This window comes from Panthera tigris, chromosome X (genome assembly GCF_018350195.1).
Source record: "Panthera tigris isolate Pti1 chromosome X, P.tigris_Pti1_mat1.1, whole genome shotgun sequence".
NCBI lineage: Eukaryota > Metazoa > Chordata > Mammalia > Carnivora > Felidae > Panthera > Panthera tigris.
In genome coordinates, this window is record NC_056677.1 from 114,404,494 (window position 1) to 114,534,388 (window position 129,895).

Consider the following 129,895-nt stretch of genomic DNA (forward strand, 5'->3'; position numbering starts at 1 on the left):
TCTGAAAAGAGCCCAAATGTCCATCGATGGATGAACAGATAAAGAAGATGTGGTGTATATATATATATATATACAATGGAGTATTACTTGGCAATCAAAAAGAATGAAATCTTGCCATTCCCAACTACGTGGATGGAACTGGAGGGTATCATGCTAAGTGAAATTAGTCAGAGAAAGACAAAAATCCTGTGACTTCACTCATATGAGGACTTCAAGAGACAAAACAGATGAACATAAGGGAAGGGAAACAAAAAATAATATAAAAACAGGGAGGGGGACACAAGAGAAGAGACTCATAAATATGGAGAACAAACTGAGGGTTACTGGAGGGCTTGTGGGAGGGGATAAGGGCTAAATGGGTCAGGGGCACTAAGGAATCTACTCCTGAAATCATTGTTGCACTAGATGCTAACTTGGATGTAAATTTTAAAAAATAAATAAATAAAATAAAAAAAAATTAAAAAGAAAAAATTTTTAAAAAAGAGGGGTGTTAAGATCTAATGCAGAGATGGAATGGTTGGCTTTCAAAGCAATGGGAACTCATCTTTAGCAACTAGATAGAAGGCAAAAAATATGAGTACACATGAACGTATGTGGGTAGATGTTTTGGTAGAAGTCTGCAGAAGTTTTCTTCTGATCGCTTCAATTTTCTCAATGGAGTGGGAAACACGAACACTGAGAGAGAGCCCGAGGGAGGAGGTGTTGGGTGTTTGAGGAGAGAGGAGAATGTGTGAAACAGTCATCTGGGAGAGTGGGTGCACAAATGGACTAGAGAAAAGTAGTGAGATTGTTAGGTGGCACTAAGGGCCCACTTGAGGTACATGAAACCAGTCAGCGAGGCTGTGTGTTCACTCAGCCACGTTCGGCTACACAGGTGAATGTGCAGAGAGGGCACGGTTGCATTTAGCCAGTACTATGGTTTTACCACATGAGAGATGCAGGAAAGCGATTAGGTATCTACAAGGACCAAGGGAACAATCAGCACGTAATTTAAGCTGGGAAAGGACGGAGGTTATGACACACGTAAGGGATAGTGAATCTGAGCAGAGCAGACCCTCCCTGGGTTCCTAACCCCAATCCCACATCTCAGAAAAAGAACTGGAAAAAGAGAAGACGAGTCCAATAAACCAAAAGAGTTTTACTGGTGACCTTCAACTTAGAGACAGATGGAATGAAGGAGCACACCAGTCCCCGTGGGACCTCAGCAATGGCAGCAACACCATCAGGAAATAGGTCAAAGCCCACACTAGTGAAATACACCCGAGTGGGTAGAGGGGCCCCGACATGTTTAACGAGATCTTAGAAGAGAAGGTTCTCCACGCAGGTTTTTCTGCAAATCCCCGTGTAATGCCACTTCACCTACAAGAACTTTCCTCCGGCTGTGAGACTACAGGAACCGATATTCGGAGATCACACTGTACCTTAGCATGGGCCTGGGGTTTAAAAGATGGATCTAAGTAAAACAGGAAGGGTATCAAAGACCATGATCACTTACTACTGCAGAGTAAATGAAAGGTTTGGACAAAGCTGCCAGTATTAAGTAAGAGTGAGATGTAAAATTGCAAAGCAACTATGCAAGAAAACTACCGCAGAAAAGGAGAAAGGGAAGGGTATGAAGGGGACTGGAATGGAAGAAAAAACTCAGCAAATCTGGAGGAAAACAAAACTTAAGAAACCAAAGCAGTTTGTTTACATTTTTTCTGGGAGTACCTCAAGCTAGGGGGGAAAAAAAAAGGAAATAAAACAAGAATGAAATATAAGATAAAATCAGAGGAGATATACAGAGGAACTAAGAAAATAAAATGAAAACTAAAATCGTCTTAATATACATTATAATAAATAAATAGGAAATGACAAGTAAACAGAATCTACTGCCTGGAGGAAAGACCCGGAGATTAACGAAAATGGCTAAGTGTCCGGATCCGAATCCCGATTCTTGGGCAGGAGGGGTTCCAAGACCAGCACCAAGCAATTCTCCTGACACCAACTCAGTGTCCTGCAATTCAACTCCAATCTGACACCATCTCCCCAAAGAGAGCATCACATTCCACGGGTGAAAGGCTTCCTCCAAGACTGCCCTTGCCTCCCCTCCTTCAGAGGACAGTCGCCGGTCCAGGTCGTTACCTGTTCTTCTGACCAACTAGCTGTAGATCAGAGGTTTCCACAACGCCCTCCTTTGGACAGAATAATTTGCTAGAGCATCTCACAGAACTCAGAAACATTTTACTTCCTAGATCGCTGGTTATCACAAAGGGATATACAGCGCAGGAGCAGCCAGACGGAAGAGGCACGTAGGGGAAACTATGTGGGAAAGAACATGGAGCTTCCGATCCCTCTGGGAACATAATTCTCCCCAAATCCCCACATGTTCACCAATGCAGAAGCTTGCTGACCCTGTTTCTTTTGGGTTTTTATGGCGGCTTCATTACATAAGCATGACTGATTAAATTATTAATTGGCAACTGATTCAACCCCCAGCTCCACTCTACTTCGTAAGGTTGGTGGGAGTGGGACTAAAAGTTCCAACCCTTAAATCACCAGGTTGGTTCCTCTGGTGGTCAGCCCTCATTCTTAGGTAATCTAGGGACATTCCAAAAGTCATACCAACATAACAAAACACACCTTTATAACGTCCTTCACTTACAAAATTCCAAGGGTTTTGACCCCAGGGTCGTGGGATGGGGCCCCTTGTTGGGCTCTCCACTGAGTGCAGGGTGTGGAGCCTGCTTCAGATTCTCCCTCTCCCTCTCTCCCTCCCCCACTCTCACATGCACATTCTCTCTCTCTCTCTCTCTCTCTCTCTCTCTCTCTCAAAAATAAATAAATAAATAAATAAAATTTGAAAACATACTATTTGATAATGAAATGCAGCCAACCAACAGGGGGAACCAAATAAAGATTTCACGACCATATAAGGTAATGGGACAATAAGCACTGAATTCAATTACACATACAATTTAATCATGGGGCACCGGGGTGGCTCAGTCATTTAAAGGACTGACGCTTGGGGGCGCCTGGGGGGCTCAGTCGGTTGGGCGTCCGACTTCGGCTCAGGTCATGATCTCACAGTTCGTGGGTTTGAGCCCCGCGTCAGGCTCTGTGCTGACAGCTTGGAGCCTGCTTCAGATTCTGTGTCTCCCTCTCTCTCTGCCCCTCCTCTGCTTGCACTCTCTCTCTCTCAAAATAAATAAACATTAAAAAAAAATTTTTAATAAAGGACTGACTCTCGATCGAAGCTCAGGTCTTGATCTCAGGGCTGGGTAGCTGTGAGCCTACTTAAAAACAAAAACTGAGGGAACTGTGATTTCAAAGGAACACATAAACATTTATAAGCCCTGATGACATAAAACCAAAACAAGCACCAAAAACTGAGAGGTGAAACAAAGGAAGTGAGACAAATGGTAAGAGAACTCAATATTAATATGGATTCATAAAGTTAAAGTTGAAATATGGAATCCTATAACAAATACTTACTTCAGTCTCTTAACGATCTTAAGAATCTGTTTTCTCAACCTTAAAGGGATCTTTTGAGAAGTACAACTGCATGGCAAAGAAAGTTTTCTCTCATATTCAGTGATTTCCTCAGCCCTATCTTACTTTGTGTTAAATGCAGGAAAACTGGGGCGCCAGGGTGGCTCAGTTGGTTAAGCGTCCAACTTTGGCTGAGGCCATGATCTTGCGGTTCGTGGGTTCGAGCCCCACATCGGGCTCTGTGCCGACAGCTCAGAGCCTAGAGCCTGCTTCAGATTCTGTGTCTGCCTCTCTCTCTGCTGCTCCCCCGCTCATGCTCTCTCAAAAAAAACATTAAAAAAAGAAAAATAAATCTAGGAAAAATAAAATCTAATACTTTTCTTAAAATACTAACATGCTTCTCTACAATCTAATTGTTTTAAATTTGTGTCTATCTGCACACCTACACATCCATTCGTACTTCTGTCTTTATAGAGAGCATGAACTATAACAATGGCTACAAAGTGTGATAATATCACTCATTTCTGAGCACTGAGACTTCAGATTTTGTTTTAAATATATTCTTTGTACTTTCTTGCGTCGCTTGAATTTTTATAGCTAGCCTATGTCATTTTCATATAATGTTCACTTCTATTAAAACAAATTAGATGGTCAATCTATGATAAAGAGGAACGGGGGAAAGACAGCCCAATATTTATTTTTGACCCTACAATGAGGCTTTAACTGCAAGTCTCCCATGTCAGAACTGCTTTACAGGGTCATCACTTAGGGCAATTTCAAGTTGATTTCAGTTGTTGAACATGTGCTGCCTGTACTATTCCAGCATGTAAGTCTTTCTCCTCCTGCTTGTGCGGAGACAGACCCTGGCCAGGAGAACGCTTGACGGGAGACATCCACCCTGTGAGTTAGAGGGACAACCGAGGCTTTTACTGTCTGCAGGGGTGCTTCGGGAGCTATTCGGAGATAGGAAGCAAAAGGATCCTGGTGGCAATAGCTCTGTGACACCCCTTGCAGGCTGAGGGAGACCATGGTAACTGGCCTGGCCTTCTGCCATTCAACATACAAGAGCTCACCACGTGTCATTACACAAAGCCCGAAGCAGAGCCTGAGAGAGACAACACCCATCTAGAAGCATGCAAAAACAGTATAATTCTGAGGTTCCAGGCCTAGTGATACCAGATCATTTTTATTTATAGACTTATAAATCTGTAGATTGGTAACCCACCAAAGACATAATAAATGTGTGCGTCCTATGGAAATAGTCATTAGGCTGGGAATCAAGTTCCTCCCCTTGAAAACCAGGCAAGTCTTGCCCTCAGGGATGGGACCAGAGATCTTCAGAGAGGAATTTTCCCAGCAGAAAAACTGCAAAAACAATAGGGTTCACATCTACCCCTTATCTAGCTTCTCCTAATGTTAACATCTTACATAACCATAGTACAATCATCAAAACCAGGAAATTAACATTAACGAAATACTATGAACTACATGCCTTATTCAAATTTCACCACATTTTCCACAAATGCCCTCTTTCTGTTCCAGGATCCCACCTTGCATTCAGTTGTTATTTCTCTTCATTCCTCCCCAGTTGGCAACAATCCCTCAGTCTTCATTGGTCGTTCATGACCCGCACACTTTTAGACACTACTGAGCAATTTTTAAAAAATGTTTATTCATTTTTGAGAGAGCGTGAGCAGGGGAGGGACAAAGAGAAATGGGGACAGAGGATCGGACAGAGGATCTGAAGCAGGCTCCGTGCTGACAGCAGCGACCCCAATGCAGGGCTCGAACTCAAGAACCATGAGATCATGACCTGAGCCAAAGTCGGACACTTAACCGACTGAGGCACCCAGGCGCCCCAGGGGGATAAATCTTGAAGCAGAAGAATGTTCACGGAAATTGTGTAAGTCTCAAAACCAGAAAAATAATCCAGAGGTCCAATAAGACACGGCCTCATAAATTATGATTCGTCAATAGAATACTATCATAGCACTAAAAATAATTATGCAAACTACACAAATAGGAAAGGTTTTAATATATAAAGTGAAAAAGCAAGATACACGATGATTATAATTGCAACGATGCCAAATTTAAAACAATAGCTGTGTGTAAACATCACCCATCATCAGGGAAATACAAATCAAAACCACAAGGAGATACCACCTTACACCCATCAGAATAGCTAAAGTAAACAACTCAGGAAACAACAGGTGTTGGGGAGGATGTGGAGAAATGGGAACCCTCTTGCACTGTTGGTGGGAATGCAAACTGGTGTAGCCACTCTGGAAAACAGTGTGGAGGTTCCTCAGAAAGTTAAAAATAGAACTACCATGGGGCACCTGGGTGGCTCAGTCGGTTAAGCGTCCAACTTCAGCTCAGGTCATGATCTCACAATTTGTGAGTTCGAGCCCCACGTCGGGCTCTGTGCTGACAGCTCGGAGCCTGGAGCCTGCTTTGGATTCTGTGTCTCCCTCTCTCTCTCTGCCCTTCCCCCACTCGCACTCTGTATCTCTCAAAAATAAATAAACGTTCAAAAAAATTTTTTTAAATAGAACTACCCTGTGACCCAGCAATTGCACTACTAGGTATTTATCCAAGGGATACAGGTGTGCTGTTTCGAAGGGACACATGCACCCCCACGTTTATAGCAGCACTATCGACAATACCCAAATTAGGAAAGATCCCAAATGTCCATTGACTGATGAATGGATAAAGAGGTGATATATATATGCAATGGAATATTACTTGGCAATCAAAAAGAATGAAGCCTTTCCATTTGCAACAATGTGGATGGAACTAGAGTGTATTACGCTAAGTGAAGTAAGTCAGAGAAAGAAAACTATCATATGATTTCATTCATATGTGGAATTTAAGAAACACAACAGATGAACATGGGGAAAGGGAAGAAAAAATAAGATAAAACAGTGAGGGAAGCAGACCACAGAGACTCTTTAAGAGACCAAGGCGCCTGGGTGGCTCAGTCAGCTGAGCGTCCAACTTTGACTCAGGTCCTGATCTCACAGTTCATGAGTTCAAGCCCCGCGTCGGGCTTGCTGCTGTTAGTGCAAGGATCCCACTTCGGGTCCTCTGTCCCCCTCTGTCTCTGCCCTTCCCCCACTCGTGCTCTCTCTCAAAATAAATACACATTTAAAAAGTATACAGAATGAGAACAAACTGAGGGATGCTGGAGGAGAGGTGGGGGGGGCGGGTAAATGGGTGATGGGAATTAAGGAGGGCACTTGCTGGGATGTGCACTGGGTGTTATACATAAGTGATGAATCACTTGGTTCTACCACTGAAACCAGTATTAAACTATGTTAACTAACTTGAATGTAAACTAAAAAAAAAAAAAAAAAAAAAAAAGGAAAGGAAAGGAAAGGAAAGGAAAGGAAAGGAAAGGAAACGAAACAGTAGCTGCGTGTAGCTGCACCAAAGTGAGTTGATGCTGGGAAGTGCCTGCCCTGTCTGTATATGTCCCAGTTCCTCCTGCATCCAGGTAGAGCCATGTGGCCGAGTTCTGGCCGACTGACCTGGGTAGAAGAAATGTGAACGACCTCCCTGCCTGGCCCACGCACATCTCCCGTGCGGCTTCCTTCCTTGTCTGCCAGCTGGATGTCAATAACAAGAAACCATGTGTTGACGATGGCAGACTGTCCGTCTGGGTCCTTGAGTATGAGACAGAGCCTTACCCCTACCATTGCCAACCGGGCTCGTAACAGCCAAGGAATAAACCACGGAGGTATCAGAGTGTATCTGATTTGAAATTTTCTTCAATGCTACTATTTTGCCATCTGTTAGAATAAAAAACAATAGGACACTCCAATCCGTAGGGGGGAAAAATGTCAAAAAAAAACAAAATAAGCAAGTGAGTTATCAGCATTCCTTCCTGTAGTGCTTCACCAGGAAGGTGGCCAATGGAAGCCAACGTCAGAACACTCCCGGATAAGGGCTAGAAGGTGTATTTATGTTCCTCTGACTCTCAAAAGGCTGCACTCATATGGCTGCCACAGCCAGCGGGAATACAATCATCTAGGAAGCCAAGAATGTCAGAGATTTGGGGCTATAAAAAATGACCGGCGATATATCAAAACATCACCTTAATCCAATTGTTCAAGCAAAGATGTATTAGACACAACAGCTGCCTCGGGCCTGTCGGAGATCAGCTGACCCAAACCTCCAGACCCTGACAAAAGGCGGCCACGGGGCTGTAGATCATCAGCCTTAATATTTGCAACCACATGTAAGAACAGCTTTGCTTCTCCCGTTAGAACTCCGGCTACCAGCTTGCCTCCTGTGCCTTTGTGCTGCCGGCTCCCTACAGACTCCAAAGCCAAACGAACAGCCCAAGAAATACGCTTCCAAATATTTTGAATTTCCTATATATTATGATGTTTTGACATCCTTAAAAAAAAAAATATCTTTCTTGCCGGAAAGAGTCTGGTCCTCCAAGGGCCAAGCCAGGAGCATGCCAGTGACATACAAACCAACTAATCCGAAGCCATACCTCCTCCCTCTGGTCCCTACACCCGAGGAAACAATATTCCTGTGCCTTAATCCTGGTGGGGCACTGATGCCTGACAACTAGAGATCATCCGGATTGCTCGAAGCCCATGGGAATTATTCCAACGAGCCGATCCTAAACTGTTCACCCTCCCTTGCCTTTCCCTCAGAAACCCCAACAAAGGCCTCGCCTAAAACTTCCCTCAGTCCTCTCTTCTGACCACCTCTGCCTTCTGACCACCTGGTGTCCTCCTCCTGTGGCCCTATATGGCAGGCTGGGATTCCGGTCTCTTACCCTAGGAGCGTCATAAACTTCATTTCCCCGAGCCTCTCCTCTGCCTCCCCTTGTGACTGCACCTGACTGACCATCTTATAAAAGAATACAACAAGGAGCCCATGTCCCTTAAAAGCCCAGACGAAGGGCGTCTGGGTGGCTCAGTCGGTTAAGTGCCTGACTTCGGCCCAGGTCATGATATCACAGTCAGGAGTTCAAGCCCCGCGGTGGGCTCTCTGCTGACAGCACAGAGCCTGCTTCAGATCCTCTGTCTCCCTCTCTCTGCCCCTTCCCTGCTGGTTCTTTCTCTCTCAAAAATAAATAAATAAATAAATAAATAAATAAATAAATAAATAAATAAATAAATAAAACTTTAAAAATAAAATTTTTAAGAAAAGCCCAACTGAAAGCCCACTCCCTCCAGAATGCCATCCCCTACCTCTAACCTACAAGTGTAGCAAGGGGGAAAAAAAAAAACCCTGACAACTATGAGCTCTTAGAATGTATTCAAGTGTAGAGGGTGCCTGGGCAGCTCAGTCAGTTGAGTACCTGACTCCTTTCTATTTATTTCTTTATTGAGAGAGACAGGGAGAGATTGTGAGCAGGGAGAGGGGCAGAGAGAGAGGGAGAGAGAGAAATCCCCAGCAGCCTCTGTGCTGTCAGTGCAGAAACTGACGTGGGGCTCAACCCCACAAACTGTGAGATCATGACCTGAGTTGAAATCAAGAGTCAGACACTCAACCAACTGGGCCACCCAAGCGCCCCCTGACGCTTGATTTCAGCTCAGGTTGTGGCCCCAGGATCATGGGATTGACCCCCACATAGGGTTCTTGCACTGAGTATGGAGCCTGCTTAAGATTGTATCCCTCCCTAAAGAAGAGGTGATACACACACACACACACACACTGCAGTATTATTCAGCAATCAGAAAGAATGAAATCTTGCCATTTGCAACTATGTGGATGAAACTAGAGGGTATTATGCTAAGCAAAATTACTCAGAGAAAAACAAATATATGACTTCACTCATATGAGGTACTTTAAGACACAGAACAGATGAATACAAGGGAAAGGAGGCAAAAATAATATCAAAAATCACAGAGGGGGACAAAACATAAGAGACTCTTAAATACGGAGAACAAACAGAGGGTTACTGGAGGGGGTGTGGGAGTGGGGGATGGGCTAAATGGCTAAGGGGCATTAAGGAATCTACTCCTGAAATCATTGTTGCACTAGATGCTAACTAACTTGGATGTAAATTTTTTAAAAAATTTTAAAAAGATTGTATCCCTCCCTCTGCCCCTCTCCCTCGCTCACACTCTCTCAAAAAATTTCAAAAAAAAATTATTCAGCGTGTATTATGCTTGTTGTAGTGATTTAAGTTGCCCATCTTGTAGCCTCTCTTGTGTGTTCCTTCTGAGCAGGGGCCATGTATTTTTATTTACCACTCACCCTCCCACCTTCTCATTTCACAGCCTAGAAAAGGGCCATACGAGGCCTGTGTACTTATTCATTGCATTTGAATGAATGCAATTTGAAATGTATCAACTATTTGGGTGTTTGCAACTGGATTTATCCAGTTTGGGATTTATCAACCCAAATAGTTGATACATTTCAACTGGAGAATGCTTTCAGTTTAGTAAGCCACTAATCTAAAGATGCTGCTGAGTTGGTAAACCCAATAAATTATTCATTTGTTTTAACTCAGGGAAATTTTCCACACAAACGTCTCTCCTGATTATACTGATTAAATTAGTCGATTCGGCCTTTCTAATAAATTAAATACTTCTGTTGTATTTAATACCGAATAGCTGATTTGCTTGCCCCCCCCCCTCCCCGCATTGAGGTAACCAATTGTGCACATACACAGTTGTTCGGCCTTTACTGTATCTATTATGGGGTTGGTAACCTGTAAAATGTTGCTAAACTTTCAACTCATATAGTTGTAGGGGAGCAAATTTTGCGGCCCTAAAGATACGCCTCTTTGACATATTGATTATTTGAGGCTGGTTATTTTTAAGAACTAGCAGACACAGGAGAAACTCTGAAAACTGACTAGAAGTTACCCTTTTATAGGAAATATTTACATGTATAAAGAAAATCTCCATTTGTAAGGCTGTACCAGGAAGCGGGGAATGACTTAATTTCTAGCATCAGTCATCAAGGAAGAAGGCAGTGACTTAAATCTGCATAACAACTTTATCCTTACTTACTGTGCTTTTTCTGGTCACCTCCCATAACTGACTCCCCACCCCAACAACTTCCTTGGCCTTTAGCTGGAGATGGTATTTAAGGTGATGGCTTCAGTCATTTCAGGGAGTTTTCTTGGGTCCCTCCCATGTATATGGGGCATATACATGTTATTAAGCTTTGTTCCCTTTTCTCCTATTAATTTGTCTCATGTCAATTTCATTCTTCGGCTAGCCAGAAGAATCTTGAAGGGCAAATTTTTTCTCTTCAAGACAGTCTAGAACTCGGACAATGATAGTATGTCCTTTTTACAGCTACAAAAACTCAGGCTCAAAGAAGTTCATTGATTTTTCCTATCCCATGGGGTAAGTAAATGGCAGTACCAGGATCTGAACTCAATTCTACCCAATTCCAAAATCCAGTAGGCCAAGGCTTATACAGGTAGAAAACAAAGCAAACCTGTTACGAGTGGTTTCTTTGTGTGGAGCAGATCCTCTCCATAAACAGCAGCTGGAGTAGCAGGGAACACGGTCCAGCAGGCTAGAATTGACATGGGGCATTAAATCTGATGGGATTAACTGAGTAGATGGGGGAGAGACCTGGGCAGTCTCTAGGAAAGGCTAAAACGGTGTTTGTTGGGGGGCTTCCAGTTGTGGTGACCTAAACCACACACGGTTCCTTCCTAAACACCATAAAATGAGAATGAAGGACTAAAAATTGGACGCGTGTATAAGAACACAATGCTAAAAAGACAAGGAACATTCAGAAAACGAAATACAGTCTTGTGGATGAAATATTAATAGCAGAATTTGTTTTAAAGACCACAGAAAGGTTGGAAGCTAAAGTTGCAACAATCTGATCTCCTTAATTATAGATTGGCCGACTAGGTAGGCTGAGGAGGCGGCTTGACGTTGTTCAACTTTAAAAACAGCAGAAGCATTCAAGGAGTTGTCAGAACAAATGACTACTGTCATGGGCCTCTCCTGGCTGTGAGCACAAGAGTCTCAAGAAGCAATACTATCTTATCTCTATGTCCACAGTGTCTAACATTGCTCTGTCAACTCCCCAGGCACAAACACCGATACTCAAAAGGATGATCTGTCTTCTCCTGGATCCAATACCTCGCTTCGCCCTGGCCAGCTCAGGCTAACCACTGTCCAAATGACTTGATCTTCATGAAGAACTTCTCAAGGCACAGACCAGCAACCTCAGGCATGACGAATTGTGTGGCGCAGGTAAAATACAACTCCATGCTCCTACAAGAAACCTAACCCTATACAAGTGACACCTAAAATCCTAATATAATGCTGGTCTTAAAGGAGAATATTGGTATCAGTTTCAATACGCAGTTGTTGTATTTGGAGCACATGCTTTGGCCAGGAATGAAACTGAACCTGTGTTACAGAAAGGTTGGGTGTCATAGAGTTTGTCTTAGTCTGCACAAGATGCAGTAACAGAATACTATAGGCTGAATAGTGCAAACAACAAACATTATTTCTCACAGTTCTGGGGGCCAGGAAGTCCAAGATCCAGGGGCTGGCAAATGTGGTTCTTGCTCAGGGCTCCCTTTGTACCTTACGGACAGCCGCCTTCTTTTCTCACTGTGTCTTCACACGGCCAAGAGAGGAGGCTCTGGTATTTTTTCCTTTACTTACAAGAGCACTCATCCTATCATTGGGGCTCTACCCTCTTGACCTCAGCTAATCTTAATTACAGCCCAAAGGCCCACCTTCTAATACCATCACATTGGGAGTTAGGGCTTACATATATGAATTTTGAGGAGACACAAACATTAAGCCCATAGGAGAGTTCTACTTCATTTAACTCTATGCAGAGGCAAGGAAAGTTCATCCTTAACTCTCCTTCTAGGCTTGAAAATGGAGGACAATTTTTTTTTGAAGTTTACTTTTTTTTTTTTTTTTTTTTTTTTTTTTTACTAATCTCTACATCCAATGTGGGGCTCGAACTCACGACCCCAAGATCAAGAGTCGTATGCTCTTCTGACTGAGCCAGACAGGTGCCCCAAGAACAAAAGACAAATGTATAGTCCAGACATTTTAATTCTAAGAGCTTGGGTTAGACTAAAATTATTTTTGGAGACTATTCCACACTATATCTCATAAAGATCATCTAATTCAAGGAAGATTTATCTCTCTCCCTTTTTGATACAATTATAACCAAGCTCTCAAATTAAACTGCATAAGAATATTGATGATAGTTCAAGAACTGAATGCTTGAGTGAGATTGTCTTCATTGATCTTGATTTGCAATGTAATAATGGGGCCGGACAATGTACATAAATGACCACACAGAAAGTTCATGTTGAGTCATGGTTTATATCAGTCTCTGGCTTCTCTCCTAAAATCCCAACAAGAGAAGAGTTAAGAACTAATAGTGAATAGTTTTGGGGTTTTTTTTTTGTTTTTTGTTTCGTTTGCTTGTGGTGAGACACATTTTCTATCTCTTAGAAAATGAAATCAGAAAGGAAAACCTCCAATTGGTGTCACTGATGTCCCTCCTTCTCGGTAAAGATGCTTCTCAAGGACCACAGCAGCTGCATTCACCGATACTGTCCTGAACACAGAGCCATTCGGGGGAGGAACTCACAGAGTGAGGAGAAGAAGAAGAATAAAGATTTGATCCAGCAACTTACATTTCCCGGAAATCTACTTTTCGAGGCTTCGGTCTTTGAACACAGTTGGCCATGATGGTATTGTCTTCCTCTTTAACACAGGAAATAAATGACTCCCCTTAGTTTTTATTTGACTAGAATCAGATACAGTATTCAAACTATTTATCTTCGATGAACAATCAGAAAGATGGAGGCCTGAGGGCTGGACCTAGGGGGTCCGGATGTCCCTTGCTTGGCTAGAATTTAACTCCTTAATCGCCAGATGGAAGAGACGGGGCGATGGGTGGGAAGGCCTGTCCTGTTCTTGGAAAGCAGCTGAATATAACCCTGACTGCTACTGCAAGTTAGACTACTCAAAACCGACCTGGCCGACTTCAGCACAGCTAGACAGTACAGTTAGCATTCCTACCGGCCATGGTTATAACAGTGCTAGGAGTAACGACTGTAGTAGTAACGAAAGCAGCAGCAACAGCAATTAAGCTGCTGAAGCAATTAGGCAATTAAGCAAGTGAGCTAGGCTTACGTTTCTTATCTGTAACCATCAAAATAAACATGCCAGACAGGTATTATGTATAGTCTGTAAATAAGGACACAAGCTTCAGACGCTTTAAGTAACTAGCTCCAACTCACACAGCTAGTAGTAAGTACGTAACAGAGCCAAGACTGGGGCCCAGGACTCTCAAGCCTGTGGTAGGTCGCTTATGCCATACTGGCTTCTCCTATGAAGTAAGACATTAAAGACTGATGCTCTCCACCTGGAGGCCGACATTTCCTAACAATTCCGGTATGTACTTCCACATCTTGTTTTAAAGGAATTTTTAAGTTTAACTATTTTCAAAGAGAAAGAGAGCTTGTGCGAGAGCACGCAGAGGCATTGCGCCCAAGTACGGGAGGTGGAGGGGGGCAGAGAGAGAGAATCCCACGCAGGCTCCACACGGCTAGCACAGAGCCTGATGGGGGGCTCGAACCCACTAACCGTGAGATCACGACCTGAGCAAAATCAAGAGTCAGACGCTTAACGGACTGAGCCACCCAGGCACCCCTACAACTTATAATTCTATAACAAGCTTCTGCAATGAAAAAGCAAAACTGCAGTTCACATGGAAAGATTTATCTACAAGGGCTAGTTAAGTTTCACCAGTAAAATTTGGGAGTGGGGGAAAAAGTGATAAAGCCATTATTTTGGATGGTAGGTCATTCTACCTTTTATTCCGTTTAAAAACACAGGATCTGGGGCACCTGGGTGGCTCCGTCAGTTGAGCATCCGACTCTTGATTTCAGCTCAGGTCATGATCTCGTGATTCGTGACCTGGAGCCCCAAGCCACATCAGGCTCTGCGCTGACGGCGAGGAGCCTGCTTGGGATTCTCTCTCTTGCTCTCTCTCTTCCCTTCCCCACCCGCACTCTCCCTCCTTCTCAAAATAAATGAACTTTAAAAAAAAAAGATACAGGGTTCAACCACTTTAAGACAAAGTTCCCTTTTCTACTAGCTTCTAGTAATTTCCACAAGAACAGTTAGATGGTAGACTTGACCGACAGGTATTGTGATTAATATTTTCCTCATATGCAACTCATGCTCATTTTTAAACTCTGGAAAACACAGAAAAATATAAAGACTGAGAGTCACCCATAATCCCACTGCGCAAAGATAACCACAGTTAAAATTTTGATATATTTCCTTCCAATTTTTTTTGCTATGCATATGCATATACACAAATCGAGATCACTTCTATATATGTACACACATATGTACATATGTATATACATATACACACATACACACACACACACACACATATATATATATATATGAAATGAGCATTTTCTAATGGTCATTAAAAATTCTGAGAAACAAAATTTAAAGCTTTCTTAATACTCCAACATAGAGATGAAGCATAATTTATTTAACCATTCCCCTATCTTTGGAGAACAGCAGGCCTTGGTCAGGAAATAAATGGTTATGTAAATAACAGGACCTGAATTAAGTGCAGAAGATTAAGAACCCTAGGTTATTCCTTGGTCTCTGCAAGTTAATAGACTCCGGGGAGTCAGGACAATCAAACGCAGTATTTTCAGCCTTCAGAAGGATCCATCCATATATGCATACATTTAGCCTTTTTTGCTGATGTGTTATGCTGAAAGGTGACCCCATAGCAAAATGTTTAAGACAGAGGCGCCTTACCAAAATGTGAGAGTCACTCTTGTACATGTAAGTGTCAGAAACCACTACCAGAGAATACAACTCGTGGGACTCAACTGGGCCCATCAACACCTAGCTTCTAAGAAAAGCAGATCGAGGTTTTTATTCCCCAAACTCATGATAGTTAATAAATATGAACATCTGAGCTGAAATTATTGTCAGTTATTGCATTGGGGCATTTTTATCCTCTAAGTGGTGGGTCCAATTTTACAAGGGGGTTTTCTGGCTCCAGAATGCATCAACGGTATGATGTTGCAGCTATGCCCATAAAGAGGCACCTAATTCTCCAGACACATTATTTAAATTCACAGAAAGGACTGCATTTCTTACCGGTGGCTTTGACTTGTGGAGGACCTTGTGACTACACATAGATCAGATGGAAGAGAAACAGAGCAGCTCCCTTAGGGATCAGAAGAGCTGAGGCACTCTCGTGGAACAGTGTTTTCAAAGGATGGTGAAACAACCACCAGCAATGTACTGTTGTCATTGGAAAGGAAGTGCCCAGCCAGAGGGGTCATTGCCCACTCCCTCTTGCATCTATGTGGGGCCATGTGACTAGTTCTGGCCAATGGAATGAAAGCAGAGGTGGAGTAGGTACCATTTCTGGTATTCCCTCCTTGCACTTTTTTCCCCTGATCCAGTAACCATGGAGACTCATACCGAAGATGACAACATCACAAGGTGGAAGGAGACTGCATCCTGGAGCCACCATCAAGAAGAGAGCTGCCCATGACAATGGACTTGCCAGGAACCTCAACGTTAGATTCTGTATGACCAAGAAGCGAATATTTATGGTGTTAAGCCGCTGACATTTGAGAACTGTTTGTTAAATTAGACTCTCCCAACGGGGACTCACTAAAAGAGCCTCTGGTAGATGACCACCTGATTCGGCAGAAAGAAGAGTATGGGGAAAAAATAAGCGTGGAGCACTTCTTCAAGATGGAAAATATTATTTCTCGGTGAAACTTAGGGGGGAAAAGACGGAGGACATCACAAATGGGGTACGAGGCAAGGAGTCAACAAAGCACCAAGGTTCAGAGAGAGTAAGTTGAACTTCCAGAAAATCAAGGTGGCGGAGAGAAGCCTAAAATAAAATTTCTTTTTTTAATGTTTTTTTTAAGTTCATTTATTTATTTTAAGAGAAAGAGACCGTGAGCAGGGGAGGGGCAGAGAGAGAAGGAGAGAGAAAGCAGGAGAGCCCGACAGAGGGCTCGAGCCCACAAACCGTGAGGTCATGACCTGAGCTGAAACCAAGAGTCAGATGTTGAACTGACTGAGCCACCCAGGAGCACCTCAAATTTCTTTTTGATACGACGTAGGCTCTTGATTTGTTCTGTGGCCTACAGGACCAATGAAACAATAGTTACAAACGTGTATTTCTGTCAACAAGCGCTTCTTCTTTGGTATTCAAATCATTTCTGTTCCCCAAATAATCTCCGTGTTTGATTGATGACTCTTTGCTCTTGATTTGAGGCCACATTCTAATTCACTGGGTTCTCTGGGGATTTGGGTTACTGAAGCAATAAAGGCATAGAAAATAGTTTGAGATTTCATTACACAGATTAAAGACGCTAATGAAAGCTTTTTGATCCTAAGCAAGATTACTCAGGGATTTTTAGTCAGCTATAGATTTTTCATAGCTCGGAAAACATGCACAGTGACAAGAAGCTGCACCAATCTGTTTACTGGGATCTTGAGTGTTAAATGCTCCTCGCGTGACTCTCCAAGGATAAAAGGGTGTTTAATTGCTATAAACTATAAGCCCTTGTCTTCTGCAACCCCGCTCCGTTGGAACCACTGGGTTTCATTTCCGTCAATGTATGTCTCCATCTGTGTATCTGTCCATCTATCCATCCACCCATCCATCCACTTATAAATTTTAAGCTACCTATCTATACATTTTTATCTCTCTACCTATAAGTTCTAAGCACTAATAATGCGCTAGGCAGGGAATATATGCTAAATGTTAAAACCAATCCCGACTAGAGTTCAGAGTCTTATGGGAGCCCCAGCTACACCAAGAGATGGGATCAAGACTGTGTCTTCCTGCCCTCGTATGATCCTCGGTCAGCCTGGTACATACTCTATCCGCTGGCCTTTCAGTTCCTTACGGTCTATGGGCATTGTATCCTCAATGTCTGGCTCAGAATCTGGCACATAGTAAATGCTTGGCAAATGTACATTGAGTAGAACTAAGTTCTGGAATGCTCTGTCACGATTTCCTTAGAATGCTTCCGAAACTGGTCATGTTTTTGCATGGGCTTCTGCCCCAGTTTCCTGCTAGGGCTTAATATCACCTTTGCAAACCAGCCACACCCCATCCCAGAACTGTTCAGGCTTCTCCTATAGGATTTTAAACCCTGCTCTCAGCGGATCTATCGATTGCTTGAGGACCTTCTCCAAAAGAACCAAAAGATATTCTCTACTTGATTTAAGAACGTCATCCAAACCTGCCACATGCCCCCCTCCAACCCACATACACGCAGACAAGCTGGAATTTTGAAGATTTCCATATAACCTTTGGTCAAAGAAGAGTTCACTGCACTCTGCTAGATACTACACTTTCCACTGTGGGGCAGCCATGCCTTAGGAACATGGCCTATAATTCTGCCTTGTCTCTTAACTTCTCCTATTTCCAATGCTTCTCCCTCGATGCCTGCTCCCTACAGAGGCTCTAGTAAGCCCTTCAACGTAGTCCTTTCACTCCCCTAACCTCAAGGTATTACCTAAGGCTAGTTAAAGAAATCTTTCAAAGGATTTCTGCTACTCATCAGAACTGATGTTTGCTACATACAAGTAACAGCTACACACATAATTAGAAACTATCAGAGACATTGACAAAGCAGTCCCGTTTATGTTTACATCAAAAAGAATAAAATACCCAGGAATAAACTTAACGAAGGAGGTGAAAGACCCATACGCTGAAGACTGTAAGACACTGATGAAATAAAGTAAAAACAGAAACACAGCGGAAAGATGTTTTGTGCTTGTGGACTGGAAAATACTATTAAAATGTTCACACTACCCAAAGCAATCTACAGATTCGGTGCAATCCCTATCAAAATTCCAATGGCATACTTCACAGAACTGGAACAAATAATGCTAAAATTTATATGGAACCTACACAAAAGGTCCTGGATAGCCAAAGTAATCTCAAGAAGAACAAAGCTGGACGTAGTCCGCTCCCGGATTTCAAACTATGCTACAAAGCTGCAATAATGAAAACACTATGGGGGCACCTGGGTGGCTCAGCCAGGTTCGAGTCCAGTTCTTGATTTTGGCTCAGGTCATGATCTCACGGTTGGTGGGATGGAGTCCCACATCGGGCTCCACGCTGAGAGTGCAGCGCACGCTTGGGATTCTCTCTCTCTCCCTCTCTCTCTGCCCCTCTCCCACTTGAGCACATGTGCGCACGCGTGCTCGCTCTCGCTCTCTGTCAAAATAAATGAATAAACATTAAAAAACCACTATGGTACTGGCACAGAAACAGATACATAGATCAATGGAACAGGATTGAACGCCCAGGGATGAATCATGGGAATCTACTCCCAAAGCCACGAGCACACTATATACTCTGTATGTTAGCTAACTTAACAATAAATTATATTTTTAAAAACAGAACTGAAAGCCCAGAAATAAACCTAGACATATATAGACAATTTATAACAAAGGAGCCCAGAACAAGCGATGGAAAAGGGAGAGGCTCGTCAATAAATGGCGAAATTGGTCAACTACATGCAAAAGAGAAATTAGACGACCATCTTATACTATACACAAAAAGGAATACAAAACAGATTGAATACTTGAATGTAAGACTTGAAACCATAAAATTCCTAGAAGAAAACATAGGCAATAAGCTCCTTGACATTGGTCTTAGCAATGTTATTGTGGCTCAGACTCCAAAGGCAAGGGAAACCAAAGCAAAAATAAACTATTGGGACTACATCAAACTAAAAAGCTTCTGCACAGTGAAGGAAACCACGATCAAAACAAAAAGGCAACCTACTGAATGGCAGAAGATACGTGCAAATCATACATCTGATAAGGGGTTGTGTCCAAAACATATAAAGAACTCCTACAGCTGGGGGCGCCTGGGTGGCGCAGTCGGTTAAGCATCCGACTTCAGCCAGGTCACGATCTCACGGTCCGTGAGTTCGAGCCCCACGTCAGGCTCTGGGCTGATGGCTCAGAGCCTGGAGCCTGTTTCCGATTCTGTGTCTCCCTCTCTCTCTGTCCCTCCCCCGTTCATGCTCTGTCTCTCTCTGTCCCAAAAATCAATAAACGTTGAAAAAAAAAAAATTAAAAAAAAAAAAAGAACTCCTACAGCTCAACAACAAAGAAACAACTCAAAAAATAGGCAGAAGACCTGAACAGACATCGTTCCAAAGAAGACATATGGATGGCCAACAGACACACAGAAGGATGTTCAACATCACGAATTATTAGGAAAAGGCAAATCAAAACCACAATGAGATGTCACCTCATGTCTTAGATGCCTATTATCAAAAAGACAAGAAAGAGCAAATGCTGGAGAGGATGTGGAGAAAAGGGAACCTTTGTATACTATTCATGGGGTTGTAAATTGCTGCAGCCACTATGGAAACCAGTATGGAGATTCCTCAAAAAATTAAGAATGGAGGGGTGCCTGGGTAGCTTAGTTAGTTAAGCGTCCGACTTTGGCTCAGGTCATGATCTTGTGGTTGGTGAGTTAGGGCCCCGCATCAGGTTCTGTGCTGACAGCTCAGACCCTGGAGCCTGCTTCGGATTCTGTGTCTCCCTCCCTCTCTGTTTCTCCCCGGCTCATGCTCTGCCTCTCTGTCTCTCTCAAGAATAAATAAACATTAAAAATTTTTTTAAAAAATTAAGAATGGAACTCCCGTATTATCCAGCTATTCTGCTATTGGGTAATTTTCTGAAGAATATGAAAACACCAATTTGAAAAGACAAATGCATCCCTATGTTCACTGTGGCATTATTTACAATATCTAAGATACAGAAGCAACCTAAATGTCCATCAGTAGAAGAATGGATAAAGACAATGGGGTGTATGAGTGTGTGTGTGTGTATACATACACACACACACACACACACACACACACACACACACACACACTGGAATACTACTCAGCCATAAAAAAAAATCTTGCCAGGTGCAACAACATGCATGGAACTTGAAGGCTTTATGCTACATGAATTAAGTCAAAGGGAAAAAGATGAGTACTGTACGATATCACTTAGATGTGGGATCTAAAAATACAAACATACAAACAGAAGAAAAACAAACTCCCAGATACAGAGAACAGATTAGTTTACCAGAGGGGAAAGGGGCTGGGAGGGTGGGCAAAAGGAGTGAAGGAGGTCAATTTGTAGGGTGATGGGTGGTAATGAAACTTTAGGGGATGATCACTTTGCAGCATACACAAGTGTCAAATTATAATGTCCACCTGAAACATATAATTTTTTTAAAGTATACATGCAGAAAGGCAAACTTTAGCTGAAAATGACTGAATCGATTTGCTGATGAAGAAAATTTCACTAAGACACAAGATAGGCAATTCCAAGTAAGGAAAATGAAGAGCATATCGAAATAAACTTATCAGAACTTTCTAGAACTCACCAGGACATGAACCACAGAACTTCTAACAATCATACAACCAAAACCCCGCCTAGAGCAAAACATTTCATTATTTTGGTTTCCATTCTGTGCATGCCACAGTGATACCTACAGGTGTAAAAGAATAGTCTTTCCTTTCTACCACATTCCATTTAGAAATCTAGCATATGAAAGAGCACAACGAATCTCATTCTCTGTGGTAAGTCATAGGAGATAGTCCACGATTAAAAATTGAGATGTCTGATGACCAGAAAAGATTAGGCTGCACCCCAAAAGTCAACTAAATAAATCCATAACATTAATCTTGAACTCTTCTTGACAACTGTAACATACACTAAATTATTAATGATATGATTGCTGATGTTCTGCAGTCCACTGGGTAGTTATGCTAAGTTACACTCCTCACACGTACATTCACTAGAACATAATCATAATTACTTTTAGTACAGCCCTGAGCTATCATTAGTGATAATCATGATGATGGTGTTCAATGTTATTGACTGCATGAATGATAATACTATTATCAAATTAGATTGAAGGTCTAAGGGGGAGAAGTAAAATCCTCTCCACGAGAGGCCAAGAACTACCTACAGGTTGCCAGCACGGTCTCCTATAAATTCTAATGATGTAAGGTGGACAATCTAAGAGGTGCTAAGTTTCCAATTCAACAGATACTCAGGCCCCTCTCCTGAGTGAGAATAAGAGTATCCTAGTACTTCCCATGTGCATTTTTTTTTAATGTTTATTTTATTTTTGAGAAAGAGAAAGAACACAAGCAGGGGAGGGGCAGAGAGAGAGAGAGGGAGACACAGAATCTGAAGCAGGCTCCAGGCTCTGAGCCGTCCATGAAAAGCCAGACGTGGGTCTCGAACTCACAAACTGTATGATCATGACCTGAGATGACATAGGATGCTTAACTAACTGACTAAGCCACCTAGGCGTTCCCCCCCGCCATATGCATTAATTAGCCAAGGCTTCCAGCTTCCGGTGAAAGACCCAGAGAGCTGGCACTGGAGGGACCCAATAAACTGGGATAGATCCAAGCCTTCAAGTCAATGTCACTAGAATAGAGATCTTGCCAGAAATGCCAAGTCACGGGGTAAGTCAGAAGAGGAAGAGCTTGTGCTCATGCACCCGAAATCAGCCATCAAAACTAGGGAAGGGCCAGACTGAAAAGCCATACTCAGGTTCACAGGACACAGCCAAGGGCGGGCACGTGCCCATTTTCCTTTTTCCATCTTCACACCCAAAGCCTTCACTTACAGGGGGGCTCCTGAGTGGCTCAGTTGGTTAAGCAAAGCCTTCGCTTATTTTTGTTTACCTTGCGCTTTGTGTTTCATTACATGTCACCTCAAATCCTTTTTTGGATAAAGTACAAATGAAAGGATAAAAATAATGGTCAATAATACACTGGCCTGGCTTGCTGGCATTTCTTGCTGCTGTCGACGGCTTCCACCAGCCTTCCTTCATGGTGACGCTTTGCTACCTAAAAACAGCTTAAGTGAGTCACCATTAATCAATCATTGATTTGCACGGGAACATTTCCGGAGAACTGTCCTGAGCTGAACACAAGCCATCGGTTCCCAGCTAGCAGTGGTCCCTGAAGAGAGAGATGGCCTGCTTAGAGAACTACCCCTGTGCTCCTGGTGCCCAAAGACAATCTCAGATTATTAAGAGCTGACCTGGACCAAGCCGCACCCCTACCATTAAATGCCTATTGGGTACTTTTGTCTTTTTAAGTAACTTGAACTAGAATCACTGAATAATGCAATTCTACCTATTTCCAAAAGGGTTAAGCGGATTCCACACCTGTGACTGGCTGGAGATAAATGTGGATATGGGGGGAAAAATGGTTAGTGAGTTTTGGAATTTTCTCTGAAAGCCCCGTCGACACATGCAGAAAGGTAAAGAAACTTCCGCTGAAAATGACTCAATTAATTGAACGAGAAGGAAAAAGATTGTTCCACGCTTTTAACCACACCATGCATGTCTCTAGGCAGCCTGAATCCAACTTCTTTTGCAGCTGCACCCCTATACCAACACAGAATATCCACCGGTCCACAGATATACTCGTTCTCTAACCCCATGCTTCTACGTATGACTCGTGTTACTCCTTCAGATTCACGGGTTTTGAGCATCAGATGGTAACACCTTGTACCATCTCATCTGATCTTTGTAACAAATCTGTCGAGGGATTGATATCATCATCCCCATTTTATACGTAAGGAAACTGAGCTTCTGAGAAGTTTAGTGACTCACCCAAGGACACATTCTAGTGAGTGGCAGAGCTTGAATTTGAACTCAGATCTTCTGGTTCCAAGTCCTGTATTCTTCCCACTACACCATATAGCCTTCCTTGGATACAAAGTGTCTTCGACTGCACCCCACTCCAAATGCTCACCTCAAAATTGAAAACCTCTCTTGTAAGTGTCTGTTTCGAATACTATCTCCTCCATAACGTCCTCAATGATCACCCAATCCAAAAATGAGCTCCCCTTGTTCTACCAGACATTTAAAGCAGAGATAATACCTATCCTTCTCAAGCTATTCCAAGAAATAGAAAGGGAAGGAAAACTTCCAGACTCATTCTATGAAGCCAGTATTACTTTGATTCCTAAACCAGACAGAGACCCAGTAAAAAAAGAGAACTACAGGCCAATATCCCTGATGAATATGGATGCAAAAATTCTTAATAAGATACTAGCAAATCGAATTCAACAGCATATAAAAAGAATTATTCACCATGATCAAGTGGGATTCATTCCTGGGATGCAGGGCTGGTTCAACATTCGCAAATCGATCAACGTGATACATCACATTAACAAAAAAAAAGAGAAGAACCATATGATCCTGTCAATCGATGCAGAAAAGGCCTTTGACAAAATCCAGCACCCTTTCTTAATAAAAACCCTTGAGAAAGTCGGGATAGAAGGAACATACTTAAAGATCATAAAGGCCATTTATGAAAAGCCCACAGCTAACATCATCCTCAACGGGGAAAAACTGAGAGCTTTTTCCCTGAGATCAGGAACACGACAGGGATGCCCACTGTCACCGCTGCTGTTTAATATAGTGCTGGAAGTTCTAGCATCAGCAATCAGACAACAAAAGGAAATCAAAGGCATCAAAATTGGCAAAGATGAAGTCAAGCTTTCGCTTTTTGCAGATGACATGATATTATACATGGAAAATCCGATAGACTCCACCAAAAGTCTGCTAGAACTGATACATGAATTCAGCAAAGTTGCAGGATACAAAATCAATGTGCAGAAATCAGTTGCATTCTTATACACTAACAATGAAGCAACAGAAAGACAAATGAAGAAACTGATCCCATTCACAATTGCACCAAGAAGCATAAAATACCTAGGAATAAATCTAACCAAAGATGTAAAAGATCTGTATGCTGAAAACTATAGAAAGCTTATGCAGGTAATTGAAGAAGATATAAAGAAATGGAAAGACATTCCCTGCTCATGGATTGGAAGAATAAATATTGTCAAAATGTCAATACTACCCAAAGCTATCTACACATTCAATGCAATCCCAATCAAAATTGCACCAGCATCCTTCTCGAAACTAGAACAAGCAATCCTAAAATTCATATGGAACCACAAAAGGCCCCGAATAGCCAAAGTAATTTTGAAGAAGAAGACCAAAGCAGGAGGCATCACAATTCCAGACTTTAGCCTCTACTACAAAGCTGTCATCATCAAGACAGCATGGTATTGGCATAAAAACAGACACATAGACCAATGGAATAGAATAGAAACCCCAGAACTAGACCCACAAACGTATGGCCAACTCATCTTTGACAAAGCAGGAAAGAACATCCAATGGAAAAAAGACAGTCTCTTTAACAAATGGTGCTGGGAGAACTGGACAGCAACATGCAGAAGGTTGAAACTAGACCACTTTCTCACACCATTCACAAAAATAAACTCAAAATGGATAAAGGACCTGAATGTGAGACAGGAAACCATCAAAACCTTAGAGGAGAAAGCAGGAAAAGACCTCTCTGACCTCAGCCATAGCAATCTCTTACTCGGCACATCCCCAAAGGCAAGGGAATTAAAAGCAAAAGTGAATTACTGGGACCTTATGAAGATAAAAAGCTTCTGCACAGCAAAGGAAACAACCAACAAAACTAAAAGGCAACCAACGGAATGGGAAAAGATATTTGCAAATGACACATCGGACAAAGGGCTAGTATCCAAAAACTATAAAGAGCTCATCAAACTCCACACCCGAAAAACAAATAACCCAGTGAAGAAATGGGCAGAAAACATGAATAGACACTTCTCTAAAGAAGACATCCGGATGGCCAACAGGCACATGAAAAGATGTTCAACGTCGCTCCTTATCAGGGAAATACAAATCAAAACCACACTCAGATACCACCTCACGCCAGTCAGAGTGGCCAAAATGAAGAAATCAGGAGACTATAGATGCTGGAGAGGATGTGGAGAAACAGGAACCCTCTTGCACTGTTGGTGGGAATGCAAATTGGTGCAGCCGCTCTGGAAAACAGTATGGAGGTTCCTCAGAAAATTAAAAATAGACCTACCCTATGACCCAGCAATAGCACTGCTAGGAATTTATCCAAGGGATACAGGAGTACTGATGCATAGGGGCACCTGTACCCCAATGTTTATAGCGGCACTCTCAACAATAGCCAAATTATGGAAAGAGCCTAAATGTCCATCAACTGATGAATGGATAAAGAAATTGTGGTTTATATACACAATGGAATACTACGTGGCAATGAGAAAAAATGAAATATGGCCTTTTGTAGCAACATGGATGGAACTGGAGAGTGTGATGCTAAGTGAAATAAGCCATACAGAGAAAGACAGATACCATATGGTTTCACTCTTATGTGGATCCTGAGAAACATAACAGAAACCCATGGGGGAGGGGAAGGAAAAAAAAAAAAAAAAAAAAAGAGGTTAGAGTGGGAGAGAGCCAAAGCATTAGAGACTGTTAAAAACTGAGAACAAACTGAGGGTTGATGGGGGGTGGGAGGGAGGGCAGGGTGGGTGATGGGTATTGAGGAGGGCACCTTTTGGGATGAGCACTGGGTGTTGTATGGAAACCAATTTGACAGTAAATTTCATATATTAAAAAATAAAAAAAAAAATAAATAAATAAAAAAAAATAAATAAAAAAAAAAAAAAGAAATTTAAAACATAAAGTTCAAAGAAGTAAAACAATAATCACCCATATTCCCGCCAATTATTACCAATAATAGTCCACTTTTGGCAACTTGCGTCCTGTCTTTTTCCTACATTTATGTTTTGTAAAATTATGCAAATAAAAAAAATAAAATTATACAAATAAAAAAAAAAAAAAAAAATGAGCTCCCCTTGCCCTGATCTCTTTAGTATGGTTTCTGTCAATTCAGTCATTCAGTAAACAACCGAGTACCCACTGTGTGCTAGCTTGCGTGGTAGTTACTAAAGAAATAGCACTGAATGACACAGAAAGAAAGCTGATCTCATGGGTCAGACATTTTTATGGTATTTATCATAAAATCACTGAATGATAGTTTGACAGATTTGTTTTTTATATAATGTTTATTTTTGAGAGAGAGAGCAAGCAGGGGAGGGAGGGGGGGAGGGACAGAGAATCTGAAGCAGGCTCTGCTCTGACAGCAACAAGCCCAACGTGGGGCTCAAACTCACGAAATGTGAGATCATGACCTGAGCTGAAGTTGGACACACAACCGACTGAGTCACCCAGGCGCCCCAGTGAATGATACTTTTAAATTTCATGTCATCTAAAAGCTCTCATTTTTTTTTTTAATGTTTATTTATTTTTGAGACAGAGAGAGACAGAGCATGAACAGGGGAGGGGCAGAGAGAGAGGGAGACACAGAATCGGAAACAGGCTCCAGGCTCTGAGCCGTCAGCCCAGAGCCTGATGCGGGGCTCGAACCCACAGACCGCGAGATCGTGACCTGAGCCAAAGTCGGACCCTTAACCGACTGAGCCACCCAGGCGCCCCTAAAAGCTCTTATTTTTTACGTGCCTGCCTGGCCGGCTCAGTTGGTCAAGCATGTGACGCTTGATCTTGGGGTTGTGAGTTCAAACCCCATGTGCAGCACAGAGTTTAGTTAAAATTTTTAAAAAATTTAATTAAAAAAAGCCCTTGTTTTACAGATGAGTAAACTCATACCCAGGAAGTTCAGTGTCATGCCTACTAGAAGCAGAGCCCAGACTACAGGTCTCTATCCATGCTCCTCATCAATACTGTGTTTATAGCTTCTTTCCCCTAATAGGCTGTCAGCAAATTGAGGGCACTCTGTCTTGCTCATGTCCATACACCCTTCAGCATTAGCACCCGCAATCCGGAAAGCGGGGCAATGTGTGATAACGGTAGCAAACCAGAAAAACAGATCATCTACACCGTTAGATCTCAAATGGACAAAAGGGCTAGATATTTAACATTTATAAAGCATGTTACAATTCAGCGTCTTCGCCCACGTCATTCTTCACACAAGCTTTCATAAATTACAGACGTACGCTGCTGAGCGAAGCCTGTGTAAAGGATCACGCATTTTTAGAAAATGTTGTCTTCTGTTACAATAACCTGTAATTTTCACTGTTTCCCTTCTTAATTTAATCCTCAGAATTACAAATAGTATACTGATAGCTAACTTACCCGAAGACTACATACCAATCAACTTCAACCGTGAAGTCATTGAAAATAAAAAAGGAAGCAGAAAATTCCTCTGAGCAGCCAACATAAATTTTACCAAGCATAGACACTACAGAAATACAATGCATTAGTTCTTTTTTTTAAATTTTTTTAAATTATTTTTATTTCTGAAGGAGAGAGAGGGAGACAGAGCATGAGCAGGGGAGGAGCAGAGAGAGAGGGAGACACAGAATTTGAAGCAGGCTCCAGGCTCTAAGCTGTAGGCACAGAGCCCGATGCAGGGCTCGAACCCACAAACTGTGAGATCGTGACCTGAGCCGAAGCCAGACACTCAGCCGACTGAGCCACCCAGGCTCCCCAATGCATTGGTGCTTTAATGTTCGTTCATTCCATAGTTACCCAGGGCTCACTCCGGGACCCTTACTCTGAGTTTGGGCACATTTCTAACGGGCACAAACATCTCATTTTCATATCCCATAGCCAATGCAAAGCAGCAAACAGAAGGTGGAAAATGTTGGCCAGAAGTAGGTGTAGGGGCCGCTTTTAGGCAACAGGCCTGAGCAACGGAAACCTGAACAGGGCAAAAGGGCCCAGAGTGACCACTGGGCTCAATGCAAACAGGCTCATTAAATGACCGGCCGTGAAACAGCCATGGGCCCTACCTGACCAATTACAACCAGGCACAGTTCCTAAGATTAACAAAACAGGGAAAATTCCGTAAGTCCCCATACTCCCTCTCTCCACCCTGTAACTGTGGCCCCTGCCACTGCCTCGTCACAGCCTCTCCTTTGCTGTCCTGCCCGCTACTCCCTTGGGGCGTATTCGATAAACTTCTATCTCTTTTGTTCTGCCCTGGGTAAGTTCTTTCACCGCCTGTGCCGCCAGGCCTACCCACCCAATTAGGTCACCCCAGAGTGGCTATCCATCCCATCTCACGGTCCCCTGGAATTCCAACAGCCCCAAGCAGAAGTCATAAACGCCAAAGAATGGATGCAGTGTCAGCCTATGGGTTACCGCACTTCATGACATTTGTGAACATGAAATGTATAAATACAGCGTGCGAGAGAACTCGGGTTCCTTCCTGGCAACAGCCAGGTAATGATCAGGTAATGGACGGTGGGAGAAGTATTCATTTATCTTTCAGTATTTAAAAAAGCAAAACCGTTACCTTTGTGTAAGTGAAGGCAAGGCATCTTGTCACCATCAGACTCAAATTACCTGCCCTTAAATTTTCAGCTTCTGAACAGAGTGTATGTGGATTATTTTTCACCAGCAGGGGGAGGTTAAGACAAGGAAGCCCTAAAAATGTCCCAGTCTTCACCAGAGGGGCTGAGTCTCTTCACAGTGTGACTGAGTGGCTCCCTTTGGCAGCCTGGTCGAATTCAGAAAGGTCAGGAAGTAGTGTTTTACACTCCCTGACGCAACAAACTTGGGAGAAACGACAGCGACAGAAAGGAAACGCTCAGCTGGACCAGCCCTTGCACAATGCCTTCAAGGAAAAGAGCTGAGGGACAAACAGCAATTTCTGCACCACTGCACCCCAACAGGAAATACTTTGGGGGGACGGCCTGGCTGGCGCAGGTGGTGGAGTGTGAGACTCTTGATCTCGGAGTCCTGAGCTCAAGCCCCAAGCTGGCTGCAGGGCTCACTTTAAAAACTATATTTGTGTGTGCGTGTGTCATGAAATCACACTTGGCATACTTATGCAGTGAGAAGACATCTACGCTTCAACTCAGAGAGAGCTGAGGGCTTACTCTTCGTTGCAATGAAAGTGGTGATGTAAAGGCATTGGTTATTGTTGTCTTTATATGGAAATCATCATGGATAAATCCAACTCGTCGGCAGGACCAGGGGGAAAAGCAGAGGGCAGCCAACTCCCCAAGAGCAGCTGGCACTGGGGTCCAGCAAAGATGGGCCCGGGGGCCCAGGAAGGTACATACCACTTCGGCTTCGTCCAGGGAGGCTGAGTAATTACCACACTGTAGAGCTTACCTTTCCTTAGCACCACCCAGAAGAATCACCGGACCAAATCACAACCAAGGGGAGAGAGGGTACTTCTTCGAAAAAGCAAATTCTGCCAGATCATTTGCATCTCCTGAAAGACAAGAAGAGGCACAGCAAATCCAGGGAAATCCAAGCTCTAACATGAACTTGTGTGACCATGAATAAGTTATATCCCCGCCCCCCGCCGACTTCGATTCAGTTCCTCTATCTGCAAATTGAGGAAAAAATCCATAGACTAGAGAATCTCTAAAATTATCTCACTCAGTCCTAACATCCTGAGCTCAATGATTCAATTGCCAGATTGAAAATACATGAGTGGCATTATTTTCCCCAACTACGGTTATTACATTTATTTGTTTATTCATCATAAGAGAGATGGGCCAGCTGTTATAACAAAAGGGGTCAACCCCCCTCCCCCCTCATGAACTCTGCTCGATTTCTGGCTACATAACTCTAGTGAAGAAGAGGGACACTTGTGACTTTGAGCTGGCTGCAATATGACTCTCTAGGAGAGAACTGTTTTTTATTTAAGACAAAAACCATGTTTGGTTACAACGGCTGACGTAGAGAACGAAGGCAAAGGAAAAAATTAAATCTGCTTCCAACTTACAGCCCATTGACAAGTCCATGTGACAGGCAGTGTGGCCTTCCTCCAGGGTCCCAACTGCCTCCATATTAATACTTTAGCTTACCATTAGCCTGACCTCCAGGATCCTGTAAGTCTTCTTTAACACACAAAAATTCCTCTGGAAACTTCCTTTACCTCTATCCCCCAAGATAGAAATCTTGTTAGAAATCATCCTCTGAGCATATGGCCCGCTGATACACATCTGAAGGGTCTCATGGCTAAGGTTTTACTAGACAGTAGTAAATGACCTTGTCCTAACAACAGCTAGCCCCTCAAGGTCCCGGAAACCTTGCTTCCAAATTCCTTAGACACTTACGCTGTCCCTAACCCCCTCCCAACTTGGAAGTGTATAATCAGCCACTCCTCACAACCCCAGTACAGCTCTTTCTGCCCGTGGGTCCTGTCCCCGTGCCTTAATAAAACCACCCTTTATGCACTGAGGACGCCTCAAGAATTCTTTCCTGACCGTTCGCTCCAAACCCCAACATTTCACATCCGCCACTTGGCACAGCCCGAACTGTCTGCGCTGAGACCAGCCTAACGGCTAAACTGCTCACCACAAGAAACAAAAAACCGTGAGGTGGTTAGAAGGGTGGTTAGGAGAGGGAGAAAGGAGAGGGAGAAAGGAGAGGGAGAAAGGAGAGGGAGAAAGGAGAGGGAGAAAGGAGAGGGAGAAAGGAGAGGGAGAAAGGAGAGGGAGAAAGGAGAGGGAGAAAGGAGAGGGAGAAGGCAGGAACAAGAGGCTGTGCAGCACAACGGACAGCTGAAGCACCGACATAAGGGAGGTCTGGGAATATCTCCCACAGGCTAGGGCTGCAGATCAAATTTAACTGAACCTTGTGTTTGAATTTCAAGTGAACGAGGAATGATTTTTAGTATAAGTATGTCCCAAATATTCCTTGGGATATACTCACACGGAAAAAAAAAAACATTCGTTGTTTACTTGAAATTCAAATTTAACTGGGTATTTAGCTAAGGATTACCAAGAATGTAATCCTTCTCAGGGCTACCGCTAATCCGTACCCAACGTCTGGGTTAACTAGAAAAAGGTTCCGCTTCCTCCCAGGACACAGCTTAGGGCACAAGGCTTGGTGAGTGGCTCGTGGGCTGAATTTCAGCCCCCACTCGCCCTTCAATCCTGCCTCCTTCCCATGTCTTCAAACCTTTACCAAAGCCCACTGCACACAGCCCTAAATCAAAGGTATGGGGGAGGCAGTGAAGCCCTCCCCCAGCCCAGTGCAGAACTGGCATGGAGAAATATCAGAAAAGAGAAGCAGGTTGAGTCCAGGAGATAAGCCTCAGAGCAAAGATCAAGGATTCAGTGGCCACCAGAGGACAAGATTCAGAGGCAACTTAGTAAAACGGTCTTCAGCCCTTGCCAAGAATCCCCAGAGAGAGCAGAGGTATTCCAGGCGGCCCACTCTGCCCTGGGCGTGATGAAGTTTTGGGGTGATGGGGTTCGGAGCTGACGGTCAGGAAAGAATTCTTGAAGACATCTTTGGTGCAAAACGGTGATTTTATGAAAGCACGGGGACAGGACCCGTGGGCCGGAAGAGCTGCCTGCACTGGGGTCCGGAGGATGACTGGTTATGGACTTGTGGGAGGTAAAGTCCAAACTGAAGTTTCCAAGGAGACTTTCCGATGCTAAAGACTCACGGATCACTGGAAGCCTAGCTATTGCCAAGCTAAGGTGGTTTTTCCCTCTAGCAAAGCATTAAGACAGCAGGGAGTTCCCTGGAGGAACGTCTTCCTCTGCCAGCCTCAAGTAGTTGTCAATGCGCTGCAGGTGACAAGGAAATTCAATTTTACTGGCCATCTCCTTTGTTCCCCACAACGCTATGGAAGGGAGGGTGATTGTGCTCGCTTGGGCAGCACATATACTAAAATTGGAAGGGAGGGTGATATCAGGGGCTCCAGGAAACGGAGTCTATAGGTTTCTAGAGATTAGGCTACTAGTAAGATTGCCTTTTGCTTGTCATTTACGAAGGTATTTGTAAACTGACGGAGAGTCTACCAGTTTAACCATTTGTTTTCTGTCCTTTCCTTTGTCCTTGGGCAGCCAGGAGTGCCACACACGTCCCACCTGTGGGGGGTGGGGTAACGCTAGCTTGTGCCGGGCCCCCAGCTTGCCTTATGGTCCCCTCATCAGGTGGGTTTCGAGTCCACCATAAAGGACAGGGTAAAACCTGAAGGTGGGAAGATTTGGGCATATGAAAGTGGTTACATAAATAAAAAGGGAAGTAGAAGAGTTCACGAAGATTTAAAGATCACAGACAAAAGCGAAACCCCAACTCAGACTTCAAGACTGAGGTCAACTGTTGGCAGCTCTGTGAAGCTTCTCCTGATGGCTCCAGGCAGAATTCATTCCTTCTCGGGGCTCCATTGTTCCCGCACCTACCTCCGTTAAGCCACAGGGAAAGAAACCATCAGAATTTAATGTGAGGCTCTCTCCAACTAGGAGTTCGAAGGGGAGATGTGTCACCCCAAAAGATGTCTCTTTGGCATTAATGGATTATCTTGAGCTGGTTATTTCTAAGAAGCACCGGGCACTTGGAGAAGCTCTGAAAGCCTGAACAAGTTACCCTTCTGTGAGACAAATTTAAATGTATAAGGGAAATCTCCATCTGTAAGGGTGTCTCCGTCTCAGCTCCCAGAAGAGGAGGATGACTTAATCTCTAGAAACTCTTACCCAGGCGAAGGCAACGCCTTTAAATCTACATCACAACAGTAAACTGTGCACTGCCTGAAACTTTCCCAGATCGGGCTCCCCTCTCCACCCCCAACACCTTTGGTCTTTAGTTGGAGATGGTACTTAAGGAGATAGATAGCGCCAGTGCTATTTGGGGGAGTTATTCCGTTTTCCTGGAAACCTCCCATATATACGAGAGGTATACAGGTCATTAAACTTTGTTTTCCTCCGGGGGTGGGGGATCAGGGTTTCGGCCAAGAACCCACAGAGGCATGGGAAAGTATTTTTCCTCCCCTACAAGTCCTTCGAAGGCACACTGACTTATTACCTTATTAATTTTATAGCCCCAATAACTACCACCTATTAGCCACTTGATACACTTGTGGTAAAGAGAAAAGATATTCTGATGTTTGAAATTAAGACAATGAGACGAAATAATAATGCTCTGCATGTACAGAAGGGCTTGTACAGTTGTTCTCCAGGTCCATAGAGGGCAAATCAAGAGAACAGACGTTTCAAGTGCAAGGTGAGCGAACTAGGCTAGCTTTTTAAAAAGGGGGAAAGGAGCCAATGGCTCGTCAGCCGCTGATGCGGGCTTTTAAAAATAGAAAAGCAATCGTTTTTTCACTTCTTTAGTCAGTTGAGTAAGGTCCTACCTCACGGTGCCTTGCCGATCCAGAATCCTGTTGCTGGTAACTTTGAACTGTAAGTACGGTGGAAGCAATGGCATTACCATTTCCCTAACCCAGGAGGGTAATTCACTCTTCAAACTGTAATCCTATGCTAATGACCAGGAGAGCTGACACTCTGGGAACCCGCAGAAGAAAACATAACCCCAAAAAGGAAAACATCGAATTGCCAATCCCTAGGTGACCCTGAAATATCTGCTTTGACTCAACTACGAGCTTCACCTTTAAGGAGTGTTGGAGCCGTCTGACCGCTCGTACGAAAGAACTGTGAACAGAAATCTGGAAAGGAGAAAGGAAGGACAGGTCGAGTCTGAGAATAATATTGCTAATAGTGATGATGAGAATCTGTGAGCCCTACAAAATCTCACAGGCTTCATGCTCCCTCTTTTGTTCACGTTATGACTCTCAAGAAAGAGCCCCCCTCTCGAAGGTTAAGCACATCCTAATTGGTGCTTTTGTGCCCGTCCCTCTTCTAGGACTTTACCCTATTAATTCTTGCTTTTTCTCACCCTCCTCCTTTCCCCTTTCAAATTCCTCCTCCTTTGGCACCCTTCTCTTGGCCCTCGCACATGCTCAGTTCTCTCCCTGGTTAAATCCCTCTTCTGCTTCTCTGCACCTTCCAGGCAAATCTGACTCATCCTCACCAATACCCACTTCTCCTCTTCTCCCGGGTGAATGAAGCCCGCACTTCCCCCTGCCTTACAGTTAGGTAAGCTCCTGGGGCTAGTCTGTGGCCAATGAATTGTGAGTGGAAGTAACATGTCATTTGGGGACGTAAACTTAGGAGGGCAGTGTGAAATGTCCATGCACTTTTTCTTTGAAGAGGAACGAAAGAGATGCCGTGTTCCATAAGACAGAGCAAGATGACTGAAGCCTCTGTCAGCCTGTGTCAAATAGAGACCTCTCCACTGGCTTTTGATGGTCATACAGTAGGGGTGAGAAATCAGCATTTCTCACTGCGAAATGGGTTCAAAAACACCGAAATTTAAGGGTGGCTTAGGGCAATATTATCCAGCTAATCCTGATGAATACATATACAAGTCTGTCTCTTTGACCCAGTTTTCCCTTTTTATAAGGACACCAGTCATACTGGATTAGGATCCACCCTAATGACCTCATTTTAACTTGATTACCTCTGTAAAGACCCTACCTGCAAATAAGGTCACATTCTGAGGCATTAGAAGTTAGGGCTTCAACATATGAATTTTGGGAAGACAATTCCACCAGTAATACTTCCACGGTGAATTTACAAAACAGATGAACATAGAGAAAGGGAAGGAAAAAAAAGATAAAGACAGAGAGGGAGGCACACATTAAGAGACTCTTAAATACAGAGAGCTGAGAGTTGCTGGAGGGGAGGTGGGTGGGGGATGGGCTAAATGGGTGACGGGCATTAAAAAGGGCACTTGTGGGGATGAGCACTGGGAAATCACCCAGTGATATGTAAGTGATGACATGATATGTAAGTGATGAATCACTAAATTCTACTTCTGAAACCATTATTACACTGCGTGTTAACTGATAAGGTCTTGGGGGTGACGGTGGGGTTCCAAGCTGACGGCCCAGAAAGAAATCTTAAAGACATCTTTGGTGCAAAAAGGTGGATTTAGTAAGGCATGGAGACAGAACCCCATGGGCAGAAAGAGTTGCACTGGGGTTGCGAACAGTGACTGGTTATACGGTGTACAGTTGGGGGAGATAAAGTCAAGTGGAAGTTTCTTAAAGGGATTCACGTATGCTAAAGAAGACTCACAGATTACTGGAGGCCTAGCTCTTGTCAAGCTAAGGTGGTTTTTCCCTCCAGCAAAGCATTAGCATTAAGACAGTAGGAAGTTCCTGGAGATTAGGCTATTGATAAGATTGCCCTTTCCTTGTAATTTACAAAGATATTTGTAAACTGATGCAGACTATCAGTTTAACCATTTGTTTTCTGTCCTTTCCTTTGCTCTAGGGCAGCCTGGAGTGCCTGAGGAATGTCACACATATCCCCCTTGGGGGGGGGGGTGCGGGGTGTCAGCTTGCCTTATGCTCCTTGTGAGAAGGGAGATGATTCATTTTCAGAAATACCAAATAAAAGCTGTGCTGTCTAGTCAACAATAGGTTTACAGTCTATTGGAAATATGTATGAACTACCCGCCCGGCCGCCCCCACCCCTACCCCTACCCCCCCCCCCCCCCCGCCCCAATGGAATCCCAAACCCTTAGACATCTCACATCCTGGTTCTTCCCCTCTCTGTTTTGTGGTCTTATTTTGCAGGCTTCGCAAGGAGCATGCGCCAAAGAACTGAAGTCTCTCCGTCACCTCAAGGAATGTACATTTGTTCCAATCAGACTACTTTTTCCCTTACGTGGCCATAGGCAACTTCTGGGTAAGGCTGTAACCTCTGTAGTCCTCAGCCAATGAGGAACCAGGGGAGGGACTTACACGCTAGGAGATAAATGGTCTGCTGTAACTGCCCCAGTGTGCCTGTCCATCAGGCACACGCTCTTGCGAGAACACTGATTAAAGCCTCGCTTCACTGTGCTCCGAGTCTCTGCGTCTCTCCTCTGATTGGGTCGGCGGGCTTACTGCTCAGACTCCTTATCATTAACTAACTTGGATTTAAATTAAATGTTTAAAAAATAAAAAATTACTGGGGCGCCTGGGTGGCTCAGTCGGTTGGGCGTCCGACTTCGGCTCAGGTCATGATCTCGCAGTCTGTGAGTTCGAGCCCTGCATCGGGCTCTGTGCTGACAGCTCGGAGCCTGGAGCCTGTTTCAGATTCTGTGTCTCCCTCCCTCTCTCTCTGACCCTCCCCCGTCCATGCTCTGTCTCTCTCTGTCTCAAAAATAAATAAACATAAAAATAAATAAATAAAAAATAAAAATAAAAAATTACTTCCACAGTGATTTTGCCTACTCAGTGGTTTGAATGATCACTTCTGTGCCTGTGACCCATCAATCTTGGCCTCGACCTCTCTCCCAATCACCAGTGTACTGATTTCAAACAAAACACAGTACTGTGAACCTATGATTTCTCAGTTACACACTGAACAAGCAAAGTCTTTCTCTACACGAAGCTAATAGAAACTCATTACACAAAGAGCTGCAAGGAAAGGTGGTGAGGGTAGAGGTAGGCAGAATAATGGAGAGATCTCTAGGACCCTCCGGCAGGGGGATCTAGCCTAGTCTTGTGGCACATTTCTGACAGCTTTGGGGGCATCGCTGTTTAGACACTCAACCGGCACCGCAAACCCAACATGTTCAAAACCAGGCAGATCTCCTTTTTCGCATCAATGACTGCAGCCGACTTCTCTATTTCTAGGAGTGCCCCTATTCATCTAGTCGCCCAGGCCTGCAAACTTGCTGTCATCTTCGTTGCTTCTCTGCCTTATTTCCAACAGTCAGCCCATCACAAGTCAAAGCCAATTTAGCTCTCCAATACGTCCGTCAGTCCTGCCTCCCCTGTTCTATTCCTACTGTCACCAGGTTAGGTCAGCCTCACTTCATCTCTACTTAGACTACTGTCTAAGCGGCCGCCTGCCTTCCACGCTTCCAAGATATTCTATACAGTACTGTCCAATTAGCATTCTAAGGAGCTAATCTGGCTAGCAATGGAGTTTACCCCGACCTATCTTTCCAGCCTCATTCCCTGTCACACCCCTACTTTACATGGAATACGAGCAACGTTTTCTAATCTCTTTCCCTGCTTTTAGTATTTGAGACATAAATTTACTGAGAACAGGCAATGTAATACCCATTTCTATTGCTATGTATGCCTTCCTTACTCTAGAGTGTCTTCCCCTCAATAAATACAGCTCAGTGACTATGTTTTGAAGTGTGTGATGTTCTATGTTTCACGAAGAATATATCATTAATCCTCAAATTAACCCTTCAACATGAGTGCCGCCTTTGGCAGTGGTCTCCCAATTCCACTCGACGTCAAAACATACAATTTTTCATGGTTGTTGGGCCAGGAAAAAAGGAAAGAACGATTCTAGAGCTTTAGAAGCATGCCCCTTGCCGGGGAAACATACCAGGCCATGTAGAGGAAGGCTGTGTTCGTGAAATGACTTTGGGCACCTGTTTCAGCCCCCCACATTTTGCTCTCCTCCCTGCTTGCTCCCTTATGCTTATCTGGCTTCTAGCTAACACCGCCCTTCCAGTGTGGTGCCCTGTGTGGTCAATCTTGTGGCTCCTGATTCTCCTGCTCTTGATTCCTTCCCAGCTATAAACTGCCTTCGTCCTCCAGACGCAGAACTTCCTGAGACTCAGTTCCAAGACACCATTTGGCTTGGCCCCCAGACCTCTTAACCAGGAGTCGTAGTTCTATCCCAGCCCAGGGGAGGTCATATAACTGTGGAGCCGCTTACAAATTTTGTGCTTGGGTCTGACAGCAATAACTGAAAAACGCCTCCCATTTTAGCACGAGTAGGACAGCTTGCAAAGGCCTGGGTGCGTCACCTTCCATCTATCATTCCCGAAATCCTGGGTCCTATTGTGGAGGGACCTCAGGACCGGAGTTGGTTAGTCTCTCAGCAAAATCTCCATGTTTACTGACCAGAGAGGAACTCTGCCTTGATTCCCCGCTGTCTGCAGTGTCCTGATCAAGTTCCTGGGGCATAAAGCTCCTCATTGGTACTTTTTCTAGACTGAAAAGAGAGAACGTAATCGGCTGTTACCCATTCTCACCTGCTAAAAGTCCCGTCAGGCTTTCGTGCTCCTCAGACGGGTGATAGGCAGGTCTTGTCTGAAGGGCTTCAGGATACTAATCCGGACAAATGGCAGATTTGGTATCAAACTGTTTGCTCTGTTTCTCTCTTCACAGTTCCAGAACGGAAAGCACAGGGCCACGAGGAAGATATTTTCTCTTTTATTCCACAAATATCTTTTCTTTACGTTTCTTCATTCGGGAGAGAGAGGGAAAGAGTGCACGAGCGGGGGGAAGGATAGAGAGACAAGGAGAAAGAGAATCCCAACCAGGCTCCGGACTGTCAGCACAGAGCCCCACATGGGCCTCGATCTCAGGAACCAGGAGATCATGACCCGAGCCATAATCAAGAGTCGGATGCTCAACTGACCAAGCCACCCAGGTGTCTCCTAGTCCACAAATATTTAAGTACAAAGGTCGCCTCCCTCGAGTAGCTCACAGTACAGTAGAGAAGAGCCAGACAGAGCCTTTTTATTATGAGCATTCAAAGCAAGCATTTTCTCACATTTGGGAAGCCCCGGCTCCACTTTTTTCCATCAGCTTCCACCTTCTTTTTTTTCTTGCGAGAGAAAATGAAAGTTTTGCTTAGGGAATCTTGCATATAGACCCAGTGGGCAGAAGAGAAGAGATTTTTATGGCAGTGGCTTATTATAGCCTTTTCTTTACAGAGTTCTTTCAGCCACAGACGATATTCCATCCGAAGGAAAGTTTGCTTAATTCTCCCTCTCCTTTGTCTTGGGGAAACCATAGCATCAGGCACCGTGAACTTGAAAATGTCCCACCTCCACAAAGAGATCACTTCCACACACTGTGCTTTAGAGCAGCGGGAGGTGAGGTGACGCCACAGAAGCAGCACAAAGGGCCAGGCCTGGCATCCGGCCCAGATGGAGAAGCCGAGGTCACGAACGACGTCTTAGAGGTGATACTTGAGCCCCATCTGAACCATTAGGGTAAAGAGAGGGGAGTGAGTTGGGCTAAGAAGATCATGGTGGAGGAGGGCCTCGCTTCAGGCAGAGCACAGTGGGAGCAATGGCATGGGGGTGAGGGACTCAGCACCTAGAGACTGCGGACTATCAGCAGGAGACGGGAGACAACGCTGGCAGGGTAGACTGCGGCGAGTCACTGATGAGCTATCTTTACTTCCTTGGCAAATAGGAACAACAAAATATCTGCACATTACCCACCTCTGCTGTTTGGGCAACTTCTTCAGGGACACTGGGAAAGATTTTTACCCTGTGTTGCTATAAAGAATTTCCCTTTCTCCGCCAACAGAATAGCATATGTCAAATACCCTGGGGGCCAATATCATTTGAGAGTCTCTCTAAGCAGATTTATTTATATACACACACACACACACACACACACACACACACACACACACACATATATATATATTTTACATTTATTTTTGAGAGACAGAGTACAAGTGGGGGAGGGGCAGAGAGAGAAGGAGACACAGAATCCAAAGCAGGCTCCAGGCTCGGAGCTGTCAGCACAGAGCCCGACGTGGGGCTCGAACCCATGAACTGTGAGATCATGGCCTGAGCCAAAGTTGGACGCTTAACCGACTGAGCCACCCAGGCTGCCATCCCCTCTAAGCAGATACTTTTTAATAAAGTATTTTTATTTTTATATATATATTTTTTTATTTTAGAGAGCACAAGCACGACAGGGGTGGAAGAGAGGATCTCAAGCAGGCTCCACACCCAGCACGCAGCCCAACACAGGGCTCGATCTCATGACTGTGAGATCATCACCTGAGCCAAAATCAAGAGTCAGACGCTTAACCGACTGAGCCACCCAGGCGCCCCTCTTTAAGCAGCTATCTTAAAGGGGGGTGAAAGTCGATGGGTCTCCTTTGAGAATACAGAGGCCCCGGGCAGCCATTAAAATCCTTTTGAGAATATGTAGTAACAGATGTCTGCCTGCCAAAGAAAACAGAAGGGCAGGCTCTCAGCCTGGACCAAACAGCAGGTGCCGTCCGAGTGATCGGAAGGAAGGCCTCACAAGTAAGAGTAAAGAGCAGAGGGACAGGGAGGAGGCCAGAATTTCAAAGTCAAGGTGCCAATCGGCAGGGCTATGCTCCCTCCAGAGGCTCCAGGGGTGAACACTTCCTTGCCAGCTCTGGCTCCGGTATTCCTTTACTTTATAGCCACATCATAAACTCTGCCTTAGCTTTCTCTGCTGTGTTTATGCCTTCTCCTCTTCCGTCTCTTATAAACACAGTTGTCATTGGATTTAAGGCCCACCCAGATCATCCAGAACGATCTCAAGATCCTTAACTTAATTATATCTGTAAAGACTTCTGTCCAAATAAGATCACATTCACAGGTTTTAGGAGTTAGGGCACGGACATGTACTCTGGGGGTCCTCCATTCAACCCACAGTGTTTACAAGACAAAGTGGTAACCTCTTTCTCTTCTGACTTGTATATACCTGTTCATTACCAAGAGTATAGAAAATACAAAAAAGGCACAAAAATAAAATCAACCTTTAATGCAATAACCCAGAGATAACCACTGTTAACAATTGAGAAATTATATTCTAGACTTCTATGAATGTATACGCATATTTTACCAGGCTCCTACTGTACTTACAATTGTGTCATTTGCTTTTTTCCTAATCACTGATATATTGCAAAATCATCCCATGCCATTAAACATCTTTTTTTTTTTAACATTTATTTACCTTAGAGAGAGAGAGAGAGACAGAGACAGAAACAGAGCGTGAGAGGGGTAGGGGCAGAGAGAGAGGGAGACACAGAATCCGAAGCAGGCTCCAGGCTCCGAGCTGCCAGCACAGAGCCCGACACGGGGCTCGAACTCACAAGCTGTGAGAGCATGACCTGAGCTAAGTCGGATGCTCAACCGACTGAGCCACCCAGGCGCCCCCATTAAACGTCCTTTTACAACAAAAATTTTTATCACCTGCATAACATGCCATCACACAGCTATATCCTAGTTTAACCAGTTCAGTACTATTTGCCATTTGGGCTGTTCCTAATTTTTCAGTGTGAGACGTAACACTGAGATGAGAAGATGCATGCCAGGGTGTTTATAAGAAGACCTGGGTTGTGGGGCGCCTGGGTGGCTCAGTTGGTCAAGCATCCGACTTCGGCTCAGGTCACGATCTCACTGTTCGCGAGTTCAAGCCCTGTGTCGAGCTCTGTGCTGACAAGCTCGGAGCCTGGAGCTTGCTTTGAATTCTGTGTCTCCCCCTCTCTCTCTGCCCCTCCCCCGCTTGCATTCTCTTCTCTCTCTCTCTCTCAAAAATAAACAAACAATAAAAAGAAATTAAAAAAAAAAGACAACCTGGGTTGTAGGATACAAAAGGATACTGATTATGTTTACCCTACACTGAGTTTTAGGGTGAAATGTACATGGGGCTGCGCTGAATGGGGTCAGAGTCAGGCCACGGATTTGGCCTGGAGCTGGGAAGCACTCTACTCCTCTTTCTCAAAAAATGCTTCATTGTTCAGTTTTATCTCCTGCCACTCCCTACTTTATGCTTTTTATTTTCGAGGATGGTGGGGGTGGGTAACACAACTGTTGCCTGCATTTAAACCGTAATAATATTTTATTAATGCTTACCATCTTATCTAGCCAAGGAAACCTTCTTACTCAGGGAGGCAGAAATAGAGCTTTTTAAGCTCCATAATAAAGCCTGAAATGAATAGCACTAGAAAAGTCCACCATGATTTTTTTTCTTTCTAGGCTTGAGCCGAGAAATAGCTGTACCTAGACTAGAAAAATTGGAGGGTAGGAGAGGGGCCATGCGTAAAATGAGTAAATAGTTATTTGCAAAGCCATTCAGGCTCCTGAATGACTAGAAAAGATAACCCTCAGATTGATGTAAAAGGCACCCTTATGTTTGAATTACAACAAAATCAATGTAAACCCATCTCAGCGTCTCATATAATCAGGAATACAAAGAGCCTCCAGACTGTTCATTAAAGAAAATTAGTATTTGCTGAAGAAGTCCATTCTTGCATGCAGTCAGCTGGCTTCTTTCGAGTGATACAGGAACTAGGAAGTTCCGATCTACTCATATTTATAGAATTTTGGCCCATACCTCGAGTGCTCTTTCTGGTTTTGGCATTCTGTATTTTTAAAGGGAGAAACTGCTTAGAAAAAAACAAAAGTAAAAGGTCTATCTTTTTAATTTTTTTTTTAACATTTATTTATTTTTGAGAGACAGAGAGAGCATGAGCAGGGAAGAGGCAGAGAGAGAGGGAGACACAGAATCCAAAGCAGGCTCCAAGCTGTCAGCACAGAGCCCGACGCGGGGCTCGAACTCACAAACCGCAAGTTCATGACCTGAGCCGAAGTCGGACGCTTAACCGACTGAGCCACCGAGGCGCCCCAAAACTAATTTTTTTTTTTTGAAATCCAGTCCTAGCTAAGGGGGTTGCTGAGAACTTCAGAAAAACACATTTTAATGCAAACGATCGACTCATTCACAGTAGCTTCCTTCTATTATCTCGCAGCCTCCTACTGCTCTCTGCTTTCCACAGTGAGTCTGCATGCAACAGCATGAGCACTTAGCCCTTGGATTGGCCGAATATGCTGTTAGGCTTGTCCCATTCAGTTCCTTCCCCGTTCATCAAGCATCTACTACGCGCACTCCCACGGACCTCAAAATCTAACAGGAGAGGAAATGCACAAATCAAAGTATCCAGCGTGCTAAGCACAGTGAGAATGGCAGGAGCACAGAGGAAAACCCGACACCAGGACGACTTACCATCTCAGCGAACTGCCCAGTGTCCGGGTCCCTCCCAGCTTGGCTACAAGAGCGAACGTTCGGTTTTTATCTACATTATGCTCGTTGGATAACATCTATTTTTCATACGTTATCTCATGTAATCCTCACGACGACCATACGAGGTAGATACAAATGCCATTTAATGGGCACAGAGAAGATGAATTAAATCGCCCAAGAATTTGAGCCGAGCCTGGCCTAATTCCAGAGCTCCGGTTTATGCCATCTCGCCACGCTGACTCTCAAATTTCAAAAGTGAAGGCGGCTACTAGGGTTAAAAGGTACAGAATGGTGGACCACAGTAAGAAAAGGCCTCTAGATTTAATGATTAAGAAATCCTCCTTGTGCCCACCATGGTCGTGTGTTAGGGCCGCCACAACAAGCCACCACAACTGGGTCGCTTAAACAACGGAAACTCGTTTTCTCACCGGTCTGGAGGCTCCAAGTCCACGATCAAGGTGTTGGCAGGGATGGTTCCTTTTGAGGACTGTGAGGGAGGCTCTGTTCCTTGCCCCTCTCCAAGCTTCTAGTAGCCTCCGGTGTTTCTTGGCCTGTAGATGGTCTCCCCTCTCTGTACATGTCTGTTGTGTCCAAATCTCCCCTGTTTATGTGGACACCAATCATACTGGATTAGGGCCCACCTTAAAGATGTCCTCTCACGTTGATTACCTCCAAAAAGGCTATTTCTAAATAAGGTCGCTTCTGAAACAAAGGAGAAGGGGAGAGAAGATTCCAACAACTGATAGTTCTGTGCATTTCTGAAGACATCTTCATCACCTACGCCCACCTCTTATTCCCAGACTCTCCAGAAGCCTGCCTCCTATTTCTTCAGCAATTTGCAGTTATGGCTTTATACCATCACTGACAGTGTTCTTTGCCGCTAATTCTCAGGTGCTATTTACCACCCGATGCAAAGTATCACAGGATGATTCCCATAGTTATTTCTAGAAAAACGCCTGAATGAGTGAATAAGTCAAGCGGTGAATATAAAGAGAAGGAGACAAAATAATCCGGTCTTGCTTCTACTTAACTCTGAACTTCAGGGGCGCCCGGGTGGCTCAGGCAGTGAAGCGTCGGACCCTTGATTCCGGCTCAGGTCACGGTCCTCGCAGTTGGTGAGCTGGAGCCCCACGTGGGGCTGTGGGCCGACAGCGCAGAGCCTACTTGGGATTCGGTCTCTTCCCCTCTCTCTGCCCCTCCCCTGCGCACTCCCTCCTTCTCAAAATAAATAAACACTTTAAAAAACCCCTGAAATTCATACGCTGCCCTGCATGGCTGAGGTTAAAACGAGGCAAAGGCCTGCGTGGACAGATAGGGAGAAAGCACTGAACAAGGATGTCAACGAGGCGAACACCTCTGTGTCAAGACACATGGCAAAGAGGGGTCCTACATCTGCGGAGAAAACGAGCACACGGCCCCCTCACCCTCATTTCCAGCTAGGGTGAGCAGCAGTTAAGCGTGGGACCGGAACCCCTTATCACATCATGAAGAAGAACGTCACTATTTCAACCTAGTTGTCGAAATCCGCAGCTACTGGATAAGGTGCAAGTCCCGCAGACCGGCACGCGATGGGCCTCTGTGAAAATGGATGTTCTGGACGTGGTGGTGACGGAGCGGCCCCCACGGCTCCAGAGATCCGGGCAGCGCCGTGTGGAGCGGGCCCCGGCGCTGCTAACCTGGAACTCGGTCAAGCAGGACTCCTGCCACACCGCGCCGTATTCATTTTGGCGAATTGAGAAAGCCCGTTAGAAAAACACGAAATGCGTTCCCAGGATCTCTTTAGCAAGTCGGTGCAAGGCTACAGACTGGGACCCAAAACCCCCCTAGGTGCCCCGCTTCTCTTTCAACCGTGAACAACAGTGGCCTGGAGAATACAACACAAAAGGGGCGCCTGGGTGGCTCAGTCGGTTGGGCGTCTGACTTCGGCTCAGGTCATGATCTCACAGCTTGTGAGTTCGAGCCCCGCGTTGGGCTGTGTGCTGACAGCTCGCAGCCTGGAGCCTGCTTCAATTCTGTGTCTCCCTCTCTCTCTCTGCCTCTATCCTGCTTGTGCTGTCTCTTATAAATGAATAAATGTTGTTTTTTTTTTTAAAAAGAATACAACACAATGCAGAAGCCACTTTTCTCTCCCGTCAAAAGTTCTCTTGGATTCATACGTGAAGGCTCTATTTATGGCAAGAGTTTATTTTTAGCTTACCTGCCTAAGGGCATGAGTCATTCCACATAAAATGTGACATCTTATAATTGAGCACATACGCTATAGTCTTTATTCTCTTACTAACTCGATGGTTCTCTTTTGAAATGAAAAGCTCTCATAAACCAGCACCCTTTGTTTGTAGGTATGTGCGTGCAGGTGTAATAACCAAGAGAATGTTCCGGTATTTGAATCAAAAAGAGCCTCAACTCCATAAGCCTACCCAAAAAGAAAATGAAGGTTTCAGAAAACCTGACAGGCTCAAATACTAAGCCCGGTCACTTCAAGCTATGATTCACAGAAGTCGATTTTTGAAGTTTTGTATCAAATTATAAAAATCATTACACAGTCCACCTGCTACACTACCTGTTTATAATTCAGAGGTTTTATTTTCAAAGGAGGCTGCACGTGAAGAAACAAAGCCAAGCAACAATGCCCATGGACTAATTCAGTCAAACCATTCACTACTTTGCTTTCCCCCCCAACCCCCTTTCCTCCTCTCTTCTGGGAGCTAAGAGGCAATTAGCGCTGTCTCTATGCGCTCTGGTTAACCACAAAAGAACTCAATTCAGAAAGTCCAACTGGTGCTTGCTCACGCCAATTAAAGGGCTCTGTGCTTAAATCTGCTCCAGGCCATCTTTTAGAAATGAGTCTTTCTGACCAAAATTCTCAGATGGGGAAAGGCACTGAAAATTAATTAGTACTATTCCTAGGTACATCAAGGATGCTGCACCACCGCTGTGCTTTGCGAAGGCTCACCTGGGACTTGAAGGTATTCTCAGAATTTGCACCTGCTCACTGATTTTCTAAATTGATTACAAATGACAGATACTGGCAGGCAACTTCAGGGAAGGTAAAATTCAAAGAGCAAAGAACCAAAAGTTGGGCTGAGGGTTCAATTCACAATACATACGGCCTTGACCTTCTGCTTCAGAAGACATGTGTATATCAAGGATAGCTCTTCAAACAAACAGAGATATGGAATCAGCTTCCAAGCTGTCACTGGTGACATGACATTTGATGGTGGCAGACGGGAAAAACAGCTCTTGGGTCCTCTTTTGTGTCACCTGTTGTTGAATGTCAGAACCAACGATGTCAAACGTTCAAATAGTCTCTCTTGCTTCATGCTGACCTTTACATCCCTATCCTGCCCGTCCTGTCCCCAAATTGAAAGAAGAAGAAGAAGAAGAAGAAGAAGAAGAAGAAGAAGAAGAAGAAAAGAGAAAGACTGGCAAAGTACTAAAGTAACCCGTCATGAGGATGGAATGCAACAATGTCTTCATTAATGAAAACACACTGCATTTGCTAGAACAAAAAGTGGCTCCATTACACTAGTTGCTTTGACACATCTGTCACTGCCCAGTATCTTCGCCATCTTGTAACAAAGTCATCAGGGGGTGGTCTCCCCCACCCCAAAACTTTACGTGAGGAGACCCCTCACACACAGTCCACTCTGAAGTCCCTCCACCAAAGGCCGAATAGAGCGAAGGACTCCCGGAAACAAATTTTGTTCTGCATTTACTCTGTCAGGCACACACTTGGGGTCGCTCAGATCATCTCGCTGCCATCTCTGTTTTGGTCACCTTTGCCAGCTCCTCCCCGTCTCCCTGACCTTTAAATGTTAGAGGGCTCCGGGGTCCAGTCTTTGGCCGTCGCCCCTTCTCTACACTTACTCTCTTGGTGGTCTCATCCGTCCCGTGTCTTTCAACTCCACCTCTATGCAGAAAACTCACAAATGTAAGCCTGTTTTTTTTCTGAAGCCCAGATGTGTGTATCCAGCTGCCTCCTCAAGAGTTCCACCTGAGTGTCGAACAGGCACCTCAAATTTAACATGTCTGAAACCAAAACCCAGACTTTCCCTACAACCTGCCCCTCCTCAGTCTTCCCCATCCAAGTTAACAATCACATCCTTCCTACTGTTCAGGCCAAATCCTTAGTCATTCTGACTCCTCTCATTCTCTCACACCCATACTCCATCTGTGAGAAGATCCTACTGGCAATACCTTCAGAATACATCTAGAACCCCAGCATTTCTCACTCCCTCCATGGTTACCGCCCTGGTCCGGCTGCCATCATTTCTGCCCCAGATTGCTGCAGTAGCTTCCTGAGTGAGCTGTTTCGGCCCATGCTTCTTTACATCTGTTTTCAACACAGCGGGTGGAGTGATCCGGGTAACACGTGTCAGATCATACCCCTTCTCTGTGCAGACGCTGGCACTGGCTCCCAACTTCTTCCAGAATCTGGGTTCAAATCCTGGCACTAGACTACAAGACCCTCCGTGATCTGGACCTCCATGTGATTTGTGATTTTGTCTGCCATCATGGTCCACCTCCTTTACTCAGCTCTAGTCATCTGACATTTCACATAACTGGCTATACAGACGCTACTCTCCCTCTGCCTGGAATGTTCTTTCTCCCTGGTGTCTGCATGTATCACTCCCTCAAGTACTCTATGTCTTCACTCAAATGGCACCTTATCAGCGAGGTCTTCCCTTGCCACCCAATCCCAAATGGTACCATCTCCCATATACCACAAGTACACTCCCTGTCTATGTTCCTTTATTTTACGCCATGGCACTTATCGCCAACATACCGTACTTGTTATTTACTGTTTGATTCTGTCTCCCCTGTCACTTGAATGTATATTTTATAAGGTCAGGGATATATTCCTGCCTTACTTTTTGCTTTATCTCTAGGGCCTAGAACAGTACCTAACACATAGTGAGTGCTCAACAAATACTATATGAATATATGAACTTCATCTCAAGGCAACAGTAAACTCAGAGTAAAAATAAGGCTATTAAAGTAGGTATACACTGAAGAAAAGGTGCACTCAGGGGCGCCCAGGTGGCTCAGCTGGTTGAGTGTCCGACTTCGGCTCAGGTCACAATCTCGAGGTCCGTGAGTTCGAGCCCCGCGTCAGGCTCTGTGCTGACAGCTCAGAGCCTGGAACCTCCTTCGGATTCTGTGTCTCCCTCTCTCTCTGCCCCTCCCCCACGCATGCTCTGTCTCTGTCAAAAATAAACATTAAAAAAAATTTTTAAAGGTGCACTCAGCCAGTTATTTACACACACACACACACACACACACACACAGAGCGCCTACACCAGTCAGCAATGAAGGAATACAGACAAGAAGGGGTATGACGTGGCTGAACAGAGGCATTTCCAGTCCCTTGGGTCACCACTAGGGTGAAGGCCAATTTTGTAGGCCTAATGCTCTACAAAAATCTTGCAAAGCTTATGATGAAGCACTACTGACAATTCAATTAACCATACAAAAAAGCAGATTCATCCAACCCCTGGCTGAAAGCTCTTCATTTTGCTATATCAAATGGATATAATCAGTTATAAACAGTTACCAAGTCTGATTATTTTTTCATCTGATAGCTCATCATCAAACAGAGAAACAGACTAGGCCCAATAGAAGGAAAATGATCAATGCTACAGGAGGGAAGTGAGGTTTACTAATGAATTAATAATCATGTTTGTCCTTTCTACTATAGTCCTGCCTTTCTCACCACTCGTTTCTGTCATTGGAGTGGGAAAGCTATTGTTGCAAGAATTTTTCTTTAACTCAAACACTTCATCTCAACCTGAATTTTTTTTTCTTTTACCTTTCGATATTTTTCCTCCCGGATGTATTTTACCATGACAGGACCTCTCAGATGAAAGCAGAGTTTGTGGTAGGGTACCACATACAAATCTAATTAAATATTGGAGGGAAAAAGGTCTTTTGATCCAGCAAGAATTTAAAAATTCATTTATTCATTTCCTATCTAATATATTAAAAAGTGAAACGTGGGGGGGTTTTAAATGGCTGAACAAATAATAACAAAGCCAGTCCACATACACCCAGCTTCTTGGATGGCAGAGTGGGATAAAGGCAAGAACACTGGCCAGGACTCAGAGTCTTGGTTTCCATACCCGTAAGACAGATAGTTACTCTTTTCCCTGCCCACCTCAAAGGATTACCATGAGACCCAAATTAAAATGAATGGGAGTGAGCTCTGCCAATTAAAAAATGCCAGCCATGTATAAGCCAAACTACTGGGACAACTAGGAGGAAGTTACTTTAACTTATTCTCAACATGGAAGACCACACAGAATTGTTAAAATGTAGAACCCTTTGGCTCCTCCCAAAAATAAAGTACTTTAGCAAGCAAAAGAGGGACACCTAGGTGGCTCAGTGGGTTAAGCGGTTAAGCGTCTGACTTCAGCCTAGGGCATGATCTTGCTGTTCCCGAGTTCGAGCCCTGCATCAGGCTCTGTGCTGACAGCTCAGAGCCTGGAGCCTGTTTCAGATGCTGTGTCTCCCCCTCTCTCCACCCCTTCCCAACTCACGCTCTTTCTGTCTCTCTCAAAAAGTAAACATAAAAAAAAAAAAAAAGCAAAAGAATATTATTGTGTTGAGTCACTCAAAAATTCCTTTTACCTTTCACTGGCCGTGATGTACTCTCTTTGGAAGCAATAGGATGCTTCTCTTCTAAAAATGTCACAACTTTGAGGCTAATAATTTAAGCAGTTCAGACAAGACAATGAATGTCTCTTAGAGCATCCTTTTTGAAAAATGACCAAGTATAAATCCTTTCCCCTCAATTTGTGTCATAACAATCGATAACCAGAGTGGCTAGCTGACTTATAATTGGCTCTCTCCGACCAATATGGCTCTTGATTCCAGAATGCAGGGAGGCAGCAACTACTTATACAAGAACCTGAGATACACGCTGAAAGCCAGCTACCCTCACAGCACCATTTTCTTGTATGTCAAAAACCTTATTATGTAACTTAGATAGAATGGGGTCCATTCTGCTCCTTTTCTCCATGTAGTCACAGTATGCACCTCATTTTCCCCAGACTATTTTGCTCATTTGCAGATTTTTACCCAGAGAGGATGCGAAGTGCTTATCATTGCATCCTCCAGTTTGAATTCATAAACAGACTAAGGATAACTTAACGCGTTTCTGCAGCTGAAATACGAGAGGGGTTGCTTCACAAATCATCCACTAGCACGGCCCAAATCTCAACACCGTAAAATGAAAAAGGTCAAATCCTCACGCTCTCAGTTACTGAGTGCCAACAAACCTGTAGAAGTTTCTTTCTTCATTTTTTTAATGTTTGTTTATGTTTGAGAGAGAGAGAGAGAGAGAGAGAGAGAGAGAGAGAGAGAGAGAGAGACAGAGCACGAGCAGGAAAGGGTCAGAGAGAGATGGAGATACAGAATCCGAAGCAGGCTCCAGGCTCTGAGCTGTTAGCACAGGGTCCGACGTGGGGCTCGAACTCATGAACCGCGAGATCATGACCTGAGCTGAAGTCAAACACTTAACCGACTGAGCCACCCAAATCGCCCCAAACCTATAGAAGTTAAGGTCAGTCAGTTGTACCTCAACATCCCCGCTCCGTAGTCTTCCCTGATGCTTGTACTTGCTCTATTCAAATAGAATATTCTATTATTAATATCTATAAATATTCTATTCCATTCTCTTTGCTCTCTGTTCAAAGGTAGGCAAAAATAACTGATAATAGGTGCAAATTTTCGGTCCCACCCTAGTATGATATATAGTGGACAGGAATTAAGGAGTTAGGAGAGAGAAGTAGCACTTAGTTTATCAAATATCTACTATCTGAGCAGCAGTTTATAGACATTATCTCACTCATTCATTAATTTATTCACCAATAACTTATAAATGGCAGACAACCCAAACTAAGCACACCAGACAGCATTCCTACCTCCAGGTAGATTTTAATCAAGTTTAAGAAACAGATATTTAGGGGTGCCTGCTGACTTAGTCAGTAGAGCATGTGACTCTTGACCTTGGGGTCATGAGTTCAAGCCCCACGTTGATATTGGAGCCTATTTTAAAAAAAGAAAAAAGGAAAAAAAGAAAGAAAGAAACAGATGTTGAAAAATAATCTCACAACTTCTGCTTCCAGGTAGAATACGATATATTACAGTAAATAAATACTCTTGCTGTGATAATTAAATGTGGATACATTACAAACTCATATTTTAAATGCCTGAGGGGGCACCTGGGTGGCTCGGTCAGTTGGGCATCCGACTTCGGCTCAGGTCATGATCTCACGGTTCGTGAGTTCGAACCCTGTGTCAGGCTCTGTGCTGACAGCTCAGGGCCTGGAGCCTGCTTCGGATTCTGTGTTTCCCTCCCCTCAGCTCCTCCCCTGCTCACACTCTGTCTCTCTCTCAAAATAAATAAAGATTAAAAAAATTAAATTAAAAAAAAATGCCTGAGAGAGCTTCAGTAACAACTGACTAAATGACCCTAAAAGCACATCTAAAATGTATATAACCATTTCAAGCCCTACACTAAATAAATAAGGGGAGTTCTTGAGACAGAGGAAAAGCATCCCAGAAAGAATGGGGAAATGCAAGAAGGAATAAAGAACACAAGAATGGACTAATATGGGGGTGCCTGGGTGGCTCAGGTGGTTAAGCATCTGACTCCTGATTTTGGCTCAGGTCATGATCTCACAGTTCATGGGATCAAGTCCTACATCAGGCTCTGCACTGATAGCACAGAGCCTTCTTGGGATTCTCTCTCCCCCTCTCTATCTGCCCCCCCCCCCCCACCACCCTGCTCACATTCTATCTCTCTCTCTCTTAAACAAACTTTTTAAAAAAAGAATGGACTAATATGTGGGCAAATATAAATAAGCATTGACTTCACAAAGTAATAATACTGCCTTGTAGAATTCACATTGAATATCTTGTTATTGACAAGAATATTAATAACAAGAGGCATCTGGGTAGCTCAGGTGGTTGAATGTCTGATTCTTGATTTTGGCTCAGTCATGATCCCAGGGTCATGGGATCGAGCCCCACTTGAGGCTCTGCCCTAAGTGTGGAAACTGCTAAAGATTCTCTCTCTCCCTCTACTCCTCTTCCCCACTTGCACTCTCTGACATTAAAAAAATTAAAAATCAAAAATTAAAAAAAGAATATTAATAACAAAATAATAACAGTAACAAAGCAGTAAACAGAATTTATAGGCTCCAAAGCCCTAAGGTTATGTGGATTATGCCAAATAATTTGTATTCCAATGAAATAATTCATAAATGCACGTTATAATCTTTAGAATAACCACTATCAGAATAGCCAAAAAATGTACAACAAATTTTAAGAAAAAAACAGCACAATACATTTTTATATTAATCCAAAAGAAAGAAAGGATGACAAAAGTAACAAAATGGATGGGTCAAGAAGGAAATGAATATTAACATGATATATACAAACTCAGTCATGTCAGTAATTACAATAAATGTAAAGGGGTTAACGGTTCCAAGTAAAAGACTAAGGCTAGAAAACCAGACAAGATAAACAAACCAAAACCAAAACCAAAACACAACTATATACACTGCTACTAAAATTGAAGACATCACAATAAAATAAGGCTACAAACTGGTATGTCTTATGAATATAGATGCCAAGATTCTCAATGACATACTAGCAGAGTAAGTTCAGTGACATAAAAAGGACTATAAACCATGACCATAAGGGATTTATCTTTGGAATTCTAGGTGATTTAACCTATGAAAATTACACAATGTGATGTATGGACGTGTTGAATCACTGTATTGTACACCTGAAACTAATAGAATACCATATGTTAACTGGAATTAAGACAAATACTTAATAAAAAACATGAAAATCAATGTAATAAACCATATTAATTGATTAATATAATAAAGGACAAAAGTTACATGATCATCTCAATAGATGCAAAAAAAAAAGTATCTGACACCCTTTCCTGATGAAAACACTCAACACATTAGAAACAGAAAAGAACTTTCTCAACCTAAAAAAGGACATCTATGAAAAACCTACAGCTAACATCATACATTTCCCCTCCTAACATCAGGAACAAGACAAAGATGTAATTAGGCGAGAAAATGAAATAAAATGTGCCAAGTTAGAAAAGAAGAAATAAAACTATCTCTATTTGCAGATGATGACACTATCTTAAATTCCTAAAGAACCCTGCCACCCCCCCCCGAAAGACTATTAGAATAAGTGAGTTCAGCAAAGTTGCAGTTTCAAGATTAATATACAAAAATCAATGACACAAAAAAAGACACTCAGATCAACGGAACAGAATAGAGAACCCAGAAACGGACCCACAAACATATGGCCAACTCATCTTTGACAAAGCAGGAAAGAATATCCAATGGAATAAACACAGTCTCTTCAGCAAGTGGTGCTGGGAAAACTGGATAGCGACACGCAGAAGAAGGAACATGGACCACTTTCTTACACCAGACACAAAAATAAACTCAAAATGGATGAAAGACCTAAACATAAGACAGGAAGCCATCAGAATCCTCGAGGAGAAAGCAGGCAAAAACCTCTTTGACCTCGGCCGCAGCAACTTCTTACTCAACACATCTCTGGAGACAAGGGAAAGAAAAGCAAAAATGAACTATTGGGACCTCATCAAAATAAAAAGCTTCTGCACAGCGAAGGAAACAATCAGCAAAACTAAAAGGCAACTGACAGAATGGGAGAAGATATCTGCAAACGACATTTCAGATAAAAGGGTGTCCAAAACCTATAAAGAATTTATCAAACTCAACACCCAAAAAACAAATAATCCAGTGAAGACATGGGCAAAAGACATGAATAGACACTTCTCCAAAGAAGACATCCAGATGGCCAACTGACACATGAAAAAATGCTCAACAGTCTCATCATCAAGGAAATACAAATCAAAACCACAATGAGATACCATCTCACACCTGTCAGAATGGCTAATATTAACAACTCAGGCAACAACAGATGTTGGCAAGGATGCGGAGAAAGAGGGTCTCTTTTGCATTGTTGGTGGGAATGCAAGCTGGTGCGGCCACTCTGGAACACAGGATGGAGGTTTCTCAAAAAACTAAAAATAGAACTACCCTACGACCCAGAAATTGCCCTACTAGGCATTTATCCATGGGATACAGGTGTGCTGTTTCGAAGGGACACATGCACCCCCATGTTTATAGCAGCACTATTGACAATAGCCAAAGTATGGAAAGAGCCCAAATGTCCATCAATGGCTGAATGGATAAAGAAGATGTGGTATATATACACGATGGAGTATTACTCGGCAATCAAAAAGAATGAAATCTTGCCATTTGCAACTATGTGGATGGAACTGGAGGGTATTATGCTAAGCGAACTTAGAGAAAGACAAATATCATATGACTTCACTCATATGAGGACTTTATTTTTTTTTAACATTTATTTATTTTTGAGAGAGAGAGACAGAGCATGAACGGGGGAGGGGCAGAGAGAGAGGGAGACACAGAATCTGAAGCAGGCTCCAGGCTCTGAGCCATCAGCCCAGAGCCCGACGCGGGGCTTGAACTCACAGACCGTGAGATCATGACCTGAGCTGAAGTCAGACGCTTAACCGACTGAGCCACCCAGGCGCCCCCATATGAAGACTTTAAGAGACAAAACAGATGAACATAAGGGAAGGGAAACAAAAATAATATAAAAACAGGGAGGGAGACAAAACATAAGAGACTCATAAATATGGAGAACAAACAGAGGGTTACCGGGTTACTGGAGGGGCTGTGGGAGGGGAGATGGGCTAAATGGGGAAGGGGCATTAAGGAATCTACTCCTGAAATCATTGTTGCACTAGATGCTAACTAACTTGGATGTAAATTTAAAAAAGAACATTAAAATTAAAAAAAATCAATTGTGCTTCTATATACTACCAATGCACATTCTGAAATTAAGAGAACAATTCCACTTATAATAGTATCAAAAAGAATAAAATGTTGAGGAATAAATTTTCCAAAAGGAGTGCAAGACTTGCACACTGAAAACTACAGAGCATTGTTGAAAGAAATTAAAGAAGACCTGAATAAATGCAAAGACATCCCAAGTTCATAGAGCGGAACAATTAATATTGTCGCGATGGCAATACTTTCCAAATGTATCGACAAATTCAACGCAATTCCTATCAAAATCGCAGCTGGCTTTTGTATAGAAACTGACAATCCAGTCAATGAGAATGCAAGGGATCTAGAATAACCACACGAATTATAAAAAAGAACAAAGTTGGAGGACTCATTCTTCTTCATTTCAAATTTTACTACAAAGCTATGGCAATTAAGACATTGTGATACTGACATAAAAATAGACATAAATCAGTGGAACAGAACTGGGAGCCCAACAGTTTGACAGTTCTTCATACGAAATTTAAAGTTACCATACAACCCATCAATCCCACTCCTAAGTATATGCCCCAAAAAACTGAAAACATATGTCCACACAAAACCTTTATGTGAATGTTCATAGCAGCATCATTTATGATAGCCAAAGAGTGGAAACAACTGAAATGTCGATCAACTAACAAGCAGATAAAAAATTTGGTATATACATACAATGGGTTATTTTTCAACCATAAAAAGGAATGAAAAATTAATAAATGGTACGATATGTGGGATGCCTGGGTGGCTCAGTCAGTTAAGTGTCCGACTTCGGCTCCGGTCATGATCTCACAGTTCACGGGTTGGAGCCCTGCATCGGGCTCTGTGCTGACAGCTCAGAGCCCAGAGCCTGCTTCGGATTCTGTGTCTCCCTCTCTTTGTGCCTCCCCTGCTCAGGCTCTGTCTCTCTCTCTCAAAAACAAACATTAAAAAGCATATAAATAAATGGTACGATACGAACGAACCTTATAAACCTCATGCTAACTGAAAGAAGCCAAACACAAAAGACCACATTTCGTATGATTCCACTTATTGAAATATTCTCCTTAGGCAAATCCCTAGGGACAGAAAGAGGATTAATATTTTCTCGGGTCTTGGGGTGAAGAGAGAATTACAAGAGAGTAATGGCTGCAGAGTTTCTTTTTGGGGTGATGAAAATGCTCTAAAATTAGTGGTGATGGTTTGATAACTCTGGATGTGCTAAAAACCATTGAACTGCACAGTTATAATCATGAACATTATAGTATGTAAATTATATCTCAGTAAAGCTGTTATAGTTTTTTTTTTTTTTAAGTAACTGTAACATGCTTACAAAAACCACTTTCTAAAAAACACGAGGACACAGAAAGGTCTAAAGTAAAAGGATCAAAAAAATACATCATTCAAACAGTAACCAAAAGACGGTTGGCATAACTACACTAATATCAGGCAAAGTAAATATTAAGGCAATAAGCATTAACTGGAGACAGAGCTACATTTTGTAGTGATAAACAAGTCAATAGCTCTTTAATATCTTTATGATGATAAAGAGGCCAAAATCATCAATAAGAAGATATCACTATCCTAAAACTGCATACGCATAATAACATGGCTTCTAAGTATATGACACAAAGTGAAAAAGCTGAGAAAACAAGAGAAATACGCTACCCCACGGTCATAAAAGAATACTAACCCATCTATCTTCATGGCTGAGGACAGACAAAAAAAAAAGCAGTATACATAAAAAAGTTCTAAAGAGCACAATTAACAAACTTGATGTAATACTCATTTATGGAGCTCTGCATCCAAAAAAGCCAGAATTCACATTTTTTCAAGGGCACATGGAACAGTTATTAAAATCTACTCTATGCTGAGCCTTGAAGAAAGCCTCAACATATTTTAAAATAATGAAACCATCCAGAATAGGTTTTCTAACCAGAACAGAATTAGAACAGAAATAACAGAAAGAGAAATTCAAAACCTTTAACTGAATGGAAATTATACAATACAAATAAAAGAGTCATGATCCGTGGGTGACTGTGGTTGAAACATTAGATCAAGTCTTTCTGCTTTTGCTCTGCTCCTCTGAGTGTATTCTGTACCTGTGTGGCTCAGGGGTCTGCCTGAGACTTTGATGGTATTTATATACAGGATTAGGAGGGCCCTCTCCCCAACGCCCTCCCCTCTGGGAATTATCCCTGACTCTGTAGTCCCGGTGGCCTGGCTCTTTCCCTGGTCCTCCTAACCAGAAAGCACCATTTCTGAGTTGAAGCTGCATTCGCTGCCCGCCCTCACCGATGCCTGCCCTTGAGGCAAGGTCACGAAAACCACAAAACTCACGCCCGTCCCCAACGCTTCTCCAAGTTTCAGCTCCCCTCCAGTTTGTGTGCCTTCCTTTTTTCATCAGAATCCTCAGGTGGTTATTTGCATATTTTGTCAAATGGAGCTACCAGGGGGAGACTGGTCTGTTGAGGGATTATACCACCATATCAGAAGCTACAGGTCCTGGGGCTCCTTGGGTGGCTCAATCGGCTAACTACCTGACTTCAGCTCAGGTCATGATCTCCCAGTCTGTGAGCTGGAGCCCCGTGTTGGGCTCTCTGTTGTCAGCACAGAGCCCACTTCAGATCCTCTGCCCCTGTCTCTCTCTGCCCCTCTCCTGCCCATGATCAGGTGCCCTCTCTCTCAAAAATAATAAATAAATATTAAAAAAAAAAAAAAAAAAAAGAGGGGCACCTGGGTGGCTCAGTCAGTTAAGCAGCTGGCCTTCGATTTCAGCTCAGGTCATGGTCTCACGGTTTGTGAGTTCAAGCTGCACGTCGGGCCCTGCACTGACAGTGCAAAGCCTGCTTGGGATTCTCCTTCTCCCTCTGTCTCTGACCCTCTCCTGCTCACTCTCCCTATCTCAAAAAATAAATAAACTAAAAAAAAAAAAAAAAAAAGCCGTTTAAAAAAGAAGCTATAGGTCCTATACAGTGATTTTAACTTGCATTTATCTGATGACAGTAAATATGGGATGACTATAGATTTAGTCATCAGAAAATATGAAGAAGAGAAGATAGTGGAATAGCATATTGAAAATGAAGAAAGAAAAAAAAAAGCCACCCAGAATTCCATGTCCAGTGAAAACATCCACCGGGAATAAAGGGGAAAGACGTACATTTTCAGCAAAAGGAAAACTAAGGAAATACATTGCGGGGTTTTTTAGACTGCAGGGGAACAGTACTAGAGAGAGGCTTGAACGAATCCTCAACAACAAATGAAAAGCATTAGAAATGATGTGCTTCTCAAGCTCTTTAAGGTACATATGCCTATTTGAAGAAAAAGAGTCACATTTTCTTGTTTGATTTTCAACGTAGGTGGATTTAACACGTAGGACAATTATAAAGGACGAGAGTGGGAATTAAAGGGAAACTATATAGTTAAAAACTTTCTATATGTTACATGAAATGGCACAAAATTAATTCTAAATAGACTAGTGAAGTTTTGAAATGTATATTTTAATTGCTGGTGCAACCAATAAAACTAATACAAACTATTACAGCTAAAAAGCCAACAGATTGGGGCACCTGGGTGGCTCAGTCGGCTAAGCGCACAACTCCTGAATTTAGCTCAGGTCATGACCTCGCAGTTCGTGGGTTCAAGCCCTGCATCTGGCTCTCCGCTGTGCGGAGTCTGCTTGGGATTCTCTCTCTCCTTTCTCTCTGCCACTCCCTTGCTCATGCATGTACACATGTGTGTGCTCTCTCTCAAAATAAATAAACTTTATTTTTAAAAGCCAATAGATTAAAGAGAATACAAAAATATATTCAAATAATCAAAATGAGGGAGAAAACAGGACAGGAACAACAACAACAAAACAGAAGAGACAAGCAGAAAACAATAAAATGGTAAACTTAAATCCAACCATATCAAGAATTACATTAAACAGTAATAGTATAAGTACTTGAATTAAAAGGAACAGATTATTGGGGCACCTGGTGGCTCAGTCAGTTAAGTATCTGACTTCAGCTCAGGTCATGATTTCACGGTTTGTGAGTTCAAGCCCCGTGCTGGGCTCTGTGGCGACAGCTCAGAGCCTGGAGCCTGCTTCGGATTCTGTGTCTCCTGCTCTCTCTGCCCCTCCCCTGCTTGTTCTCTTTCTCTCTTTCTCTCTTTCTTTCTCTCTCTCTCTCTCTCTCTCTCTCTCTCTCTCTCTCTCTCCCTTCCTCCCTCCCTCCCTCCCTCCCTCTCTCTCAAAAATAAACATTAAAAAAATTTTTTTAAGGAACAGATTGTTAGAATGGATAAAAAAGCAAAATTGAACCATATGCTGCCAACAGGAGACAAACTATGAACACACTGAAAGGTCAAAAGTAAATGACAAGGAAAAGACATGCCCTGTCAACAGTAAGCATAAAATGACTAGAGGGACAGAGGTATGGTGACCAGATACACCTGTTTCCTTGTGACAGCCCTAACGTAGGTTTGTTAACCCCAGCTTAATAGTTAATGTCACCTCCTTCCACTCTCAGCAGAGTCCTGCTTGGGCGAATAAATTATATAGTCACCACAGGCAAAAGAATGACACAAATTCTGATTCAAAAGGTCCAGTGAATTCCAAGCAGGATAAAGGAAAAGAAATCCATGCCTAGATATGTCATAATGAAACCGAGCTGAGACAGAGTTGAGTGGGGGGAACAGAAGAGGTTATGTGTGTATGAAAGAGAGACTCAATCAACCTGAAAAGTAGCCCAGAGTGGGGGCGCCTGGGTGGCTCAGTCGGTTGGGCGACCGACTTCAGCTCAGGTCATGATCTCGCGGTTTGTGAGTTGGAGCCCTACGTCGGGCTCTGTGCTGACAGCTCGGAGCCCGGAGCCTACTTCAGATTCTGTGTCTCCCCCTCTCTCTGCCCCTCCCCTGCTCATGCACTGTGTCTCTCTGTCTCTCAATAATAAATAAATGTTAAAAAAAAAAAAAAAAAAAAGAAGTAGCCCAGAGGGGTGCCTGGTTGGCTCAGTTGGTAGAGCACGCAACTCTTGATCTCAGGGTCATGAGTTCAAGTCACATGTTGGGCATAGAGCCTACTTAAAAAAAGGAAAAGTAGCCAAGAAATAAAGATTAACTTCAAAGGAATAACCAATAAACAGCTGACCTCTCAATACCAACGACAGAAGCCAGAAGACAGTCTACTATTTCAATGTGCCGAACAAAAGTAACCGTTAGCCTAGAATTCTATACTCCACAAACATACTTTTCAAGAATTCATGCAAAATAGAGACGATTATAGGCAATGTAATAATGGTAATAATCATAATATGCATCATTAGCCTATATTTTTTCTAATAAAGTGTAAAAGATTTATTTAAAGCCAAAAGAAAATATACCAGATGGAATATCTGAGTTGTGGGAAAAAAAAAAAAAATGAAGCATAAGGAAAGTACTAAAAATGTGGTCAGGGCTGCCTGGGTGGCTCCGTCGGCTGAGCATCAGACTCTTGATCTCGGCTCAGGTCATGATCTCACAGTTCACGAGTTCAAGCCCCACATCAAGCTTGGGATTCTGTCTTGCCTTCTCTCTGCCCCTTCCTGGCACACACACTCTCTCTCTCAAAATAGATAAATACACTTTGTTTAAAAATGTGGGCAAATATAAATGAATATTGACTATAAAAGCAACAATAATAGCATCTGTTGGAATTAAAAAGAGAAGTGAAACAGAGACTTTAAATTCCAGGCAATAAAACATTTAAGCTTAAAGTGCAGAGGGGAAAACAAAATACAAATATGTTCCAAAATTCTTCTAATATCTAGGAGTAGGATAAAGGCTTTGACTCACTTTAGACTTTGATATGTTATTTATTTATGTCATAATTTATAGGGTAACATCTAAATGAATAGAAAGAGTGCACAACTTTCTGACTGCTAAACGAAAAACAACAGAAAGGTTAAAAATGCTTAACTGAAAGACAAAGAAGAAAAGGACCCAAGAACCCTAGACAATAAAATGAAAAATTTAATCCCAAATATAATCACAAATACATTAACTCTAAGTGCGCTAAATGTTCCAGTCAACAGGACAAAGACTGTCCGATTGGCTTTTTAAAAAAACCAACAGCGTGGGGGTAGTGTTATCGTGATGAAACTGAGATTCAAAGAGATGGCTTAAATTGCCCAAGTTCCCCTAGTCCTTAAATAGCTAAGCGGAGATTTGAACCCAGGTTTTCTAACTCTAAAGCCCATGCTCTTTCTGCGACCACATGCTGCCTCCTCAAACTGGGACTGCAATCAAATGCATCATCTTGGATCTTCTAAGCACTGTCACAAACCTACACCTGAAGCTACGAAACTGTACTACTTACGAGCACCAGTTGGTGGTCAGACTTTTCAGTCACTAGATGTGCTGATACCCTGACACGTTTCTTCGCGTGCGAGGAACAGTTTATGAAGTTCTAGTGGCAGGTTCACTTCCACAGGACACAGTGGAGTTCCCAAAACATTTTCACATCCCATCTTTCGTTAATCTCGCCAGTATCGTGAGATATATGTATCCATTATCACCACCATTTTTATGGATGAGGAAGCTAAGATCCAGTAGAGTGATGCGTCTTTCCCAAGGTCCTACACAGTAACGGAGCTGCAGCTTGCACCTCTGTCTGCTGCCCCAACAGTCTGCCTTGAATTCACAGACGCACCCAAAGTTATGAGACCTCTCAGTAGATGATACGTAAGAGAAGCTGTTTCCACCCACACAAAAGGTCCTTAAAGACGGTTGCTAAGCATAATTAGAAAAATCACTCTCGGGGCGCCTGGGTGGCTCAGTCGGTTAAGCGGCCGACTTCGGCTCAGGTCATGATCTCACAGTTCGTGAGTTCGAGCCCCACATGGGGCTCCGTGCTGATAGCTTGGAGCCTGGAGCCTGCTTCGGATTCTGTGTCTCCTTCTCTCTCTGCCCCTCCCCTGCTCATGCTCTCTCTCTCTCTCTCTCTCTCTCTCTCTCTCTCTCTCTCAAAAATAAACATTAAAACAAATTTTTTTAAATCACTCTTTTCCTGTCCTTTCCATGATACTAAAATGCCTCCATCACATCACGGAGATGATCAAGTATCCATCGATGCACAGTGATGTAAAAGCAGTGTAAGTTCAGACAGGGGTGAGCCAGTGGGGAAGAAAGCTGTAAACAGGCAAAGGTCCGGTCTCTGAACAAAGTAGTCAACGGTCCACTCTACATAACCCAAAGGCTCACGGGGAACTAGGACTCTCCAGAGGGGCCAGTGTCCCTAGGCCCAGGCAGCTGGCAGCAGTGGTCAGTATTTCAGAATTGGAAAGTGAGCAGCTAAGCTTACACTTGATCTTCGCCAAAAGGCTGAGAAGTGATGAGCCGCTGCGATCACAAGGGCCACCAGCTCCAGGTTCCAGGGAGAGAATGGGTACCGGAGAATATAGCTCAGTAGGTGGTTATGGGAGAGTGGAGAACCGGTGGGCTAGGTGGGGGAAAATGAGGCACCAGCCCAGCCATACGGCCTGGTTGGGGGAGGAGGTGTTCACCTCAGGCATAATGGATATAAACGTGTTAACAGAAGTAGGTCCAGACGTCATCTAACGGTGAGGATGGGACTTCTTAACATCCCTTCTCCCTCAGGGCTGGTTGGGGCTGAGTCCATAGGCTCCAGTATGGAGAAGGCAGAGACTGACAACCAGAGTTGTCTCTGGGCAGCGAGAATACTCAGCAGTTTATTGAACTGAGGGAAACAATAAGGTTTCCCTGCAGAATGTGATATATGGAAATGGAAGAATTCTCTGCCCCACCGTTATACCCTGCAACACAAATTCATCTCTAAAAATCGGCACAAGGATCCCTAATACATCCCCCCCATGACTTCTTGTGTCTGTTTCTCTTGCAGAAACGCAAGAGAGTGTTTCAGGGGAAACCGACGGAGGAATAATTCTGGAGGCTTTCTCTCCCTGAGCTAGGCAAAGCACAGAGCGAAGTGAAAAGAAGAAGATGAAATTGTACCGGCAACGCCCCTAGAGATCATCATCTTTGGCGTGAGATTCTCTGGCCCAGCTCTGCGCAGGCTGGCTCTTTGGGCCCTCATCTTCTGAGCATGCTGGCTTGTCTTGCTGACCAAGAGCTCATCTGACAGCAGTAATTATTTCCCAGATACACTGCAGCATGAGGGTTATTTATTTTGTGGATGGCTTAAACAAACCTGGGAGGAGAAGTCTCACACCTAGTAACTCAGGTGCTCCAACACTATGTTCAGTCATTGTTTTTTTCAACCTCTACAATACAGAGCAGTCTGTTAATTACTTTTAGTATTCTTTGCATATTTAATCATCATTCTCATTCCATAGGCTTTGGTGAAGAAAAGGATAGTCACCAACTGTTTTTACTCAAAAGTTCTTCTTATGAGTCGATTGTAACAGTTTCCCTTTCACAGGCCGCACTATTCAAAACTCGGAGTTATCTCGACCGTGAAAGTGTAATGGGGGCGTTTCTCAGGACCACCCTTTGATGGATCCCTTTGAACCCGAGGCATGCTCTGAGAGCTGGGTCTGCATTAAATTCTGAACCATCCTCTGAGCCCATTTTGAACCCACAGAGATCAGAACTCGTGAATCACAAAGACTTAATCAGAGCATTTAACGCTCCCAGATTTCTTTCAACTGATGATGTCACATTTCAGAAAAACTGAACAAATCAGTCAGTCGCAACAAAAGTTATTATGGTCCTTGGAAATTTGTGATCACAACCCAACCCTCTTTAGTGGGATCTGTGAATGGATTCACATAAATTATGGCCTAATACACGGAGGGTACTATTTGTACAGTACAACTGCGGGTTGGTACAGAAATAATCGCAGTGATTTGGACTTATAGAGAGGCACGCAGGTGCAGCACAAAAAGCTCAGGCTTGGGAATTAGACAAACCTGGAGCCAAGTTCGGATTCTACCATTTTCTAGATGTGACTTTCAGCAAGTTGCCTCATCACTCTCAGGCCCAGTCTGCCTTATGTAAAGTATGGAGAGCCGAACTACCAGCATTACAATGTCGTTGGGATGAAAAGAGAATAAGAACGCGAGAAAAACCTCTGGTATATGGTTCACGCTCAGGGAGTATCACTGACATGGTTAAATACATCTTAATGATTCAGACTCCGTAGCGAGTTGTTCACACATCGCGTATTCTAGCAAATCTCAACTACTTGGAAAGCAGAACAGTGCTGCTGCTGGTGGTGGTGGTTATGGCAGTTTCCCTTTATTGAGCTATTTATGTATATTACTCTGCTGAGTACCTTACACTGATTGTCTTACTTAATCCTGACAACTCTAAGAGGTAGGTGCTAACATAGTAGCTAGCCACAGGGTTCTGAAATGAGGAAGTTCTGGATTTGAATTGTGGCTCCCCCAATTCACATCTGTGTGACCTTGGACAAGCTACAGAACCTGTGTGACTCCAGTGTCAATTTCCCCCATCCGTAACAAACATCATTCCTATTGCCTGGAACTGTCCCTAGGATTTAAGGGGTCAGTGTATAAAAGATCCTGGCACCTAATAGGTGTTCAGTGATAGGCTTCCTTCTTGCTTTATATTTTAATAAGGAATGAGCAAAAGAATTTTTATATTACCTTATCACTCCTTAAATTTAGAAACGAAACCAAACAAATCGTATACACTAACCCCTTAAATCCTAGTGACAGTTCCATGCAATAGGAATGATGTCAGGCATCTTGAAAGAAGTCAGGGAATGGAAAGATATTGGAAAGATTTCTTTTTTTTAGCTTTGCTTTCTCCAATGTTCGTCCTGAAAAAAGTGCTATTTTAATTTGAATGTGGTATTATTTCTCAGTTTTATTCACTTGACAATGATAACTGCTTCAACAGTTCTTCTCTAGGGTCAGGATTACTGGAAGAAAGCATATGGTGACATTTGAACAAACCATTTTTTGAGGCTCCATTTTGGCCACAGAGAGACCATGCAGATGGCAGGCAAGCAGAGTCAGAAATTAATTTAATGGCTAACTCCATCTTAATGGTAACGTGCCACAACTGTCGACTCCTAGAAAGTTTTTAATTGGCCTTTTCCCAGGAAGAAACAGGGCACAGCCGTTTAGAGTGCTTTAACAAGCTGGCCCTGCCACAGTCTGACACATTCCCAGTGTGCACAAACTCATTTCCTCAACTGCCCCCCTGCGCTCAATCCATACCTTTTTCCTCACTCTCACTTCTTTTCCACTGGCCCCTCACCACCCCAACTTTTTTTTTAAGGTTATTTATTTTGAGAGAGAGAAAGGGAGAGCACAAGGGAGGGGCAGCGAGAGAGAGAGCGAGACAGATTCCCAGGCAGGCTCCCCGCGATCAGCGCACAGCCTGATACAGAGCTCGATCTCACAAATAGTGAGATCACGACCTGACCCGAAATCAAGGGTTGGATGCTTAACTGACTGAACCAGGGCCCCCTGGCCATTCCAACTTTAAATCACCCTCTCGGATGGACAGATAATCTCATCCGTACAAACTTGGCTTCCCTTCTGACCGAACGTTTCTATCCTCTCTCCCTCTCGCATAGGCCGATAACTTGCACGATAGCACCCTTTTCGATCAATCTGGCCCCATAGAAAATCCTGCCCATACGCTGCCTCTGTGTACAGCTTCCCAAACCTGTTTGACCGTGGCTTGTGTACAGGCCTGGACTGACAGGGATGACTGAGAGAGGGGGACCAACACTATAAGAATTGTCCCTACAAAAAGCCTGAACTCGAGGGCAAATAAGATTCTTTTTTTTTTTTAATTTTTTAAGTGTTTTATTTTTGAGAGAGAGAGAGAGAGGCAGAACGTAAGGAGGGGAGGGGCAGAGAGAGAGAAGAAGACACAGAATCTGAAGCAGACTCAGGCTCTGAGCTGTCGGCACGGAGCCTGATGCGGGGCTCAAACTCACCAACTGTGGGATCATGATCTGAGCCGAAGTCGAATGCTTAACCGACTGAGCCACCTAGGCGGCCCTACAGCAAGTAAGATTGCTGAGGAATAAACATTCCCGTTAGGGTCCCTCCACGTCTCTGTTTTCACCCCTTTTCCTTGCATTGTACAGTTCTAGTTTCTTTTAAGATCAGCCCCCAGTACCACAACTTAATGCCTGCTAACTCTTCTGCACCTAGCCGTTTAGACTAGCACCCCCATTAGCCAAGGCAAGTGACTGCCACAAAAGAACAATCTTTCTGACTCACTACTGAACATACCAGTAGCTTGTGTAGGTTCAAAAGGCTCAGCATGACATCTGCCCTTCCATTTAAGAAAAATACTTTGGGGGCACCTGGGTGGCTCAGTCAGTTACAGGTCCGACTCTTGAGATTGAGCCCCAAGTTAGGCTCTTTGGGGATGGCATGGAATCTGCCTGGGATTCTCGCTCTCCCTGCCCCTCCCCTGGCACGTGCTCACTTGCTCCCTCTCAAAATAAATTTTAAAAAAATTTTAACAAATAATTTTTTTTTAACTTAAAAAAGAAAAATGCTTTGGCTTCTATGGGCACAGCCACAATGTTCACCTTGAGACTTCTGTGACATTCAAATGAGTTGTCTATACTCCTCGTTACCAACAGGTAGTTTACTATATGTAGAAGTTTAGGTAGCTTACTAGATATATAACATGATATACTTTATTTTCTATTTCGTGATAAAGTAAAAACTGTAACTAAGATAAAAGGTAAAGAAATCAGGGCCAGGTTTAAGAAAAAAAAAAAAAGGCAGAAAGGTAAAAACAAAGCCAGGAGTAAAGTTAGTACGCAAAATGTCTACTGAAAGTCTGGAAGACTTGCTAACAGCAAGCTACAAAATCGGCAAGTGTGAAGGAAGAAAAGTAGTTACGTGATCTACAATGCCTCCAGGAAATAAGGCAGACAAGAGAAGCGCAAGTATTCCTGGTGTCAAGACCAGACGTGACATTACAGCATCTGTAGTAACACCTTTCACAGGGCTGTTTCCTATTGGATCGCTCGCTACAGGCTGCTGATTTCAGGCCAAAGCACAGTCCCGCCAAAGCACTTCTAGAGGGAGGCAGCGTGATCGGACCCAGGGAGGCAGATCCGCAAAGGTCTGGCTTAGAGAAAAGCTGTAGCCTTTCCGTAGGAATGGGTAGATGACATAATTTGTACGCAGTTCTCCATAAATATGGTTCCCACAACTGAGCTTTGGTCTTTAGCATCGGCAAGTCCTAGGAAATGTTGCCTGACAAGTCACTGAAATGGAGCTTTCTGGACTACCAACTGAGCACAGACTCGTGTACTTCAGCTGCGAGTGTGGTTACAGGAAATCAAATACGTCAGTTATTTAAAAATACATAAAATGATCATAACATGTCTAACCTAGCACAGCATACATTTCTGGTATGTACTTTAAAATAAATCACGGGGGGTAGGGCGGCGCCTGGGTGGCTCAGTCGGTTAAGCAGCCGACGTCAGCTCAGGTCATGATCTCACGGTGCATAAGTTCGAGCCCCACATTGGGCTCTGTGCTGACAGCCCAAAGCCTGGAGCCTGCTTTGGATTCTGTGTCTCCCTCTCTCTCTCTCTCTGCCCCTCCTCTGCTCATGCTCTGTCTCTAAAATATAAATAAATATAAATATAAATATAAATATAAATATAAATATAAATATAAATATAAATATAAATATAAATATAAATATAAATATAATAAATCACAGGGGCATCTGGGTGGCTCAGTTGGTTAAGTGTCCAACTTTGGCTCAGGTCATGATCTCACAGTTCATGAGTTTGAGCCCCACGTTAGGCTCTCTGCTGTCAGCCTGCTTGGGATCCTCTGTCCCCCGCCCCTACCCCACTCACGTGTGAGCACGCACACACACAGTCTCTCAAAAATAAATGAACATTTAAAAAATTAAAATAATTCACAAAGTATGGCTGATAAATAAATCATAAGGATCTCCATGATGCCCTCCTCTTAGTGTCCACCTTCTCGTCTAACACCTTCATCCAGACCATGGCTGGGACACGTGACTTGTTTCTAAATAATACAAATGGCCAAAGTGATGAGACGTTACTCCTGTGATTAGGTTACGCTGTACAAACTTCATTTTGTTAGTGGCCTGGCTTCAGAGACTCCTTGCTGGCTTAAAGTAAGTGGCCATATTGGGGAAACCTACATAGGAAGGAACCGGGGGTGGCCTCTATGACCTGACGGCAGCTGCCAGTCAACCTAAGGCCAGGGGGCCCTCTGTCTTCAAAACCCCAGGAGACTGAACCGCAATCACCCGAGTGAACATGAAAGCAGATTCTTCCCCAGTTCAGTCTCCAAATGACTACATGGCACGCTTGGGACCTTGACAATCACCTCGTAAGACCCCACAAAGAGGACCCAGCTAAGGTAGGCCTAGGCTTCCGACCCACAAAAACTTTGAAATAATAATAATAAGTGTCATTTGTTAATTAAAAGACAGTTAGATGGTGAGGACCCCTTGCCAAAAATAAAAACTTTAGTTTTAGAATAAAATACACAGGGGCGCCTGGGTGGCTCGGGCAGTTAAGCATCCAACTCTTGATTTCAGCCAAGGTCATGATCTCACAGTTGTGAGATCGAGCCCTGAGTCAGGTTCCATGCTGGGTGTGGAGCCTGCTTAAGATTCTTTCTCTCCCTCTTCCTCTGCAACCCCCCCCCCCACAAAAGTTTAGAATAAAAAACAAAAACCCTTTCTGGCTACAAATAGATAGTAGGGATAGTTGATTAAAGTCTCCCGGTTTCTGCCAACATAACCATTTCATTTTCCATGGGCTGTGTCCTTGCTGGGTGCAAAGCACCATTACTGGGCTCTAGGAGAGAAGAACAGGAATAAAAGCCAAGATCCCATGCCCTTGAAAAACTCGCAAGCTGCTCAGAGACACCAAATATACAAAATGAAACAACTTACAAACAAATGCCAAATAATATGTCACTTGTACTAATGCAAATTAACAAAGATGTGGGGAATTTCATCGGAAAATAACAGGCGTTTTAAAATTAATTTCCATCCAGCTTTAGGTGTTTTGGGTGCTTACATTTGATTGTGGATATGCCTGCTGTTCTGAGGGTTTACCTCAAAACAAATAGGAACACCACAGTGTGCCTCTTATCCCCTCAATTCTTCCAATGCGCTGTAGGAAAGAAGCTGGTTCATTCTGTCATATCAATGATGCAAAGTTTATCTCCCCTCACAATGGCTCCAGAGCAGAGGTGAGAGGGGAAAAGCTGAGATTTTATGGACTCTTCTACTTCCTGAGCACCGCTGTAACTGAGGACATAAGCTTCAGGAGTTTTATTCTTAAAAAAATACACGCTCATTACAAAAAAAAAATTAAATTATAAATAAGGAAAAAGGAAAAATAAAAACCTACAACCTAGCCCAAGCAAAATACAGTTTGAAAACTTTGGGGTAATCGACTTCCAGAGAAGATGGTTGAGTAGGAGGATCCTAAGCTCACCCTTGTCCCAAGAATACACTTAGATAACACCCACATCAGTGTAAATAACCCACAAAACCTGAAGACTGGCAGAACAGACCCTCCGCAGCTAAATGTGGAGAAGAGGCCACATCGAAGAGGGTAGCAAGGGTGGAGACGCAGTCAGAGGCTAAACGGATCCATCGGACTCTCCACAGGAGGGAGGGACAGACCCGCAGGAGAAAGAAACAGACCCGCACACAAGGCAACCTAGGCACGGGGAACCCACACGAGGAAGATGAATCCCTGTAACATTTGGCTTTGAATACCAGAGGGGCGTAATTTCATGAGTTCTTATAATCAGCAGAGCTTAACACCTGGAACTTTGAAAATCAGCTGGCTTAGCTCTGGGAGAGCCAAGAGGGTGAGAGGAAACTGAGTCCCCACCCTTAAAGAGACAGCACAACAAACAGGTCCCAAATGAAAGAACGGGACAAAAATCACAGCAAGATAGTTAAACAAAATGGAGATAAGGCATATGCCTGACAGGGAATTTAAACTAATGCTGTTAAAGACACGCACTGGAGTTGAGAAAAGAGTAGAAGACTTCAGTGAGACCTTCAAAAAAGAGCCAGAAAAGATTAAAAAAAAAAACCAATCAGAGATGAAGAACTCAAAAACTGAAATGAAAAATACACTAGAGAGAAAAAACAGTAGACTAGAGGAAGCAAAGAATGGATCGGCAAACTGGAGGACAGAGGAATGGAAAGCAATTAAGCTGAATAGAAAAAAAGATAATGAAAAAACATCGAATAAATGAAAAACATCGAACATAATAAAATATGCATTATAGGGATCGAGGAGAAGAGAGAGAAAAGGTGGCGGAAAAATAATTTGAAGAATTTGAAGAAATAATTTCAATAACTTGAAGAAATAATAGCTGAAAACTTCCCGAATGTGGGAAATGAAAGAAAAATCCAGATCTGGGAGGCACGGAAAGGGCCCAACAAAATCAACTCAAGGAGGTCCACACCAAGACATAGTAATTGAAACAGTAAAAGGTAGTGATAAGAGAAATTTAAAAGTAACAAGAGAAAACAGGTGCATACAAGGGAAACCCCATAAGGCTATCAGCTGATTTTTCAGCAGAAAGTCTGTAGGTCTGATGGGAGTGGCATGATACATACAAAATGCTGAAAGAAAAAAAAAAAAACTTGCAACCAAGAATAGTCTATCCAGCAAGGCTATCATTCAGAATAGGAAAGATAATAAGTTTCCCATGCAAACAAAAATTCAAGGAATTCATCACCACTAAAGCAGCCCTACAAGAAATGCTAAAGGGGATTCTTTGAGTGGAAAGGAAAGATCGCAAATAGGAGCAAGAAAAGTAGGAAGCACAAAAGCAGTTAAAATAAGTACCTATAAAAATCAGTCAGGTGATTCACACACACAAAAAGTATAAAGTATGACACCATATACCTAAAATGTGGGGAAAGGATGAGAGTAAAATCAGACATAAACAACCATCAACTTAATATTGACTGATATATGTATAAGACGTTATACATAAATCTAATGGAAAACAAAAATCAGAAACTGGTTACAGATATGCAAAGAACAGAGAAAAACAGAGAAAGGAATCCAAGTATATGACTAAAGAAAGTATACAATTTAATGGTTTTTATTACATTCACAGAATTGTGGAACCATGTAAAATTAATTTTAAAACATTTTAATCACCACCAAAAGAAACTCTGTACCCATCCCGTTTCCCCTCAACCCCGTTCCAAAGCCCTCAGTAACCAACTAATCTACTTTCTGTCTCTATGGATTTACCTATTCTGGACATTTCATATAAATGGAATCATACAAAACGTGGCCTTTTGTGACAGGCTTCTGTCAGTTGGCACAATGTTTTCAAGATTCATCCAAGTCGTTGCATGGATCAGTCCCTAACTCCCATTTATGGCTGAATAATATTCTCTCACAGGGCTATACCATAGTTGGCTTATCCATTCACATGTTGATGGGTACTTGAGTTGTTTCCACTTTTTTGCTATTATGAATAACACTGCCATTAACATTTACGTACATGCTTTTGTGTGGGCATAAGTTTTAATTTCTCTCCAGTACATACCTACAAGTAGAACTCTAACTTCTTCAGAAATCAACAAATTATTTTCCACAGCAGCTGCACCATATTACATCATCAAGAGCGATGTATGAGGATTCCAATTTCTCCATATCTTCCCTGAATTTATTTTCCATTTTGGTGATTATAGCCATCCTAGTGGGTTTTAAGTAGTCTCTAATTGTGGTTTTGAAAAAAAAAATTTTTAATTGCAGTTTTGATTTGCATTTCCCTAATGACTAATGTGAACGTCTTTTCACGTGTTTTCTGGTCACTTGTAATATCTTCTTTGCAGAAATATCTGATCAGATATTTTGCCAATTTTAAATTGGGTTGTATTTTTATTGCTGAATTGTAAAAACTATTTATATATGCTGCTTAAAAAGTCCCTTATCAGGGTGCCTGGGTGGCTCAGTCAGTTAAGTATCCGACTTCAGCTCAGGTCATAATCTCGTGGTTCATAAATTTGAGCCGTGCATCAGGCTCTGTGCTGACAGTTCGGAGCCTAGAACCTGCTTCAGATTCTGTGTTTCCCTCTCTCTCTACCCCCCCCACCCCCGCTCATGTTCTTTCTCTCTCTCAAGAATAAACAAACATTTAAAAAAATAAATAAAATAAAAAGTCCCTTATCAAATATAATTTGCAAAATTTTTCTCCTGTGTGTTGTAGTTTTTGAGACAGAGAGAGAACATGAAGTGGAGGGGCGGGGGGAGAGAGAGAGAGAGAGAGAGAGAGGGAGGGAGAGAGAGAGAGAGGGAGAGGGACAGGGACAGGGACAGGGACAGGGACAGGGAGGGAGGGAGAGAAAACTTCAAGCAAGCTCCACACTCAGCATGGACCCCAACACGGGCTTGATCCCGCTACCCTGGGATTGTGACCTGGGCTGAAATCAAGCATCAGATGCTCAGCCACTGAGTCACCCAGGTGCCCCTGTAGGTTGTACCTTCATTCTCTGCTAGTGCCTTCTGATGCAAAAATTTTGATGAGATTCAATTTGTCAATTGTTTCCTTTGTTTTTGTGCACATATGCTTCAGGTGTCCTGAGAAACTATTGCCTAATACAGTTTCATGAAAATTTATGCCGAAGTTTTCTTCTAAGAGTTTTGTAATTTTCATTCTTACATTTAGTTCTATGATCCATTTTTGCGTTGTTTTTTTTAATATAACACAAGACAGGGATTCATTCTTTTGCATGTGCATATCCAATTGCCCTAGCACCATTTGTTAAAAAGACCGTTCTTTGACCCACTGAATTGTCTTGATACCCCTGTCAAAATCAATAACCATAAATTTGAGAATTTATGGACTCTCAGTTTTAATCCACTGTTCTGTACGGGAGGCTGAATAGTGGCCCCCAAAATATGCCCACATCCTAATCCCCAGAAACTATGAATATGTTGCCTTATAGAGCCAAAGGGACTTTGTAGATGTAATTAAGATCTTGAGATGGGAAGATTTCATAGGAATCTAGTGGGCATAATGTAATTACAAGGATCCCTGTAAGAGACAGACAATAGGATCATAGTCAGTAGGAGGCAATGACTATGGAAACAAGAGACCGAAATTAACACAAGGAAGGAGCTATGAGCCAGTAATGTAGGCAGGCTCTAGAAGCTGAAAACGCCAAGGAAATAAATTGGCCTCTCTGAGCTTACAGACACAACCAGCCCCAAAAAACACTTTGACTTTAGCCTCGTGAGACTGATTTTGAATTCGTGACCTCCAAAAGCATAAGATAATAAATTTTTTTTAGAGCCACTGAAATTGTGGCAATTTGTTACAGCAGTAATAGGAAACTAATACAGTCTGTCTATCCTTATGCCAGTACTACATTGTCTTGATTACTATAGCCTTGTAGTAAATTTTTAAAAGAGGAAGCACAAGTTCTCCAACTTTGTTCCTTTTATTTATTTATTTTAATTATAGGCATAACAATATAGAGCAGAACTCTAGGACTTATTCATCATGCATAACTAAAACTTCATACCTGTTAAACAGCAACTCCCTACCGTTTTGGCTATTCTGGCAAACTACATGATGTTAATAGCTCAACAGTCAATTGTTTAATTGGTACCAAAATTCTCATTGTTGGATATTTGGATTGTTTTCAATAGTTCACTATCACAATAACTGCAAAATATATCCTTTGAGACCGGTTTTTTTGTACATTTATAATTATCTCCTTAATTTCTATGTCAAAAATACGCATTTTTGAGGCTTCTGAAAAGGCCTAAATGACCTCCAGAACTCTATTCCTACCAATAGTATATGTGAGTATACTTTCCCTATACGTTCATCAATCCTGTTATCAAATTGTCGACTTAAAGATTAGAAGTTTAGATGCGAAAGACAAAGCTATAAAGTTAGTATAAAAATGTAAAAGAATAGTTTTATGACCCGGGGGCAAGGAACTATGTCTCAAACAAACCTTAAAAAAACCCCAGAGATTATAAAACAAAAACTGATGAAATTAATAAATTCAAATTGAGGACTTCAATTCAACAAAGCATAAGAGAATCACAAAGTCAGTTGACACGTGACGGAATGGAAAACATTATTTGCAATGTCTAAAGCTGATAATGGATTAATATCTCGAACGTTCGGAAAAGCCTTCAATTTTATAATTCTAGTACAAAAGTGGGCAATGATTATAAGCAGGCAATTTACAAAAGAGGAAACCCAACAGTCTGAAAAGCACAAAGAGATATGTTCTAATTCACAGGCATAAGGAAAACACCAATTAAAACAATAAGATAGCACTTTCTCTATTAAACTATCAAAAATTATAACGGAGAATAATGCCAAGAATTGGCATCAATATGCAGTATAGAAATCTACACGCACTGCTGGTGGGAGTGTAGATTGGTGGAGCCAAGATGAAGAAAAATCTGGCAGCAATTAGATCAGGAATATGTCTATCCTAAGACCCAGACATTCTGCTCCTGAATATACATCCCAAATAAATTATCCCATTATTCCAGAGGGGTTGTGGCAGTATCCGGAAGTAAGGTGTTTTGAGCCACCTAGATGTCAATACCTCGGAGAGATGTTAGGGAAAAAATATGGTATATGCACATCAGGCAACAGTTGGAAGCATCAGACCAGATAAGAGCATAGAAATAAAAATGAATCTTAATATGAAGGCGCTGAATTAAAAAATTTAAGAAAAGCAATGAGATGTGTAATACACACGCATTTGTATACATTCAAATATATGCAAACAGAATTGACAGCTCAATAACAAACTCATATGTACAGAGTCAACTGATTTCTGACAAAGGTAACAAGATAATAAGAAGGGGGAAAAGAGAGTCTTCTCAATCAATAGTACTGGAAAAAAAATACATTTTTTTTTTAAATTTTAACGTTTATTTTTGAGAGAGAGAGAGAGAATGCAAGCAGGGGAGGGGCAGAGAGAGAGGGAGACACAGAATCAGAAGCAGGCTCCAGGCTCTGAGCTGTCAGCACAGAGCCCAACGTGGGGCTTGAACTCACAGACCGTGAGATCATGACCTGGGCCAAAGTTGGACGCTTAACTATCTGAGCCAGCCAGGTGCCCCAAAAATCCCTATTTGTAAAGAACAAAAAATTAACCTGAAATATTAACCTCACTTCATACACAAAATCTTTTCAAGATATATCATAGGGGCACCTGGCTGGATTAGTCAGCAGAGCATGCGATTCTTGATCTCAGGGTTGTGAGCTCAAGCCTCATGCTGGGTGTAGAGATTAAAAATAAAATCTTTTTTTTAAAAAAGATGTATCACGGGGCGCCTGGGTGGCTCAGTCGGTTGAGCGTCCGACTTAAGCTCAGGTCATGATCTCACAGCTGGTGAGTTCGAGCCCCGCGTCGGGCTCTGTGCTGACAGCTCGGAGCCTGGAGCCTGCTTCGGATTCTGTGTCTCCCTCTCTCTCTGCTCCTAACTCACTCATGTTCTGTCTCTGTCTCTCTCAAAAATAAAGAAACGTTAAAAAAAAAATTTAAAAAAAAGATATATCATACACTAAAAAATAAAAGCTAAAACGATAAAGCTTTTATAAACTCAAATTAATGTTCTCAAAATGGAATGTTTACCCTCCCAGAGGTACCAATAGTTCAAAAAGGACTTCATGAAAAGCAATGTTTATCACAAATGAAATACTAATGATGGAGTGTTAGTTTTCTATTGTCACAAAACAAACTGCCATAAACTTAGTGGCTTAAAACAATATACCTTTGTTATATCACAGTTCAGTAAACAGAAGTAAGTACAAGCAATCTCAAGTCTCACAAGGCCAAAGTCAAGGTGTCAGCCAACTAGGCTCCTATCTGAAGGCTCTAGGGCATAATCCACTTTCAGATGCATTAAGGTTGTTGACAGAATTAAATTTCATTTGGCTATAGGACTGAAATCCCTGATTTCTTTTTCAAATTTATTTATTTATTTTGAGAGAGACAGAGCACGACCAGGGGAGGGGCGGGGGGGGGGGGGGTGGGGAGAGGGAGAGAGAGAGAGAGAGAGAGAGAGCACGAGCGAGCCCCAAGCAGGCTCCATGCTGTCAGCATGGAGTCTGACACAGGGCTCAGTCTCACAAACCAAGAGATCATGACCTGAGCCAAAATCAAGAGTCAGATGCTTAACCAACTAAGCCACCCAGGCGCCCCAGAAATCCCTGATTTCTTGCTGGGTCTCAGCCAGAAATGGCTCCCAGCTCCTACCTAGAGAACACTCTTTGGTCCTTCCACATGCACCCGCACCCCCACAAATCTTCAAAGCTACGAACACTTCATTGAATCTGTCATGTACTTCGAATATGACTTCTCCTTTTGGTAGCAACTAGAGAAAACTCTCTGCTTTTAAAGGACATACCTGATTGAGTCAGGCCCACCCAGATAATCTCTATATTATAACACCAACTGACTTGGAACTTTAATTACCAAAATAATATTACAAAAGATCTGAATGTTAAATTGGCATTGGAATCACAGCCCAGAAAAATTAACCAGAACATGTGGGCTAGGCCTAACAGCTGACTGCCTACTGAACAGGACCCAGAGTCTACTAACATACTGGATAAAAGGTCCAGAAAACAAATGAAAACCAATCATTACACAAAGAACCAGGAAAATCACAACTTGAATAAGAAAAGACAATCAAGGGGCGCCTGGGTGGCTCAGTCAGTTAAGGGTCCGACTTTGGCTCAGGTCATGATCTCGCGATTAGTGAGTCCGAGCCCCGCGTCGGGCTCTGTGCTGACAGCTCGGAGCCTGGAGCCTGCTTCAGATTCTGTGTCTCCCTCTCTCTCTGGCCCTTCCCTTCTCGAGCTCTGTCTCTCTCTCCCTCTCTCTCAAAAATCAATAAACATTAAAAAAATTAAAAAAGAAAAGACAATCAAGTGATAACAACACTGAAATGAATCACAGGTTGAAATTATCTGACAAGAATATTAAAGCAGCCATCATAAAAACGTTTCAACAGCCAAATACAGATTAGCTCAAAAAAATTTTAAAAAGTAGAAAACCTCGGGGTGCCTGGGTGTCTCAGATGGTTAAGCGTCTGACTTCGGCTCACGTCATGATCGGGCTCTGTACTGACAGCTCGGAGCCTGGAGTCTGCTTCATATTCTGTGTCTCCCTCTCTCTCTGCCCCTTCCCTGTTCATGCTCTGTCTGTCTGTCTGTCTCTCTCTCTCAAAAAATAAACAAACATTAAAAAAAATATTTTTTAATTTTAAATTTTCTAATTAGAAAACCTCAGCAAAAAAGTAGAGGTTATAAAAAAAAAGAAGAAAATGGAAATTATAAAGCTAAAGAAAAACACAATAAACTAAAAACAAAAAAACACATCTCCAGATGGGTTCAACAGCACAGTGGAGATGACAGAGGACAGACTCAGCAAATTCAAAGAGAATGCAGAACTCACCAAACACTGAACAGAATTTACTTGATAAGAGAGAAAATACAGACTAATGAAGAGAGACTCAGAGACCTCTAGGACAATAAAATAGATGCAACATTCATGTCATCAGAATCCCAGATGCAGAGGAAAAAGAAAGTGGGGCCAAAGATACAATAGCTGAAATTCTCCCAATTTTGGCAAAAGAAGAAAAGTTACAGATTCAAGATGTTGAATGAACCCCAAACAGTACAAAGCCAAAGGAACTCACGCCAAAATACATCACAACTAAACTTCTGAGAGCTAAAGACGAACAAAAAATCTTGATGGCTGCCAGGGTTTTTTGGCACATTATCTACAGAACGGGGGCAATTTGAATGACAGTAGACTTCTCCTCTGAAACACGGAGGCCAGAAGGAAATGGCGCAACATTTTTTCAAGTCCTGGAAAAGAAATGTCAACCACAAATTCTATATCTATGTCTATATTCTATATAGTGAAATTATCCTTCAGGAAAGAAGTGGTAACATCATTGTCAGACAAAGGAAAATGGAAAGACTTTAGTATCAGGAGACCTATCTTTAAAAAATGGCTACATCAAGTATGTATGTATGTATGTATTTACTTATTTATACATACTCTTTAGGTGAACTTGATTTTTTTTAATTTTCATTTATTTTTTTCATTTATATCCAAGTTAGTTAGCATCTAGTGCAACAATGATTTCAGGAGTAGATTCCTTAATGCCCCTTCCCCATTTAGCCCATCCCCCCTCCCACCACCCCTCCAGTAACGCTCTGTTTATTCTCCATATTTATGAGTCTCTTCTGTTTTGTCCCCCTCCCTGTTTTTATATTATTTTTGTTTCCCTTCCCTTATGTTCATCTGTTTTGTCTCTTAAAGTCCTCATATGAGTGAAGTCATATGATGTTTGTCTTTCTCTGACTAATCTCGCTTAGCATAATACCCTCCAGTTCCATCCACGTAGATGCAAACGGCAAGATTTCATTCTTTTTGATTGCCGAGTAATACTCCATTGAATATATATACCACTTCTTTATGCATTCATCCATCGATGGACATTTGGGATCTTTCCATACTTTGGCTATTGTCGATAGTGCTGCTATAAACATGGGGGTGCCTGTGCCCCTTCGAAACAGCATAACTGTATCCCTTGGATAAATGCCTAGTAGTGCAATTGCTGGGTTGTAGGCTATTTCTATTTTTAATTTTTTGAGGAACCTCCATACTGGTTTTCCAGAGTGGCTGCACCAGTTTGCATTCCCACCAACAATGCAAAAGAGATCCTCTTTCTCCACATCCTCATCAACACCTGTTGTTGCCTGAGTTGTTAATGTGAGCCATTCTGACCGGTGTGAGGTGGTATCTCATTGTGGTTTTGATTTGTATTTCCCTGATGATGAGACTGTTGAGCATTTTTTCATGTGTCAGTTGGCCATCTGGATGTCTTCTTTGGAGAAGTGTCTATTCATGTCTTTTGCCCATTTCTTCACTGGATTATTTGTTTTTTGGGTGTTGAGTTTGATAAGTTCTTTATAGGTTTTGGACATAAACCCTTTTATCTGATATGTCGTTTGCAAATATCTTCTCCCATTCTGTCAGGTGCCTTTTAGTTTTGCTGATTGTTTCCTCGCTGTGCAGAAGCTCTTTATTTTGATGAGGTCCCAAATAGTTCATTTTTGCTTTTCTTTCCCTTGTCTCCAGAGACGTGTTGAGTAAGAAGTTGCTGCGGCCGAGGTCAAAGAGGTTTTTGCCTGCTTTCTCCTCGAGGATTCTGATGGCTTTCCTGTCTTATGTTTAGGTCTTTCATCCATTTTGAGTTTATTTTTGTGTCTGGTGTAAGAAAGTGGTCCATGTTCCTTCTTCTGCGTGTCGCTATCCAGTTTTCCCAGCACCACTTGCTGAAGAGACTGTGTTTATTCCATTGGATATTCTTTCCTGCTTTGTCAAAGATGAGTTGGCCATACGTTTGTGGGTCCATTTCTGGGTTCTCTATTCTGTTCCCTTGATCTGAGTGTCTGTTCTTGTACCAGCACCATACTGTCTTGATGATTACGCCTTTGTAGTACAGCTTGAAGACCATAAAGGAAGTTTTTAAAAGAGAAGCAAACGATAAAAGAATTGGATGGGAAGCAACGGATAGAAAGATGAAGCAATGGAAACAGCATACATACATATTCATTAGGCTTATCCCTCTCCTCATGAGTTTCACAAATCATGTTTGATATTTAAAACAAAAGAACTAATATCATCTATCAAGGCAATGACATTTGAAAGTGGGGAAGGAGAAGGAACCAAAATCAAGGCAAGGCTTCATACTTCATTTGAAGTATTAAAACGCCAATGCCAGTAGACTGTAATAAGTCACATATGCATATTGTGAAACCCGGAGCAACAGCTACAACAATGACACAATAAGATACACGTAAAAATTCTAAATAGGGTGCCCGGGTGGCTCAGTTGCTAAAGCATGGGACTCTTGATCCCAGGGTCATGAGTTCGAGTCCCACGTTGGGAGAAGAGTTTACTTAAAAAAAAGAAAAGAAAGGAAACATCAGAGCAAAGGAAAACCTGGCAGTAAAGAAGGACATTCAATGCTAAAAGGATTAATCCACCAGGAAATCATAAAGATCCTAAATGTGTACACCAAAAGGCAGAGCCTCAAAACACATGAAGCTAAAACTGATCAAGCTGAAAAGATTAGTTGGCAAATCCAAAATTATAGTTGAGGACTTCAACACCCACCTCCAAGCAAGCGACAGGAGTGCTAGACAAAAAATCAGCAACACAGATCACATGAACACCACACTCAACCGACAGGAGTTAACTGACATGCAAAGAACACTCCACCCAACAGCAGAATACCCAGTTTTTTCAAGAACCGTGGAATATCTACAAATATAGGCCATATTCTCGGCCATAAAACAAATTTTAAAACTTTAAATTATACAGCGTATTCTCTGACAATAATGGAATCAAGCTAGACATCAGTAAGAGAAAGCCAACAGGAAAATATCTAAACACATGAGAACCAAACAGCTCCCTTTTAAGTAAGCCGTGTGTCAAAGAGGGAGTCTCAAGGGAAATGCAAAAGTACAACAAACTGAATAAAAAAAAACATGTAACACATCAACTTGGGGGGATGCAGCCAAGGCAGTGCCAAGAGAGAAATTTATAGCAGTAATGATCACATTCCAATGAAAGATTTCAAGTAAACAATCTACTTTCCTATCTCAAGAAAACACAAGGAAGAAGAAAACAAAGCGAGCAGAAGGAAGGAAATACTAAGTATCAGAGCAGGGATCAACGAAATTAACAGCAAAACAATAGAGAAAATTAATTAAACAAAAAGGTGGTTCTTTGGAAAAATCAGTAAAGTTGATAAACCTGTAGCAACACTGAGAAGAGAAAAAGAGAAGAAACAAATCACCACTATCAGGAATAAAATAGAGTCTGCTACTACCGATCCCGCGACCGTCAAAAATAATAAGGGAACACAATACTACAAACAACTTTATGCCCATAAATTCAACAAGTTAAAGAAATAGACAAATTCCTTGAAAACAACAAACCAGCAAAACTCAAACAAGATGAGCAAGCTGAATAGCCTTACCACCACGAAAGAAACTGAATTTGTAATCAAAAAGTTCCCCAAAAAGAATTCTCCAGAACCACACTGCTTCACTGGCGAATTCTACCAAACATACAAAGAATGCATTCATGCCGGAACATAAACTGTTCCAGAACATACAAATGAGGAAGCATTTCCCAACTCATTTTAGGAGGCCATTATTACCATAAACCAAAACCAAAGTACAAAAAAAAGAAAAGACCAATATCATTAATGAAATTACATGCAAAAATCCTCAACAATAGTCAACTAAATCTATCATATGTGTATATATATATATATGTATATACATATATATATGTGTATGTACATATATATATACATATATAACATATATGTTTTATATATATAGATATATAGATATAGATATATAGATATATCTCATGACCAAGTGGGATTTTCCTAGGTATACAAGGCTGGTTCAGCATTTGATAGTCAATCACTATAATCCACATTATCAACAAGATAAAAAAGGAAAATGCTATGATCCTATCAACTGACAGAAAGTATGACAAAATCCAGTACACATTCAGGATTTAAAAAAAAAAAATCTTGGCTCAGGAAAGAGGAGTATTACCCTCAACTCAATAAAGAACATCTAGAAAAAGCCTACATCTCACATTGTACTTATTGTAGAAAGACTGAATACTTCCCCACTAGGATCAGGAATAAGACAAAGATTTTTTTTTTAATTAAAGCCTTTTCATTTTAATTTCAGTATAGTTAACATAGTGCTTTATTAGTTTCAGGTGTACAATACAGTGATTCAATAATTCTACATATTAGTCAGTGTTCATCATGATAAGCGTACTCTTTAATCCTCATCACCTATTTCACCCACCCCCCCTTCCTCCCTCTGGTAGCCATCAGTGTGTTCTCTACAGTTAACAATCTGTTTCTTGGTTTAAGATAAGGATTTTTTTTTTAATTTTTTAAAGTTTATTTATTTATTTTAATTTTTATTTATTTATATATTTTTAATAGGAAATTTATTGTCAAATTGGTTTCCATACAACACCCAGCGCTCATCCCAACAGGTGCCCTCCTCCATGCCCATCACCCACTTTCCCCTCCCTCCCAACCCTCATCAACCCTTAGTTCGTTCTCAGTTTTTAAGAGTCTCTTATGGTTTGCCTCCCTCCCTCTCTAACTTTTTTTTCCTCCTTCCCCTCCCCCATGGTCTTCTGTTAAGTTTCTCAGGATCCACATAAGAGTGAAAATATACAGTACCTGTCTATTTTTGAGAGAGAGTGAGCACACGCACAAGAGTGCATGCGAGTGACGGAGGGGCAGAGAGAAAGGGAGACAGAGAATCCCAAGCAGGCTCTGTGCTGTTAGCCCTGAGCCCAATGGGAGGCTCAAACCCATCAACTGTGAGATGATGACCCGAGCCAAAACCAAGAGTCAGATGCTTAACCCACTGAGCTACCCAGGTGCCCCAAGATAAGGATTTTTTCTCACCACTGTGATTTAACACAGTACTGAGAGTTCTAGCAATTACAGTAGGAGATATAGATACAGATATAGATATAGATATAGATATAGATGTATGTATGTATATATACATAGGCATACAGACTGGAAATGAAGAAACAAAATTATAACTCTGCAAATAATATGAAATTGCAGATTTTATCATAGAACACGTCAAGCAATCTACAAAAAGAAAAATAAACTCCTAGAACCAGGAGTGATTTCATCAAGGTCAGAAGATACAAAATTAATGTGCAAAAATAAACTGCATTCCTGTTTGCTAAGAATGAATATGCAAAGCCAGATATTAAAAATGCAATATTTAAAATTACTCTAAATAAAATGAAATACATAGATTTACACCTACCAAAACATGTACAGTTGATCCTTGACAACACGGGGCTTAGGGGAGCCAACCCTAAATAGCCAAAACAATCTTGAGAAAGAACAACAAGGCTGGAGGTATCACAATCCCAGATTTCAAGATATACTACAATGCTGTAGTAATCAAAATCCTTGTATAACTTTTGAGTCCCCCAAAACTTAACTACCAATAACCTGTTGACTGGAAGCCTTACCAACAACATAAGCAGTGGGATAACACATATTGTGTATGTTATCTTACATATTGTATTCTTACAACAAAATAAGCTAAAGGAAAGAAAATATTAATAAGCAAATCATAAAAGGGGCACCTGGGTGGCTCAGTCGGTTAAGCGTTCGACTTCAGCTCAGGTCATGATCTCACAGTCTGTGAGTTTGAGCCCCGCGTCAGGCTCTGTGCTGTCAGGTCAGAGCCTGGATGGAGCCTGCTTCAGATTCTGTGTCTCCCTCTCTCTCTGTCCCACCCCCACTCACTCTCTGTCTCTATCAAAAAAACGAATAAACGTTAAAAAAAATTTTTTTTAAATAAGCAAGTCATAAAAAAGAAAATATATTTAAAGTACTATAAAAAAAATCCACGTATAACAAAGTAGCAGAAAGAGACATTAAGAAAACACCACCATTTACAATTGCACTAAAAAGAAGAAAATACTTAGAAATAAACTTAACCAAAGAGGCGAAAGACCTGTAACTCAGAAAACTATAAAACACCGAGGAAAGAAACTGAAGATGATGCAAACAAATGGAAAGATAGTCCACCATGGATTGGAAGAATATTGGCAATTGTTAAAATGTCCATATTACCCAAACCAGTCTGCAGATTCAATGCAATCTCTATGAAAACACCAATAGCATTTTTCACCTACCTAGAACAAATAATACCAAAATTTGTATGGAACCACAAAAGATCCCAAAGAGTCAAAGCAATCTGGAGACAGAAGAACAAGGCTGGAGGTATTACACTCTCAGATTTCAAGATATACTACAAAGCTGTAGTAATCAAAACAGTATGGTCCTGGCAAAAAAAAAAACAGACACAGATCAATGGAAAAGAATAAAGAGCTTCAAAATAAACCCACAATTATATGGTCAATTAGTCTATGACAGAGGAGGGGCGCCTGGTGGCTCAGTCGGTTAAGCGTCTGACTTGGGCTCAGGTCCTGATCTCATGGTTCATGAGTTCAAGCACCACTTCAGATCCTCTGTCTTCCTCTCTCTCTACCCCTCCCCCACTCATTCTCTTTCTCTCAAAATAAATAAATAAAGTTTCTTAAAAACTACAACAGAAGAGGCAAGAATATACAATGGAGAAAAGACAGTATCTGCAATAAACTGTGCTGGGAAAACTGGACAGCTACACGTAAACGAAACTAGACCACCTTTTAACACCCTACACAAAAATAAACTCAAAATGGATTAAACACCTACAGGCACCTGAATGGCTCAGTTGGTTAAGTATCTGACTCTAGATTTTGGCTCAGGTCATGATTTCCTGGTTCATGAGTTCAGGCCCCACATCAGGCTCTGCCAGGGCAGAGCCTACTTGGGATTCTCTCTCTCGCCCTCTCTCTCTGCCCCTTCCTCCCTTCTCTGTCAAAAATAAATAAGCTTGTAAAAAAGACTTAAATGTGAGACCTGAAACCATAAGAATGCTACAAGAGAACAGTCAGTAATTTCTCTAACACTGGCCACAGCAACATTTTTCTAGATGCGTCTCCTGAGGCAAGGAAAACAAAAGCAAAATGTAATTACTGAGACTACTTCAAAATAAAAAGCTTTTGCACATCAAAGGAAACCATCAAGAAAACAAAAACTACTGACAACCTACTGAACGGGAGAGGATATTGCAAATGATGTATCCGACAAGGTGTTAATATCTATGATATATAAAGAACTTATACTCAACATGAAAAAAATCTGATTAAAAACTGGGCAGAGGACTGGAATAGACATTTTTTCAAGGAAGACGTACAGAGGGCCAACATACACGTGGAGAGATGCTCGACATCACTAATCATCAGAGAAATGCAAATCAAAAACCACAATGAGGGGCGCCTGGGTGGCTCAGTCAGTTAAGCATCCAACTCTTGATCTTAGCTCAGGTCTTGATCTCAGGGTCATGAGTTCAAGTCAGGTCATGCTGGGAGTCTACTTAGAATCTACTTAAAAAAAAAAAATGAGATATCACTTTACCTGTCTTAGAATGGCCAAAACTCAAAAAGACAAGAAACAACCAGTTTTGGCAAGGATTTAAAGGAAAAGGAACTGTTGGTGAGAATGTAGATTGACAGACTCAATATGGATAACAGTGTGGAGGACCCTCAAAAAATTAAAAACAGAAATATGATACGACCCAATAATTGCACTATTGGGTATTTACCGAAAGGAGACGAAAACACTAATTTGAAAAGGTATATGTACCCCTATGTTTACTGAAGCGTTATTTACAATAGCCAAGATACGGAAGCAATCTAAGTGTCCTTCAATAGACAAATGGATAAGGAAGATGTGGCCATCTGTATGATGGAATATGATGCCACCATAAAAAAGGATGAGATTGTGCCATTTGAGACAACATGGATGGACCTAGAGGCTATTATGCTAAATGAAATAAGTGAGACAGAGAAAGACAAATACCATATTATTTCACTCATAAGGGAAACCTAAAAAAAAAAAAAAATGAATAGACAGAAAGCAACATCAGACCTATAAATACAGAGGACAAACTGATGGTTGCCAGAGAGGAGGAGGTTTGGGGTTGGGCAAAATGGGTAAAGGAGAGTAGGAGATACAGACTTCTAGTTATGGAATGAATAAGTCATGGGAATAAAAGGCACAACGTACGGAATACAGTCAACGGTACCGTGACGGCAACATATCAGGAAATATGGTAACTTCACTTGAATTGAACACAGCATAATGTATAAACTCGTCAAATCGCTATGGCGCACACCTGAAACTAATGTAATATTGTGGGTCTACTAAAAAAAAAAATAAACTGCACATAAGCAGACCTATGCAGTTCAAAGTGTCTTGTTCAAGGATAAGTCGATATAGAAGACCTGTATGCTAACAATTACAAAATGCTGATGAAAGAAATCAAAGATCTAAAGAAATGGACATACGTGTCCATACCATGTCCAGGGGCTGGAAAACTCAACAGAGTGAAGATGTAAATTCCTCCAAATACACACACAGGTTTAATGGAATCCCTATCAAAATCCCAGCAAGAGTTTTTTGTAGCTACAGGTTATTTTTAAATGTATATAGAAAGTTATGGGCCCTAGAATAATTCAAATAATCTTGCCTCAAAATACTCAGTCTCCACTGTGAGTCACTGCAGTTTTGTGTTTCTTTTTTGTTTTTTTTTTTTTTTAACGTTTATTTATTTTTGAGACAGAGAGAGACAGAGCATGAACAGGGGAGGGGCAGAGAGAGAGGGAGACACAGAATCTGAAACGGGCTCCAGGCTCCGAGCTGTCGGCACAGAGCCCGACGCGGGGCTCGAACTCACGGACCGCGAGATCGTGACCCGAGCCGAAGTCGGCCGCTTAACCGACTGAGCCGCCCAGGAGCCCCTGCAGTTTCCTGTTTTAATAGTATGTTGGCAGAGCCCGGCGCTCGTCCCCCACCCCAGCTCTCCGCTCAGAGCCAGCCCTCTGCCATCTCCTCACGGTGCCCGTGAACCTCCCCACCGCCCCCGAAGCCACTCCAGCACCACGCAGCCACGCACCCTGTCCTTGGCCATCCTCGGCCACCGCCCTGACGACCGCCTCCCCCTCAGGGGTGTGCCAGAACTACCACCAGGACTCAGAGGCCACCCTCAACCACCACAGCAACCTGGAGCTCTACGCCTCCCCCGTCTACCTAACACGCCTTACTACTTTGACCGCAAAGGCGTGGCCTTGAAGAACTCTGCCAAACGTTTTCTTTGCCAATCGCACGCGGAGAAGGAACATGCCGAGAAACTGATGAAGCTGCAAAACCAACCAGGTGCCCGAATCTTCCTTCAGGGTATCAAGGAACCAGACCCTGATATGACTGCGAACAGAGCGTGCATTACATTTGGAGAAGAGCGTGAATCACTCACCCCCGGAACTGCACGAACTGGCCACTCATAAAAACGACCCTGTCCGAGGGACTTCACGGAGACGCATTACGTGAACGAGCAGGTGAAATTCACCGGAGAAGTCGGCGACCACATAATCAACCTGGGCGAGACGGGGGGCTCTGGAATCTGGCAGGGCCAAGTGTCTATGACAAGCACACCTTGGGAAACAGTGATAAGGAGAGCTACGCCTTACGCTGTCTTCCCATTGCCTCAAGGGTGACCTCCCAGGTCAGCGGGGCAGTGCGTGCGTATTGGGGTTACGTTTACCTTTTCTCCGAGTTGTACCAAAACATCTACTTCTTTCATTTGTACCACTCCTTGAAATAAAGTAATTTGGTAACCCCCCCCCCACCCTGCAACAAAATAATCTTGCCACACAATCCAAACGTGGGAGAAATCACTCTCCCTGATATAAAAGCTTACTAGACAGCTTTAGTAATGAAGACAGGTGGCGTTGGCAGAGGAAGGCACACATACGCCAATCAAACGGAAGAGGGAACCTAGAAATCGACCCAAAACAAGATATTCAACTGATTTGTGAAAAAAAAAAAACAACAAAACGCACAAGCAATTCAACAAGCAAAGATTCTCTTTTTAAGAAATGGTGCTAGAGGAATCAGACACCCACAGGAAAAAAAAAAAAATCAACCTAAACCTCATACATTAGAAACATTAACTCAAAATGGAACACCAGAACATTAACTCAAAGTGGAACACCAGAATAAATCTAAAGCGTAAAACTATACAATATTTTTAATGGGAAAAAAAAAAACTTCAAGATTCATGTTAGTGGAAGAGTTCTAAATGCGACACTAAAGGTATGGTCGTTAAAAAATGTTAAATTGAGCTACATCAAAATTTAAAACTTTGGCTGTGCGACTCAGTTACGAGGATGGAAAGACAAGCAACGGTCTTAGACACAGTATTTGCAAACCATGCGTCTGAGAAAGGACTCATGTTTACATTTTTTTAAAAATTGAACAAGAAATCAAACAATGAACATACATTTCACTGAAGAGGATATACAGATAGTAAGTTATAAGGTGTTCAACATCATGAACCATTAGGGAAATGCAAATTAAAACACAGTGAGCTATCACAACATGCCTATGAAAGTGTCTAAAGTAAAAAAACCAAAAAACAAAAAAAACAGTGACAATACCAAATGCTGGCAAGGATGCCCAGAAACTGGATCATTCACCCATTGTTGGTGGGAATGTAGACGTGGCACATCTATTTTGGAAAACAGTATAGCAGTTTATTTAACATTTATTTATTTTTGAGAGACAGAGAGAGACAGAGCATGAGCAGGGGAGGGGCTGAGAGGGAGGGAGACACAGAATCCGAAGCAGGCTCCAGGATCCCAGCTGTCGGTACAGGGCCCGACACAGGGCTAGAACTCAACGAATCGCGAGATCGTGACCTAGGCCGAAGTCAGCCGCTTAACTGACTGGGCCACCCAAGCGCCCCAGTGTGGCAGTGTATTTAAAAGCTTAACATTCAACTTTAGCTTAAACATACCATATGACCCAGAAATTGCATTGCTGGGCATTTATTCCAGGGAAATTAAAAAGTTACATCCGCACAGAAAACTGTACATTTAAGTTTATAGCACATTATTACGATAGCAAAACCTGGAAACAATCGAAATGTTCCTCAGTAGGTGAATAAACAATTTGTGGTACATCCACATCATGGAATACTTCTCAACGACAAAAAGGAACCGACTATTGAAACATGTAGCAACCTAGATGGATCTCAAAGGCGCTGTGCTCAATGAAAAACGCCAGTCTCAAAAGCTCACATACTCTGTGACTATTTATACAACATTCTCATTACAGAGACTGAAAACTGATTAGTGCCAGGGGTTAGGAATAATTGGGAGGAAGGAGGTGGGTGTGATTACAAAATAGTAGCACATGAGAGATCTTTGTGGTGATAGAACTGTTCTGTACCCGGACCGCAGTGGTGGTTACATAAATCTACACATGATAAAATTACGTAGAATTACACACACACATTATGCCAACATCCATTACCTGATTTTGATGTTATACTACATTTATGTGAGATATAAACATTGGGAGTAACTGGGTGAAAGGTATACGAGACCTCGCTGAACTGTTTTTACAATTTCCTGTGACCCTAAGGGTACCTGGGTGGCTCAGTCAGTTGAGCGTCTGACTTCGGCTCAGGTCGTGATCTCACAGCTGGTGGGTTCGAGCCCCGCGTCAGGCTCTGTGCTGATAGCTCGGAGCCCGGAGCCTGCTTCGGATTCTGTGTCTCCCTCTCTCTCTGCCCCTGACCCACTCATATTCTGTCTCTGTCTCTCTCAAAAATAAATAAACTTCAAAAAACATTTTTTTTAATGAAGGTAAAATGGAGACATTTTCAAACGAAAGCGGGGAAAATTCATCATAAGAAGCCCTATACTATCAAAATTGTTGGAGTATTCAAAGTGATGAAAAATTATAACTTGGATCTAAACAAAGAAATGAATTTCATAATGGTAAATATGTGGCTAAATAGAAACTACTTCTTCTCATTTTTAAATTTCTTTGAAAGGCTGACTGCTTAAAGCAGAATCATATCACGTAGAGTTTATAACATGTACAAATAAAATGTATCACAACAACAGCACAAAGAATGATAGGTAAACGTTGGTATACGTCGATGTTTTGTATTGTATGTGAAGTGGTAGGACATATTAACACAAACTATTATATACTACTACTCGTCCATCGTATCATAGAAATATGTAAGTATATATGCACACATACACACTCATACGTACGTGTGTTCTGAGTAGGGTCCTTACGTTTCACCATTTGGGTACATGGCACAAGGAAGTTGAGTCGTCGTGAGAAGGAACATACTAAGAATCTACCAAGCGGCCCAACGTATGTTGAGCAGTGAGTTTTAAGGTAGGTAACCAAATGACTTCGTTGTCTCTCTTTACTTTTAAACCATATGCCATTAGTGCTCCCTGACGAGGATAAACATGGATCCCACCGATGAAGTTTGCTGCCACGGCCACTCCAGCCATTGCACCTGCTGCACCACCCCCCCCCGACCCCATTCTAATGATGTGTCATTTCCTGCTTCAGTCTCCCATCAGCCACTGCGGTAGAAGTCCACAGAATTAGAGGTGAAGTTTAAAGATTGACACTGCCTATACTCTTCACTTAACCCAAGAAGCCACTGGAAATCGCCCAAAGACCCACTGGGGGAGACGGACACTGTTTCCCAGAAGTAAATACAGCTCAGCTTGTACTTTGGAACAATTGGTCAACCTTGCTACTTGCACAATCTGTCGGCAAAGGTTATGCAGTGCCTGAACATGATCATGGCAGAACCACCGGGCCTCATCACCATCTGCCTTTTAGGATATCTACTCGGTGCTGACTGTACAGGTTGGTTTCCTTTTTCAAGATACACTGTATGCTTGTCTTTTAGATATAGAAATGTCTGGTGCTATCTTTTCCACTAAACAGTGATTACAGGATTTGACAGCAACGTTTAAGATCCCAGTCATCAGCATGTAAGTTGGTAGGTGCCGGTTCTCTAGTAGCTGTGTCTTCTTAGCTGCGAAAACTAGATTCACAATGCCTATGGTACTTTTTTCTTTTTTAACGGACACTGGTAGGCCTATGATTTGACCAGGTAAATTTGCTTTGAAAACAGTCATCTCCTGGGTTAAAGAAAAATAAAAGTGGGAAAACGTTTTAACCAGGACACAGCAGAATATGAAACACATTAACTCTGTCATGTGGTTTGTTTTTTTTTTTTACTCACCACTTTGAGATCAAAACGGGACACATGAAAGCCACAATGGTTTTATTTACAGAAAGAGCTTGATTTTTAAGATATCTGGTACAGTTCAAAATGTTAGAACTATAAAATGCGGCAGGCTTGCGGCTTTAAATATCCATAAACGCATACACTTTCAATTTGAAGTGTTACTTAAAAGGAAGTCTTCGCTACTAAGTTGTTATTTATCCCTAAACTTTTTCATGGATTAGGAGAAATTCTTTTGTCTCTGCTTCTAAACATCTCGGAGTTAATACGGGGGGAAACCCAATACTCACTTGAGCAAAACGAGTCCAAGGCTGACATAAGGAGTGGGAACAGAGTGAATGCGATGCATATCGCTTGGTTTTTTCACAACTTCAGTGACTTTTTAAATTTTTTTTAATGTCTATTTACTTTTGAGAGAGAGACAGACAGATAGAGATTGCGTGCAAGCAGGGGAGGGACAGAGAGAGAGGGAGCCCAGAATCGGAAGCAGGCTCTAGGCTCCGAGCTGCCAGCACAGAGCCCGACGCGGGACCCGAACTCATGGACCGTGAGATCATGACCTGAGCCGAAGTCACCCAGACTGAGCCACCCAGGCGCCCCTCAACTTCAGTGACTTTATGCACTTCCCAAAGGCAGGCACACAGGGGAGGAATTACCCCATTTAGGCAAACGGCGTGTTCTCACAGGAAGCATTTATCACCCTTACTTGTCAACCCACTATAATCAAATCTAGCAGCTGACAGTGCCGGGATCAGGGTGCCAACCCCAAGGGTCCCCGGAAAGCAGACTGGCCCCGTGCTTCCCACTCCAGACATGATGGCACACTGAAATGCAGAAATGATGGTACGAGAAGGCAAAGGTTAAATCAAACTGGCAAAGTGGGTACGGTGAAGAAATTTAGCTGGAAAATTCACCAAGTGGGACATAAGGCTAAGTCTTTACACGTAGCTCATCAGTGTGAGATCTAGGACCACAGAAGATCCAAGCCCTTCCTTCAAGATAAGTGGTGAGATGACGGAGGTTTCTGGAAGGCTACTGCTCCCTTGAAGACCTCAGATATTGGGGGAGAAAAAAGGATAGGTATGGAGCGGGGACGGGGAGTAGGATTTCAGAGCTGGGGAAATAATGGCTAGAAGAGATAAACCTGAAGAGAGGCTAAATATATGACCGTCAAACAATTGTGTAGAAAGGCAGTGTGATTCTGGAGTCACTGCAGTCAGAGATAACAGGCCCTGGAGGAGAGAGCCGAGGGAATTTCCCAAAGGATGGACAGTTCTAATGCAGCGCTCTCTTCTGCTGTTAAGCGGTCACTGGCTTCTAAGAGCTGTTTCTATGAATGACTTATGGAGATGTTACATTTTCATGGCTGCTGCCATTAGGCATTATTTGCATCAGTTTAGAATTTTGAAATCAAACCCGTTCTGCAGAACTAATTCGATTTTGTAACGTATACGGACTGAAGGGGTCTTCAATTCAGAACGAATGCATGAAATGAAAGAAAGAAAGAAAGACAGCCTCGGTCCGTATGCTTTGCAGAACTTCACAAGACTGAGTGACCACGGTGCCAGGTGCTGGGGTGAGGTATTAGGGGCGCAGGGATCATCTGGACTCTCTCTTTGACCTGAAGTATCGTGAGGTCAGGTGAGAGATTTCAATGTAACGTGACAACATGTGTACCAGGAGCACAAAGGGATATATTAACTGGGGAAACACTCGGCACAGAGACAGTATTTGGGGCTGGGTCTTAAAAGAGGAGTAGGTTCACTGTCCTTTAATGTCTGATCTAGGGCATCCTACGCGAAGAGACTCACTCCCGTGCAAAGATCCCGATCCACAAAGAATGTGAGGTCTTTCAGGAACTCAGGGTGTTTTGAATATTAAATATGACAAGCGAGGTAGGATAGCTAGACAGGGTCAGGTCACCAGATAACAAAGGCCTGAAACTAAGGAGTTTGGACAACAGAGCCCAACTGTCGGGTCAACGGACGTGGAAACGTGAATGGCGCTGATGATGGCTGATCTAGAATGCTCGGTCTGGCAACATTTTTATCATTTTTTTCTTATTGCATTTTTTATTTTCATTCCCGTGTAGTTAACATAGAGCGTTACATTAGTTTCAGGTGTACAATATAGTGATTCAGCAATTCTATACATTACTTGGTGCTCACCGCGACAAGGGCGCTCTTTAGGCGCCATCACCTATCATGAGTCTGGCAACATTCTAGTGAACTGTTGGAGGAAGGGGTGGCGAGACATGGGGTGACCGTCTTGAGGCCACTGCAATCATCCTGGGAAGGCATGAGGGGCCGGAGCCTGGACATTAGTTGTGCAGAGAAGAAGGAAAGGGAATCAAGTGACATCCAGGACGTAGAAAGGACAGGGCTTTTACCCCTCTGGCTATGGAAGGGGAACAGGTTCAGACAAGTGTGGAGTACACATCTGGGGCGTCTGATGTGATTCCAGGACACGGAGCGGTACCTCCGAGCGTGGACCGGGCAGTCTGACTGCCAAAGTCTAAACCCTGGTTCTGACACTTCAGTGTGTTACCCGGGGCCAATTACTTAAACCTCTGTGAACCTCCATTTTCCTCCTTTACAAAAATGAGATGTCGGGATCAATCTCATGGGGCTGCTGTGACGATGGAATGAAATGATGGCTGCAAAGCACAGAGCATCACGTCCAGCACTGCAGAAGCATTAGATAATCATCAGCTCCGACTCGTCGCATGACAATGTACAGTTAGGGAGCTGGGAAGATGATCTGGAATTCAGAAGATATATCTGACTAGAGATGGCTATTTGGAGCCCACCGTTGTCGGGGCGCCTGGGTGGCTCACGCGGTTAAGCGTCCGACTTCGGCTCAGGTCACGATCTCGCGGTCCGTGAGTTCGAGCCCCGCGTCGGGCTCTGTGCTGATGGCTCAGGGCCTGGAGCCTGCTTCGGATTCTGTGTCTCCCCTTCTCTCTGCCCCTCTCAGGCTCATGCTCTGTTTCTCAATAATAAATAAACATCAAAAAAAATTAAAATGCAAAAAAAAAACCCAAAAAACGGAGCCCACCGTCGTAGAAACCGCACTTACAACCGTGTGTGAGGATCCAGGGAGGGAGCACGGATAATGTGGTATCGAGCACAGTGCCTGACTGCGGTGAGTGCTCAGAAAACGGTGTTGAGGGGCGCCTGGGGGGCTCAGTCGGTTAAGTAGCCGGCTCTCGGTTTCAGCTCAGGTCATGATCTCATAGTTCGTAGCTTCGAGCCCCACGTCGGGCTCCACGCTAAAAGCACGGGACCTACTTGGGAGTCTCTCTCTCGCTCGCTCTCAAAATAAATAAACTTTAAAAAAAGAAAAAGAAAATAGTGTTGAAAGAGTCAGGGCTGGACTAGGGTGAGGCAATCAAGGCACACAGAGCATAAATGTACTTGCACGCACCGAGAGAGAGTGTCTCCTTAAGTTCTATGCCCCAGATGCCTCGGGTACCTGGTAGAGTCGAATGGCATGAAAAGCGCAGGGCAGGAACCTGGGAGAACTCGGACATTAAGGGGCAGGCAGGCAAAGGGGAGTGAATTGATTCGAGTGGTGGATGAGTAACAGGAGTTACAGCAAAGAGAAGAACCAGAATGGGGTGGCCTCGTGGAAAGAGAACCGCGAAGTAAGAGAGACGAAGCATTAGAAATGTTACGGGGGGGTCAAGAAATGCGTGGACTCAAAGTTACCCTTCAGGAGGTCACCGCCGATCCCGACAGGAGTCATTTCAGGATACGCATGGGAGCAAAGAAGGGAAAGAGCCCCAGAAAAGGGCACCAAGGAGCTACAAAGGGAATTGAGAAACAGGAAGGCAGGCCAGCACGAGAGGAGCGGGGAGAAAGAGGGCAGAGCCCGCGTCCGCCACGTGCTGTGCACGCGTATCCGCTCACCCATCCCGGTCCCACAACACCGTGAGCTCAATGTTCCTATCGTACGACTGCCGTACCCATTTTGCACTTGGCCGAGGTAAAGCTTCGGCGCTCACGTCACTCGCCTGGCGTCCCCCCGGCCGACGGGTGGTCGACACGGGACTCACATCCGGGTGGGTCGGACCTGGCTGCAAACCCCTGTTTCTCCGCCCGGCCCAGGCTGAAATTGGACGCAGACCCAGAGGCCATGGTAGGGGAGCCCGGGGCCAAGCAAACGGATCGCCAGGCAGAGAGGAGGGCCCACTGGGCAAGGCTGGGTGGCGGCAGCGCGTGGCTTTCTCCCACGGCGCCCGGGCTGCCTCGGAGGGCAAGACGGGCAGGTGGCCGCACTGATCTGGCGGCGGGGAACCGCAGGATCCCGCGGCACGGAAGAGGGAGCGAAGGGAACCGAGAAAGTTGGCAAGGGTTGGAGAGGAAGAGTCTGCTGCATCCAGGAAAACAAGCGACGCCCCAGAGGACTCGCAGAGCCACAGAAAAAGCGAGGTTGCCGAGGGACTAGAAGTGTCCGTAAAGTGACCAGCTGCAGGGAAACTAAGGGAATATGGTTTAGTTGGTTTTTCTTTCTCTTTCTCTTTCTTTCTTTCTTTCGTTCGTTCGTTCTTTTTTTCTTTGAATTCATGAGCAAGCAGTCCCAAAATGCCTGGAAAGTTCATCTTGTAAGCACTTGGTCCTGTTGACATGGGATGGGTCCCTCGAAGAAAGGAACAACTCCGGCAACTTCTCGAGTTCCTGTTATTAATAATAGACATGGAGGGGCACCTGGGTGGCTCAGTCGGTTAAGCATCTGATTCCGGCTCCGGTCGTGATGGCACGGTTTGGGAGTCGGAGCCCGGCATCGGGCTCCGTGCTCACAGCACAGAGCCTGCTTGGGATGCTGTCTCTCCTTCCCTCCCTGCCCCTCCCCTGCTCACACCTTATCTCACTCTCAAAATAAATAAATAAACTTTAAAAAAAAATGATAGAGATGGATATGTTTTCTATATCTATCTAGAGAGACAGAGACAAAGAGACAGAGAGAGAGAGTGAGTGAGTGAGTGAGTGTGGGGAGGGAGGGACGGAAGGAGACAAATAGGTTAGAGACCTCAGTCCTCCAGAGTTCAGGACTGCCCCACAGGCAGGCACATCCTGAATCCCAGAGACAGACTTGTCACTGTAATTCCCGTAACACGTGCCAACCGATGGTGTTGTGAGTCTGGAAATAAACAAATTAGTGCAATGGTTTTTCTTTAACATCTAGTGAGAGACACTGGGGTTGCACGTGCAGCGGGCCCACAATCAGGCTTCTGTTTTTCCCAGAGAAATTTGCTGCAGAGTCATTTGGGCAACCGCATCCTGAAACCACAGCCCGGCCAGGGTGATGGATCACCTTGCGCAGATCTGCAATTAGCTATTTTCAAATGATGACAAAGTGTGAAGTTAACTGCTTATTTGAGAACTTTCTTTTTTCATCCAAAGTAAATCCAAATACAATTGAAAACCTGACCGTTCATTACTGGAGCTCTCTTGACTAAAAGCCAAATTGAATTTTAATTCCTAAAGCTCCGTGTGTATACGGTGCTGTGAGGACATCATAGATTTTTGGCTCTAGGCCCCAAAGATAAATTGGCTTTGGGATTCCTTGGATTAAAAACAAAGCCCTTCTTCAGAGGTGTATTTAATTTTCACGATGTTTTCTTTTTCCTAAAGCTAAAGAACAGTTCTTTTAAATTGCAGTTTTTCTTGATCATGAAGATGCCACGAAAGTTCTGAGCCGGCCCAAGAGGTATAATTCAGGCAAACTGGAAGAGTTTGTTCAAGGGAACCTTGAGAGAGAATGTATGGAAGAAAAGTGTAGCTTTGAAGAAGCACGAGAAGTTTTTGAAAACACTGAAAAAACCGTGAGTATTTTCCACGTAACATACTTCAGATGCTAAGAACAGAAAACCTAAAAAGAAAAAGAAGAAGAAAAAAAAGAACCGTCTCTCTGAAATTTTTAAATAGCTACACACATAGATGTATGACAAATGTTACAGAAGGGAAGCAATCAAATCCAAAACATTTTAAGTACTGCCATTAACTTGTCCTCTTTTTCTTTATAGACTGAATTTTGGAAGCAGTATGTCGGTAAGCAATTAATTTTTTCCTCTGGCTGGGACACGAAACATTTGAGAACTACGTTTCTTTTCTCTGTGTAAACAGACAGTATATTAGACTCCGTCCAAAGGGTCCGACTCTTTTACTCAAGACCCAACGGTGATTCGTGACAGGTTTATGCCAGCATGGGAGGGATCAGCTGGCAGATAAGCTCACTCCTCCCCAGGGCTTTCAAAACATGGCGGCCGGAAGGAGGAAACTCAGGTTCCTGTGTCTGGGGACTGAATCAGAGTTCGCAGTCTTCAGCAGAGAATGTGAGAATGCTGACGGACTGAGATGTGTATTGTCTAGTACAAGTCCTCCTCCTTGTGATGGCCCCCAAGGCTCCCCGTGATGGTCCCGGCCCTCCCTTTCCACTGGCCCTGGGACCCTCTCCTCCTGCTCACCTCCTCACACACAGTGGGAAGTAGGGGGGAGAGGGGGGTGTTCCCCAGCCATCCTGGCCTCCCTGCGGCTCCCTGCACACCCCGGAAATGCTGCGGGAATGCTTTGGCTTTGGCCTTTGATCCGGCTGTTCCTTTACGGTGCCAGGTTCTCTTCCGCCAGGTTCCCCTAGGGGCGCTCCCTCCCCTCTTTCGGCTCTTCACGCAAGCGTCGCCATCTCCATGAAGCCCACCCTGATCATCTATTAGTATTTCAGCTGCCTCCCCATAACCCCATCACCTAGCAACCGCATCCGGCTCTATTATTTTTCGTAGTGCTTTTCACCATCTGAGGTAACATATAATGTTCTTATTTGTGCCACTTATTATCTATTTTCCCCACCTCGTGAGAATGTAAGCTTCCCGTTGGCGGGGGCGTCCAAGTGTTTTGTTTACTGACGTACTCCCGGTACAGAAGCGCTGAGTAAATATTTGTTGAATGGGTCGACCAAAAAGAGGAAAAGCCAAACTTTCGTGACAACTAAGCTTCGCAAACTCACGTAGAATCCGGCAGCAGGATTCTGAGGCAGCGTGAGCCCCACAGGTTGGCGTATCTGTCTGCACGGATAAAACCTAGAGAGCAAATTCGCGGAGTTTCCAACACTTTGAGATCTAGTTCTATTTTCCAGTTGCTATTCTGGGGACACTGTTAGACTTATTCATAGGCTGGTAACTCATAATGTCTCCGCTTTTGTTTTTATTTTTTTAAGATGATTTTCTAAGTAGTCTCTACACCCGACATGGGGCTTGAACCCACAACCCTGAGATCAAGGGACACGTGATCTAACTGGCTGAGCCAGCCAGGTGCCCCGTCCACTTTTGTTTTTAAATTGTGAGGAAGGACGGACGAGGTGCACTCTATTACATTCGCTTTGCCTTTCCTTGTTAGTAATGAATGCGACCGTGGCAATTCTCTCCTCAGGTAATTCCCCTGCAGTTAGCGCAAAGAAGTCTTTTTATTCTCCGTTTCTATTATATTTACAACTTTAAATCTTGTGATACATTTTTATTTTTTTCAAGATTCTATTCTTAAGTAATCTCTACAACCCAGCGTGAGGCTCGAACCCACAACCCGGAGATCAAGAGTCGCATGCTCCACTGACTTGAGCCAGCCAAGTGCCCCTTGGGACATGTAGTTTTTTAAGTTTATTTATCTATTTTGAGAGAGACAGAGCGAGCGCTGAAGGGGCAGAGAGGGGGAGAAAGAGAGAATCCCGAGCAGGCTCTGCGCTGTCAGCGCAGAGCCTGACGTGGGGCTTGGACGCACACGCCATGAGATCTGAGTCGAAACCAAGAGTCAGACACTTCACCGACTGAGCCACCAGGTGCCCTGTGAGAAATTTTTAAAGCAAATCAATTTCTACTTCCCTCCCCCCCCGCCAAACCCCTGGCTGTACTTAAACCCCCACGACCGCTTCTTCGCTCACCCCACCCCCCAGCAGGGTTGGCCCAAACCTCGCAAGCACCGCACCGCATTTTGAAGCCGGGCCCCTGCCTTCTAGGCCACAGGCCGCACTGTTTACTGTATCTGGGGCCAAGATTATCTCGGAAACATCAGAGGCGCGACTCTGTCCCTACCGCTCTGTCCGCCAAAAACAAGAACAAAAAAGCAAAAAGAAAACCAAAACGCCATGCCTAAGTCTTTCGCTTGCAGCAAGAAACAGCCGATGCTATTTCTCACCGGGCGGGCTTTTACAGGCTGCGGGGCGCAGGGCCCTCACTCGCCTGCTTTATTCTCTGCTATCAACTCACCCCGGACAGGGCCCGGTTGGAGCAGAAAGATGTCCGAGCACATTAGCTAGCGTGGGTCAAGCACTGTGGGCGCCTCACACCGACCCTGTGAGCAAAGCAGTATTCGCCTCATTTTACGGAGGACGCTGAGGCTTAGGGAGGCTAAGAGACTTGCCTAAAGGTCACCCAGCTGGGGCGGGGGTGGGCACAGAGCCCGGAAAAGAACCCAAATTCCCTAACGTGCAAGCCCTTCTCTTTCGCAATCACCCCTCCCGGCCTTGAACTCTGAATGCAGTTATTCATTAAACCACCACCTAGTAGCCTTAAACGGGAATCTGTCGCTTGGCAAGATCTTGTCCCGTGTTGTCTTTGACCCCTGCCGTCCGTGGCTTTGCCCGAGCCCAGGGTACACGCAGGCCAGCACCCGAAGGAGGACTAAATGCAGGATAAAATGACACTCGGTTTAAAGATATGTCTCAGCAAATGAGTTGCTGCGTCGCTGGCTGCAAGCCCAGACCCTTTCAGTGAAACATCCTAAATAATTCAGACCCGTTGGTCTGTAATATAAAGCGCAAACGTAGCTCGTTTTTTAGACCGGTTCGAACATCAATAATAATAACCCAGAGATAACGTATTTTGTTTTCAGAGCATTGGAACAAATTGAACTAGCTGTGCAAAAGCACATTGGATCAAGGGGCAGAGGGGACAAGGTCTAATCTTTACGGCAAGCAGCCTTCCCAGAGAAGGGACTATTTCTGAGAAAGGGAGAGGAACCCCGGGTCGACGGGACCCGGATACACAGTGACTGGGAGCACGACAGATGCGCCGCCATCCTCCCTAGGGCAGGCACACGGACAGGCTAGGTGGCAGGGAGTTTGGCTCTTGAGTATGACTGACAACGAGAAATGCCTCTTTTGCTGCCCTCTTCTTCTTTCTTTCATTCTGATGTCAGCTTTTACCTCTTCCTCTTGCAGATCTAGCTCCTATTGTTTTCTTCCGGGCTGTTTCTCTTAGCTCAAAGCGTGTACCCGTCTCCCCTCTGGTTCTATTCATCCCTTTCTCCCGAAGCTTCCTTAGAAGTGTGGATGGAGCCAGAGCGTTCAGAAACCAGACTGAAAGGCTCCCTTCTCATCCTGACCCTTCCCCTCTTGCCGATTCTTTCCTCCTGTTTTCTTTCCACCGGTGTCTTCAAAGGCTCTCGAGGACTCTGGGAAGGTACAAACTTCAGGAAGGGTGGACAGGACACACAGCCCATCGCTACATAAATAAAGCAGATCTTCAGCTCTTTTCAGACCTTTTCGTTTTTAATTCTTTGTATTAAAAGTTGTTTCTCACCTGAAACCGATAGGATGCTCTATGTCGACTGACTGAGATTAAAATAGAAACTTAAAAATTTGGTTTTAGGGGCACCTGGGTGGCTCAGTCGGTCGAGCGTCCGACTTCGGCTCAGGTCATGATCTCGCGGCTCGTGGGTTCGAGCCCCGCGTCGGGCTCTGTGCTGACAGCTTGGAGCCTGGAGACTGCTTCGGGTTCTGTGTCTCCCTCTCTCTCTGCCCCTCCCCTAACTTGTGCTCTGTCTCTATCAAGAATAAATAAACGTAATAAAAAATATTTTTTTAATTTGTTTTTAAATGTAAAGAATTACCACTTTAAAAAACTTAAAAAGAGATAAATAAATAAAAGCTGCTTCTCACTTGACCTAGACCGTTTGGGACCACTTCACAGACAGCAGAATATCTTTAAGCAGCGAGAGATGCTCCCGGCATCTCTTCCAAGGTTTTGAACCACTACTGCCTGCTACAATTTTTTACAAAAAGTGAAATGACAACACAAGGAAGTAGATGCATTTGCTCCAAGCTTAGGCTGCCGGTTCCTTGAGTGCAAATGCCATATGCTACCATGCTCGGCGTGTTCGGCAAGACCTTTGATAGTGGGCCCTGAATGACACAGAGATAATAATGGTTGAAGTGATGTCACTTGACTTAGAATTCACTTGCCATCGTTCTACAAGAAAGGAATGAAAACCCTTCTCTCTCTATGCTCGCACAGTCCGTTTCTAACCTCAGACCTTCTTCCCCCTCTTCCTCGTCCCTTGGGTTGCATCAACTACGAGCACGGCTGCCCCAGAGCAATTTCCTAGCACGGTATTAGCCGGGGAACCTTTGTTTGGGTTGTTTTTAGAAACTCAGGAAGACAGGGTCATCCCACAAGGAGCAGCATCAGCAGTCCTGACCCTAGAATCAGGCTCCCCTCCCCACGAGTCTGTACAAGGAGGCATTCTACGCGGTTCACGTGCTAACGCAACTTTATCTTAACCTATCTCAAAGATGGAGATCAATGTGAGTCCAATCCCTGTTTGAATGGCGGCATATGCAAGGATGACATTAATTCCTATGAATGCTGGTGTCAGACTGGATTTGAAGGGAAGAACTGTGAGTTAGGTAAGTAACTTTTTTCTTAACGTTTATTTATTTTTGAGAGAGACACACAGACAGAACGCGAGCAGGGAGGGGCAGAGAGAGAGGGAGACACAGAATCCGAAGCAGGATCCGGGCTCTGAGCTGGCAGCACAGAGCCCGGCGCGGGGCTCGAACCCACGCACGAGCTATGAGATCACGACCGGAACCGAAGTCACACGCTTAACTGACTGAGCCACCCAGGCGCCCTGGTAAGTAACTCTTTTTTGATTACTCATGGTTCCATGTTTGCCTGTGGAACCAGATGAAACTGGAAAATGTAATATTTATGTAGAAGTTTCTCTGAAAAACGTGCTCTTTTTGCAGTAAAGAACTAGACACCGTGCTGTACTGCAAGCACATCTCTAGAACTCACTCAGCTTGCAGAACTCCAACTTCATACCCACTGAACAGCAGCTCCCCATTTTCCCCTTCCCTCAGCGCCTGGCAGGCACAATTGTAGTCTCCGTTTGTGTTTGACTATTTTTAGACACCTCAGATAAGTAGAATCAGGCAGTATTTGTCCTTCTGTGACTGGCCTCTTTCATTTAGCATAATGTCCTCCGGGTTCATCCATGCTGTCGCATAGGACAGGGTTTCCTTTTTTAAAAAGGCCGAATAATATTCCAGGGTATGAGTCATATACTTCCAAACCTTATAAACATTCAGTTTGTCTGTAGTCACAGTTTCTCGGACGAGCTCAAGAAACTACGGCAAGAGCAATAATATTTGGTAGCTAATCTTATGTGGTCATGATGCTCCCCCCTTGCTATTATCCCTCAATGCAACCATATGCGGTCAGTCCCATTATTATCCCCATTCTATGCAGATGAGGAAACTACGGCTCAAACGGCTCAAAATCATAGAGGCAATAAATGGTTGTTGAGCCAGAACTTGAACTTCAGTTTGACCAAAACCCATGCTTCTAACTACTGTCCACAAAACGCAAAGAAAACCGAACCCATAAAATTGTTTGCGCTCATGACTAAACTGTTATCAACAGAGGCCGCGGCAGTCGATTAAGTACAGAATTGAGATACGGGGAGGCCAATTCTCCCTAAAACAGGCGCTTTTTGGCACACACGAACCGCTTCGCATGTTACATTTGTTGACAAAAATCAGAGCTCGCTCCCGAATCTGACCACATGGATCACACTCAAAGAGTTACATAGCAAACCTATGAGCACTGCGCATCTTTCCTCCTTGTAGTCTAGAATTTTTTTCTTTTTTCTTTTTTTTTTTTTGCTGAGGTTTTGGCAACTGGAGCATTAAATCCCAAAGTCCTCTCCTACTTGCTTATTATCTCTGGATGCAAGATTACTGGTATTATGGTTGTGAAAGACAGACCACGCTAATGACAGATCCTCTTTCTACTCTGAAACTCTGGAAGAATGGAGATGCAATCCTAGGGAAAGAATTTAACAGCACAGCCTACGTGACTAGGGGCAAAGAGCAGAAAATTAGCAGGAGTCTATTAAGACTTTCTAGCCATCCACCTGCCAGACAGATGAAAAAGGTATAAAACAAAATGAAAGTCACCAGCTGCAATTGTCCTGCAGAGAAAGGAAAGAAAAAAAAAGTCGCCTGTAATGTCGTTTAGGAATCTTTTCAGCACTACAGAGAACTCCAGTGATCATCTTCCTTTGAGAGCTAGAAGATAAAAAAGAAAAGAAGATAAGAAAAGGAAAAGGTGGCCGGGCAAAAACATGTGAGAAGAAAAGAGTGGATGCAGGCGGACAGCCCTGGCTTGGACCCCCACCCCTCAGATTTCCCAGCGTGGGGGCAAAGCCTCCCGATCCCTGTGGGTGTGGTTCACGATCTCAGCAGCGCTTTCATTGGGAAGGTTCTAATTTCAAATTCAGACTTACCTAGATAAATCTGATCCTGCTATTGTGGAAACGTACGGAAATCTTTGCAGTAGTTACTCATTATCAGCTTAAATAATATAACCATTGGAGCTGAGGGAATGAATGACTCAATTAGTCTCTGTTAAAAATGAAGGGCACACTGTAGTAAAGTATAATTGAAAATAGTGGTTAGTGAGGTGCCTGGCTGGCCCCGTCAGTAGAGCATGCAACTTTTGGTCTTGAGTTCCAACCCCACGTTGGGCCAAGAGCTTACTTTAGAAAGTAAAATAAAATAAAATAAAATAAAATAAAATAAAATAAAATAAGGAGCAATTTGAAAAAAATAGCATCTAGCGTTAGGTGTCCCTAAATGTCTTTAGTTTAAAATAAAGACACTTTAGGGGCGCCTGGGTGGCTTAGTCGGTTGAGCATCCGACTCTTGGTTTCGGCTCCGGTCACGATCTCACAGTTCGTGAGTCCGAGCCCCATATCAGACTCTGCGCTGACGGTGCAAAGCCTGCTTGGGATTCTCTCTCTCCCCCTTTCCCAAGCTCACTCGCTCACTCTCTCTCTCACTCAAAATAAATAATAAACTTAAAAATAAAATAAAACAAAACAAAGACGGTTTAGTGGAGGAGAATCACCCCGAGGAATGTAAACGTAAGCACAAAACTTCTGTAACACGTTCCATCGCCTGCGTGAAGCTAACGGGCCACACAGCAGAAGTGCTAAGTCTACAGCTGCCACCGTCTCAGGCCTCAGGTCCCCCACATTCTGCTTTGGTCACAGCTCTGCAGCTGTACCACCTCTGGCCCCTAGGGAGCCTCGATCTCCTCCAGCGTGCCTGATCAAGGTCTAGAAAAATCCTCTCAGCGCAGTCGGTTCAGAAACAAAGTGGGGATCCCCTCAAAAATCTCTATCTCGGACACCGGAGGAAAGCAAAAGCATTTACAAACTCCCATTTAAGCTGTCACTTCAAACTGATCCACAGACTGACCTCAAAGGCTGCTAAGTGGCACAGTTTATAAGAGAACCGAGGCCCCGAGTTTCTTGCCTCACCCTTGTCTCCAGAGGGGGGAAAAGGGAGATTTCCATTGTCAAGATCATGTTACTTGCTTTGTCCCTTGTTCATCAGGCTCCTCTCCAGAGAAAGGAGTACAAACATTTAGGGCATGCTTTCTAGTTAAAAGAATAACAATTAATTGGCTGTTGTGTCCCTTTGGTTAGAATAATGACCACCATATGTCCCCATTTACACATTACATCTGAGGCCTTTCCAGATAGATCAAGGTGTGTAAGAACTTGGGTCACTCTTGTCCCCTCTAAAGAGTGTAAGAGGCATCCACCTACAGTAAGCAAGGATGGAGAGGAAAACAAAATCACAAGCAACATAAACACTTTTTTCACTCTGGGAACACATCATAGATACCACACTCTCATTTACTGAGTATTTCTGTGGGATGGAGAAAACACCTTGAGTTTAGCTGAATAAGAGCATATGCTATGGTAACCTTGTGAAATAGAACATCTTTTGTCCAAGCTTTGGTTTCACAAGAGTGAATATATGAGGGGGGATGGCGGCAGAGTAAAAGAAAGCCGAACAGGATAACTTTGGCAGTAGGCGTGAGGAAAATTAGAAAGAGGCCTTCGTGCTACCATGAAGTGAAAAGAACAGATGAGTTGAGAGGCTCAACAGATAGTCTAGAGGCACAGAGACCAGCCTCGGGACCAGGGAGAACCCATACCCAACACAGTGCCTGACATCTAAATGCTCAATAAAGCACTGATGAATGAGCCCCATAGTAACGGTTCCTTAGATCCTGGGCTAGGGACGTCTCCACTGGAACTCCTTGAGCTATTATTCTATTTCCAGAATCTTGAGTCCTTTACCTGAGAGCAAAAGACTGCCGATTGGACAGCACCACTCCCCACTGCACATACAACCCAAGCCATGAAGAAAAATGGCAGATGAGGAAAACGGTAGACAGGTCTAATCACTTAGCCAAGGACACAGAAGCAGAATTGGGAAAACCACACAGAGTTCATTCATTCCCGTTGTGCGGGGTCCGAACCAAACTAGGCCACAGCACCTACCACCTACCTCTGTTGACTTACCCCAATGTCATATTGACTGAACACTTTCTACAGGTGGTATTTGACTTGGCTGAACACTTTAGTATTGCTTTGTAGCAACAAAATGATAGCCAAAAACATGAAAAGGGCCAGGGATGCAATCACCACAAGTGAGGAGAAAGGTCTTTGAAAACTAAATACAAAGGACCAAGTGCCATCTTTTTGGATCATGCACTTAGTGGATTATTGGCAGCAAAGGTTAAAGCTCAAGCTGGTTCCTTTGCCTCCCTGGCAACAGCTGATTTGCCTCCCCTTAATTCCTGTTTAGGCTCCACACCCAATGTGGAGCCCAACACAGGGCTTGAACTCATGACCCTGAAATCAAGACCCGAGCTGAGATCGAGAGTCAGACACTCAACCGACTGAGCCACCCAGGCGCCCCTGCCTCCCCTTAATTCCTTAAGTGTCAGGAAGGAACACGAGCAAATTATTACGTTAACCTATGCTAGCCATGTAAAATAAATTTGAAAATTTACATCTGTCACTCAAGAATCCATAATATACTCCAAAACCATATAGTCACTCTACTAGACTGGATTCTTCCAGAAAAAAAAAAAAAGAGTCTGTGACTCAAGCTTACTTATTAGGGTGTGCAATCCTAGAGAACAAGAGTAAGGGATGGGGGGTGGGGGGGTGAGGCAGGGAGGAAAGGAGAACCAATAATAGAAAGGGTCATCCCTCCTCATCTGCAACTGATTACTGGATCTCTTGGGACAGTTTTCCAAGGAGCCACAGAACTGGCCTCAGCCTAGTCCATCTGAGAGGGGAGAAGACGGGAGTTTGCCCATCAGCACCTGTCTCCCAGTGGTCAAAAGTTTAGTCGAGGGGGTGTTAACTCCCCCCACATCTCCAGGCTGTACGTGCTGGGGCACCTGGAGAGGTCATACAGCATCCCGTGCCTCGGCCTCAACAGGGAAGAGCCGAGGTAAGAGGGAGAGGCCCGTAGTGCAGCTATGAGCCCAGGCAATTCAAGGCTGCACCCGTGTGAGGTCAGGGGAAGTCAAGGCAGAGCTGACGGCCTCAGTGCTGGGAAAGGACACCCATGAGGCTGAGAGGAAGGAAGGTGGTACACAGGAGGCGTCTAGTATAGTCCCTCGCCTTCAAACTTTCCAGGGTCTAACTGTACCCACAAGTGAGCGTTTCTGTTGTACGTGGCTGAGCAGGTAGGGAAGCGGGAAGGCATCTCCTAGTCAGCGTGTTCCTGGGCTGCTCTAGAGACAGAAATAGGCCCAAGGGCAGAGCCCGCGTGTCTGAACTCAGCGGGTTTCGGCTAGCCAGCCCTGAACCATGCTACTTTCGGTGGTCGAGATCGCATAAAAGAAACCAAGGGAAGCGCAGTAATTAAAAAATACCGACTAAGATGGCAGGAATAAGCCAAAGATACCCGAAATCAGCGTGAATGTGAAGTGGGGTTAAAGGCAGATTTTCAGGCTGGAGTGACAAATAGAATTGTATGCTGTTGACAAGAGAGATACCTAAAATAAAATTACACCAGGAGGCTAAAATACAGGGATATAAAAAGATTTTTAGGTAAACGCTAACAAAAAGAAGCCGGTGAAGCAATCTTAATCTCACACAAAATAGAATCCAAGACAAAAAGCATTGTAAGAAACAAAGAACAACACTTCCTATGAATAAGGGAGACTGTACAGGAAAGTCAAGAGAATGCGGGCCACCAGAACGCTCGTCCTTGCCAACACATAATGTCTTTGGCATGGAGCCACCTTAAGGGACCCAATTTCATTCTCCTGTGTTAATATATACCCACCTTGGCCAGCTTCAAGTGTGCTCAGATAAATTGGATTCTATTAAAACCATGAACTCCTATTCAGCAAAACACACTGAGACAAAAACGCAAGTCAGAGTGGGAGAAGAAACCTGCATTACGTACGTCTAAGAACTGGAACTCTCACACACCGATGGCGGGAACTTAAATTTGCACATTTTAGAAAACGCACTTGGCAGTGTCTACCAAACCTGAACAGATGATCCAATAACTGCGCTCATAGGTATACATCCAGTGTTCGTGCGCATATTACCAAAAGATACGTATAAGCACATTCATTACGGCATTATACGTAAGGGGCAACAACTGGAAACCCGACTCGAATATTCATCAACAGTAAAACGGATGAAGATAGTAATATTCGCGCGATGGAATACGACACAGCATGTCGATGAACTGCTGTACAAAGAACACGGATGAATCTCACAAAGTATTAAATGAAAAGACACAGAGGAGGGCACACTGCGAGCTTCTACTGATACAAAGTTCACAAACAGGCAAAATTCACTGTTAGAATTTGGGGGGGATGGCGCCATTGGAAAGGAGGAATGGTGCAGTAGAAGGCGGCATTAGGAGAGCTTCTGAGATGTGGATCGCGTCCTATGCATTGGTCCGTTGGGTGTTTAAACCGGTGGACACACTTTGTGAAAATTCACCACGAGGTTTTGGGGATTTCTCTGAATGTAGACTATACTCTAATAAACAGGTTTTTTTTTTAATTGCAGTCCAAGGTTTAGTGGAAGCAGAATATCCAAACCTTCAGTTTTATGCCAAATCAAATATATTGCTGCCCTTTTGATGCCTTATTAAGAATTTTATCTTGCTTTCTACGCTTAGCTCGAGGCTCCCAAGCTTCTCTCCATGAATGCCCCCTGCTTAGATCTGACCTTCACATGAGTGAGTAGTTTCATGTACTTTTTAGAAATGCATGTGAACTGACGCTATTACTTTTGATGTGGCTTTCTTTCAGATGTAACGTGCAACATTAAGAATGGCAGGTGCAAGCAGTTTTGTAAATTGGATGCTGATAACAAGGTGGTTTGTTCCTGTACTACCGGATACCAACTTGCGGAGGACCAAAAGTCCTGTGAACCAGCAGGTCAAAATCTAAATAAGTGTTGTTGTCGTCTGTAAGCTAGGGGGATGCATTCTCCAAATCTCTATTTGAACCTTCAGCATTTTAACTGGCCTATGTACTTTTATAATCTCTACTTGTTTCTTTTTTTAAATAATTCTGGTGTTTTGTTAATTGTAGGTGGACTCTTTTCCTGATATATTTTTTAATGTTCACTTTTATTTGTGGGAGAGGGAGAGAGAGAGCGCGCGCACGCATGAGCGGGGGGGGGGGGGGGAGGTGAAGAGAGAAGTGGGGACCGAGAGATCTGAACCTGGCTCCACGCTGACAGCAGAGAGCCCGATGTGGGGGCCTGAACTCACAAACCGTGAGATCATGACCTGAGCCGAGGTCTGACGCTCAACCGACTGAGCCACCCAGGCTCCCCTCTCCTTTGAGATCACAGAAGAGATTAGTAGCTGGGACAACTTTCCAAATTGCATAGTCATTTTAAATAGAAATTCTATGACTGTATTCAGTCTGAATTCTTCACTGTGCCCACTTTTTTCCTGACTTTTATATCATGAAGCAATCAATTTATATGATTTCTATAGATCTGTAATTAACCAAGTCAAATTAATATAGTAATCCCAGACCACAAAAAGGTACACAAATGATGGACCGATAGGCTCCTAGCACAGGGAACGGGGAATGTAACGCGGGACTCTGCCAGGGTGTGGCTGGCTTACTCTGAGAAAGTCATTTCCCATCCTCGGGTCTCGAGCGGAGTTTACACGCTTGACATCAGCATGGTTCTGACGACCATCTGTTTCAAGTTGTGCCAGGCTGACTCACACGGTCCATCTCCACAGCAGTGAACAAAACAATGTTTCCCAGTCATGTCGACCGGGCCACCACGCTGACAGCTGACTGGTGGTACTCAGAACATCTCCACTCCACGCTCGTATTGCTATCCTCTGAACATGAAAGCAAGAGGAACTTTGATTAAAGAAAAAATAAAAAAAAAGTAGGCTCCGCAGGATCAGTTATAGTTGATAAATGAGGGGCCTTTTTGAAGCAAACTAGATATAATTTCTTTTGCATTTTCAAAGCCTGATATTAAATTGGTACATTAAATCATGCACCAATCCTCTGTAACTGGGTTCGATACCTATCTCACCAAAGCACCCGGCAGAGGAAATTAAAGAAACGACCAGAAGCCAAGGGTATACATGCTGTTGCAACTAAAACGAAGGGCAGTCTCTAATGCTTCACGGACCTACCTACCTGTCTTCTGCCTGGTTCTTCACATACAGTGCTTCACAGCTAGCTCACCTCCAGAGGAGAGTATCTCTATGTTTTAACCTTCAAATCTGAAGTCGTTTTAAAAATAAAATGATTTATATTCAGGGGAAAAAAAAAAGCCTTCAAAATCTAACTTCCAGTGTAGACAGATGGCATAGTAGCTAAACCCTCATAAGCCCTTCCACGTTAGAAGGAAAAAGAGAATTGAGAACCACCTCTTACTATTCAGTGTTATATTTGATTATAGCCTTATCTTTAGCAAAGTAGGCCAAACCTAAAATGAGCTTTTCTGCCTTTCAATAGCAATGGTCCTTTTTCTCCAGCCATTGTTGATTTATATTTATACATAAGTATTTTGAACTAATTTCCTGTTTTCCCAACCACATGCTGTCTTCATGATACTTTGCTACAGCTGGTTGCTATAGAAATGTCTGTTATAAGGAATGTGGCTAGAAGGAACGTGAGAAATGAAAATCAAATGTGAGGTGACTTTGCTTGACTACAGATTTCCATTCTGGTTGTCCCCAACGTATCAGTACATGATTTCCTGTCTTTAGGAAATAAACTGACCCAAGGTAAAAGGGTGGCTAGGTCCCAGGTGGATGTGGCTGCGATAATCATATTAGCAATTTCTTTCGTTAAAGTTTTTTTTTTTTTTTTTTCAGTTTAAGTCATCTCTACACCCATTGTGGGCTCAAGCTCATGACCCCGAGATCAAGGGTCACATGCCCTTCTGACTGAGCCAGGCAGGTGCCCCAGCAATTTATTTGGTTAATGCTTAACCAAGCCAGATAATTAAATCATGATTTCTTCCCAGCAGATCCTTAAATCCACCTTGGAGTCTAGAAGGCATTCTAGTCTACAAAAGAAATCCTGGTTCACAAAAAGCAGCGGAGGTCCCAAGTACCTAATTCTAAAGTTAAAGTTCCATGGCACCACTCAGAGTTCGATTTAGGGACAGGCCTTGGGACGGAGACTTTTTAGAAAAGAAACACAACAGAAAGTCATGAGACTTTATAAAACTCTCACAAAATTGGATTCTGGAACACCTATTCTATTTCCGTAAAGATGATGGATTCCTGAGCCAAATGTTCTTTTCATGAAGGGTTTGAAAACTTTCCATGAAAATAATGCAATTAACCTTTTAGTTTGAGACTATATTCATTGATTAGATTTTTTAAATATTGATGGGCCTGCTTCTCAGAAGTGACAAGGATGGGCCTCATTCTCGATTTCTGTAATACACGCTCTGCTTGCCAATGAGAAATATCAGAACACTAATTTTTTTTTCCATTTTTCTAGTGCCATTTCCATGCGGAAGAGTTTCCGTCCCACACATTTCTACGACGCACACCCGCGCCGAAACGCTTTTTCTCAATACGGACTATGAAAATTCCACTACGGACTACGAAAATTCCACTACGGACTATGAAAACTCTACCGAAGCTGAAAAAAATGTGGATAACGTCACCCAACCATTGAACGACTTGACTCGAATTGTTGGTGGAAAAACCGCCAAACCAGGTCAATTCCCTTGGCAGGTACTCTATATTAATGGTGTGTCACAACTGGAGCCCAGAGGGCAGGGGACAGGCCAGGTGGGGGCTCACGTTAGGACACCAGACAGGTCTACTGGGGTGAGGGAAGCGTTTGGGCAAGTTTCAGCGCTAAGCAATATGAAGAAGCCCTCACTGGTGGGGAGCTGGTGAATGCGAAGTCCAGGGACAGCTACCACACAAGGTCAAGGAGAGTCCGACATCATGGAAATAGCATAGCAGCATTCCAGACATGCAACAAGGTCTGGGAGTGAGGTCGTGCGCCTTGGGGTTCAGGGTGCTACTTCCGCTCGTGGGAGAAGTGGCGAGAGAAAGTCTCTAGGTCTAGAGACACTGATTTCGAAGGCATTTTTAAAAGGACTGACGTAGGAAGGAGTAAGGCAAGAACTGAGTTACTGGAACTAGGGTATGTGACAGGGGCTTGGTCGAAGCCTCAAAGTGTGCCAGCATCAGAATCACATGAAAACTTGTTAGCAGTTTTCTGTGCCAGCACAGAATCACCTGTGCACATTTCCGGGGCAACGTCCAAGAGCTAGATTTATAGCAAAACTTGCAATTGACCCTACAGCTAAAGCCTAAGTGATTCCATCTGAGAGAAGAAGTAGCCCCACCCCCACCCCCTCCACCCCACCCCAGAAGCAAGGAGCCAGGCTGGCCCTTACATAAAGTTGTGCTGTCCAATAACAGAACTACTAACCACATGTAGCTATTGAACTCTAAACACCATTAAGTAAAATTAAAAATTCATCTCAGTCACAACTGCCACATTTCAAGTGCACTACAGCCACACGTGGCTGGACTGTACTGGACAGCACAGATACAGACCATTTCCATCGTTATGGAAAGTTCTATCGGACATGGCTTAGAATAGTCTAAAAACTCCCTAGTAGCCACAATCATATGCTTCTGTGGCTATCTCAAGGATGCTTCACTCCAAAATATTTTCTCTGCTGAGGTTGGAACTTTTGCCATCAGGAACCAGTAGCTTCAAAGACTTTTCAATCATCAAACCGGTTAACAGTTTAAGCCACAATCATGTAATCATCCCAGGTTTAACACCCCTGGAGTTTTCTAAGACTATGTACCTATTCAGGATTCTTCAGCATTTTCCAATATGATGGGTGTAATATATTGAACATATACCTGGGAGGCAGGTATTGGACAGACATTGCAGACGATGGTACTGAACGGTGGTGGACCATCACGACCAAGACTATATTTTCTGTTCTTTTACCTTGGCTTTGCTTTTAAGAATATCTGTTGGACTTGATCTTACAGTCAATAAAATACACCGCATGTTCCTTTACGCCCCCGCTACCCCCAATTTAGGCCTCCTACCAGTATCTCTTCCCTCATCCACTCCTTTACCGTCCTTCATGACTCTTCATAAGACTGACCTTCTACATTGACCTTTCCTTGAACAGCCCCTATTGGATCCAGCAACTCTAATCATGCTTTCATTCTATTTCATGTCCATGGATCTAAATCTAATGTTACTATTTGTGCTCTTGTGCATTCTCTTTCTCAATACGTATCCAACTTCCAGGGATAGGCGGTTGGAACAAAAGACCCTACTTTATAATAATGATCTTCCTTGGGGTTGTGGGACATAAGGCAGTCCCTAGGCTGGAGGATACACAAACCCAGGGGTGTTTTATTACCGCCAAGATGACTATTCTTTTTTTTTTCAATTTTTTTAATGATTGTTTATTTTTGAGAGAGACAGAGACAGAGAGTGAGTGGGGGAGAGGCAGAGAGAGAGAGAGGGAGACACAGAATCCAAAGCAGCCTCCAGGCTCTGAGCTATCAGCAAAGAGCCCAACACGGGGCTCAAACCCACGACCTGTGACATCATGACCTGAGCTGAAGTTAGACACTTAACTGGCTGAGCCACCCAGGTGCCCCCCAAGGTGACTATTCTTAAAAAAAAAAAAAAAAAAAAAAAGATTTTCAAAAAAGGATAAAAAAATATGTCCCAGGATGCACACATTGTGAGTGAGCTTAGCATTGTCCCCTTGTCAACCCAGAAGTGAAACTGCCAAACACGTTTAAATAAGAGCTGGGGGGGGGGGGGGGTAACACAGTGTCAATTTAGTCACATAATCTCTCCATTCTCCACCCACCCCCCTTAAACCAGATGCTTGCCAATATTTTATCAATGCAAGTCTTTCCTAATAGAAATTTTAGTTGCTCTCGCTAGCTATTTTTTTTTCTTTTAAGCAGAACAAACTATTAGATGATGGCTGTGAGGAACAAGGTAGGATACACATCATCTCAAATCTTTTCATACCGTCCTCATTGCACACTTACATAGTTAGTATACCTGTTGACTCTTTCCTATCAAGCCTAGCTAAGCTCATCTGGAAAGTTCAAGATCACTCATGCACATGGTCACTCCCTATGTCATCCATATGAAGTAGGACTGCAGACCGGAGAGGCACAAAGCACGAAGTTTCAGTCTTTTCCAAAGGTGAAAAACTGAGCTACTCTGCAGCATAGCCGAAGAAGGCCCCAAAACCCCCCTGCGTTGGTTCCTTTTCACCCGAGAGCACTCTCGCCACACCCACCTCCACCCAGTTTCTCACAAAAGGCTACCGGTTTTCAAAACCAGGAGGTAAACTGAGGGTCCAAAAAGTCACTTGCAGACAAAGACCAAGCAGGAAATGCAACCAATCGGACTCTCTCGTGTGCCGACGCGCCAGCTCCACGGCGCGGCTAATCTGCAAGGTGGAAACGCTTGACTTGCTTGCACGCAAGACCGCAAACACACCTGCTGCAGCCGAGGCATCAGGAGAAAGCAAGCAACAGCTGGGGTTTCAGTGGCCACAACAGATCCAGGGCTCTGAGATACGAAACGGTTTCGCGATCTCACCTAGACAGGATTCAACATTCCCATGCTTCAGAAAAGGGGGCTGGGGGAGATACAAACGACCACTTGGGTGAACGCATGGCACAAAGAAGAACGTAGGGAGGTCGCTTTCATCTGGAGTAATGAATGGCGGGAACAAGCTGGAAAGGTTTCGTTGGCTAAGGAAAAGGTTTAAGCTGGCGGTCGGCAAGAGCTAAGGGGCCACAGAGGAAAGGGGAAGACGGCTTTTTCTTTGAGGGCTTACGGGTGAATCTCCCAGGCAGGCAGGCAGGCAGATTCTGACGCTGGGTTAAGAAAGCCCTTTCCAACCAGTGTCGGTGCCGTGGGCTGAGCAGCTCTGGGAGGAAACGTCGGTTGAACAAATGTTTGTTGAATTGTCAACCGGAAGAACTGTTCCGTCGCTGGGGACGGCCCCGGCCTGCTAAACCGGCGGGGAGAGCGTTGAGGGCCTTGGCTCGCCCGGTGGGGGGATTAGAGCAGGACAGGGGACCGCTGCCACCCCATCCAGGCTTGAGACCCTAAGAGGTGAGCTTCACCTTCCCCGTAGCTCATGCGGGGGCCGCGTCGGGTTCTTACCTTTATTTGAGGGCTTTCACTTCAGCTTCCGAGCGAGAGGCGAAGCTGCACGGAACGTGCCCCCTGCGCCTGGCGCTTCCCAGAAGCCCCTCCGGCTCGGGCGGCGCAGCCAGCCCCGCCCCCACCCAAGGCCAATGGCGCAGACTGAGTGCGGGACCTCTAAACTCGCTGCGGTGGGAGACGCGAGGCCGTGAGCTCGGAGAGGAAGCTAGAGGGTCAAGTGCATTATATGGGAACAGAAAGGATGTTTCCTAGCGTCACTGTATCCTTAGAGTGGAGAACTAAAATAAGACTCCAATTTCCTACAGCTGCAGAGGGAAGCCATGAAAACCTTTGAACGTTAGAGAAAAAAGGGGAAATACTACGAGATCACCTTCATCAACAGCTTAAAAGAGAGATTTGAGAGAAAGCAACACTACGTTTCTGCTTTCTAAAGCTTTACTTTGGTTTGGGTCCCACGCCCTTGACCCTGTCAGCCAAGTCTGAGCCCGAGCAAAATTGCCCCAAGAGCTCCTCCCACCTCTTCCCCTTTGGGCCTTGAATGTGAAGTACCTGGTCTATTTCCTGTTTTATCATGGGCCTCAGCTCTGTAGTAGTCATATTTATTCCCTTTTTTAAAGATCATTTATTTATTTTGAGAGAGAGAGCAAGATGGGGAGGGGAAGAGAGAGAGAGAGAGACAGGGAGAGAGAGAATCCCAAGCAGGCTCTGTGCTGTCAGTGCTCAGAGCCCCGGAGGGCTCCAACTCATGAACTGAGATGATGACCTGAGCCGAAACCAAGAGTCTGTCGCCCAACCGACTGAGCCACCCAGGCACCCGAGCCATATTTATTCGACATTTAATAATTGGGAAATCTTTCTACCAAACTGAAAGAAAATGGAATACAGTGGGCACCAAGTGACCTTTGTATTAGGTTGTCTCATATGCAATTGCCAATATTCAACCGTTTCAACCAGCAAAATGTCTTAGAAACACTCTGTCTTTTCTTTCTTCTGCTCTTGGCCTAAACGATCTTTAAACCGTCTTTGCATTTTCCCCAGTCTCGGCTTTCCTCAGCTTAACCTGAAGCTTTCCTTAAAGGTACCCGAGCTCTTGACCTGTGCAGCTACCTACACGCACCCAATGCTTTCCATTTGATTAGGACACACGCCCGTGACAGCATGCAGTTACCATATGCATGAATCAGAACTTTCTCTTTCTTTCTTTTTTTTTTTTTATTGGAAGAGGGGAGGGTTGGGGAAAAGGTTTCAGAAGAAGGTCCTAAGACTATAGACATATCTTCACCTGGAAAAAGTAACCCTCTAGTTTTCCTAGCTCAAGTGTCAATTAAGAGAAATAAGACGATGACATATGTAATCTCACCTGGCCCCACAAAACTATTTTAGACAGAACATTTAGACTATTATTCTGTGTATGTGTATTTTGTGGCTGGAGGTGGGGGTGTTGGGCGTGCCTCTGTGCATGTGTCACAAAGAGAGAAAACAGGCTCCTCTTAGGATTGGACAAACATGAAAATGTTTGACAGATCAGAACTTGGATGCTTTGCTCAGAGCACACGCTCTCCCATTTTCCCCTTCATTTGCCAAAGGGATGTCTTACTAGAACTTGTCCTTGGCCAAGCAGACAGCTCATCCCCAAATAGCTCATATTTAGATAGCTGTGATCCTGAGGTAGCCAAGTAAACATTCCAAAACCAATGTAATATCTTTAAATGCAAATATATTTTAGGGCTTTTTCTTGGCAAAGATATTTGCTAAAATTTTTAATACCAATCAGCGATTGGCAAAAAAAAAAAAAAAAAAAAAAAAAAAAAAAAAGAAGAAGAAGAAGAAGAAAGAAAGAAAGAAAAAGAAAAAGAACTCCAGTTACTAGACAGGTGTCTTCAGATGTGACCATTCAGATCCGTGTAGGACAGTGTTGCCCAAATTTGCTTAGTGATAAAATATCCCTTGGGGTCAGGGCCAGCTTCATGAGCTTGTGACCAGTGTACTTGCGTGGGGCCTTGCTTTTGGAAAGGTCCTGAATTTGGAGTTTAATGCTTTGTATTTTGTAACTTAAGTCTGATGAGACAGTGGAGCAGCCCTGCGCTGAGAACTTGGAACCTCTCCCCACCTCCCGGGGATGGATTCTTGACCCTCCCACTCCCTGTCCCCCCTGCCCAGTGACCACTGCCACCCCTCAACCCGTGGCACGCTGGCACACTTCCGTCCTCGTCTCCAACAGCTACTATTGTCACCCTCCTCTTGCACAGGCGCAGGGAGGCTTGAGGTTGGGTGCACGCATTCTATGCCATTTGGGGACGGGTCAGGGCCACAGAGCATCTGAGGACCAGATGTTTGTCACAGCACATTTGGAGGGTGAATGGTGGGAGCAAGCTTCTTGCCCACCTCCATTCCAGGTACCGAGCACATCCTGGCATGGAAGCTGTGATCCCTTGGGAATCCCCCCTCCGCTGCTGGTCGCTGCAGTGGGCCAGTGAGAAGGGAAGATTGACTTATCTTCCCTTGGGGCTGGTGGGAGAGGGGACCTGACGGCCAGGGACATTCGTGCTTGCATGCTAAATCACAGGGTGTGGCTCCTGGGCACCCATTAGTATCTGCACTCTCCCAACAAATATCCCCCACACCTGAGAAAGCGTGACATTAAGTAATAAACTAAAAACACCATGATAGCTCTCAAGAGACCACAGAAGAAAGAGAAGAGTTTTGTATGTTAGTGTTTTCAATGGCATGTTTTTTCCTGGTCTTTGAACAAGGGGCCCCACATTTTCATTTTGCACTGAGCCCCACAAATTATGTAGTCAGCTCTGGGGTGAACTGAGCACTTAAAAAAATGTTTTTAATGTTTATTTATTTTTGAGAGAGAGAGAGAGAGAGTGAGAGAGTGTGAGCAGGAGAGGGGCAGAGAGAAAGGGAGGCAGAATCCGAAGCAGGCTCCAGGCTCTGAGCTGTCAGCACAGAGCCCAACGCGGGGCTCGAACTCACAAACCGGGAGATCATGACCTGAGCCGAAGTCGGACGCTCAACCGACTGAGCCACCCAGGGGCCCCTGAGCACTTTTAAAATAAAATAAATTCTGCATTTTACAAACATCCCAGGTGATTCTACTGCAACTGGCCCACTAACCCCACTTGGAGACATACTGTGTGCTTAGGAGCTTCGATTACGAAGCCAGGCAGACTAGGGTTTATATCCCAGCTTCACCACTAACTAACCTAAGTAACCTTAGGGGAGTGAGGTCATCTGTAAATGGATATGTTAATATCACTCCATAAAGTGTTGTTTTAAACGGACGTAAAACACTTAGCACAATGATTCGTCCACAGGAAGCGATCGATAAATGTTCAAAAAAATTAAGGAGACGGTTAAGTCTGAGTGGTGGCTACACTGGTGTTTATTATATTATTCTGTGAGTTTTCCTATATTTTACAACTTTTCAAAATAAAAAGCAACAGCTAGGCCTGCCTGGGTGGCTCCGTCTGTTGAGCGTCCCACCCTTGATTTCGGCTCAGGTCATGGATCCAGCCCCACGTCAGGCTCCACGCTGAGTGTGGAACCTGTTTGAGATTCTCTCTCTCCCTCTGTCCGTCTCCCCCCACTGAGCTCAGTCAGTTGATCCACCAACTCTTGATTTCGGCTTCAGGTCATCATCTCATGGTTCATGAGTTTGAGTCCTGCGTTGAGCCCCGCCGAGCCCTGTGTTGGGCTCCAGGCCTGCAGTGTGGAGCCTGCCTGGGATTCTCTCTCATTCCCTCTCTCTCTGCCCCTCCCCCACTCATCCATGCGCTCTCTTTCTCTCTCTCAAAATGAATAAATTTAAAATAAAATAAATGTTTAAAAAGCAACAGCTAGAATGAGAGAGAAAGCTAAAATATGGTAAAAGGGGTCAGAGGCTTGCAGTGGGTCAGCCCCATAGGTCTCTGGGGGGGGAGGCCAATGCTTCAGTGTCTAGGACTTAGTAGGTGTTCAGTAAATTGAATTCGGGACAAAAAGAATCTTCACTAGAACATGCGCCAAGGACCTTCTCAGACTCCCACTTAAGGGGACTGACCACTCTCTTTCTCTAGTCTAGAAACGGATTTATGCCTGGGACAAGGCGTGCTTTAGGAAAAAGGGCAGGAGTTCATAGGAGTTACTCAGCAACTTGCACAAGGTTTTCCAAATGTTCAGTGCGCCCTCTAGTGTCTGTACTGCTCAGCTTTTTTTTTTTTTTTTTTTTTTTTTTTTCCTGAGCAGGTGGCTCAGGGTGCAATGGAAGTGAAATTTTTCAAGTTGATCTAGATATTGAGGTGGTAAAAACATTCATTGTCCACTCTGATTATACAATAAACGTACAGATGAAAGAATGGATCGGCCTCTTGTCTAATAACGCCCAGGCTCAAACCAGGCACCCAAACACCTCTGTCCACTTTGCCCAAGCACAGCTAAGTAGACCTTTTCAGGACAGAGGCAGCTTGCATATCTAGCCAAGGGGTGTGGAATATGGCTAGGGGGACAAGGGAAGGAGTGCATGTGTCCTGCTGTGTCTCACTGCCTGGATGGCTGTAAGCACTGCCCTTATGGAGCCCAGTGGTCTCAATTCATACTTAAAGAGACCTCACAGAGGGGCGCCCGGGTGGCTCAGTCGGTTAAGCGTCCAACTTCATCTCAGGTCATGATCTCGCGGTTGGTACGTTGGAGCCCCACGTTGGGCTCTGTGCAGACAGCTCGCAGCCTGGAGCCTGCTTCGGATTCTGTGTCTCCTCCCTCTCTGCCCCTCCCCTGCTCACACTCTGTTCTGTCTCTCTCTCTCAAAAATAAACATTAAAAAAAAAAAAAAAGGACCTCATGGAAATATCAGTAGTTTTTCTCTTGCAAACCACCCTCTAGCAAGAGTTCCTCACGCAGGGACAGAAGACCCAATAACAACAATGGATCTGGAGGAGTCAAGTCAGCGCATCTCTGAATTTACCTGCCAAATCCCCATGAAACGATGTGTGTGCCATCAGAGCATCTGACTCACCTGGAAAAGGCATCCAAGGGCCACAAATCACCGAAGCTGTTCCCTCATATTTGCCTCGTCTAGAGCTCCCCCTGGCTCTCATTGCACATTCTCTTTGAGACCGTTGCAGAAATGGCTTTTTTGATCGTGCTCTGGAAACACTCATCTGCAAAGCTGACACTTTCCAGAAACGCTCCAGTTCTGCCAGCACCTAGAATCCAACGTTTTGCCCACTCCTATAAACAGCACCTGAATTTATTTTGTTCTAGATCAAGCACATGATGTAGTGAGTTTCACAATTTTGTTTCCACAGGTCCTTTTGAAAGGGAAAATTGATGCGTTCTGTGGAGGTTCCATCATCAATGAAAAATGGGTGGTAACCGCAGCCCACTGTATTAATCCGGATGTTAAAATTACTGTTGTTGCAGGTAAATGAACAAAACAGGATAGCAATCTGTGGTATCACTGTATGCGGCATCGTACTTTCCTAAGGTCTAAGAAGAGCTTTCCTAAATAAGTTGGGCTAGTGCTAGAGGAGACACATTTCCAGAACCCAACTTGTTGCATCCACCAAGCCCCCCACTGTTCCTTGGGTGTGCCTATGTTAGCGCCCGCCTCACAGGGGTAGAATTATTTATTGAGGTGCGCATTTCTCCAGCTCACTGAGCCTCCCCAAAAGTCACGTCATATCACTCATCTTGGAGCCTGTATGTAGCGAGCCTTCAGCTAACATCTGAACGAATGAGCAAATGAATATATTATCTGTGCTCAAACAGGGGGTCAAAATACTTGAGAGTAGGAGGGTCTAGGATAATTCGTGACACGCAGATTCCTGATCATCCGTGAACGATGTAAGAGTTGTATCAGCCTGGGTCAACTAACAAGCCCACGATGGTCCTGAATGGGTTCTGGGTCTGGAAAGTATGCATCGGCCCTCGTTACGTGTTACCAAAATCCTAACGATGTAAGATTGGGATCTTTGACACTTGGCTACCAGTGAATTCAGTGATGCCGAAAATCTTGGAAAATCTGCTTCTTTACGGGAGAGACTATTTGTGATTGAAGAGAAATTTCTTTTCCGTAGGTGAACATAACACCGAGGAGACGGAATATACAGAGCAAAAGCGAAACGTGATTCGCACTATTCTTCACCACAGCTACAATGCATCTGTTAATAAGTACAGCCATGACATTGCCCTTCTGGAACTGGACGAGCCCTTAACGCTAAACAGCTACGTAACACCTATTTGCGTTGCTGACAGGGAATACACGAACACCTTCCTCAAATTTGGATATGGCTACGTGAGTGGCTGGGGGAAAGTCTTCAACAAAGGGCGACAGGCCACCATTCTTCAGTACCTTAAAGTCCCCCTTGTTGACCGAGCCACATGCCTTAGGTCCACCAAGTTCACCATCTATAATAACATGTTCTGTGCTGGCTTCCATGAGGGAGGTAAAGATTCGTGCCAGGGAGATAGCGGGGGACCCCATGTTACCGAAGTGGAAGGCATTAATTTCTTAACTGGAATTATTAGCTGGGGTGAAGAGTGTGCAATGAAAGGAAAATATGGAATATATACCAAGGTGTCCCGGTATGTCAACTGGATTAAAGAAAAGACAAAACTCACTTAAAGTAAAATGTATTTCCAAGGTTGACATACTGGGGGTTGAAAATGGTCAGGGTCCTTTACTAACGAATCACTTTCCTATCTCTTTAGATTTGACTGTATACATTCTATGACTACTGCTGTCTCTCTTTATGGGGAGAAATCTAACTAGAATTCCTATTTTACTAGAGTAAGTCAATGAGAAAATGTAATCGCTAGGGGGACCTGGGCGGCTCAGTCGGTTAAGCCTCCGACTCCGGCTCAGGTCATGATCTCATGGTTCACAAGTTCAAGACCCATGTTGGGCTGCATGCTGACAGCTCAGAGCCTGGAGCCTGCTTTGAGTTCTGTGTCTCCCTCTTTCTCTGCCCCTCTGCTGCTCATGCTCTCTTTCTCTCTCTCAAAAATAAACATTAAAAAAGTGTCTCTCTCTCTCTCTCTCTCAAAAATAAACATTAAAAATTTTTTTAAAAAAAGAAAATGTAATCACTACAGAAATATACTTTGATGGGAAATTGTGACCATCTCTACAGGGTCCAACACTTGACAACATTGTAAAGTTCTTCATCCTCCATTGGGGCAACTCTCTGATTCTCCACCTGGGCAGCATTCCATGTTCCAGAGCATTCTTACCTCTCCCACCAAAACATCACAACTTATTAGATCTGTATCCAGGATATTTGGTCTAGTTCATGATAAGGCCAGCGCCACACTCATGAAGGAAGAACACAGGAGCAGGTGACAGGGTGAAACTCACCAGAAACACCGTTCCTTTTCTGTACCCTTATTCCCGCTTCCTTTATCTCTTCCATTTCCTAATCCCCAAATCAGCCCCCTCCCTTTCTCCTTTTCCCTACATGGGCATTAAAGGAGGGAAGGGCCACATCATTCTGTGTGACCGCTGTCCACGGTTACACATGTCTATCAAACCCAGACTTGCTTTCGGTTTGGTCTTTGACTTGCTTTTCAGAGCAAAGGGATGACGTAAGGGGCCTGAGGAGCTTGAGGGGAAGGATCCTCTGAGAGAGTCGTGTTATTAAAATACATGCATCATGGAAGGAATGGCCCACCAGAATAGTTCTCTAAGAGCTTGCAGTTGAGTTGTGATGGAGGTAACTGAGAATGGTGACATCCACTCAGGTGTCTCGTCTCCCACCTGAAAAAAATGTTAACAGAAAGAGAACGGTCAGCGTGCAATCTAGACCTAGTACAGTCTTCGAGGAAGAATTCACCAACGTGTCTCCAATATCGTCCGAGGCTAAGGAAGAAGTTGCCCTAGACCAGAGAACATAAGCATCATGGGTCCTAAACTAGCCCATCCCCACAGTGAAGAAGGGTGCCCGGGGGGGCTCACAGGCATGAGTCGTTCCAGGGAGCCAACTCACCTTCTTCTGGGGTGGCTGACCCACCAACTCACTCCCCTTTTCTACGGGGTTGCTGACCCACCTGCGTATAGACCTCAGTGTGTTAGAATAGCTCCCTTTATGATTTAATAAACTGGTGTTCCGGTTCACAGCTCAGCTTTTTGTGAACTCGGTTGATGTGAATCAGGCATCCTGTATTTCATGACGTGGGGAACTACTGACAAAATCACGTCTGGGACCACTTTGACCCCACCGAGCTGCTGCCCTCACCTCACCCCCAGCCAGGCCTCCCTCTCGCTGAGGTCTTTCAAGTGCCTCTAGTTCATACCTTTTTACTTTAGGCTTTCAAACCTAAATATCAATAAATGCATTTTCAAACGTCTCAGAAAGTGTTCCTTGTCGCGTCATTCACAGAGACGTGTCCCAAACACTACGTTCGGCAGGGCCCTCGGCGTAATGGGCCCAAGTGCAATACAGCACATCTGAGTTTTCATGGACCTTGCTAGTCTGTGATTTCGGGATGTCTCGTTCCTTTATTCAACAAATATTCAAGGACTGAACACTGTGTGCCAAACGCTGACGTGTTCGTCCAATATGAATCCACGTTTGTGTATCTTGGGACGGCACTAAAATGACGTATCATGAAAGGAGGCCGGAATAAAAATAGTGAGTGAGGCTGATGCTTCACGAACAGAGGAAGCCAGTTCTGCTCTTGTTGGCTAAAGGAGGGAGAGACAGGAGACACTCCGATTGGCCGCCTTAGGTTTGAGGAGGATCCCGATTCACGCGTGCAAACGCGTTACTTCATGTGTGAATGACGAACGGTCTGGAGCCCCAGCCCTCCAGGGTTGATCAAAGTGAGCCAGTCGAGGCCCGGTGGCCACGGAGACCACATCGACAAAGGCCACAAGGGGGGGTGGCTTGACACTTCCTGGGACGGGTCCTCCCCGTGGCAGAGAAAGAAGATCCTGGGCCCCTAAGTCTCCCAGCCACGGTTCTCCTTTTCCCGCAACGACTGAAGTCATCGGGAGCCACCTGCCACGTGTGGCCACAACCCAACACGTGGGGGGGCCCCGAAGCCCGCCTGAGAGCCAGCGACTTCACAGCCAGGTCCTCGCTAGACTCCACCCAGGGCGCTGGCAGTGGCCATGGAAGAAGCGTTAGCGCTTCAAACGGCTGCAGCTACTTAACCTAAACGGGTGGAAACACACCGCTGCAATATTGGAAGCGACAGGTTAGAACAGAACTCACGCTGAGGGAAGAAATGTGTGTTCACGCAGGGCGGTCATCTTAACTCGCTGCTTGAGTATGACGGGTTTTGGTTCTTCTGAGGCTCCGTAGGTTCTTTCTTTTCTTTTTTTCTTTTCTTTTTTAACACATTCATTTTTGAGAGTGAGACAGACAGAGTGCGAGGGGGGGAGGGGCGGAGAGAGAGGGAGACCCAGGATCCGAAGCAGGCTCCGGGCTCCGAGCCGTCAGTCGGCCCAGGGCCCGAAGCGGGGCTCGAACCCACGGACTGTGAGATCGTGACCCGAGCGGGCGTCGGACGCCCAACCGACTGAGCCACTCGGGGGGCCGCACGAAGCCCCGTTGTTTCTGATGGCGGGAACGGAGCACTGTCCGATTTTTCTGCCAAAGGAGAAAGAATGGGTTTTCTTCTCTACTCTCCGAAACCGCGACAGACCAGGCCACAGAGTCGCTTCGTTATGATTTCCCAAACAGCTTCCGAATGCTTCGGACACCATCAAAACCACTCTGCCCATTGAACAGATGAGGAGATGGAGGCCAAGATAAGGCCGGGCCCAGAGGAACACACTGGAGGAGTCAGGACTCGAACTCAGGTCCCCCACTCTATAGAGCTTTCGATCGGACAGCCGGCTGTTTTTAGGGCAGCCGGGGACATCTGCAGGTGACCAAATCAAGGCCAACAGGTCGTCCGGAAGGTAGAGCGGCACACTGCGGCTGCGGCCACTGCCTCCTGGCAGGCACTCGGTGACACAACACGTGTGGGACAGACCCGCGGGGCTGGGCTCTAGCCTCTAGCCCGGCCGTGCACACTGGGCCTTCCAGATGTGACACCCGACTTCTAGAACAGGTTCGTCGGTGTCCTCCGGCACGCAGGCATTCGGCAACGTTTCGATTCAATTGACTGCGGCTGTGCCGGCTAAGACACAGCGGGCCACGGCAGACCACTCCGGAAGCTGAGAGGCCCGCAGAAGCCGAACTTCTCCCCACGCAGAGCAGCTGTGGGGGACCAGGAGGCCGGCTTCAGCCGCCCCCAGGCCCGTCTGAGCCACGCCCTCGGGAACCGGGGCTCCTCTTGAATCCGAAGCTAAGGCCGGCTAGAAATCTCATGGTTAAAAGCCCCCCAAATCAACGTGTTCTGCAAACCGTGGAGGCTGCCGAAGGAGTCCCAGGGGGTAAAAGACTGGAATTTCTGCCCCTTTCAACCAGTCCGGGCACGCCGGCCACTCTACTCATTTTCTCCGACGGTAGTTTCGAGGCAGACCTTTTCCCACCCTAGCCTTGAACTTAGGGCTTGCGTTGAGATTTGCAGTTATTTCAGCCTCGAGCATGGGAAAAGTTACCAGAAAGAAGAGTAGGACGCAGATTCTTTTATCTACCTATAGAAATAGATATAGGTATAGATATAGATAGATGATATGTAGATATATAGACACAGAGAGACAGATATATAGAGATACAGAGATAGATATATAGATATAGATGAGATATAGAGATATATAGAGATATATACAGATATAGATGATATATATAGATACATATAGATATTACCTATAGATAGATGATATAGAGATATAGATATAGAGAGATATAGATACAGATATAGATATAGATATAGATATATAGATATAAAGAAGCAATGGCTTCTGGAACAGGGCCACAGCGTTTTCTCCACACCCTTACAGAACAACAGTAGGATTTCGAATGCCCCGCCAGATCGCTTCACTCCGGTAGGAGTTTTCCCAGTTGGTTGAGAGAAGGGTAGAAATAAGGACATGGATATTCCTGATTCCAAAGACTTCTTTTCAAAAGGTTGCTTCATTGCAATGTTAAATATGGGATCTTAATCTATAAAAATTTGCTGAAATAGCAAATCTCCTGGATGCTGTCATTCTTAAACTTTTAAAAATGCAGTCCTCTGTGACTTCTCCAGATCAGTAACCGGGAAGTGGCTTAAGCACTGACCTCATAAGGATAAAGTGGTCCCGTGATTTATGCTGTCGAGGGGCTCAAACCCCACGAACCGTGAGATCATGCCCTGTTTGTTTCTTAAAGAGACCCAGTTGTTTAACATTTACTAACCTACCAGTGGGTGGAATCTAATTATTTGACTAAAAAGTCTTCATTTTTACAGTCCTGCTACTCAATTATTGTTGTAAGGGAGCACTAAATAATACTGTGAATTAAAATACAGAAGTTACTTAAGAAAGCATAATATTCACGAGCTAGAAAGCCTAAAAAATCAGACCTTTAAAATTGTTCTCAGAGAGCAACAGGTACTTTATGTAGTCAAAGAAAACATAACTTTCCTTAAATGCAAATATTTCTCCTATATAACACGTTCACACAGTGGTAAATTGACAAAGGTTTATTCTGTGCTCCCTTTCTGCTGGTATGCTCGTTCACTGTAATTTGTACGATATTTACAAATGGAATAGAGTGGAAAAGAGTTCTTGACAGTTCTTGACAAAGAGAGTTCTCAGCCAGCATGTAAGATTTAAAATAATAATAATAATAATAATCCCTGGGGCGCCTGGGTGGCTCAGTCGGTTAAGCGTCTGACTTCGGCTCAGGTCATGATCTTGAGCTTCGTGGGTTCACGCCCCACCTTGGGCTCTGTGCTGACAGCTCAGAGCCTGAAGCCTGGTTGGGATTCTGTGTCTGCCTCTCTGCCCCTCCCCCTGCTCATGCTCTGTCTCACTCTCTCTCTCTCTCTCTCAAAAATAAACATTAATGAAAATTTAAAAAAAAATCTGCACAGGGATGTATGGAACAGAAGTTTGAGGCAGGGCTTCACTACATTTCAGCCATCAGGGGATAAGACATTATATTGCACTTTTTCAGTACTGAATTAAAGTGAGCATAGTTTTCTACAGCATAAAATGTTTTGGATGCATAAAAATGTATAGAGAATAACATCATGAGCTCCCACGTATGAATACCCATCCATTCCTTCTCTCTCCCCGACCCTCAGCTACCAACCTTAATTTGATGTTCATCATCATCCAGCATATACTTTTACTTTAAATTACCCATTAAAAGTACACATATTTTAAAACTTTATACAAATGGTATCATATTTATCCTGCAGTTTCCTGTGAGATTCATTAATGACAGCATAGCTCTAGATCTTTTATTTTTTAATTATTTTAAGCGGGGGAGGGGGGGGCATGCGGAGAGAAAGAAAGAGAGAGGGGGAGAGGGAGAATCTCAAGTAGGCTCCAAACTCGATCCCACAACTGGGAGATCATGCCCTGAGCAGAAATCAGGGATCATGCCCTGGTCGGATGCTCAACCAACTGAGCCACACAGGTGCCCTGAGCTCTTATATATTTTTTATTTTTTTTTTAATTTTATTTTAGAGAGAGAGCATGCAAGTGGGGGGGAGGGGAGAGACAGGCAGAGGGAGGGGGAGAGAGAGAGACAGAGAGAGAGAGAGAGAGAGAGAGAGAGAGACAGAGAGAGAGAAAGAGAATCCCAGGCAGGCTACACACACAATGCAGACCCCAACAAAGGGCTCAATCCCAACGCCCCTGATATCATGACCTGAGCTGAAATCAAGAGTCAGATGCTCAACCGACTGAGCCACCCAGGCGCCCCCTCTAGATCTTTCCTTTTAACCTCTACACAGTATTTTGTTGTAGAATATTCCATAATATCCCATTCTTCTGTTCATGGTCATTCCTGTGGTCTCCAAATTTTGTACTGTGCTACTATGAACATTCTGGGACACATCTCGAGCACGTGTGTGTTTCTCTGGGGCAGATATTTAGGAACGGAACTGCTAAGTTATACAGTACTCATTTCAACTTTGCTTACTATTGGAAAATTGTTACCAAAGTGTTGCACCAGTTTATGCTCCCGGTAGCACCGTGTAAGAATTCTTGCTTCACATCCCACCCCCTCCCCCACCCCAGCACTTGGTGTTTTCAGAATCCAGGTAGATTTCTAAGGTCCTAATTCCAGTATGTAAGATGGCTGTTTTGCACTGAATTCAGGTATTTTAAAACTAGTTGTAAATGTGCAGGGAGGTATAGCCCTATATCTTCCCCAGCTGCAGTAAAGACATCATTTTAGCTTCTGAAGATAGATTCCAAAATGTCCGCCATGGTGGAAAAGTTACGGTTCCGTTAGTCACTAACGTTTTATTTGTTCTGCTTTGATTTCTCATAGATTGTCATGGAAAAGAGCACATTCACTATCAAACTGAGAGTAAAAGTTAACTGAAGTAGGGGGCACCTGGGTGGCTCAGTGGGTTGAGGTCGAGCGCCCCCGACTTCCGCTGTCATGATCTCGCGGTCTGTGAGTTCGAGCCCCACATCGGGCTCACTGCTGTCAGCACAGAGCCCACTTCAGATCCTCTGTCCCACCCCCGCTTGTGCTCTCCCAAAAAATAAACATTAAAAAAAAAAAAGTTAATTGAAGTAATCCTAGGCACATCAAGCTCTTTTCATGCTTCAAATCTTTGACTTTCTCTTCTGCTCCATTATGATATTTTAATTGTTCTCCAGCCTGGTTGCATTTCTTTGCTTATTTTGATAGTGATCAAGTTAGTGAGTCTCTCTCACAAATATGCAGATGAAATGTATCTTCGAAATGGTTTATATTTGATCTTGGTTGGGTTTATCCAAAGTTTCATTTAGCTGAAGGAATGCATCTTCATGAAGTCCAACTTCACTGGCTGTTCTCAATACACGTTAATAGTCCTATCTGGAGGTCATACGCTGAAACCATCTCCCCAGAATTTAGTGCGCTAATTTGTACGTGTGAAAATGAGGTGATCAACAAACATCGGATAGGCGCTCGCTAAGTGCAGAGCAAAACTGAAGACCTAAATATATCATGCATGAGCTTTAATATATATAATACATTTTGAACTAAAAAGGAAAGCCTATTGTCACTTCTACTGATTTTCTTTTCAACAATACAAAGGGTTTAAGTTTTCTCTTTAACACTGGTTCTTTTTTTTTTTTTTTTTAATGTTTATTGTTTATTTTTGAGAGAGAGACAGACAGAGTGTGAGTCGGGGAGGGGCAGAGAGAGAGGGAGACACGGAATCCAAAGCGGGCTCCAGGCTCCGAGCTGTCAACACAGAGCACAACACGGGCTCGAACCCACCAACTGTGAGATCATGACCTGAGCTTAAGTCCAACACCTAACGGACTGAGCCACCCAGGCGCCCCAACACTGGTTTGTTCCTAAGCGTTTTGCTGGCCTTGGGCAGGCCCCATGAAACCAACTGCAAACTGACCATTTCAAATCAATGTAGGGAAGTGTACCAAAATGTGATAAAAATAACTTGCTTTGACAATTACTTGCTTGAGACTTGATTCGTTAAGCACTCTCGAGTTTACTGCCCCTAGGGGAAGCAGGTTCCTATGTTCTAATACCTATTAATAATAAGCATTTTTCTCAGAGAAAGTCTATTGAGTGAAACTGGATTGATTTCTGACCAAGCCCCAAACAGAATCACTAATTTCTCTTCCAGTGAAGCATTATACTCCCTTACATTTACAAAAATATACTCAGAAATGTCCTCGCTTCTTAAGAGAATACTAGAGCCCAGATGTCAGGATGGCTTTCATAACAACTCTATGAGATTCATACGCAATTTTGGAAATGTCACCAATAACGTTTACTCTTCAGCCAACATAGGAATAAAAACTGGAATACCCATTTTAATTTTCAAGGAGCTCTTTGGAGATTAGCTTCTTTCTAACTAGTTCACTGAAAGCACTTGCTCAAAAAAAACTCAAAGTAAATTTAAAAGCAAAAGAAATGTTTCGTTGTGCGATGGGATGCTCACTGAGGCACCTGAAACATTTCTCAGTTTTTAAAAAACAGAAGATTCAGTTGAACCAACTTGATAGATTTTTGTTCCTTCTCTATATTAAGCCCAAAGTTCTGGTTCCCTAGTGAGCTTTGGAAGAGGTGAAGTCTGGTGAACCCAACTAGGTGCCCTTTGCAAAAGCAATGGTTCAGAAAACCATCTCAGAGATCTAGCTGTTTTCCGGGTTTCCTTGGGCTCCATGATATGGAAGCAGATTTTTTTCAGAGTGTAGAAATATCCACTCACCAATGTGGCTATCCATCTGACCCCTGGAACCTCATTTACAGCTATCTTGGGGGAAGAAACTGTCTTTAAGTTTATTTAGTTT

General features: G+C 43.7%; 1 protein-coding gene and 1 pseudogene across 1 annotated transcript; both read left to right on the forward strand.

Moving 5' to 3' along the window:
* The first annotated feature begins 55,114 nt into the window (after window positions 1-55,114).
* On the forward strand, window positions 55,115-87,251 carry LOC102950265 (annotated as a pseudogene).
* A 2,998-nt stretch (window positions 87,252-90,249) lies between these two features.
* Window positions 90,250-121,417, forward strand: F9 (coagulation factor IX). Its single transcript, XM_007098488.3, has 8 exons — window positions 90,250-90,337; window positions 96,386-96,549; window positions 96,751-96,775; window positions 101,286-101,399; window positions 108,151-108,279; window positions 110,842-111,080; window positions 119,835-119,949; window positions 120,606-121,417. The coding sequence occupies exons 1-8, from the start codon at window positions 90,250-90,252 to the stop codon at window positions 121,151-121,153; spliced, it is 1,422 nt and encodes a 473-aa protein (XP_007098550.1). The 3' UTR covers window positions 121,154-121,417.
* The last annotated feature ends 8,478 nt before the right edge of the window (window positions 121,418-129,895 follow it).

What these genes read in the sequence shown, in the direction of transcription:
- F9 (XM_007098488.3), top strand. Translation starts at nt 90,250, where the DNA reads ATGCAGTGCCTGAACATGATCATGGCAGAACCACCGGGCCTCATCACC. An exon ending in AAAGTCCTGTGAACCAGCAG is followed by an intron (nt 108,280 to 110,841) that starts GTCAAAATCTAA and finishes CCATTTTTCTAG; the next exon opens with TGCCATTTCCATGCGGAAGA. An exon ending in CAGGTCAATTCCCTTGGCAG is followed by an intron (nt 111,081 to 119,834) that starts GTACTCTATATT and finishes TTGTTTCCACAG; the next exon opens with GTCCTTTTGAAAGGGAAAAT.